The sequence below is a fragment of the Aptenodytes patagonicus genome, chromosome 9 (assembly GCF_965638725.1).
Source record: "Aptenodytes patagonicus chromosome 9, bAptPat1.pri.cur, whole genome shotgun sequence".
NCBI lineage: Eukaryota > Metazoa > Chordata > Aves > Sphenisciformes > Spheniscidae > Aptenodytes > Aptenodytes patagonicus.
The window spans coordinates 4,169,563-4,278,890 of record NC_134957.1 but is presented as its reverse complement, the minus strand read 5'-3'; the positions used below and the strand labels follow the sequence as shown (position 1 = coordinate 4,278,890).

Genomic DNA, 109,328 nt, shown 5'->3' with positions numbered 1-109,328 from the left:
ATACCCCTCCATGAAGACCTGCAGGTCTCCCCAGCCTGGTAGGCGGTGAGGGCTGCAGGGGCCAGGGCGCAGGCAGTGCGTACGGTGGGTCTGGCCTGCTCCCGAGCGCGGCCACGGCCCAGCTCACCTCTTTTCGATGATTCTCTGGACACTGTAAATAAAATCCATTTCTAAAGTCTCAAACCAATGAATTTTCCCAGCGGATCTTTACGAAGTTATTTAGTTCAAGTGTCTTCGTAATTGTGATAGATTGAGACAATTCATCCCAGCTGTAGAGCGGGCAGCAGGAGGGAGCGGGGACAAACATGGACATCGGCTCGAGCCCCTGTAACGGATTTTATTTATGCCGGGGACATTCATCAGGGCACGGCAGCCTGAGAGGCACAGTCCATCTTCAGCTCAAGGGGGAACGGCGGCAGGAGGCGCAGCCCTGGGAATGAGCTTGTGTCGAGGGCTGTACAGAGCCAGGCTAAGGACAGCAGCCTTCCCCTTCGGACAACCTGCAGGGCTTAAACGGCGAAGTCACCTGTCACGCCGGCTGACTGGCATGATTTAAAAGACTCCCGAATCCAATCCTTTAAGGAACAAGATGGAAAACTATAGCACTACCAGGAAAAAGAAGTCGCTAAGACACCTCGGCTCCTGAGAGTCAGCCAGCAGGAGCAGCAAGGAAGCTGCTATTGCACAATCTGCTGTAAGGTTTGATGCTAAAAGAAAAAGAATTAAATGTATAATTTCACACAGCACTTAAAAAAAAAATCTATTTTCATTTTCAGAGATTGGATTTCCTCCTTGTCCTTCTCCCAGGTCATTTTCTCTCTGCTTGGCCTTACCCTGGTGATTTCTCATTGCACTTCCAGCAAGTGTGAATGGTGAGTTGCTTTGCAAACTCTGTTCCCTCTAGACTTAGATTATTATTCGCTATTGATTCATTGCATCCATCCACAAAGATGTGTATTGCAAAATATCCAGGAGCAGTACAAGAAAAGCAATACAAGATACCATTAAAAATGTAAAGGACCAGTCATCCAGACAAGTTGCAGGATATCAGCAATGGCAGGTTCATCAGGCTGTGGCATTGGCTCCCAGCTTCCCTTCAACAAACCCTAAGGAATCATAGAATCATAGAATAGTTTGGGTTGGAAGGGACCTCTAAAGGTCATCTAGTCCAACCCCCCTGCCGTGGGCAGGGACATCTGCAACTAGATCAGGGTGCTCAGAGCCCCGTCCAGCCTGACCTGGAATGTTTCCAGGGATGGGGCATCCACCACCTCTCGGGGCAACCTGTGCCAGTGCTTCACCACCCTCAGCGTAAAAAATTTCTTCCTTAGATCTAGTCTAAATCTACCCCCTTTAGTTTAAAGCCGTTCCCCCTTGTCCTGTCGCAACAGGCCCTGCTAAAAAGGTTGACAACATCTTTTTTATAAGCCCCCTTTAAGTACTGACAGGCTGCAATAAGGTCTCCCCGAAGCCTTCTCTTCTCTAGGCTGAACAACCCCAACTCTCTCAGCCTTTCTTCATAGGAGAGGTGTTCCATCCCTCTGATCATTTTCGTGGCCCTCCTCTGGACCCGCTCCAACAGGTCCGTGTCTTTCTTATGCTGAGGGCTCCAGAGCTGGACGCAGTACTGCAGGTGGGGTCTCCCCAGAGCAGAGTAGAGGGGCAGAATCCCCTCCCTCAACCTGCTGGCTGCGCTTCTTGTGATGCAGCCCAGGATACGACTGGCCTTCTGGGCTGCGAGCGCACATTGCTGGCTCATGTCCAGCTTCTCATCCACCAGTCCCCCCAAGTCCTTCTCGGCAGGGCTGCTCTCAATCCCTTCATCCCCCAGCCTGTAGTGATACCAGGGGTTGCCCCGACCCAGGGGCAGAACCTTGCACTTGGTCTTGTTGAACCTCATGAGGTTCACATGGGCCCACTTCTCGAGCTTGTCCAGGTCCCTCTGGATGGCATCCCGTCCCTCTGGCGTGTCGACCGCACCACTCAGCTTGGTGTCATCTGCAAACTTGCTGAGGGTGCACTCGATCCCTCTGTCTATGTCATTGATGAAGATACTAAACAGTACCGGTCCCAATACAGACCCCTGCGGGACGCCACTCGTCACCAATGTCCATCTGGACATTGAGCCATTGACCACTACCCTCTGGTTGCGACCATCTAACCGATTCCTCACCCATCTGAGGCAGAAGAAGAGAAAGAAAAGCTAGTGCCTAATCCTGGCTTTGCCCACAAAAACACTTCCATGGGAGCGAAGGCAGCAGCCCTGGTAGGAGGTAACAGCGGCAGGTCCAACTTCTCCCCAGTCCAGCCAACAAAGGGGGATACATGACGGTGTGCATCATGGCAGCAGGGAGAGATCCCAAACCTCCTAAAGCCCGGTCTGAGGTATCCCACTCTGTTTTCTAGTGATCTAGAACAAAAAACATCCACCCTGTGTAACCCCGTACTCTACAGCTGCCCAAAGCCACAGACAATCTAAGTTCCTTATGGGCAACCACACCAAAGGACCTGCTTGTGAGGGGACCCTCAAAATTAGAGTTGCCGAAAATACAGGCAGGATGCCGAGGGGCTGACCCCTCTGCCGTGGTTTCAGGGGGGCGAGGGAGCCCGGTTCCTCCCCAGGCAGGGCTCAGGCACAGAGGCTAACCGAGATGGGTCCTCTCTGGGAAGAGCAGCAGAAGGCGCTTTGCCACCGCCCTCACTCTCCCGGTTGCAATCCAGATGTGCAATTCAAAGCTCATCTTTGCAGACTCCCCTCTGCAGACTCGGCTGTGAGCAGCACCTCACAGCGATGCTCCGAAGGCACCCAGAATTTCCCCATCTCCGTTCCCCTGGCCATTCCCTCCAGGGCTCACATTGCTTCTCATCCTGTGCATATAGAAAATGAAAGAGAAAGGAAGGGGAAAAATATATGGCTCACTGTATACTCCAAGCAGAAAAATCTATGTACACAGAGCACACAAATCATCTAATTCGGGGCTTTGTTTGCAGGAGTTTAATATTCATAATGCACCTATTTTTATTTTAGTGCTACCCATGAATATAACTGAATAATTGCAGCTGATTAAAGACAAAAAAGAAAGGAAATGTTAACACTGAGACAAACAAACACTGACTGTGTGGTAAATAGAAACACTCAAGGATTTAATTCCCTGAATAAGAGAAGGGAGGGGGCAGCAAGAGCAGAGAGCTCCTGCCGTTGGTTTCCTCAGAACTGATTGCAGCTCCTGTTCCTGGTTGTACTTTCCTACAAATAATTTACAGTGCTAATGTAGTTTTTGCTGTACAAACGGTTGTAGCCCCAGTGTAATACTGGAAGTTTTTCTTTTCCTATCAAATACAAGACTGAATTCATGTCCTCCCTCCTGTGCAGGGCATCACTGCCTCTGCTGCAGCTTCCACCAGTGGCTCACGTCCAGCTGAGCCGGGCAGGCTGGGACCAGTTCGGCAGGGCAAGGGGAAAGCAGTGCCCAGGGGACAGGAGAATGGCACTGGGAAAAAAAAAATCCCTCTCCCTCCACCTTTCCATGCACTTGGCCCTGGTCCTCTCGCCTCAGCATGGGGGGATGCTGCCAGCACCGGGAGATGTGCTGTGCCCCACTGCATCCCTGGCCCCGTGCAGGAAGCATCCTTGGGTCCTTCTTCTCTATGGCACCAAAATAAAGGCCTCTTTGTCAGGCAGCAATCTTGAAAAAATGCAACTGATTTTCTGACTTCTGGTCAGATTTTCCACCAAATTTAACACCCTACATGTCGTGCTCAAAATACAGGCTCTAAGAGCATAAGGCATTTATTGTTAAGGTTTATTTTATTATACAATATTACAGCCATTCGAGATAGATTGTATCCCCTGGCAGTTTCAGGAAAGTTTTTTTCCTTGTATTCATTAGAAGGAAAATAAAGTGCTTGCAAAAACTGGGAAATCCCCAATTTCAGTTAAATTGAGAGCATTTCAGGGACTTCACCTTCAAGAAGGCAGCAAGATAATTTACATTCTGACCTAGATTTCTAACCCAAATGTATTTGCTTGAATGTGAAATGACATTTCATTTGCTCAAGGGTTCTATTTATTTATTTAATTATCAAAGAAAAGGGGGCGGGGGGAAGGCCCTCTTTCTCAGATCCTAGCAAAAGAATTGGGAAGAAAAGAGACTAATTCTCTGGTCACACATAAGTGGGGGAAGAGTGGTCCCTGAACTGTGCCCACACATCTGCTCCATGTGCTATGCAAGTCCAAAAGCTGGGCTGAAGCTCAAGTCTAGCTTCAGCAAGTGCTTTTGCCCAGTGGGACCTCAGTCCATGGTCACCCTGTGCTCTGGTCCATGTGGCATCAGGAGCTAAGATGACAATGGGAAAGCGCAAAGATGTTTGGGATCATACAAGACGCTTCCCAAATGTTTCCAGAAAGCTGGAGTCTCAAACAATGTGAAATCAAGGTTTTTGCATGTAGGAAAAATACTATCTCCATCTATGGGAGAGTCCATGAAATAGCTCTGAAAGACCTTCAACCACTGAACAGTTTACCTTCACCATCTGGAAGCTTCTGGGTTTCTTTCCCAGCTAATTCAGCACTTCAGCGCTGAGAAGGGCCAACAGTTGCTGTTTTGCAGGACAGAGGAGAGCAGCAGAGAACAGGCAGAGAGGAGCATCCCGGTGACCCCATGCCTCCTATGGGTACCTCCACATCTCCTCCTGAACCCTTGCTTACATGCTCCTCTAACTCAGGGCATTGCTGCTGCCCATATACGTGTCTAATCTCACCAAGAACAGCACTGAACGGTCTGTGGCACCTAGTTTCACGTGATAATCTTTCCCTGCGCCTCTTCTCCCTTTGCACATTTCTGAGAGTCATACTGTATCGGGTGGTTTCCTGCTCTGGGAGGAACGAGGGCAGCAGCAGATCTGAGTCAGACAGTGGCAGGACCCTCCAGCAGGCCTTTTGAAGCTCCCCACCTAACAGACTCTGTAAAAGGCGCGTAAGGAGGAAGAGTGAGCCTTAATATTGCACCACAGAGCTAATCATCGTAGAGAAAAGCCTTTGTGCATTGTCAAGTGCAGGTCAAAGCAGCTCAGCTCGAGTGCAGTCAACAACCCCTTGTTCTGACACAAACAGATGCTCATCACAGAGAGAGAGATGAATGGAAAAAGCTGGAGAAAATGACATAATCACAGAGTAGCACCTTTGAATATGAGTGTGCTAAGATAAAACTTGCCCCTGCCCTCCATCCGCTTACTGGCAGGTCCCTGGAATAGTTATGCCTGGTACATGACAAGAATCTAGTCATTAGCTCTGTATTTGCCGGCAGCCAATGCCTGACCTGCTGAATTCATCTGGCTAAGAGGTTTATTTTCCTCTACTTTATTCCTGACAGTGTCATCTTTCAAAAGGCACACATTTCTCCATCCTAGAAGCAGCTTAGCATGGTCTCTCTGAGGACAGAAGATGCTCAGAAAGATTTCACTTTGCACAAGGAGTGCTCCTTGACTCCCCTCACTGGGGACCTGTCCCTCAGGCTGCACGTGTCCGCCAACACCATATAAGAGCCATCGGGAGCTAAAATCTCCCTTATGGCAACCATGGGGTGTCCCTGAGGAGTCCTGGCCTCTTGGCTTTGCTGCTGAGCTTCTGACCATCAGGGTTAGCCCCATCCTCGCAGCCTGTAGCTTTCTCTGGCTGCCACTGGAGATGGCCCCAGCACTCACGTGGCTGCCGGGCTACGGCTGTCCCCGTGCATGTGTCTGCACCCCGGAGGAGCCCTGTCCCTTGGCACCGGCCGATAATCACCCCAAGGTGCTGTGCTCCAAAAGCCCAGTTCTTCACCTCCAGCCATTCATCCCTGTTCTGACTCGGGAGATGCAGAGTTCAGCCCCTGCGTGTGACTCATCTGGGCGATGGGTGGATAATGAGAGGGGCGAGTGTTTGTGCTCCACGGAGCTCCCATTGTTCCCGGCTCTTTGTCTTCCTGCCCAACACTCACTGGCCACCTGCCTTCCTCCCCAGCCTTTTGAAGAGGGATTCTTTGCTTCCCTTTGTTGTTCTCCCTGCCCCAAGCTGCCCGTGCGGAGGCGAGGCAGGCTCCAACCTCCAAAAGGAGCCAACAAAGAGGCAGGGATGCAGCCTGTCCGGGACAGGGAGCACCGCAGCACAGGGCAGGGGGAAGAGCAAGACTAGGTAGTAGGCAAAGAGTGGATTTCCCATGATAAAAGCAAGCAAAATAAAACAAACACAGCAGAAGAAAACTGTGAAAGTGAGCCCGCTGCTCATTACAGGAAATATTCATATGGCGGAGGCTCCTCGTAAATTATACAGGAGCTTCTTGATGAGAAAGGCGGTGAGCCTGGCTAGCGCCTTCCCCCACCGGCCCCCACTGCCGTGCCCAGGCACCAGGCAGTGGCTGGACCACACGCGGCGGCCGTGCTCACTGCCCTCCCCGTGCTCACTGCCCTCCCCGCGCTCCCACGAGCTGCACAGGACCCTGCCGTGAGCAGCACAGGCTGCAGCCGGGAGATGGCTCTGACCTGGGCGGGTGGCGAGACAGAGAGGTTGCACGTCAGAGCTCGGAGTGGGCTCGCAGCATCCCTCAGCAGCGGCCAAACCCGAGCGAGACCTGCTATAAGTACAACTGGCGGCACGTGTCTGTCCGGGAGATGCAGTTTCTATACCACTCTTGCATCGTCCGGAGCCATTAGCATCTGTACAAAACTCAGTGCTACCTCTTTCTGCCATAATGGTGGCTCCACGAGGCTGCAAGGACTCCAGCCCCGCAGCCGGCAGGGATAATCCTTCTGCTGTAAGCGAGTGTCTCGTGCCCACGTGCCCCAGCAGGACCCTGCTTGGCCATGGCCAGCTGCCTGGCATACACCCTGCTCCCCGTCGGAGCCCCCTCTGCCTCTGGGTGCGAAGCAGACCCAGTTTGCATCGCCTTCCCGCGGCTCTCCCGCCAAGGAGGGGGAGCAGCCACTTGGGCACCACCGAGGAGGGACTCAACTGGCACCTGCCATGAAGAGCAGGGCCACGGCAAGAAGAGGTTTTGCAGCACAGGTCTGTTCTCATGCACAGGAGCCACCTCCAGCTCGTCCTGGGAGACAGAGTGACTCCGCTCGGCACAAGCCACATGCTCCCGCGCTGATCTATGTTCAGGACAGAAGACAAGTCTCTCCATGGGCATAAAACCAGCACACTTAAATAAATAACTATCCATTCAAGCCTGCAGACTGTGAATGTAGTTAAGGGAATAAATTGCTCCCAGCTACCCTGCGCCCTCCTGGCCCCAGCCCACTAACGTGTTTGTGCGAATGCCTGCAGGTCACAGCCTGGTTCACCCTGCCTCACCTGATGCATCCTGAAATACCAACCCCCTCAGGTAAAAATCACAGAGCTGAATTAACTATGGTAATCAGCGCCACACATTTCTCCTACCAAACCCAGGTAGCACAGCTCCTGTCGCCTGCAGAGCCAGGCTCCACGCCGAGATAGCCCTGTCTGGCAGGCTGCTCCTGCCTGGGCTGCAGCTGGCTTTTGCAGCGTGACCCTTCCAGCCCCTTCCCACCCCACAAGGTCTGTGTAGATGCTGTAGCTGCTGCTGGGAAGCTGCTTTACACCACAAGGAGCACTTGCATACAAAAAGGCTTACAAAAAGCTGGTATAAGGAAGCTACTTATTGCTGTAGCTCCAACCTAGTAGAAGTGTAACATGTACCATAGCACACATCTGGCAAGACCTGGCAGTGTAAGGTTTATTTTTTACGTAACTTATTTTTTACCTCCCTCTGGTCCTTGATTTAGCTTGCATGTGAGGATTTGTACACTCCAAAGAGCCTGCAAAATGCCTTGCAGAAGAATGCAAAAGAAGGGCAAAACATTTAGCAAAGATGAAACACACGTGCGTTCACTGCACCGACATTTGCTGCTCCCGTATCATAGAGGGTTGGAGGCGGCTGGCCAGGGGTGCGGGAAGGGCTGCAGGGAGCACAAGAGAAGTGAAGGAGGCTGCTGGGGTGGCCACGCTAGCAGCTCCAAGCCCAGCTCCCCCTCCCACCTTTGCAGTGCCTGTGGCGGACACACTGCAGGCAGGACACGCAGGGGACTGCGGGATGGGCAGCAGGATGTCTGGGAAAAGCATCACTTTGGCTTGCTCAGCCTGCAGCTGTGACCTGCCCGCCATGGGAGCATCACCCTGTTTGCCCCCCACAGCCCAGGGACCTGGCAGGGAGATGCAGCTCGTCCCTGGCCTTGGCCATGACAGTAACTAGTGGCCTTGGCCAGCACAGAGGCTGCCTGCTGGGGATGGGAAGGACAGCAGGGCCAACCGCCCTTGAGGATTTTGGCACGCCGCTTCCCACCATCACTAGCAGGGACACAGCTGCGGTGGTGGGAATGTGTCGGCAGAAATCCCCCAGTGTCAGCAAGGCTGCATGAAGGGGAGGGCAGGGGGAGCCTCTCCCCCAGCCCAAACCCCATCCGATTTGCACGTCCTGGTTCCCATTCAACAGTGCTAACCCTGTTAGCACATTATCCCCTGCACCACATCCCAGGGCCTCGGGAAGCAGCCGGCGGGCGCGAGCGCTCTCACCCTATTCAAAGCAGGGAGCTGCCACACAAAGAAAGGGGAGCAAAACCCAAACACTCTTTCACCACCCGCCCAGACGCTTGGCTCTGGGTGATCAAAGCCTTGCCGAGGAGCAGCTCTCCGTGAGAGCTTATCCGGGAAGGTCTGATGGGATGGAAAACATGCACGGAGCGGGGGTTGGGGCCTTTAGCCCAATTTCCTCAGGAAATGAGGCTGGTTGAGTCACAACTATTAGTCACAGTGCTTAATGAATTCTGAGTCCTTTGGCCAATTTCAGAAAAAATTGACTGAAAGGGGAGTCCTCGAGGTGTCACATTCCTAGGAGCTTTGGGGGGGCAGCAGCCCCGGCTGCAGAGCCTGCTCCGAAAGGGGATGTGGGAACCCACCTCGCCAATCCTACCACTCGCAGGACTCTTGGCTCCAGCCTGACTGATGTGACCTAAATTGGGAACCCCAAAGGGGAGGCTTATCCAAGTGAAACACCCAGCCTAAATTTTCTCTGCAGAGCATCCCCGGGGAGTGGGGACACCAGGATGGGCCATGTCTCGCTGGAGGGGCAGTCAGCAGGAGCAGCCTCCATGCCCGGCGAGGAGTTTGCTCTGCTCCAGCCCACAGTTTGCTGATTTATGTTTAAAACACAGACAATTAAATTACATGGGAGCTGATGCTGCTTAATGCATAAAGGCACTGAAATGCCAGGCCTCATCGGGTTGCCATGTAAATCACCATGGTTAAGCGGGTAACTGAGAGCACAAATAGCAGGGGTTGAGCATGCGTCACCCAAAACTCCCTGCCAGCAGCAGAACCCAGAGGCGTTTTGTGAGGATGAGCAGGGCTGAAGTGGAGCAGCCCCTCCGGGGCATGGCCGGCAGCAGGTGGGCTGGCACGGGGGGCTTGACCCCCGCAAGGGGGATTTGGGATTACACCCCAAATCAGACAGAGCCACACAGAAGGGAGAGGCAGACTCCAGCAATTTACACACCAAGCAGTTCAGGTTCCAGCGAACTAAAATCAATACGAATAAAGGAATAATAAGAAGAGATGCTGCGAGGATGGATGGGAAAGGAATAGCTAAGCATCCTGCTAGGGAAATAGCATAAATCCTGCTGAGCTGCAGGCCGTTCCCTGTGGGGCAGGTTTAGGGTGCTGTCCTGCTTCCCCCCCTCGCCCCAGCCACGTCACCCTGCCCTGCTCCCAACACCGGTGCTTGGCTGGTGGGGTGCTGGGCTGGGTCGAGCAGCTGAACCAGCAGAAAAACTAAACCTGCAAAATACAGCCCAGTGCAGGTGACGGAGCACAGGAGGAGAGCTTACAGCTGGCTGGGCTGCTCTGGAGGCAGCAAGCCCCGGTCCCCGTGCTGAGCCGTGCAGCTGACTCGGCTGCAAGGCTCAGAAGCGATGGAGCAGAGCACTGCCCCGGCTGCCAGTCACATCAAGATCCTTTGCAAATCACCATCCAAGCCATGCCAGGATTTTTTCCTGCAGAGAAGTGTTTGCTCCTCTCCAGGACAGAGCCTGGCCTGGGAAGCATCTGCAGACATGCCAGTGCCCTGAATGCTGCCTCAGAAACAGGCCAGAAGCCACCAAAAGAGCCGATGCTTTGCTTCACTTGCCCTTTCTTAACAACTCTGAGCACCGGACTTCTGCTGCTCATTAATTAACCCGTTGTGATGAAGCAGCTTTCCTGTCATGTCTAGTGGAAGAGGAGCTGAGTGCAGGGGGGAAGGCATAGGAGACCAGGGGAGCAGCCCCTCTCAGCAGGTTTTCTCAGCAGGGACAAGTGAACGTATGGAGCTTTGGGGATTTCACGGGAAACTTTAGCACTGCCAAAGGTCACCCATTTCTGTGAGAGCCTCACAATTCAAACAAGCAGCCCTTGCAAGCCAATTAGCAACAAATGTGACAAATCTGGATTTTATTTATGTAGTATCTAGCAAATAAAACCAGATTTCAGCCCCATGTAACAGGGATGCAGAGGCTGGCAGGGCCATGCACCGGGTCACCTCGGCCTCCTCAGGCATTCAGCATGTCCCCATGGGCGTCGGGTCTTTTACAGCACTGCAGTCTGTGGCAAAAAGGACAGCGTGCAAATTACTGCCAGTGTCACAATGACATTCCCAACCCATCCTTGGGCATATGAAATTATTAGGTAGTAAATTTAAGCTGAAAAAAAAGGAAACCCTTTTCCATACAGAACGCAATTACGTGGTACAGTTTATTACCATCAGATGTTGCAGTAGCCAAGAGCATAAGCTGCTTCAAAAGAGACCAGACTTACAAATGGGGGAGCAGATCAGCTGGCTACCGAGCCCGGCGGCCTGGCTGCCATCCCTGGCTCGGGGCGTCCCCGTGCCCCTCGCTGCAGGAAGCCGGCAGGCTCTGCCATGGGAAAGCTCAGCCCTTGCTTCTGAGACCTCCCCCCCGGCGTCTGCTGCTGGCCGGTGTTGGAGGCTGAGCATGGAGCCGAGTCCTGAGCTGGGCTGGCACAGCCACCCTCGTGCTCTGCGCATGGGTGGGAAGGTGCTAAAGAGCAAACCTGGAGCCAATGGGACCCTGGCAGGAGCCTGCAAGTGATCCAGCTGCGTGCTGCAAGGCAGGCATTTGAGTGATGGTTTAGATCCAGGCATCGACCAAGCCCTCCTCGTCGGGGGTAGCTACCTGCAGAGGATGTGGAGCTTTTTTTTGAAATCAGTATAACGTGCAACAAGTCAGCCCATCCCCACAGGCTCATCTGGGGCGCTGGGGCAGACCCTGGGGATGAATTTCACATGCCTTGTCTGCACTAGCCCTGCTGGGCACTGAGAGCTGGAAGCTGGAAGCCCCCCTGGCAAAACAGAGCAGGAGCTCATCCCCAACAGCCCAGGCAGGGCACCCCTCCTTGCACTGCAGGCAGGAAAGACTGGCCGGTCGTGGGGTTCACACCAGTGCCCCCCACAAACTCCTCCATGCCTGAGGACAAGGAAAACTACTCCATCCCCTTTGTCACCAATTTAAATCCAACGTGCTGCTGCTTTGTCCACACTGCGAGCCGTTCAGCAGCAAAAGCACATGGTGTTGTTGGATTAATCACTGCCACTCACTGGCGCGGTTCACACACACATCAGCCCAGCAGGAGTAGTACCGAGCTTTGTCATCGCAGAAGTACTTTTCAAATATACATATAACAAACCTAACATCAAAGATCCTGAAAGAGAAACTTCTTTCAGATGATATCCCAGGCTCAGCCTCTACAGAGCACAAACAGAAGGGATGAATGATGTTGGAAACAACAAAGAGAAGTAAATTGTCTCCTCTGGATGAACTCAAGCTTAAAATCTAAAAAAGGAACTTGTCTTGCTTTTGTCTCTGCTGAAAATTCACCTCCTGCCTGGACAATACGCGGCTGTTCAGGAGGCAAGAGGCAGCCGGAGAGCTGGGCTGGGGCCTGGTCAAGCTCTATTTACAACCCCCCAGCTCACCCGGGAAACAATAGAACCTGAGCATTTGCTTTGATCGGCCTATTCAGATCTCCATCATATTAATGTAATATGTTAATTAATAGCAATAGGTCACGCTTCTGAGTTGCCTTTTAATCAACGATCAAAACAGCTCTACCACTGCTCATCCACACCCCCCAGCACCGAGGTACGGGAGGGTCTCGTCTCTCCCTTCAAGACGATTAAACAGAGGAAGAGGGAATCTGGGCGGCAAATGCAGCCGGGACGCTGGGCTGAAATGGGCTTTGCAGGGTGGCCCTCGGACACCCACGGATGGTTCATACAGAGAAACGCCCGGCATGCCTGGCATCCTGCTGGAGCCGGCTGGAGTAGCTCGGGCTTCAAACCCTCGCTGCAAACCACTTGTGCTGCAGTCCCTAGGGTGGCAAACGTGGCATGGCATCACCAGGGACCGTGTCCCCAGGGCAGCAGGAGAACAGGCAACAACCCTCTCCAAAAGGCAGTGGTGAGCCAAGGCTGGGAAACGCGGAGCAACACCCAACCACCGTGTGTCACTTAAGGAGAGGCATCCCCAGCCATTTTATAAATTGCTGATTCGCCATTTAACAAGTTAGCATTAATATTTATTGCAGCATGTTCACAATTGTAAAGATCTTCATTTAAAATGTTTTGTGCCTCACACCCTGTCAGCAGGGAAAGCACTGTAAGGCAGAAAGCAGGCTTGCAGGCTCTAATGCAAAGTGATGGCTCCAACTTCAGAAGGGAAGCCTATTTCCAGCAGGAACATCTGCTCTCGGTGTGGAAAGCGAGTACCTAGTTGAGAAGGCTGGGAGCAGATGGAATGGGAAAGTTTCTCCTCCTCTTGTCGCAGAGCCGCGGCGAGCGAGGTTCACCACCTCACCAGATTGCCTGCTGGGTGGTGCCGCCGTCCCGAGCTGCATCCCCACGCTTCCTTCTCTTCTTGCTCCAAAGCAGGCAGGGAGCAGGGAGGGGGGGAAGCACTTTAATTGTTTGGTGCAGCGAGAGCAAACCCAATTTAGATCTGGTGCCAGAAGCCACGCCACTGGTGGTGACGCAGTTCTCCATCTCTCACATGCCTGCGGAGTCGCAGTCGGTCTGGTGAGGAGAGGTTTGCGTGGTCTGCATCGCCGACGTCAGGGAAGGTGAGAACTGTCTGCGCGTCAGGAGGAGGAAAGAGGAGAGGTTGAGCTGAACCAGGCAAGGGAAAGGTGAGAGGACTGTAAAGCAAAATAAAGATTGAGGTGGAAAAGTGAGAAGAACTTAATGCTAAGATCTGTTAAACCTCCCTCTTGCAAAGCCTTATGCAGGTGCTTAACTTTGCAGGCTGTGAGTAATCCAATTAAAGCTGTTAAATCCTGCAGAGACTTAAATTCAGGGGAATTAATGATAGCGCGCAAAGTTAAGCGCACAGTTACTGGGTGAAATAGCGTGAAAAAGACTCCTTAGGAGAGAAAGCTTCGTGACTTGGAACTTTTAGAAATGAAAAAAACCACCGTCAAATATATCAAGAAATAATCTTGCACTGGGTTGGAAGAAGCGTTTGATGTGACCTAAAAGTCTCTTCCATCTCCGACTTCTATTAGTCTGTGACAAGACTTAAAAGGTCACCTAGTCCACCCCTTTGCTAATGCAGGATTATTCCCCACAGAACAGTGCCTGTTACTTTGTCCAGTCCGGTTTTAAATGAAAAGCCTTGCAAAATTTCCTCTTCCCAAGGACCATTATCCTCCCAATTCTAATGTGTTTCTTTTTGTCAATAGTTCTGTCAGTATAATGAAATCATCACTGTGCTAAATTGCTAAAAAAGATCTAAAAGTCGAATCTTCTTCTAATATGACATGAAAGTGCTAGTATAAAAATAGGATTGTATTAGCGATTCTCCACTGTATTGTATTAACATCCTATTTCACTTAAGAGAGGCAGGACTGAATTATCTGCGGATTCTTCCAGCCACTACTCTTACAAAGCTGTGTATTTGGGGTTCAGAGCTGCATGACTTCCCATTAAAGCAATACAATAAAATCCTATGCAGCATGCAAAATGCTGAGGCAGGAGTTTAGGGTACGTGCCAAGCATGGAGCCCGACCCCGTTCTTCCTTGTACCCAAGCAAACTCCACAGGCTCTGCAAAGCTGCTGGGGATGTGGGAAGAGGTGTGGGAAGGCAGGCAGGTGAGATTGGAGGCCCCGGAGGGTAGAAAAAAGGACAGACGAGTCTAAGAAAAAGCAAGACTTAAAATGTCCATCGTGGAAGCGTGGTGCAGAGGTGGGATGGGGATGAGAGTCCTGTTTCTCCCCTTCACAGGTCAGGACTCTGCAGCAGCCCAGGCGAGAAGAGGAAAGAGCTGGTGGCAGAGACTATGCAACCTCAAAATAATCAAAATGGGCATTTGTAGCCGATTTTGAGGGCATGTCAAGAAATTCAGCTGCCAGGAGGAAGACTGATGCTCACAGCACACTTCAAGGAACGAAGCTCCTGGCATCCTGTGGAGACCAGCCAGGGATGGGGAGAAGCACTGGAGGGGTTTGGTACCAGCACCAAGCCAGTGCCTTGGCCGGGAGCCGGGACAGGTAGTCCCCGAGCAAGCAGAAAACAGAGGTGACGCTCTGAGCGCTCTCGACCGCCGTCAACAACGGAGCCCCGACTCCAACGTGGCGGCAGTTTGTGCAAAACCGCTTGGTGGCAGGTACAGGTGCTTTCCGACTGCACTGTGGCTTTGAACAAGCTTTTAAACTAGAAACTTGGCACAACACATCCCTACCAGATGTTTAATACATTTTTGCATTATATTGTAATAAAACCCAACACTAATATAGCCCCAGTTTTTTCCTAAAAATCAAGTCTGGATGCTTTGAAGGCCCCTGAGCTTCAGCGAAGCTGCCCATAGCATCCCATTTACCAGGAATCTGGAAAAAACAGTTTCATCTTGTTTCAGCCCAGTTCTAGTCGCTATTCCCAGCATGTTCTGCAGCCATGCCCTCCCTGGAATTTACGGAGGTTTATTTTCCCAACACATGCTCCCTCGTTGCTATTCTTTTTCTTCTTTTTTTTTTTTTAACTGCATAGCAGAAAGCTATTGAGTAGAAAGCCAGTGGGAAGCCACAGCTATTGTATCTCTGGTTTAGTTCCTTATCTGCTAAGGGGTCCTTTTGTGATTGTGTTGAGGAAGGACATGCAGACAGGGCCTTTTATCACCAGCACAGCATCTCCGGAATGAAAGGAGAGGCAGCAGGGATGCAGATGTGACGTTAAAGTATAAAAATCCACCATATGGTAAAGACTGCTTCGGCTACAGTCTGGTCAAGATGTTGACACTTTGGTTATGAAAAGCAATATGTATCTCTCTCTTGGTGGTTTCTGTTCAAATTAAATGTTTTGTATCAGGCAGAGAACTAATAACGAGCCAGGTTTTCCCTCGACAGAGGAGTAGTAACAAATATGGAGTAATGTGAAAGCTGACTTGAAAATTACTATTCCCAAAGATGCAATAAATGTAGAGATAAGATTTGCTTAGAGGACTCAAATGAGATAAATGCTAAAGGTGCTGCTGGTGGGAAGAGAGTCCAAGGGGAAAGGGCAAAAGCAAAAAAGTAGCATTTAAAAAACACAGTCTGACCTGTCAACATTTCTGTTAACACCGAATACCTCCCGGACACCAGGCACCACTTCAGCCTTCTGCAAAACCCCCTCCTTCCCACAGCTAAGTGTAAGCAAAGAACCAGGAAAAAAAGGGAATCTGGATGCAAACCATTGTGTGTTCAAGCCAAAACAGCAAGACATGCCTTTTTCAGTGCCTCTGAAAGGGATGAGAAGCCCCAACGTGTATGTGTAGACGTGTATGGAGGCAGGGCGTGCTGCCGGGGAGCCGCTCTGTGGGCAGCAGGCAGGGCTCAGGCACAGACCCCGTGGCTGTGGATGTTCTGGGGCTGGGGGTGATGTGGAACTGAAGTTGCAGCAGCACCAAGAGAAATCAAGGCACAAAATCAACACAAAACCAGCCGAGGTTGTTCCTCCGACCAACAGCATTCTGGAGGCGCAGCGATTCCAGTCTGGCTCAGGCTAAAATAAACTTTGCACATCAAATATTTAATGCCCCAAAGTCTCTTCCCGAGGCTACGCCCCGTGGCTGTGCGCCCCGTGCAAGCAGGCTCCCGTCCCGGCGTGCCGAGCTGCGCACGCCTCTCCCCGCGCACCCAGCATCTTCTGGCGCTTAATGCGAGTTAACAGCAGTGGCGATGACTTATTTAAGAGTAGATCAAGAAATATCCCAGCTCTCTTTGGAGACTTCAAAAGCAGCTGAACACTACCAGTATCCTCCGATAAAGACACAGCTTTGCTGTACCGTCCGCCTCAGGGGAACCTCGCACCGCCGGCAGCGGGAAGGGCAGACGCGGCCGCCGTAGGGACGTCTTGGCAGAGGGAGGACCCTGCTGCCATCCAGCCCCAGCACTGGGGCCGCTGGACCCACTGCAGGTGGAGGGGAGCCAGCACGACCCTTCCCCTGCCAGGGGCCGCATCCTGCCCATGGCCCTGGTGGGCGCTCAGGCTGCCCAGCCAGCCCCCGTCACCCGCTGAGGAGGTGGGATGTGGTTGCCATGGCAACAGGAAGCAAAAACAATTAGTTTTTTTCTCCCTGGGGGAGCATGGGGATGGAGCGCCCGGCGTGGCTGGGGGATGCAGAGCCACGCCGGGGTTTGGAGGCCGGGACAAACGATGGAGGAGGGACAGTGCAGACAACCAGAGCTCACTCCTCACTGAGCACATCTCCTGCCTCACCCAGCCGGGCCAGCCATCGCCACACTACGCCTTCATGCCTACGAGCACCTTGCTGACAGAGGCGGCGAGTGAGCCAGAGGAGACTGGTGAGGTAGCTGGCAGGTGGGTTGGAGGCTTTCCACCGAAATTTAGAGCGGAAGACTTCAGCCCTTGCCTCAATCACAAGCACAGGCAGGCGGGGCTGGAGCAGAAGGGCAGCAGAAGTGACGTGCTTTAACAGAGACCTTGGGAACGGCTTGCTGGCTGATGACGAAAACATCCTCCATCAACAGATGTCATTTCCCACTGGGAATAGTGGAACCAGAGCCCCATGGCCAAAATCTCCACCCCAGGCTGAGGTTGATAGGAGATTCGATATTGATTCACTGGGGCCAGGATTTCATCCTGTGATTTAAACCTAACTCCTCCAAAGAGAATAAGATCAATTTCACAGAGAATCAAATAGATAAAGAACAGCCTTTGAGACGGTGTGCAGCAGAGGCAGAAAAGGGAGTTAAAAAAAGGGTTCTTTCCTTATCAGGAAAGTTAAAAAAAAAAAAAAAAAGAAAAAAGAAAAGAAAGGAACCTGCAGAGTGTTGTTTGCTCATTTTTCCTTTTCCAGTCAAAACAACCCCGCCTCTGTCTGCTCTCCGCATGGGCACCGAGGGAGCAGAGCAGCCGAGGGTTTCTCATAGCGGGGCTGGGATGGAGCTGCTGCTGTCCCCCATCCCTGGAGCCCCCCTCCTGGCTCCCCCACGCCGCGCCCGGCCCTTCCCGGGCAGCCCCTGCCCAGTGAAGCTGCCTCAGCACTGCGGTGACCAAAGGGGTCCAGTGTGCTGGGGGCTCAGGTCTGCAAAGCCTGCCGCAAGTGATGGGAGATGACGAAATACGCCTGTGATACAGCATCCGTCTGCACAGGCAGGAGAGCCGCCTGCAAAAGGGGCCGGGGAGCGAGGGCGAGGTGGGGAAGGCAGAGATTCGGGGCTGGAAAGGCGAAACAAGCTCTGCCGCAGCAGGGGAGCGGGGCCACGCTGCAGCCCCCTGCCCCAAGGGTGCAGGGAGCCTCTTGCCCTAGCTACCTCCACACTGGGGTGGTGTGGGCTCCCCCCAGGCAACACCCACCCCTCCTGTCCGGAAAGCTGGAAACCTTTGCTCTGAGCTTCTCTCCCTTGGAGGTTTTATTATCGTAATTCCTTTTTATTTTGGCCTTGGAAGACAATTCATCACCCTCAGGCAGCACAGACTGGCCCCTGCCAAGGCTGTCACTCTGCTCCTGTGCACCCCACCCACCCCACCCACCCCCAAAGCACCAGGCCAACTTTGAGTTTCTTCTGTCCTAAAGCTTTGCAAGGGATCAGTCGCGTGTTTGCCTTTGGCCCTCTGCTGCCATCCCCTCCACCTTCACTCGCCGCGGGCAGGAGCACCTGCAAGCAGCACAGGACCCATGGCAGAGGCTTCTGCAGGCAGCAATCCCCCTGCCCATTATTTAACTGCAATCCAGAGACAATTTTTCTTGGGAAAAGCTTTTAAGCTTGATCAGTGATGGGGTTAATATTGTTTGCCATGTGTCTCGATTTTTTATCTGTATTAATGGAAAGTGCCACGGCAGGGTTTCTGCAGCAGTACTACGGTGGTGCTTTGCTGGTTTGTTTTTTTTTTAAAAGCTCTGGGTTGCAATGACTGATCACTCCACAGCATAGCAGCTACCAACCACGTCCCCACAGAAGCTGCCCCACCAATGCCACGATGCCTACCCTAAATCTTAAGAGTTTGTCCCCAAAGAGCCATCCTTCCTGCCGCAGCCTGTCTCCGTCACCGAGGGCTGTGGCAGAGGAAGGAGCCGTGCAGGGCCGCGCACGGCAGCAGAGGTGAGCTCTGTAATTGTACACCTGCCTGTTTTTATTCTCTGATGGCTCTTTGGGGATGCTCGGTTACATCACGTTCAAAAGAAAAGGACAACAACACAAAACAAAAAGCAGATGCAAGTTAAACAAGTGGAAGGCCTGCTGGGGATGCTGGTGAAGTTGGACTCTGGTTTCTGCCCAACGCCAGCAACTGCAGGCAGCTACAGGGCAGGCAGGCGGTCCCACACCTTTCCCCGCCGGCACCACGACATGGGAGCAGAGCCCGGATCCGGGACCAACAGAAACGCAGGATGAGGACCTTTGCACCCCCCTTCCCTGCTCTGCCCGCGATACTCTGTGTTCGCAGAGCCATGCTTTAAACAGAAATAAATATATTTTTGCTCTGTGCTTTCAGGCCTTTGATCCCTCCAATTTATTTGTTCTTGTCTTTGTGGGCTTAACAGTCAAAGTGTATGATAATTCATTGCTTGTTAATCCAATTTGGCTCTATTTAGAGATTCCAGTTTAACATCAAATATAATATAAAATAATGTCCAGAAGAAACAGAAATGAGATCCGCATCTATAAACCAGCTCTGAACCTTGCCCAGTGAGGGCTGGCCGCTTTCTTTGCTAATTTATTCTCTCTCTGGCTTCACTGAGCCAGTCCTTGTGGCTAAGCCCCTCACTGCAGCCAGGGGCACAGCAGGGCAGGGGGGCTCCACACCTTGGGGTGCAGCACAGCACCCCTAGAATCTCTCTCTCACAAAGAGCAGGGACAGCCAGCCACTGGCACAGCCCCAGGGAGCCTCTCCTAGGGATGCTGGGGGGCTCAGGGGACCGCGGGCTGGGTCCCCCCAGGTCGGGGGCAGTCCTGGGGGGAGCAGCAGCTCCCTGGGGAGCCCAGCCCACCCGCAGCACCCAGCTCCCCGTACCGACTGCTCCTCTTTGTCAGCCATGCGTGGCACAGACCAAGGCCTGCAGCCCAGCAGTGCCAGGGAGAGACCTGCGGGGCCAAAGCCAGCCCAGCCCCAGGGACCTCGCTGGGGCTTGCTTCAGCTCAGGATCAGGCCCTCAACACGAGGAAGCCTGCTAAGCAGTAAGAGTTAGCACGGCCAGCAGCGTTTCCAGATAGGCATGCTTGAAAGAAGAATCCCTTTTTTATCTGCAGCAGAGTCTCAATCACGCTCCCTCCTGCCGCCCACCTCGGCCCTTCCTGGCACTGTTATTTATGCAAACTTCAATGCCGCCCTTACTGCTGCTGTCTCAGCAGAGGAGACGCTGCAGCTCTTTGGGGTGCGCCGGTGGGGACAGAGGATGGCGACAGCTGGCCAGGGAGCATGGCAGGGACATGTCACCGACCTGACATCTCCAAGCCCCCAGCTCGCTGCGAGCAGGAGCCCGCAGCTGGCACGGTGAGCTGACTGGCATTGGAGGAGGTTTATTAAATCAGGAGAGAGCCCAGCGCCCGTGGGGTCCCGGCAGGTTCTGCCAGCGAGCCAGGCGAGAGCTGGTCTGGGATGCCGCGAGGGGAGTCCTCCCTCCAGGGAGGTTTCAGCTCCGTTTTGGCTCTCAGCCTGCGGTCAGCCCATGCCTGGCCCCTGGGCTGGGCTCTGCATTGCTGTGCTGCTAGCCCCCTGGTGACCCCCGGGGGGGGTGTGTGTGTGTGTGTGTCAGTCCAGGCAGCCCCACAGCCGCTGCCCTCCTTCCTCTGCCTCCCACCACTGCTGTTCAAGGGCAGCTCACTGGGGCCATTCCCCCCCCCCAACCCCCAAACAGGGTCAGTCCCTACCTGGAAGAGGAGCCCATGGCGCTGGCACGGCTCCAGCACTGGGTCCCCGGTGCAGGCAGGGGGCACGGCACGGCGATGCTGCAACACAGTCCACCACCTCCGCAGGCACAGGCATCGGTCTGCAGCAGCACCGCTGGTCCCCAGACAGGCTGCAAACCAGCCCAGACAGAGCAAGGACTGAAAACCCCCAATCAACCACCAGCCTCCCCTCCACAGCCTGGCTTTATCTCCTTTTACCCACCTGCCAAACGACTCGCTAACCAGGGTGTGACAAGGCCCCGGGTCCTGCTGCTGGGCTGGCTGCAAAGCGTTCCCAGGGTCCCTGTGCCGACACACGCCTGTGCCAGAGCTGGCCCCAGGGCAGTCAGCCAGACCCTACTGCATTGCTGAAGCCTTTACCGTGGGGTTACAGCAGTGGGGGGCCCATCCAGGCGTGGTCAACCCCAGCTGCCCCCCGCTCCCCGTGTGCCCCAGCCGTGGGTGGTGATGCTCGGGTGTGCAGCTCAAGCATCTTCCTGCCCCAGGGAAGGGGCTTCCCGTGTCGCTGCTCACGTTCCTAGTTCCACCTTGGTGTCGCCTCGGCTGAGCCACTGAACTGGCAGAGGCGATTAGAGGAGGGCATTTATCCCTGCTAGCCACAAAGCGCTCGGGTGCTCCGTGCATAAGAGTGGTCCATGAACAGACCATTAATTCAGAGACAGTGGATGCTCCTCACCATCTCCTCAGAGCCTCCAAAGTGCCCTCATGAAAATCCAGGGAAAATAAATCTTCTCTACTGTGCCTCGGTGGAGAAAAAGTGTGTGTTAGAGGCGTTTCCTACCTGCGCTTGCCCCTCTCGAGCTGTGTTTCCCCCGAAGGTGAGGGTGGTGGTGGTGTGAAGGACCAGCACCGTGCCTGGTTTCATAGGGGCAAGAAAAGGGGCTCTGCCACAGCAAGAGCCACGATGGTGCTCAGAGCCTGCCCGCCCCAGTGGGTCACCCACGGGGACAGTGACGACCCCTCCTCAGGGCCGGGAAAGCTCTGCCTGAGGTTTGCAGCCTTTTGGTTGCCGAAGTGGATCAGCCGTGGGAGAAGCGGATGGGGAAAGGGCTGGTGGCACCCAGGAGACCAGGCGGGCACCCAGCCGTGTGCTGGCTTCTGCAGGACCAGCATCTGCAGCCCGTCAAAGCAAACCCACTTAGGCATATTTAACCAAACACTTACTTTCCATTTTATTCAATAATTGCTTTAATACTAAAATGCATTAGATGCTCAAAGCAGAGAAAAGAAAAAATCACATTTAGGTGGAAAACAAAGTTCTCATCAGATGAAAAAAAACCAATGTGGCAGTTACACCATTTTGAAACAGAATCGTAATAATTTAATAAAGCTGCTTTATCATCTTCATAAAATAGACAGAATGGTGATTCTTTTTTTTTCCTTTTTCCATTTTGTTGTTTACAATGATTCAATCACTGTGAAAATGTACATAACATACATATCAGCATATACAACAAATTATTCTTCATATACTCGGCAACGGAGACACCATGACGAGACGTACCGCGCTCAGTCCCACGGCAGCCCTGCCTGCTGCCGGCAGGCAAGCAGCGACGGCGTCACCGCCGGCTCTTCCTGCGTCGGGAAGGCGCTGGCGTTACGGTGCGAGACCCGCAGCTCGTACCTGCCACCCTGCAAGGCTGCAAGGAGGCGCATGCTGCTGAAAACCAGTTTGCATTAGGTGCGTTTGAAGATTATATATCCCAGCTTAGATCAGCTGAACATCAGCTGATGCCGATAGAGGATCCGTCTCAGCAGCGCTTGCAGCAGGGTCGGCTGGGCTTCTCCCCAGCGGGTACTGCAGCTCACAGGGTGGCTCAGAGATTACCCATAGCTGCGAAAGCAGCTGTAGCAACAAGATCATCAGTTTTCCCCAATGACAGACAAATGTGTTTCCATTCATAATTAGATTCCCGCCCCCCCTTCCCCCCCCCCCAAGAATAATTTCAACATATTCATCAGACAGTGTGTTCTTTACAAAAGCAACTTGTTTCCCATTTGGAAAAAAAAAGGAATTCACTTCTGCACAATGTGTGATCCACAGGCCACCGCCAGCTTCACAACGAACAGGGAACGGCAACAACCTCAGCAGGACGGTGCTCGGGGGTTATTTTTCCAGCCGTCAGTCGTCCCCCCAAGCCCTCCCAGCAGAGCCCTGCGGCCTCGAGGGTGGGAAAGGCCAGGGGCTCCCCAGGGAGCCGGGAAGGGTCCCTGGGCCAGCACAGGGTGGGTTCACCCCCCTGGTCCCCAGCCCTGGGGCTGCTCCAGATGGGGTCCTCATCATGCTCGGGGGAGAATTATAGGCGGTTGCTGCTCTCCGGGATAAACGGGAGCAGAGCAAGTTTGCCTGGAGGAAACCAACAAATCCCAGCGATTTGTCCTAAACCAAATCTGAGGACAGGTTTAAGTTATTAAAAAGCACAATAATTACATCTGGACCCCCCAAAAAAAACCCAACCCTGCCTGCCCTGCAGCTTTGAACCTTTTTGCATGGCCAGTTTCGATGTAACTAGAAAAAAAAGACGGACTGTGATTTGCCCAGGAGCCCTCAACTCGTCCAAAGTGACACAGAGGGACAGTGACAGGACTAGCGAAATACTCAGGAGAGGGACGAGGCAGCAGAGCCGGGGCCACTCTCCGGCTCTCCCCTCGGCCCCGCGCAGCAAGGACGTGCCAGGGAAGGGCCCCTCGCTCAGCATCCCTGGCTGCAGCCCGGGTCAGCCCAGAAAACTGGTGTTTAAATGATTTTCTTGGAGGCATAAGGGTTTACTGACCTTTCTAGTGCCCCCTTTTAATACAGAATTATTTCACATTCCTTCTCAGCTGCGCTTTTATTCAGAGTGGCAAGGAACGTTTCCTCTGGGTAAATTAGAGAAATGTTTCTATTTTTTTTTTTCTTTCTTCTTTTTCAGTTAGCATCTATTTTTCATCCAAAACGCCGGGCTGGTGGTGGCAGCTCCGCAGGCAGAGGGCAATGCTCAGCAGAAATTAACGGCCGGTGCTTTTTGGGCAGCTGGGGATGATGACGGGGCGCCCGGGGATGGGGGGGGACCCACGCTCTCCATCCCTGCGATGGGCAATGGGGGGAGCTGGGTCCCATCCTGCCGGAGGTGGGGGGCGGACGATGGGGGGTGGGGCCGTTGCCCTGCGAAGCCAAGAGGATCTGACAGACGGGGCATTGGAGGTTCCATCGCTCAGCAAACACATACGAGAAGCTTCCCCCAAAAAAACCACCCAGAGCTGACAAAAACAGGTAACATCAGAACAAATCCAGCCTAACAGTTACAGAAAATCCAGTTACTCCAACAGCCCCAAGCCAGCCCCTTTCTTCTTTGCTTGTGTTATAATAATACACACATTTGGGGAAAAAAACCAGAAATAAATGACAGCAGTAACAGTACGCAGGCAGGAAACACTGCAGGAACAGAGATAACATATCCCTGAAAAATGGGCTCAAACTCCAGAACAGAGGGGAAAATCCCTGGTTCGCTTTCCGGAGGGATGCAGGACATCACGTTAACGCGTGGGATGGGAGCTGAATGAGGTAGTCATCAACACCAGCAAGGGAAGCATCACAAATTTCCTTAGATGACTGGTTTTTGTCGGTTCTTTCCCAATTCCTGGCCCTAGCAAGTGGCAGGGGCAACAGACTGGCTGCGGACCTGTCTCGGACCGGCTACAACTTCAGGCAGGATCAATTTGCCCTGAAGAAGCAAATGGCTGGAGCTTAATTTTATTTTGAGGATAATAATGACTGGAGCTTGTTTTCTTGTTGACATTTTTAATTTAAATAAATCGAAGTAACAAATATTTTATCATGATATATAGACCTAGAAAGACTATTTCTCTAGAGACCACTAATTTCAACTTGCTGGTACAGCAAACATTGGCAAGAGCTAGATATTTTCCCTTCCATAATCAATTTTAAATTCTAGGAAACATTATTTAGCGTAGGAAAATCTGTCCTGTGAAGGGTTAATAATAATAAGAAGAATACACTAACTGAAGTCCTCCTACCTTACTCATACCTCACTGAGGAATTATCACTGCAAGAGAGCAGAGAGCTGTGAAACCCCTTCCCTCTCCCTTCTACAAAATGGCTATTAAAGTAGCTCAATTTTTAAATCAATTTTATGTGAGTAAATTTGTACCCACACAAAAAAGTCCTTAATTATGAGAAAAAATAATGAATTGCTTTAATTTTTTCTCCATTAAGAAGGCACATTAATTGAATTAGTAGCGTTGTTACATATCACCTGTCTGCCCCTAAATTAACATCACTATTGCTCATTCCATACTTATTTATGATGCAGGGACAGAAAGAAATCCAAACAGTCTAAAATCCATGCCATGGTGACACAGAAACACACACATACTTGGCATAATTACTATTGGGAAATGCGGACGTGGAAGTGTGTGTCTAATTGAGAAGGTAATTTAGATCTCTTAAATAATTCCATCACTTTGACTGGGAAATGATTGGAGACGGGGGATATCTAAATCTGGGAACTGGAAAAAAAACCAACCCAACCAACTTCTGGAAAAACTTTCCACGCATTGCCTTGAAATTATGCAAAAGAAACGGATAAGGGAAAAAGTTCAGCATATTGCATCTGACAATCGCAATCCAGGCAGAATTTTCCCCAAAACATCTTCCTGTAATGCCCTGTCGCTGCCCTGCAAGAGCCGGGGGAGGCTGCAGGCAATGGAGGGGGCTGGAAGAAGCGCTTGCTCCACCGGGTCTGAAAACTGCAGGTTTAAGTAAGTTGACTGTGTTTTCTTTTTTTTTTAAGCCTTTTGCCATCATTAGACATACAGTAATTTGCAATATCAAATACAATAATAGTACAGATAAGCATGTGACAGCAAAAGGATTCATAAATGCAGGGGTGTCCATAGCAAAATAGCAACATCTTAAAATACAAACAACCTCGTGTTGGGCGAATATTAAAACTCACCGGACTGTCATTTTGCACAGTCGCACACAAGAACCGGCCGCTATTTTGTCTAGACTACAAAACCGCTGGGGTGATTACTAAAGATGTCCGAATAAGGAATTTGCCATTCAATTCTTTCCAGGAATGGAAATTTATCTTCGTTTTGAGATATAAAAATATATAAACTCCGAGGAGGGGATACCGAGCGCTCCTGAGGACCAGGGGGGTCTCACCTCTGCCCCCTGCCACCCACCGCCCCCCGGCAAAAGCAAAACACCAGCTACTTTGCTCCGGCTGCACACCCCTGCCGCCTGTTGAGACAAGTGGGATTGTCACATTAACGATAGCTTCATTTATAAACAATACATTTAGGGAAAGCTTTTAAATACAGCAATCTGTGAACCATTGGTAAGCAATAAAAACAATCTGCGCTGGGAATCGTGCGGTCCCTCATCCTACTCCTCCTCCTCTCGCCGGGTGCCGCTCAGAGGACGATGTCTTTTAGTCTCCGGGCGCCGGGCGAGTCCTTTTCCCGGCGTTCCTGCAGGAGCAGGTTGCCCTCCTGCCCGCCGCTCTCGCTGTCCGCCCCCCGGGGCTCTGCCTCCGTCGGCCGGGAAGGGCCACTGTTCCCAAAGGGCTCCCGTTCCCGGTTGCCGGCGCAGTGCCCGGCACCGTACGGTGCCGCCGGCTTGCCGGACAAAGGGCTCTTCAGGTGGAGGGGCGAGGTGACGGGGCTGACGGCCTCGCAGCCGTTGCCCGCCTCGCGGACGGCGCCGCTCACCTTGGGGCTGCAGGCGGCCGGGTCCACCGTTCTTTTGCCTTTGGGGTTGGCGAGCCGCTCGTCGGCGAGGGGCTCGCCGCCCTCCTTGCCGAAGGTGGCGAAGGTCCTTTTTGTGCTGCAGTCTGCATAAGGCTCCGCGTCCACCGCCGTCGCCTCGATGGAGAGGGCGATGACGTTCCTCCCGTGCTCGGGGGACTTGGCGCGGCTGGGGACGGCGCCGCGGGGCATCCAGCACCTGTCCGAGTGGCCCAGGATGCGGCACTCCTCCCTGCAATGAAATCCTTCGCTCTGATCTGCGTGGAGAAAACACAAGGGCCGGTGAAGGGGGGAGACCTGCCGGGGGGGGGGCCCGCCGCCCCCCAGCCTGCCCGGGGTGGAGGAGCCCCTGCTGAGCCAGGCGCTGCCCATCACTCCCACCCAAGCAGCGGTTATCCTACCCCAAACGGCAATCATTTTTAAGGCAAGGCCCGGAAGAGGGATTTTTTTTACTGTTATTTCTCTGCTGCTCTAAAGACTGGAGTTCAATTTCCAACAGGTTGTGTGTCATCTGTCGCCGCCAGACCTGCAACCTGGGGAAAGGAGTTACAGCTGCAAATCCATCACAGCGGGTCTGTCCCACGTGGCGAGCCGCTCCGAGTCAGCACTTTCTGGGTTGAGTAACCAGCGCTAAAAGCCACCATGTTTTAAGCTTGGTTTGACGTGACTTTTAAGCTTGACTTTTTGCAGAGGGGGGAAGGGAGCGGGGGGAGGAGGGGGGGGTTTGGGGTTTTGGTGTATATTTGTGTTTTAACTTTTTGCTTAATCCCCACTGACCTCCCACACAACAGAGGCTTTATAAATCTCCAAGACTGCTCACTCCACTGAAGATTAAACGTGTCATTCCCAGCACTGGGGCTTCATTCATACGAGAGCAATAAAGATCCCTTCTCTTGGCTTAGGGCTGTCCCGACACCACTTTACAGGGCCGAAATATGGAGTAGTGGTTTAATCCTTTCCAAGGACCTTCCGTGCCCAGGTCTGAGTGCTCCCAGGCGGGTGCAAACACTCGTGCCCGGTGCTCGCACGCATCCCTGCACTGCCGGCCGACCCCAAGGGACTGCATGGCCTCACCCCCCCATCACGGACGGACAAACTGGGGCCCAGGGAAGCAGCTGGGCTCAGCCAAGTGCAAAGCTGGAAAGCAAATCCAGGAGTCTCAGCTTCCCCAGCTTTTGCTGAGCGTCTGACCGTGGCTCCTGCCGAACACCGCAGGCTCCTGGCTGCTTTTCAGTCTCAGCTTATGACTTTTCCTTCGTTTGATAAGAACTTATAATTGCAGCTAGCCCTCATAAAGCACAACCTTTCCCTACGCAAAGACATAGCTCCTTCCTATCGTAACCTATATACATGCAAAGCAGCATTAAAGCACTAATGCCATTACCCATACAAGACCGCGCGCGGTCGGTGCCGGTTTGATGGATCGAAGCCTGCAAAGGTGCAGACTCAGCCTGGGTTTGCTTCCCGTCCGTCTGCAAACCGTTCATTTTGATGCTTTGTACATCTGTGTGCATAACCTCCGCTCCTCAGACACATTGGTATTTCCACCACATTTGAGCACTAGGGCGGCTGATAAAAATTCTCAGCACATAACACAATGCACCAAAATATGAGCAGCTTAACACTTACAGAGAATAAACGAGTAAAAGGCAGACCTCAAAAAAAAAAAAAAAAAAAAAAGAAGGATCTTTTTTTAAAGGAGAAGAAGCCAATTAATTGAAAAATCTGCGGGTAAAACATAAGCTTTTTCTCTACATCAGAGCAGCTACCCGGTGGTGCGGAGCGTGGCGCCAGGTGGCTGTGTAGGAGGTCTGGGTTTCGGCAGCCACCTTTACAGCAGTTTGAGGGAAAGATGCTCTGAGCCTTACATGCAGAACAACCTGCACCGAGATCTAAAAGCCCATGCTCTTACACTTTGATTCTGTTACTTTCAAGTATTTGAGCAAAATCAAAAAAGAGAAAAATTGCTCAGAAAGTGTTGCTGTCTGCCTATTTATCCACAGCTTAACTCCAAAAGGGTGCTACAGGCATACAAAGTTGTGTAGTCTGGCTGTGATAGCAGAGGACTTGGTGATGGCTGGAGGGGCTACAGAAATATCTTGGGTTCTTATCCCCGATGAGACACTGATTTATTGTGCTGTGTGACCTTGGGCGCGTTGCTGGAGCACACATCACTTCAGTCTCTCCGCAAACACGAAAGGCCGGATCTGGGCACGCGCTGGGCTGGCTGGTCCAGCGCGGGAAGGCACGGGGGGAGCTGCTGCTCCTCACCTTCCCAGCCCAGCATCACGGCTCAGCCTCACATCCGCGGGACCACCGCAGCCAAGGCAAACCTGACTCCGGACGGAGCACAGGCAGGTTTGTCTTGCCTTGACCCATTTATTCCAAGCTGGCACATTTTACAGTTAAAAACAAATCGAGGACTTCACCAATTACTGTACTGCAAGTGGATATTCCTCAAACTCTAGAAAGGGACCCGTGCTTTAAGAGCGGTTTTACTAAAGACCGCTGGCGCGGTGCCTATCTGCTGGGGAGATGATCCACTTTGGACACCAAGATGCTTGTCTGCAAGCCGCGCCAGCAGCAGCTGAAATGCAGGCAGGAGAAAAGATGAAAAGCGTTACATGAAATTATACCATTTCAATCTTTTATTTTGTGAAGGGAATGTGACAAGTACGAAAGACACCAGGCTGACAGGCAGAGGGGCAGGAGTCACCAGCCATCCACAGACCTGAAGACAACAGGTAGCTCCACAGCACATTCTGCCTCCCTGCTCCCATCGCCACCACACGTCTCAGCTTTGGTCTGCAGAGACCACGTTCCGCAGCCAGAAACCATCCTGCTCTTGGGGACAACACGTGTCCGGGCTGCCCAGACCAGCCCTGACCTGGCAGCAGACCCAGGGACCAGCACAGGACCCTGAGCAGCAGCCACTTCTCCATGGCAGGATTAGGATCTTCAGCTACCCACCCATCACTGTCTTAACCCTGTAACTGACATAAAATACTGTTTTTACTCCACAAGCATGCCCTGTTGATACACACAAACACCCCAGCACTCCTCTGCTATCCCAGCCCTCTGCAAGCTCAGAGGGCTTTGGGATCCTCCCGCGGGCTGATCCCAGGGCTGTCATCTCGCATCCTCCTCCTGTGCAGGAGCAGCTGCTGCCCCAAAGCAGAGGCAGGCACAGAGCCGCCAGGCACCGCTCCTGGCGCTGCCCTTTGCAGCTAGGTCTGACTCACCCAGCCCTAACGGCACCCAGGACGGTCATTCACATTCGCAGGCTCTTTATTTTACTGTTCTGTCTTTTTTTTTTTACCACTTTAACAATCGGAAATAGGACAACAGGAAATTCTTTTACAGCCCTAGACCTGCCCTAGTCAATATGACTGTTACTGTCTGCACTAAAAAAATGTTCTTAATGCAAGGAGCAAAGCCCAGGTAATAACCACCGCACCACGCACAAGATGATGAGTGGCAGGCAGCCAAAACGGGCAGCTTCCCACCTCCACTCCCGGTGCACCGATGGCAGGGGGTTGAGCAAGCCGGCGTGAAACTACTGCCCGACGGAGCCTGGAGGGAGCAAAGGGAGGGGGAAACAACGGAGGGGCAGCGCTGGGTGAGCAACACCGCAGCTTCGGGGATGCTCTGCACAAGCCACAGAGCAAACACCTCATCCCGGACAGGAGTCCCCAGGGAGCCCAACGCACCAGGCCGGCAAGGACCCGCCGGCTGACATGGCCCGGGGAAGGGGAACACCACAGCCCAGGGCTGCGTAAGCCACTCTGACCTGGGCTGGGCTTTCTAACGAACCAAGCACATCGCACGCACGCTGGGGGGGAGAGTCCTATTGCAAATCAGGCTGTAGGGATATCTGTGTCACACGCAGGCTGTCCGGAGAGATGCTGAACAGCTCGCAGGGGGCAGTTGCCATGCACGGGTGACGGGCCGTCCAGTCTGGCACGCGAGGTGTGCAGGTCCCGCAGCAGCAACGTCTGTTTTTCAGCCAGTCCGCCTTCACCCAGCACAAATCCAGAATCTCGTTTCAGAGCACCTTAGGGCAGGGCCACTTTTAAAATTATTCCCCGCAGGTGCAAAACATCCTGGCAGAAGCCTCGCCATGAAGAGGTGAGCAGTTATCTTGAAGTCAGGCTTGGCAGAAAAAATGTGTCATTGCTAAACGTAAGCTCTCACATAGCAAATATGAAATAAAATAAAACCAACAGCCACCCCTGGAATAAATATGCTCCTCAACAAGTACAGCAAAACCCATGTTGAGCTCCAGATTTCAAACCTTCCCTACTTGCACCTCGGGGGACCAGCACAAAGGCAACTAATAACGAGCCCCAGCCAGCCCCGTGTGCTGCCTGCGCTGCCTGCGGGGTCTGAGCCAGGCAGTGGGCTGCCGAGGACCAGCGGCTGCAGAAAGACCTGGTGGGAGAGACGACGACACCCGCGGCTCATCTGCGGGCAGAGACACAGCCATCACCGCTGGCGGGGAACGGGAGCCGGGGACAACGGCACAGTGACACAAGAAGCAGGGAGGTGACATGAAACGCCGGGACTGCCCTAATTCCCGGGGCTGAGCCCAGCACAGCACCCATCCAAGGGGTCCGAGCACCCTGCTGCCTGCACCCTCAGCACTTCCCAATCCCACCATGAAAGCTCTTGGCCAGAAAAGCAGGGAGATGGGATGGATGCCCAAGAGCCGGGAGCTGAGAGGAGCCCAGGAGGAGCTGGCAGAGGACATGGGGTGGGCGCTGGAGCAACAGAGCCTCCAGCTCCCCCCTGCACGGGGCCTTCTCTTGTTAAAAGGAAGGATGAACAAATGTCCAGGGTGCACAAGTGCTTTCAGTCTCCTATTCCAAGCCTGCGTACCTGCAGCAGAGCAACGTGAAGCCGGTGTGCAAGGCGCCCATTCAGCTCTCAGAGCAATTGAATTATCTCCAGTGGAATCACAGTGCTGGCCAAAGAGACAAAGTTAAATCGTAGCAAGGTGCAAGTGCCTGGGAATGTAATATTCCTGATAAATGGCCAGATGACATGTGCTGTTATACAATCTAAGGTGCAATTTGGGCGATGACAATAGTCCCTGGAGTTTCCATTTTCAAACAGCCGCTCAGTTCAATCCAATCCATGTCAGAGCAGCTTTGCCGAGGTGAGTAAGTAGAGCTCATTTGTGCTATTACATGGGGAGCAAGGAAAAGGAGCGGAGGAGTTGCTTGAAAATGAAAAATAAGAAAAAAAAGGGCGATTGGAAGCATCACAGCCCGGCTGGGACGTGCATGGAGCGGGGGGTGCATGGGTGAGCATCGTGCTGAGCGGCCCCAGCCCAAAGCCCCCAGCCCTGTGCTGGTGCAGGGCACACGTGCCCACACCTGGGCCGGTACCATAGGTACCCCCGTGCAGGAGCCTGGCTTTATCTCCACATTTTGGTGTTTCTTCAGCAACCGTATGATTATACTGTAATCACGATGACACTGCTCCTGGGTACAGCAAACAGCACGATCATTAAAAAATTCATTTCAAAATCTTCCTGGAAGCTAATAAATTTTACAGCAGTTTCAATCCTTTCTCATTGCAACAAAGAAAAGCTTAGTTCCAGACAAATTAAAAGTAAATTGATTGCCTTAGGGGAATCTATTCAAATATCACTTTTCCATGTTAGAAATCTCTTCCTGAAACAAGAAGAGGAAAGCCAGGGAGAGCCAGCACGGGAACGATGTGGAAAAGCAAATCATTAAATCTCAGTTCACAAAACTAAGGGCAGGGGGGGAATCAAACTTAAAATAAAATGCAAATGTCTCACTGGGGTGCGGGCTTAACATTTGTGACAATTTATGAATAATAAACATGAATAAATAGTAAACATGAAGGGATCAAACATTGCTGTTGATGTTTACTCATGGTTAGCCATCTTTCATGGACAATGCGCAACTGCATTATTTAACACTCCTCTTCCAGCTACTTTGCGGTTTCTTATCAACTCCAGCACCTTAATTTTCTCAGGAATGTACACCACAAGGTGCGAGGCATGTCCCCGAGCTGCCGTGCAGCACCCACCACCCTCGGCACGCCGGCAGAGCCCACCTCGCCTCCACCCCACCAGGAGCGGCTGTTCCCAGCTCAGGAGCAGTGATCCACCGCATTACACTCCAGATAAAATAATAAGCTCGAGCAAAATACAAACAGTCCCCAGCCGTGGTTCATCATCTGCTTATAAATTAAGACTCTGCACCTCTCCCTTATCTCCTGTAATAGCATAATATCAGGAAACAAGAGGTGGGGAACAGTGTATTATATTTTTGACCTATGGGCTTTTACAGAGCCTTCTTCGCCTTTCCTAATAAGAAATCTCCGGTCTATGCAGAAATGTAATCCTGGCGTGGCTTCCCTTGCACAATGCTTGGAGGATACTAATAACCAGGGACAGTGACAAATGCTCTTTACTGCAACGAGGAGCCTTTCTTTTCCTCTCTTTCGCCATTGTTCAGGATTTATGCAAGCTAAAAAATGCTGTGTTTTTAATCCTGGATTGTCTGTCCTGACACAGGAGGTCAACAGCGCTTGGACAAAGCAAATGCCTGCGGGGAATTCTTTTAACGAAACAAGGGATGTGAATTAGATTAATTTATCAGGCAACTGCTGATAAGGACCCATGGCTGAATGCAGCTCATGGGCAGCGCTTCTGTAACGGTCAACAGGGAGACGCAACGGGGCTCGCTCCCGGCTGCTGCAGATACATACAGCTCCCAAGAAGCGCCGAGGACCCACGCTGATTTACACCAGCCAGGGGGTTGGCCCATTCACCTCTTCCCCTGCTCTATATTACCATTAATAACACCCTTTCTTCTGCAGAACGGTCCCTGTATCATGAATGAAGACTGACACACCGATACCTCTGGGGTCCCTGGCTAACTACACACCGGAGGGCTAAGGAAAGATTTGATGCAAAAGGTTTTCTCCGGAAAAATGCCTTCCCAGGCATGCCGAAGCCTTTGGGATGAGAATAATGCTGTGGGAAGGAGGGCGATCACCCGAAGCAAGAGGAGCTGGTGTTTGGGTATGCTGCGCACTACAGCGGAGTCAGACCCAGAAGGTATTATGGGCTGGAATGCAATTTAATGCTGGCTGCCCCCCTTTATCCGGGACCACGGGCCAATCCCCACCTCATTCACAAGGCAAAATTAATTCCCTTTCAGAGGGCCAGCGGAACACACCATTTAAACTCCAATTAATCCTTTTCTTAAGTGGTCCGTAGAGCTCGTGCTGGCCCCTGAGTGGCGGGGATTTCACCTCCAAAACTCCACTACTCATGCCTCGATACAGGGCTCATTAGCATCCTAACTGATGTTAGGATGCAGGATCCGGTCCTCGGAGAGGAGAGCACTCTGGGATCCGATAGACCTTCTCCATCTCGATCCATTACGGCTCCGTAATTCATAGGCACAGCTCCCATTAATGCTAATGCCTGCACGAGTGCAGAATACAACCCTTTGACTTCATTACTGGAATTCAATTTCATTAACACTGGATACAGAGGGATTGTCCTAAATACACTCTTTTCTTATATTTTTTTCATGTTAATGTAACCATTTGAGTATATTATACCCTGCAGAGATGGAAACATTTCTAGTCTGTTTAAACACATTTCCCACAATTGGGAGCAAAACTTTGTCTCCATTTATGCCTTTGACACCAGCTGCCTTCCATTTAATGGGACTTTAGTCGCTAAAACAAATTAATCCAAAGGTTACTTTTTCCGCTATTGTCAAATCTGAAACAGACAAATTCACATATTCTGTCAGGGTAATGTGGGACCAGCCAGGCAGCCACATTCCAATGGCAGCAATAAATCAAATTATTACCCTCTCCCATTCAAAATTAGGCGTTGCTCAGAAAATAGCTACTCGACGATTCTGATAAAAATCCAACAAAACAGAAATTACAGTTGTGGGAGATAAGAAGCAATTCCCAGCCGCTTGTACCGAGCCAGCTCCTGGCCCAGCGCCTGTCGGAGCAGCATCCCTGCCCTCGCTGCAGCCGTACCGATGTACACCCCTTGGGGGGCTCATGGCGAACACGTTGCCGCAGCCAGCACCTTGGCCAGGATGAAGCAGAACGACCCATCCTCATCCTCTCCCTGCAGGGATGCGGAGGGCCAGGGTGCCGGCAGGAGCGGGGATGCAGGCGAGACCCCTGCCTGCCCCCTCCTCCTGCGCACCCGCCCAATGTGGCTTTCCCATCCCTGCGAGGTTTCTGGTGCTTCCACACAGCAAGTGAGAAATAAAGGAGCCGAGGTTATAAACGCTGATACATAATTTACTCCTATTATCAAGATTAAACACATCTTTGCATGCTTAGCATAAAACAACTGCCTTTCCCCAGATTTCTCAAGGACATGCATAAACTTCATTATTATCTAAATAATCAAAAGAGTATTTCAATAGAATATTTAACTGTCTGCCTACTGGAAACTCACAGCCTTAATCTAACACTGATCCTCTGTTGTCCTTCATGTAAATATTGTTGGGACATCAGCCAAAGCCTAGGGAAGTGAGCTTCATCTTGGTGGATGGGAATCTCTCGTGTCAGATACAGTCAGCCTGACTAATGAGACCTACAGCTTGCCAAAACCTACAGCCTCGCTGTCTGTTCCAGCCATTGAACGCGCTCAGAAACCCAGTGGCACCAGCCCAGCAGTCTACAGATCCCAATCAACTATCAATAGCTTAAGTGTAAGTGATTGTGTATGAAGTACGAGCCAAATGTGTTTCCTTTTTCAGTTTTAGGACCTCCAGTATTGTTATTGCACCAGTAATGCTTGCACGGAATTAATCATAGACGTACCCACAAGGCAAAACATTATGAGAAGCTCTTTGTACTTTTGAAAAGTGTGCAGCTCTGAAGAGCGGAGGCAGCTGGAAGACTTCCCAGCATGATGGGGCGTTCCCACTGTCAAGAGACAGCTAGGGAATTTTCCCCCCCCTTTTTTTTTTAAACCAAAAGCAGTGGTTGCTGGCCATCCTTCATCATGACATTGACCTCTCACTCCTCCACCCTGGAACCCGGCGTTATCCCCTCCCTGGTGTTCTACTTGAACTCTTTGGGTTTTTCGGATCAACGCAGGGCTTTTCCATGCTGGTAGATCCCCTTGTCTGAAGCACAGGGATGTCCCACGATGAGATGCTGGCCTAGGGTGGCAGGTGCATCAGAAAATCCCACAGGGAACTGGGACAGCTACGGGGACAGGTCTGCAAAAGCTGCTCTACATTGTCCAGCACCCAACAGCACCCGCGGTCTGATCCGGCACCATGACTCACTGCGACACAAGGACACTCCTGTTCCTCTCTGCCCCGGCCATGGATCTACACCGAGGGCTCAAATGAGGCTCCAGCTCTGCCCCAACGAAGGATAATGGCGATGCCAGGGGAACACCAGCCGCAAGTTAGACTGGCCCCATGGCCACCAGAAGAGATCACGGCGTTGCCAAAGCCTGGGAATCTGGCCCATTTAATTCAGCCGAAACTTCGTTCTGGCAATTAAGTTTACCTTCATTAATTAAGAGAGTGATCATAGTGTATAAATATACACATAAAGTTACTATAAGGTCAAGAGTCAAATCTAAAACCTCATTATAAGCCTAGGGAAACTACATTACCTGTGAGTGATGGACAAGCTCAATTTCCAGCAATGCAGGTGGGGTCCCATCCCATCCCATCCCGTCCCATCCCGTCGGCCCCGCAGCCGTGGGGGCGAGATGGAAAACGAGCCCTCGAGTTTGTCTGGGGCTGTAAACTGAAGAGCCGTGGGGAGATGGCTGAGCAATGGGAATGGAAAATAACTGTATTTTCATGGCCTGTGTAAGTACTGCAAGGAAAGCAGTCGGCTCCATGGCTCCAGCCAAGCTGATGCCAACCCACGGGCACCCGGGCACTGATGCCGAGTCCGATGCGGGGGGGTCTGCACGCCGCACTGGGGTCCTGCCACACGCTCCCTTGCTGTGGCTCCAACGCAGGGGGCAGGAGGCTCCTGCTCCCCGAGGTGGGCTGCTCCAGCGCTGCTTGAGCATGGCGGACTTCTGGCCCAACCTCTGCCTGCACAGCCTCCGATGATTTCTGGTTTCTCCGAGGTACATTTCTGCAGCGCTGCCCCAAGGTCAGGCTGGATTGTGTTTCCTGGCCCCAGTTCACAGGGCTGTCATCTGAATTGCACCGCGGCATCGTTACTCCCGGTGATGGTGTGACAGACAGACAGAGCCCAGCTGGATTTTCTAAACCTAAGCACTTTGCAACACTGACAGGCAAGAAAAAAAAAAACCACCAACCCACAACCCTCTTAGTCTGAGCAGGTTTTATCTGGAAGTACCCAAAGCTAGTAAGTATAACACCCCACAAAGTCATTCCTCCTGAACCACTTTTCTGACCAAACCTTTTAACTGTCACTGGGAAATAAAGAGCGATAGATACCAGCCCCAGCCGGCGTTACCTGATTAGTCTAGTCCCCACCACATCCTTAACGTGGCCTTTCTTCAAAGGGATAAAGCAAGGCTGAAATGACTGATGTAATTTGTTGCTTTCAGACAGAGTTAGTGCGAGGAGAACAGTCAAGTTCATTACATTGGAGTTCACCACAGGGCTGCAGCAGCCGAGAAGACGTGGCCGGTGCTGGGGCTAAGCTGCTGGCTGGGCACCCGTTCCTGCAGCAGGAACACGAGATGCACCGTAAGTGGGTAGGTTTAACCCAAACATGTCCCTCTGCAGTGGGAATCAGCCTGATTTTCTCCCCGAGCACAAGAAGGGGGATGCAACGGGAAGGCAGGCAGCACGGTCCTGCAATAATTCTGCTGGAGCCGCTCTACAGGGATCCACCCTTGCTGTCTGCGGCACACAGATGTAATGCTGCCTCTTTGCCACTGCACGCTCGCCTCATTTCTAAAACACTTACACATGCAGCATGCATTAGAATTAAAAAACCATTAAACCTCGGAAAGGAAAAACTTTGACAGGATGCGTAATATACTAAGTATAATTAATTAAATTGGATGAGGCACTGGGGGACAAGAGAAGAGTGGATGGAGACTGTTCTTGGAAAAGGGATGGTAATGCACTAATGTTCAGTGTGTTCCATTAAGTAAGAAACAGCCTTGGAAGAGGCGAGGATGAGCGACGGGAGCTTCGAGAGACGGCACCAGCCAGTTGGGCACCTCAGATGCATAGCAAAGAAGGTGATAGCACGAAATGCGGCCAATTAGAGCTCTAAAAAAATGATAAGGAAGGTGGAAAAGGCACCCGAGAAATGGAAGAGCAAAAATGGCATGAAGGTTGCTAAATAGCAATACCCTACCAGTGACAGCCTCCTCCAGAGAGCTCCTCTCGCCCGCCCTGCCAGGACTCGGGGCGAGGGACCACCTTCACCACCCAGCACCAGGCTCCTCGGGGCCGGCACGGGCGTCGGGGCAGGCGAGAGGAGATTCATCCTGGAACGCACCTGGCTCTCCGTGGGGTTATTCTTTAGTTATTTGTACCCCCGGGTGCGGTTCCCTAGCGTGGGTAGCACCCTGCTGCATCCATCCCCCTTGGTGGGTGCCGGCAGCAGCTGAGGTGGGGTGGGAAGCAGCAACCAAAGCCAGGCCCAGGGAGGGAGCATCAAAGGCAGTCCCAGTCGTCACAGCAGGCACAACATGATGAGACAGACACAGTCTGGCTGTTCAGCAGGACAAAGTTTTAACAGGCTTAACAACAGCATCAGCACTGATCATTAGGCAATTACAACTGCTGAAAGTTGACAAAGCACCAGGACCAAATGAATTATCTCCCCAAATCCTGCAGGCAGGAGCATGGAGCAGAGAAAAGTCGTCGTCAACAGCCTCTGATAGCTCACTGGGTGCTGAAGCAGTAACTAAAAACTAAAGGGCTGCTCGTTTACTTGCTGTTTGGAGAGATAAAAGGGAAAGTCCAGGAATGAGGTCTTCAAAAACACTCTCATCATTTAAGGAGCGGTGGGAGGGAAGGTCCTGGAAACACTGATACAGCCAGGATTGCTCAGCCCCTGGGGACGGCTGATTCAGCGAGGAAGGGACTGTGTGTGTTCAGAAAGGGAAGGCAGATTTTGGCTGGGGGAGTTCACTCCCGAATCATCCCCAGCGTGGTTACTTGTTCAATTCTGCACATTCCTGCACGGCAGCCAGCAGTCCCTTCCTCTGCAGAGCTTAATCCACGCGGGACCACGGTGAGTCCCTGCTCTGCTCCCTTGCAAACCACGGGATGCTCAGCTTTGTCACGCTGTGCTTCTCAAGCACAGCCCTTCACTTTGAGTGACTAGGCACGCTTTTAGGAAAAACATGCAAATGTGATTTAAAGACTCTAAGTGATACAGAATATATCACATCCCTTGGGAACCTGTTCCAGGGGGTAATTATTATAATTCCTAACATCATGCATCTCATTTGCAGCTAGAATTTTCCAAGGCAAACCTCCATCCTCCAGCAGCGGCTGTGCCTTGTTCGCTTAATCAGAGAGATGCTTAGTAGCAGATATCTTCTCCCTGAGTTCACGTCTGAACACAGGCTGAGATGACCGATGTCTCAAGCAAAGTCCAGAGCACGTCCCCCGAGGATGCCATCTCTCTTGGGTCCTATTTCAAGCCCAATGGTCTCAGCTGAAAGAGTCCTGCTGGATTTAACGGGCTTTGAGTCAAGTCCTAAATCTCCAGACACATGTTTGGAGAATGAAAGCCAATGCCTTCAGCTACACTCAGAAGCTCCTGATGCAGAACAGTCTCCAGAAAGCCAGGGGACATTTTTGCACTGACAAAGCATCTCCTCTCCACCTGACGTGCCAGAGCAATTTGGTCCCTGCAAGGCACATCTGCCCAGTGAAGGGCTTGCGTGGATTTCATAGTGAATTAATTGGACGTATCTACCCAATAACAATAGAGGAAGACTGACAAAGCAGAGGTCAGGTGATGAGGGAATTACAGGTGGAATCGTTCATTTTAATTACTTGTCTTCATTAATGTGAGGTTCCTGGATCCTACAGTGATGACTAATGGATCGAAATATTTGCATGAGTGAATATACTTCCACAAAAGGACACGTGGCTAAAGGGTGGAACAGACACAGAATTTTCTTTGGATTTTACAAGAGTGTTTCCACCACAAGATGAAGTGACTTCCTGGAGCCCAGCAGCGTACCAGAGGGGAACAACCCTAGATGCAAGTTAAACATTTTTATGAGGCCCAAAAGTACCCAGAGTAAGCACGGCTGAAGGTGGAAATGAGTGATGAACAAGGTAAAACACGGGTTATACTTGAGCTGTTTGTGTCTCCCTGGCACTGGAATGAGTCGGATACAAGCATCACGGCTACCTGTTCTGACAGCACTGAAGGGAAACAAAAGTTTGGAACAAGCCAAACACATTCAATTTTCCTGAATAATTTAGGCTGCTGAGTTATCATGTGCTTCATGGACTGTCATCGAGAAAAGCTGTATTGCACAGGAAAGGTCTGTAAATCAATGCATCTGAGGGACCAAAACTAATCGGAGAGCGGCTGCAAAAGCACCACCTGTCAGGACAGATGCAGGACATGGAAGTCAAACGGCGAGCACCGCGAGGCAGACGGCAGCGCTGCGCTCCCAGGGATGGCTTCTCAGGAGCCTGCTGTAGGAGACGCAGTGAGGATGGGCAGAGTGGAGCATCGAGAAGACACGGCTCCCGTTGAAACGTGCTGGCAAGCAGCAATGTCAGCGGCACAAATAACTCAGGTGGTAAATGCAGAGAGTGAAAGTCCAGTATATACATAGTGCCCACCCAGGGACCCACCGGAGTGTGCCAGACCCTCCCCAAAGGTATTTATACCCTCCACTAACGCACCTACTGCTCCCAAAAAACACTTCTGGCTGGCTGACCTTTCCTGAATTACTACTATGCACGGTTTTGACTTCAGGTTTCTAGCCAAACTCCTCTTCCTGAACGGGAGCTGCCCCTTTATAACTTCTCACTGAGCTGTATCAAATCCAGGAGCACAGTTCGTTGAATTAAGAAAGCCGTTCCTCTGGCAGGGCAAATCCGGAGGCTCCTCGCCTGATCAGAAGCGGTTCGCCTATTAAACCAGCTGACTGGAGAACGTGCCCGGGCAGACGAGGCAGCACCGTCTGCCGTACTCGCACCAGCTACTCTCCTGCCTCGCCTCTTTAATGAAGCCGACACTTCCAAAGCAGTCAGAGGAAATCAAGTGCCCGACCTATTTTGGTTTGCAAGCGATGTGGACACCCACCTTCCTCAGGCTTCTCACAAAAATTTCCAACCAACGCTCTTTGCTCTTTCAGTTTTCACATAAAACAGTGCAAGAACGACCACAAAACCTGTTCTCTCCAGCACGCACCCAGTGGAGCAAAGGCTTCTCCGTGGAAAGGGCCAGAAGCTCCTCGCCTTTAACCCCCACCAGCTGCAGACGCTCAGCACCCCGCAGGATATGGCACCCCCCCTGCCTCGCAGCCAGCCCCCCCGCCTTGCCGCAGGGAACCTCCTGTGACCGTCCCCACACCTCCACCCATGTGCCAGGGAGGCTTTGCGGCGTACAGCTCTCGAGCGCGTCCGTAAGACGCAAGGTAGCATCTGTGGTGAAATCTCACCAAATGATCCAAGATAGTTTTCTCCAGCTGGGACTGATTGAATATAGCCTGGGCACCGGATGATGTGGGAAATCAGTCGTAGCCGAGCACAAATTGCATGCATAGAGGTAATTACTGCAGCACAAGGTTGGTAGCACCACTACCCACATGACAGTATATCTCAGCAATTTTCATTTCCTATTGCTTCAATTCAGAGAGGGGGTTTTTTAATCTTTTTTTTTTGTGTGTGTGGTTCAATTTTCTCCTTTTCCTGCAGGGACTGATGTTAACCCAGGATTTCTTCAGGATAAAGCTCCACTTTCACTACAGCTAGCCATTCCACACATCCAGATGTCCTCCTATTTACTATACCCAGACCTCGAGCCCAACCCTCCTCGACCTGACTCCACTTCCCTGCCCCGAGTGTGACTGTCACTGCCCAAAGGTGAAGCGACACAGTGGTGACCGCCGGTCACCTGCTGCCACGTGCTGTCACCCACAGTCAGCTGTGGGTATCGGTAATGAAACACAAGGTGCGAGTAGCTAATGAAGCTGGTTACAAAGCAAGTCATTTTCCACACTTGAAAAAGGGTGAAAATACGATAAGGAAAATGGAACAAAAAAGGGTTTCTGCTGAAAAATAAAAAAAGTAAGAGAGCTAACGCTGAGAGTGGGGAAGCTGATCATTACTATTACAGATACTCAGCAAAAATGGGGCCATGTTATGCTTACTGTGATTATACACATTGTGGCCAGCATATATCCGTAATATACTTGCTCTAAAGAACTTATTTTCCGAACAGTCACGGGGTTAAATGCAGGATGGAAAGGGAAATCACTGAGCAAAGGCAACACAAACCCAGCCGGAGCCTGGCACAGCCCCGCGCTCCTGCTTCCCAGCCCTGCCCGCTCCGCTGCATACCTGCGCGTCTACCGCGAGGAAAGGCTGCCAAACTTCTTAATAATTCTGTGACCCATTTAAAAATATCTACTCTCTTACATTCAGATATGCTGTATGAGAAATAAAATATAGCACTCGCGAGTTTTGAGTGGCAGCACTTCCCTGAAGACGGATAAAAGCTGCAAGTTCTCTTTGCTGTTTGGTGCCAATTATTACAGAGTTTTGACTTATATATCATTACATAGATCATTTAGTAAAACAACCTACATACAAACCCAGTGGTACGTCTCCCTTCAGCAGTTATCTGCTGGAACTGGAGCAGTTTAGACACCCATTTACACCATATTTCAGAGACGGGTGTGCTCCTTCCCCTGCACCCAGGGGAGATGCAGTCCCCTGCCCTACAGCTCTCTGCAGCACGCAAGCATAATTAAGAGAGGTCCAAATGATTTATCTTTATTGCACTTTCAAAGTTGTATGTACCATTTTTTGGGAGAAAAAAAACAGGCACCCAACTTGTAGCACCCCCTCCGGAGATGCCGGTCCAGCGCCGGACCCAAATCACCCCCGAGCTGCCGGGTGCATGTTTCGATACAGCAGGACAGGATTTAACCTGATGGCAACCGCCCGTGCCCAGAAGGCTGCTCTGAAACTCGCCGTGCCATGCGCCCCGTGCCCGCAGAGCTGAGGGTCAGCGTGCTGTTTGCAGTGATTATTCCTTTAATAAAGGGCCCTGTATTTTCCAGCGGCTGCAAAATTGATGCAGGTTGCCATGGTAAGCACACACTTTCCCATTTAGTAGAATAATAGACAGCTTTGTATAATTCACTGATTTCAGATGATTTCTCACCCCAAGAGCAAGTCGCTCAACTTACATAAGTCACCTGTTGTTTAGTCAATCTGGCAATTTTAATTAGAATAAATTTTTATGATTCCTCTTTGCAACACTTAGAGCTGCTCTGCCACCAGAATGCTGAGATGTCTGTAAATTATACGGGCTCCAATCACATCTTTTTTGCCATTTTAATTACAGTAACATTGCAGCATTAATCATGTAAGCCTCTGTTAAGCAAGTAACAGCCATCCTCCATCATAATTAAAAAGAAAGGCCAAGCAAACAGGAGCTTTGGAGTTTACCATATTTCCTCTGAAAATTGTATTTTAACTTAAGAGTTTCACAAACAGTAGTTTTATTTGGCTCTAATTAGTGTTGTGAAGGAAACACGGAAAGGTTAATAAGAGATGGTTAGTTTGTAATGCAAGTTTCCCGGTGCCAGCCCCAGCAGTTCAGTCTGTTTTCAGAGTCATTAACGATGTAGATTGATTACAGGAGGAGATCGGGAAGTGCTGGCTTGCTGCGTTAGCAGAAGGTTCGGTTTTATTCATATACCTTCCCTACTGTTAAATATCATAGCCATTACCTTGACCATTTTGCTAGTCCGAACTGCTGTGAGACAGAAAGTGTTAATGGTTTCCTTAGAGGTTACTGGCAAAGGAAAAAAAAGTCCACGTGGGCCTTTTTTTGGCTTGTTTATAAGGGAAAGGGAAGCTGCAAGCTTGACTGAACTGTTTGTTTATCTTAGAAATATTTGAAAATCCAAGTATTGTGTAGTGGTTTTGGAAAAGGATGCTTTGGGAGAGCCAGGGTTAGCACCACCCCGTCCTTCAGCTGAACCCTGACAAAGATCTTCTCTGCGAACCTTCTGCTTGGGCTGAAGTTTAGGAGCAGTTAACAAAACCAAGCACATATAGAAGCTGAAACTCTCTAATCAGAAATATCACTTCTTCATATCTCCTATAAATTGCTCTCCAGTCACCCAGCAAAAATATGGGTAAGCAATAACTAAATTGGACAAAATCTCATTAAAAAATACAATAAGACACTAGAAAGCCTCCAACTTTCTGGGTTGATCATTCATCCATTACAAACCTACACAACGGGGCACAGATCCAAGTTTTAATTTTCCTTTCAAAGTTGCCAGAATGTTCACATCTGGTGAGTGTTTTCTGTGCTTGGATGGAAAGGACGTGAGGATCTAAAGGTTGTAACTCCTGTGACCCTGGACTGAGTAACTTCGGTGATGGAGACACTGCAAGAATTGTCTTTGATGGAAGGAACCTGAAAACTGAAGAAAGAGTGCCAGGAATGTGGGATATATGATAATGCTTCTTATGCAAACAAAGGAGGTTACACATCTGTTTGTTATTTAGTTCTGCTGTTGCAGAAAGGGATTGGCGTTCATTTATTGCTATGGGTATGACTTCAGTGTCACCCCTGCCCCACCATCAGTTTCCAGCAAGGACTCCTCCAAGCTGTGCTCAATGCTACAGAGCTACGAACCTAAGGAAGAAGCAACACCAGGGATCTGTCTGTGCCAGCCAGAGTGTCTGTGCGTGGATTGAACCTCCCCGAGTGACTGCTGCCCTGCTCTGCTGCGACGCAACGTGGCGGTGAAGGAAGCCGAGCCCATCGGTGGGGCAGCCTGACCGACTGCCCAACTCTGCCTGTCCAGACCACCCAGTGAAGATGGAGCTAAGCACTGCGTACCTGGCAACGATAAGGGTCATCCTGAAGAGAGACTTGTTAGTCTGAGTGCTTGACAGCTTTTCTTCCAGTTACATTCACTGGTCTAATAAAAGATATTACGTCCCCCTGTGAGCCCGGCTGGGCAACGTTAGCAGGAGCGGGCGCTTGGGGAGGATGGAGAGAGCATGTACAAAAGCATCAGTAACCACCACGCAGCCACCCACGAGCCGACTTAGATGCTCAATATGTAATCATTTAAAAGTGTAGGAATCATAAGAGAATCAACTCCTCTTCCCAAAGTCCAGCTTACCCACTCATCATAAAAATCCTTCTCCGGGGTTTCAAAGTACTGTGAGAAGCTGACTGCTCCCTCCAGGCTGGCCACTGCAGGAGCACCACTGAGCTCACTGAGGCTGCTTTACTGAGAGATCCATGCAATAATACAGAAATCAGAAGAGCTGCAATAATTGGCATTGCCCTGTAAAGAAAGCTTACGGCGTTTATCCATCTTAAGGGATGTGCTGTCACTCACATATGAATGTTATACTTTATGTCTTCTGCTGCATATATGAATACAAGCAAGTAGGTATTTTTATTAATTTGTATAAACTTCCAAAGAAATGCAGCTGTATTTCCAGCCTCCAAAGCCCTAGAATATGTCACTTAGGTCTTCATGTACATACAGCTCTACAGAAAGGCTTTTCTGCAGAGTAAAAGGGAGTTGCAGGTGGAACGACTGCTGGAAATCAGCTTAAAAAATCAACAGTTTCTAATACCTGTGTTTGCCTCCAGTTAATACCATTAGTCATTTTCTCAATTCACGACTGAAATGCACCCAGATACTATGGAGATGAGCATAAGAACCAGTTGGAATATTCTAGATAAAACCTGATCCCCTAAATGACGATGTATCTGAATAATTTGGGATGCAACCAGCAAGAAAAGTTTCGGTGAATATCATGTGCCCAGCTCTCCTTTACATCCAAGCCTACTTCTATACTGTGCGATAGAATAAAGACGACTTGATGTAAGCATTTAAATATAACCCATTTCTGTTCAAAGAACCCTTCGTCTAAGTGGAGTTTATGAGACTCAGACACAATTAAACCACCTATGTGAGCAAAGTTACTCAAATGTGGAAATGTATGCAGGATCAGGACTTTCCAGATGACATTTCACGCCAAACTTTACTGCTGATCTGGCACCAGAAAAATGGAAGTGATGCTTTTAGAAGCAATTCTCTGTAGAGACACATTACTGACATATTGCTTAAAAACCCTCTCACTTTGATTTTAAAGCTTTTTCACTATTTTATGGCTGTGGTGACTATTTCTAACACTGGCTTTTTTATGACTAGTGTGTGTTTATTATTTTCGTATTTTCTTTTGGATTCTATTTTTATCTTAAACAGCGAATCGCTGCTTCATTGGGCCAACAATTTTCATTCTACAACTGATGGCAAAAATACTGGCCAGCACTGGGAATTAAGATAAGTTTGAAATCTGTTGCTTCTAACATTAAAAATACATATTTGAAATAGTTCCTTTCTGATTTCTATGCTGGCAAGAGCTCCTATGACTTATAGAGTACAAGTATGGCTCTGGCTCAAGGCAAGGTGAAAAAGAAAACATTTAGGCAGATCTAGGTGCCCGTATACATCCACACAAAGAAAACAAGCCAAACCTGCACAAATGCTATGTTTGGAAGAGGGCAAAGGGATGAAGAAAAAAAGTCCCAGTACCTGAAAGGAGGTTGTAGCGAGGTGGGTGTCGGTCTCTTCTCCCAAGTAACAAGCGATAGGACGAGAGGAAACGGCCTCAAGTTGTGCCAGGGGAGGTTTAGATTGGACGTGAGGAAAAATTTCTTCACCAAAAGGGTTGCCAAGCATTGGGACAGGCTGCCCAGGGAAGTGGTGGAGTCCCCATCCCTGGAGGTATTTAAAAGACGTGTAGATGTGGCGCTTAGGGACATGGTTTAGTGGTGGACTTGGCAGTGTTAGGTTAGTGGTTGGACTTGATGATCTAAAGGTCTTCTCCAACCTAAATGATTCTATGATTCTATGATTCTATGAGCAAAACCAAGGGAGGAATAACTACCTGAATCACAAAATAGAGTATCTAGCCTCAAAGATGCTAATTCAGGTCCTGAGGGATCTAATCAACATCTTTGTTGAAGTAAAGATAAAACTTTTTGACAGCAAATGCTTTCTGATAAAATGGAATTTTCAATTACCCTGTGAAACATCTGGTCTGTGCTGCCATTTCCCAGGAAAAGTACCGCCACGCTCTGCAGTGTTGGAAAACATTTCACGCTGAGATTTCCCCATGTTGCTGGGAGGAACAGGTGTCAGGAGCTTCAAACCCAATGGCAAAGCTCCCGCGGCCGCTGGCATCACCCACCACTGTCCATGGAGGCGATGCCGGTGGTGGGTCTCCTGCCCAGCACTACCGCACACTTCACTTCCTTGCTGGAAATCACCATTTCCTCCAGTGCTGGACTTTGAGTCAAGGTTACACCAGGACATGGAGAAAATCCACCCCATATTGTGGTGAAATAGGCCAAGATAGGAAGGGAGACCCCAGGATTTACCCCCATCTTCCAACATTCTCCAGCCAACCCAAAACATCACTGAGATCCAACAGCTGCTTGAAAACCTCCCTTTCTCAAACAAATCCATTTGGAAGCTCAGCTGAGGACGCCGTTAGGAAAGGAGTGTATGTAAACTTCTAGCAGCGCTTAGCACCTCCACAAATAAACAAACAATTAAACAGCAGAGAGGCAATCGCAAAAGGTGGAGCGGTGCCGGTGCCCACCTTCCTCAGTGTCCCATTTGGTATCAATTAGCAGGGGAAGGAAAACAATTCTGGGTGATAATGAACTCCAAATTTGGTACGTATTAGAGCAATTAAAGCAATCTTTTCAACTGATGAATTTATAATCAGTAATTAAGATCCTGAGGTGAAGAGGGACTGGGCAGAAGTCCTACTCCCAAAATAAGTGATGTGGCTGAGCTCCAGGCGATATTTATCATAGAATCATAGAATAGTTTGGGTTGGAAGGGACCTCTAAAGGTCATCTAGTCCAACCCCCCTGCCGTGGGCAGGGACATCTTCAACTAGATCAGGGTGCTCAGAGCCCCGTCCAGCCTGACCTGGAATGTTTCCAGGGATGGGGCATCCACCACCTCTCTGGGCAACCTGTGCCAGTGCTTCACCACCCTCAGCATAAAAAATTTCTTCCTTAGATCTAGTCTAAATCTACCCCCCTTTAGTTTAAAGCCATTCCCCCTTGTCCTGTCGCAACAGGCCCTGCTAAAAAGTTTGCTGCCATCTTTTTTATAAGCCCCCTTTAAGTACTGACAGGCTGCAATAAGGTCTCCCCAAAGCCTTCTCTTCTCTAGGCTGAACAACCCCAACTCTCTCAGCCTTTCTTCATAGCAGAGGTGTTCCATCCCTCTGATCATTTTCGTGGCCCTCCTCTGGACCCGCTCCAACAGGTCCGTGTCTTTCTTATGCTGAGGGCTCCAGAGCTGGTCGCAGTACTGCAGGTGGGGTCTCACCAGAGCAGAGGAGAGGGGCAGAATCCCCTCCCTCAACCTGCTGGCCGCGCTTCTTGTGATGCAGCCCAGGATACGATTGGCCTTCTGGGCTGCGAGCGCACATTGCTGGCTCATGTCCAGCTTCTCATCCACCTGTACCCCCAAGTCCTTCTGGGCAGGGCTGCTCTCCATCCCTTCATCCCCCAGCCTGTAGTGATACCGGGGGTTGCCCCGACCCAGGTGCAGGACCTTGCACTTGGCCTTGTTAATCCTCATGAGGTTCCACAGGCCCACTTCTGGAGCTTGTCCAGGTCCCTCTGGATGGCATTCCGTCCCCCTGGTGTGTCGACCACATCACTCAGCTTGGTGTTGTCTGCAAACTTGCTGAGGGTGCACTCGATCCCACTGTCTATGTCACTGATGAAGATATTAAACAGTACCGGTCCCAATACGAACCCCTGCGGGACGCCACTCGTCACCAATGTCCATCTGGACATTGAGCCGTTGACCAAAGCTTCACACCCTCCATGCTAGTTTGCCATTTTTCTGGAAATCTACGTCATTTCCAAAGGAAGAGCAAGGGCTCCTGCCAGCAGGACTGGCAGCTGGTATTACTCCCATCCAAGAGTGGCACCAGGGCAGTGAACCGGTTAGAGGGCCCCGAGGCCACCTGCGCATCTGCAGCAGGTCCCTGGGGCTCCCATGGCCACGTACTCACCAGTAGTGCCAGGCTCACGCACTGGTTTAAGAACACTAAAGAAGCTTGGACCCATCCATGCCTACCTCCTTCTGCAGGAAATCCAGCATCTCAGTAGGTGAAGGCTGGTCAGACAGGTCCACGCTAATGCTCCAGTGCCACCACAGAGGGATTGTCCTCCACCACCGAGCTGCAAGGATTTCTGCCAACCAGTGTCTTGCCTTGGCAGATCCAGGATCACCCACCGAGCAGATAAGGACTCCCGAATTATCTGATGAAGTCTGAGAGTTGGCTGCTCATGAAGGACTCGTGGTGTTAGAAGCTAAGGTCCAAGCCCAGCAAAGCCTGGCCACGGGGGCACCTCGCCGGGCTCCCGGGCAGGATCATTAACATTGACGAGCAAACCCCAGCGACTCTCTCACCCCATTTCTCTGGGATTACGTGACATGCAGTTCAGGCAGGGACAGCAAGCGAAGGCAAAGCATGGGGACATGAGCTGCCAGGCTGCCCTTCGGCTGCGGACTGTGTGCTCGGAGCGGTGGTCAGCCCACTGGTCCTGCACATCCTTGGCATTGAACTTGTGTTTCCTCCCCGCCCTGCCACTCTGACCCGAAATCGGGTACAGATTACCATGCCAAAACCATTGCTTTAATCATGTGGGAACTGCTGTTATCATCTCAGCATCTTGATTTTCCTGATTATTTTCTGCAGTTCCTGCTTGACAAATCAGCTTAGAAAATACTCTCTTTAACCTTTTTTTCAGCTTCTGTGACAGTAACTGCTAACCTCCCCGCCTGCGCTGCTCCTCTCTTTGCTCCACAAACACCCCGATAACCTCGCAGTTGAGCACCCCCTGCTCCTCCGCACAAGGCAGCGTGGGTCCCGGAGGACACGAGAGCTGGCCCCCGGCACACCTGCCTGCCTGCCTGCCTGCAGGTCCAGCCGGATGGCAACGCAGCACCGGCATGCCGGCTTCCTCCCAAAAATAAACCAGAGCCAAGAGCACCAGCCCCCTGGCCATCGTGGGACTGGGAGCCAGACACACAGGTTGCCTTTGGAAGTCACTTCTGCAAATGCTCTTGATTTTTGGGGGGTATTTTACATGCAAGAAGGAGTTCTTGTTACAATGGATTGGACCATATTTATTTCCATCTGACTCCTCTGACGAGCTCTGCCTCCAACTCATCCTCTTTAACTTATTTGCATTGTTATCTGGTGCACAACAGAGCCAGCACACGGACTTATCAGAAATGTAATCTCTGTAAAACCCTATCTGTAGTCCATTGAGATTTTTTTTTTGCCGAAGAAATGTGACAAAAAATTAACAGATGTTGCTCAGACCATTCAACAGGACGGGAATCAATTATGAACATTTTTGCTCCTACAGTCATCCCTTACTGCAAATGCATCTTAGGAAACCCTCTCCTGATCAAAATGAAAAAGCATTTCTTTGTAATAGAAGAATAATAAATGATAGCTATCAGCCTGCATTCTCTGACACGGCGCCGGTCCGCAGAGAATTAAACTGCCACTGTACAGTTATATAAATGTTTAATTTTTTTCATCTTTGGCCACAGTAGGGTTGTCTGGAAATACATTATCGCTGCAGATGCCATCCCTCTCCAATTAGCGTGGCTGGCAGCGTGGAATGGGTAGGTGACCTCCGCGTTCCCCTCCTCACGGAGTCTTACAGGGTTAACTACGGCCATTTAACAGACTCTATCGAGAATTAATACAGCGATCAGCTTCTCTCCAGAAAAAAAAAAACCATTCGGCGGCGCAGATGGCAAGAACTCTCTTTCCCCCGTTTGACTCTTTTATGACAGCAAAACAAAGGCTTTTAATGATGTTTACCATGAATTGAATTAAACAGCTGAAGACCAGTTCATAATCACAGCATTTTGTTTTCATATCCTTAAGTCTTTTAGCAGTGGGGCTTCCAGTTGAGCCTCAGCTACAGCTTATCTCAAGATATAGCCAAGCGCCCCGAGGCTCCCCTGTGCCCAAGCACCAAACCGCATTCAGGCTTCTTAATTGAAAAAGACAGGATGTTTGCATAGGATGTTTGCATCCGTCAGACATTAAAAGCGACATTCATGCCCAAGTACAAACGACAGCTTGGGCTCAGCTGAACTCCTCTGACTTCTTTCCTCTAGCTAATACCGGTCTGGTTTCGGAGCAGGACTTCATCCCTGCATGTGGGGATGTGTAAGAGCTGAAACCCCGCCACCTATTCAGGGGAAAAGATACAAAACCCTCACCCACCGGCCTGAGCTAATCCCTTGTGGGATGCCTACATGCTCCGCTGACCTTTTGGAAAAGTTGCCCGGACAGCGCCTGCGCAGAGCTCCGGAGACAGCGAGCGGCGCGCGCGGGGAAGCGCGCACCGACTGCGCTCTGGAGAGGAGTGCCAGCAGGGACCAGCCCCGGGCATGGCGCCGGTAATTCCTGCCCTAATCCCAACTCCACCGCTCGCTCGCTGTCAGGCGGATCTCAGGGCCTTGGGTTTTCCGCCTGTGAAATAGAGGATAATCCTAACTGCTTGCTTACCTGACAGGTGTGGTGTGAAGATTAATTTCTATCTACCCAGCACTCTGACGATGTACAGCGTTATCCCCAGCAAGCACTAAGCATCCTTATTGTGCACCCACTAAGGCAGCACCAGAGCCACTGGCTGGGGCATGTGGGGGTCACGGGGGTGGTGGGCAGCCCCCAGGGCGCACGGCGGTGGCTCACCTTGCTCGGGGCCCTGGGAACCCATGGAGGGGACGCTGGTGTTCAGCACGTCGTTGACGGCCGTGTCGCAGTAGAGGCCCCGCTGCACGTCGTGCTCGCTGTCCGTCTGGTCGCTCTCCTCGTGGCCGCTGTCCTTCAGACTGTTCCCCTCCAAGTCCTTGAACGTGGAGCTGCTGGGGGAGACACAGCCGTGACTTAGTGGGTGGGACAAGGTGGCCCCCGCCACCCCACGGCACTGCAGTAAGACCTGCAGTGGTGGCACGGCTGCCACCGCTCAGCCTCATGCCCCGCAAGGACGGGGAGGTCCCCTGCCGTCCCCAGCACCCAGCGGCAGGACTGGGACTGCTCCCCCAGCACAGAGAGCTGGGGCAGGGGGTGCAGGGGGGGGGCCACCCCCTGCTTGGCACCTCTGCACCCCAAAACACAGCATCCAGCCTGCACTGCCTCGCAGGCTGCTTCTGCCGATGGGTACGGTGTGAGCCTGTGGGTCAGGCTGCTGTGGGTATTATGGAAGCTGAGAGTGAAGTAGGATTTGAAAATAAAATTTAAAAAATATGCATTAAATGAGCTGTTCCTATAACTAGGCTCCCTCAAGTTGTGTTACCTCATATTGAAGTTACACAGGATCTAAACCCTAATTTTTTAGGTTATAGGCCAAATCCTAATCGCTTGAAGTTAGAAAACAGAAGTCTTCCTAGAAACGGGAATTTCTTTTCATGATGATGATGCCATTCATATTTTTAAAAATAACCTGGTGATTCTGGGTCCAAGTTCACATAGCTTTAAGGAGATCTGACACAGTCGAACTCCTCGACATCCCCTGCAAGCACAGCCACTGCTGGGGGGACCTGAGGGCTGAGCTGCTCCCAGATTTCCCCCAAGGGCTGAGCAGCTCCATCACCCCACGGCACCCAGCTCCTAGGCTGGAGGGATGGAAGAGTTTCATTTCTGCCTACATTCGGGATCCTTCTGCTACTCCCCGCTGCCCTGCGAGGGGTGACGCCCCAGGACACCCGGCTGCAGCGAGCCGCAGGGACGTCTTGAGATGCGCCTGCCCCGGGTGGCACGGCCATCGGGGCATCCCGGGGGCCGCCCAGCCTGCGCCTCCTTCCACACCCAGCCTTGGCATGGGAAATCTGCACCCATCGGGGGGGATCCACCTGCACCCACGGCCCCAAACTTTCTTGCTGGCTGATTTGGTGTGAAACGTCGGTGGAAGACGCGGCCTGTGCTTCAAAGCCCCAAAGAGCTGGAGATTTTCATTACTTTGAAAAGCCCTTTTGCGTCTCCACGGAAACCAAGCAGACCACCTACCATCTGATGCTTTTCAAAAGCACGCAAGAGGGGAGCTCTGAAATACATATAAATTGGTAAACCTTCAAACATTACCTTTTAAATAAAGATGTCCCTGTTGAAGCCACTGACTTTGATTCCAGGTGACATCAAAGAATTTTAAGTTAAGAAAGCACTACAAATCTACAATTCATTTGTGTGCGCGTAGATGAGCGAGAGAGGCAGGCAGACAACACAGGAAAAGTACAAATAGATTAATTAAAGTGCTGGATTTGAGGCGATTCACTCACCAAAGATAGAAGAGCTACAACATCTTCATAAAGGCAAAGGATGAAAATGATGCCACAGTATGTTACAGAAAATATTTTTTGTTCTTAGATGTCTGCACAACGTTGCTGGCACCCGTTGTACTTAAGATACAAGACAAAGGTAGAAAGCGAGGGGAAACGCTGTCCTACACGGAGCTGCTGTTCATAATAGGCAGGCAACCCATGTTACAGCACATTTATCTTCCCCGCAGTGAACCAGACCGTAATGCAGCAGCCACACGACATGTTTCCGCGGCTGACACTTCTCTAAAGGATGGGCAGGTCTCGGGGAATCAGCAGCAGCAGCGTTTCCCAAACAATACAGCCTTGGAGTAAGCCCTGCTGCGGCAGGCGGGAGCGCTGCTTGCCTTTATCTTAGGTGTGAACGAGGAAAGATTAATAGATTGGATTTTTTTTCAGGATGCCTGCAGACTCTCTGGCGAGGAGCGGCGTGGCACAGGCAAGCCATCTCTCTCGCAATCACATTAGCATCGTTAAACATCATGAGCCATGCAGGCAAATATACCTGCCCTTCGCTAGCTGAACCCGAGCTGCTTAAACAATGCGCTCGCAGCTCCCTTACTCCTTATATTTTTAAGATGTAAACAAATGGGATCTCAGCCAGGCAGATAATTGGATTTTTTTACTGCTCAGATCAGATCTCAACAGTTCAGGGCCGGCTCCTGCTCTCCGTTACACCCCTGCTACCATGATGGCTTCTGCAGAGCCGCTGGGTACAGCCCCGCCGGGCACGGGCACGGGCACGGGCATGGGCACAGCCCCGGCTTGCCCGCCGCACACCTCGACCGGTCCCTGGGGAGAAGAGGGGAGGTGGGCAAAGAGCTGCCGGCCACCTCCTGCGCCCGCATCCTGCGCGGGGAGATGGCCCTCCAGCCCTACGCGGCGGCCTCCTGATGAGTATCGATTGTGCTGTGTCAGTGCCTTTCCCTGCCTCGGAAATAGCCGGGGAGGCAGAGGCAAGCCTCGCCACCTGCCCCACGGGGGACGTTCACCTCTAATTTAATACAATCCAGTGGGGTTCAACCGGATAACCCCGGCACTAACCTCCCCAAGACACTTCTTCGCCACTGGTAAGCTCTGAGGGCACCAGTATTTCATCTAAAGGGTTAAATTCCCCCAAGGGTAATCGCCAGGTTGCAACTGAACTGATGATTTCCTTTTTACCCATGGAAGAATAAAGCCTAGCAAAGTGCTGTTTTGCCTCGGTATTCAAACTAAAACAGTGAGCTTGTAGCCAACGCAACTACCTGCTCCCAAATGAGATTTTTTTTTGTTTCTTTCCCCCCCCTCACATGGCAGGGAGATCTCACCATCCAAATCTATCATTTTATTCCTGTGCATTCGAATAGAATAAACTCTATGAATTTGAAAGTTGTCAGGGTAACAGCACTCCACCTAACTCACTGCAACTTCCCAGTGCAAAGGAGCCAAAGAGAAGAAAAAAAGACTTGCCTTCATTGCAAACCAAGAGCAATGGGACTTAATAGGAAGTAAATACTGTTTTTAAAATCAAATTATTACTCTTGAAACATTTTGCATATTAAAAAAAGCAAGTAGTATATAACGCAGTAAGGAAGAACATTAAATAATCAGGATTTGGCTGGGCAAACCCAAGTGCTTTCAAGCGAGCCTACGTACCTTTTTATTAAATGAGCTCTGCTGTTCACGTAGTTGGAATCGAAGGAGTAGTTTTCAGTCTGGAAGGAGGAGAATAAAAGGGAGATGGTTACAAGTCTGATTTCCCCATGACTGGGAACAGCCGGGTTTGCAGGGCCAGGACAAAAGCCACCAGCAAACCCCACGGGAGGCAAGGAGCATCCCGGCACGGGACAGACCCCAGAGAGCGGGACGGAGCCGGGTGTGGAAAACTCCAGTCCCTGCTGGTCTTTCCACCAGCTTTCACCAAAAAAAAAAAAGGCTGGCTGGTGACCACAGAACAATTTGCAAAGAAGAAACAATGTGACTACGCTCTGTTACAAAACTAATTGCTTTTAATTCCCTGATGGACTCCGTTCTGTGTGTGTCAATTTGACTGAAAGTTCAAAAGGTATTTTTCTTATTAGTGTATAATTAACATGTTAAAATATTTATTGCATAGATATGTAAATGCCAGCAAGGTAATCCCCTGCCAGAGAATTTAATGCAGGCACTTTTCTTTGGTTTACATCATTTCGTTTGCAGAGACAGTGGGCTCTGTTATTAATAAAAAAGCAAACAATGGGTGACATGCTTAAAAGTTGGAAGGGAGTGAAAGCAGGGGGGGAAGTCAATGGATTTGTCATCTGCAAGCAAAACCCATTAACTCGCTCTGCACTTGAAACACCGTCTTTTAACCGTTTTTTAACCTCAGATTACGAAGCCCCGGATTTCTGGTGCTCGCAGCAAGTGAGGAACCAAAAAAAGCAACCAGAAGGTGGGGAAGAGAGCAGGGTGTTACCACCCAGGAGGCCATGGTGGGAGCCGTGGGGTGGGACGTGGTGGGTGCTGCGTGGTGGGACATGGTGGGAGATGCACGGTGGTACGTGGTGGGAGCTGTGCAGTGGGATGCAGTGGCTGTTGCACGGTAGGATGTGGTGGGAGCTCCACGGTGGGACACGGAGGCAGCTGCACGGTGGGATGCAGTGGCAGCCGCATGGTGAGTCACAGTGGAAGCCATGTGGTGGGACATGGTGGGATCTGCATGGCCTGGCTGGGATCCTTCCTGGGCTTCGGGTGCCCTGGAGGATGCAGATCTCTTTACATGAGTCAGTTACCCCAGTCCGTCTGTCCACCCAAAGCCCCCCCCCCCCCCCCCCGAGCTGCAGGGAACCCACCTGGGCTCCCCCCAGCATCACCCCCGGCCCGGGGGATGCTCCTTGCCCCTGCCAGGCACTCTGGGCAGCAGAAGGGGCAGACTCTGCTCTGTCCCCCTTCCTCTGGGCTGACAGCAGCGTCCTCCCAGGACAGGAGCGGGGACAGCCACCTGCCCCAGCAGCCCTGTCCTGCCTCCTCTCTGCCGCGGCTCCTCCGCGCCCCAGCCTCGCAGCCGCTCTCCTTCCCAAAGAGCCGCTCTGGGATACTATGGCCTGTTTTTATGGCAATTATGAACATGGTAAAAATAAATGCATGCATCTTTAATGTCTCAATAAATAAAGGAAAGCAGAGTCTGCTGCTAACGTAATCACAACGGCAGGACGCAGGGAGCAGGGCCGCTGCAGCAGAGCCGAATGTGAAATCCAATCGTACCCTGGCAGAGGTTACACTGCTCTGCCAAGATAATAAAGCAAAGGCAGTGTTGGTTAAGTGTGACCTTTTCTGAAATACAGCACAATATCTAATTTACCAAACAGGAGCCTCCCAGAGAGAAACATGCAAGGAGCTGCGAGCTGGGGGAGTTGGCCTAGCACTCAGCACAGCTCGGTTATTACTTTCAGATAGTAATTACTGCTGGAGAGTCACGCAGGAGATTTACTGCACAAACTACTGGTCCCCGCAGTTCCTGCATCCTCGGTCCTGCAGGACGACTTTGATGGTTAGAGCTCGGGAGCAGACACACACATGTATTTTTAAAATACGCGATGCCCGAGACTTTAAACGCCGCAGAAAATGCCTGATCCTGTGTTTATCCATCAATCCTGGCACTGCCATCCCAGGGGGAGGGATGCCACCACACGGCATCCCCCCCCAGCAGCCCTGCAGGCCAGGCGGGAGGTCCCAGCTCCACAAATGGACTCTGACGGCAGCTGAGCGATGGAGGGCAGAAGGGATGGGAACCAGTTTCGGAGCAATCCCTGCTCGGCGGGGAGCCCCCTCCATCACCCTGCGCTGGTGGACTTGGGAACAGCTCCAGCAAGCCCGGAGCCTCAGCTGGCTCTGTCCCCACGTCCCCAGCCCCGCCACCATGCCCAGCAGCAGCGTGAGACCCCCTGCACCCACGACTACCTCCATCAGCTTTATCCCCATGTGTGTGTGTGTGCGCGCGCGCACACACTTCCCAGCCCCAGGAAAACTGGGAGAGGAATGGGTGGGTGGGAGGACCCAGAGAGCAAATTTCAATATATACACGTGCATCACAGAGCTTTAAATGCTCAGAACACCGATGTCACATGGTCCACGCTTCAGGGGCCAAGGGATACCCAGGACCATCCGCAGGGAATGCTCGACCCGGTGCCACCGAAACCCCACTGCAGGCTGAGGAAACGCCGCACATGCTGCCATCACATCTCCTGATGCAGCCCAGATACAGACCTCACGCTAAATCCCCCTCTGACCAACACCACTGGGAGCTATTGATTTCTGACCAATAAAAAAAGACCAAATCCTGGCCCAACCGAAATCATCCACCGACGAGCAAATTCCCCATGATTTACGTTTGATGGACCGGAGTAATGTGCGGGCCCCCTGGTCCACGTGTCCCCTCTGCTCGGGATGCTCTGCACCACATCACTAACGAAGACACAACCCCCAAGTCCACACGCAAGCGAGCGGGTTCCCGCGGGCTCGGTCCCAGGCAGCATCCGTTCCCAGGCTTCAAATCCCTCGCGCCACTGAAAGCAGCACAACTAATGCTAATTACTTCCAGATTTCAGACAAAACAAGGAGTGATATGGCCACAAGGATAGGAAATGTGCTTCCATGGTCTGGGGGATTGCACCCTCGGTGGGAGCTGCCTGCCCTGCCAGCACCAGCACGCTCCCACCGGTGCATGAGGCAGCCCAGCAGTTTACGAGACCTCTCCTCAGCCTGTGGGATTATCCATCAAGGTTATCTCCATGCAGGCTAGGGGATCAAACCAGAAAAATAAAAAAGAAATGAGATTTTTCATGGAGGAGGGCTGCTTTATAGCTTGCATTATTCAATCGAAGTTCACTTGATTTAGTTCTAGTTCATCCTGCAAAGTGCAATCACTTACAAACAGAGGCAAAATGATGAGGAAGGAGAGCGTCTCCGACATGTCAACATTTTAATTGGGAAAGGATCCTCTCCCTCTCTTAATGAGGCCCAAAGAACAAAGTCGAAGCACAAAAAAGAGGGAAAAGGTAAGGCTGGCTGGCACCGATGAAAGTGTGCTCTTCATAAAGTGCATCATCAAGAGGCCAGCCCTCACCTTCTTCATTATTTTGGCAAAAGCAAACAAACCGCTACTTTCTCACTGATCAGCATCGCTCCTGTAGAAATGAAAGGGAAGCCCAGCCTCGAGCCCAGCCTCTCCTTTCCATGTCCAGAGCCAGGTATGGCAAGGACCTCCCGAACGGCGCTGCCAATTCTTATCTCCTGCTCATCTTAACACGAATAAAGGATGCTCACGCTTGTCAGGATCAGACCCTCAGCCTCTGCGCTATGAATAAACAATACATTCAAGACATCGGGAAGTGCTGAATAACACCTAGCGTAAAGTCTGTGGTCTCAGCCTGCATTTCTCTTAGAGGAGAGAAACCCTGCTGTCCTCCGGGCTCGGGATTTGCTTTCCAGATGCAGGCCCGTTGGTGTCAATGCCATCAAAGAGAGAGCCCTGGCTCGGCATGCAGCTTACCAGTGCCTAATTTGAAAAATGCTTTTAACTGCTGCCTTAGCAACACAAACAGAAATATAACAACAGACACACTCAGAATCGAGCAATCAGCAAGGAAATTTTAAACTTCCCCCCACCAATGGTTGCTTTCGGTTGAGGACTGCCAATTCCATTAAATTACAAAAAAAGACGTACAAACGTCAGTTCAACTCTCCTTGACCTGGACATCCGGGGGGGTGTGACTTCCCCGTTAGCAAAAGGTCCATTAGCAACAGGGCGCTGCTCTAACGACTGCTCACTCTCTGCCTTAGAAACAGAAATAAACCCCGGAGGATCCAAAGGCAGTTTAAGGGGAATTAATGCAAGTGCCAGCAGAAAGGTCAGTGGGCTGCAGCAACTCCAGGCATGACCACCGCTGTGGACTGATGGAGAAATAGAGGGTGCTGGCTGGGGTCGGTCCCCGGGGTGGGGGGGACGTGTCCTGGGTTGTGCCAGGAGGCTCAGATCAGCGCAGCCGTGTCCCTGCCAGCCTGCCTGCCTCGGGGCAGATGCCCAGGATCTGCCTCCTTCTCACTCTTCCCTCTTTTCAGTTATTTCAAATGTGGTTTTTTTTCAAACCAAACTCCATGGAGGTGAAAATCCAGCTTTCCCCACTGTGTCTGGATCCAGGCTCTTGTCGGACGGTTTGGCTCCTCGGTCCACACATCAGCCCCCCAGCAAAGTCCATGGTTGTTCGAAGCTGGACCCATCTCTCCCGACCCGAAGTGACAGGTATCCGTCTCTCCGCCAGCCTCCACCTCGGAAGACGACTCTAAAGCTTCTCAACGCGGGTTTTTTCGCCCTTCTTCTCACTTCAGGGTGAAAACATTTCTATCTTCCTACAAATTATTGTAAACCTGCTGCAACCTCCTGCCAAAGCATGTAGGGACCCTTCACAAAATCAGCTTCATAAAAATGACACATTTAGCACCACTTTTTCAGGGTTATCCCTTGAGCCTTTTTTTTTGCCCCTACGTGCCTTGTTAATAAAGCTTGCATGTCACCCTTTATTACTAAAAAACAAAGCGGACCTTTCTCCAAGGCTGCAATGTGCATCTCTCCTTTTGGGTTTCAGAAAATCCTCCCGAAACACGCAACGGCTCCTCATCTGCTACATCAAGCTGACGTCTTCACCAGGAGCACTGATCTTCTGACCTTCCGTCCGTGCTGCAGGCATCGTCGGGGACCACAGAAATGGCAAATCGTTCCCAAAAATCCACTGGGCCTCCCCGGTGGGAAGGGCTGGGCTTGTAAGACCTCTTCTCCTGGTCCTCCTGTATCCTCGGTCCTGTTCTCCATGGGCCATTGAATCACAGGCTCCAGCATCTACAATAAAACTGTTGCTGCCTGTTAGGAGATCTCACCAGCACTTAATTCTATACTGTGGGTGATATAGAATTCATGCAAATTAAATAAAAACACTCCAGCTGCACTTGGGGAACAGGGAAAATTTCAAAGTAGGGACCAGGTCAAATGAAGTACGCATCAGCAATGAGGGAAAGTCATTATCATTTAGCAAGCTGCTTATTTACCCCATGGGAAATAAATAAGCGGTCTGAGACTCCTTCCCGCTGGGAGCAGGCGCAGTACAAAACCCCACCGAACACTGAAATCTAGCCGCACAGCCCCGAGAGGAACAGCCGGGCTCGTCCTGATGCTCTCACGCCCAGCAAGGCGGCTGGTCTCTCTCTGCACACCAGCAGGAGACTCATCAGATCCAGTTCCAGGCTGGGACCAGATCACAAAGGACGTCAGGAGAGATTTGTCCCCCGTTGTGTGTGATGCCATGTAATTAGCTCCTGTGCTACCAGCTGCTGACGAGGATGCCGCTGCCTTGGAGCATCGGTCAGAGGCCAGGACCGGTGGCTGGAGACCAGCCTGGCCGAGCACTGCGACGACCTACTTGAGGAGCTCCGCTCCTCCTTCCCCACACCCGCCACTGGCTCCGCTCAGGCGCTGACGGCATCTGCAACGTCTGCAACCACGGGTGAGGGTCCTGAGCACCGCGGCCACAGCCTGGGAAGATGTAACAGAAGACAGACCCGTATTTCCCAGTTCCTCACTCTCCAGCATCGGCACCTCCCGGCATGGTGGGTATCAGAGATGTGAGAGCAGCACCAGCCCAAGGCTTTGGGTTAAACCCCCGTGCAAACTCTACCCAAATAGCTACTGGTGCTTCCACCTCGGGGGAAAGTCAGCAAATGCTGATGGACACGGTGGGGTGAGCGATGCCTGCATCACCCCAAGAAGCCCACCACCCTCTCCTCCGACAGCCAAGCTGTGCTGTGGCTCAGAGACCCCCGAGGGTCAGGGCCTTTGGAAAGGACCCGGCTGGCCACCCATCCCCATCAGCAGCTCCAGCCCGCTCCATGGGCACTGGAGCACAAGCTGGGGGAGAGGGACAGAGGGATGCACCTCTGCTGTGTCAACAGCCCCAGGCGAGACGGAAGGAAAACGTGAAGCAATTCAGCTCTTATTAAGGAGCATTTAAGAGCCAGCCACCTGGAGGAGTTCAATAAAGGTTAAAAGGATCTGACCTCTGGCATCTCCCTTTGCAGCCATCTCCCTGTACCCCAGCTCACTGCTAAAGCCTATAATACAGGAGATTGGAAACTGTAAACTAGCAACATAGTGTCTCTGAAAAAGTGAGTGCATTTAGCATCTGATATTGATGTTTTATAATTAGATGTAATACAGCAGATCATTTTCCTGCCCTTGATCAATGAAACCAGGGTTGGTTTTGGGGTTGGGCTTTTTTGCAGACACTCTGATTGCTGCCTAAACCAAATGGAGCGGTGCCTCCCTCGGTTCAGCAGGAACGAGCAGAGACGAGGATGTGCAAACACAGCATCCATTTACATTTACTATCCCCAAAATATAAACAGAATATTTATTTCTGACCTTTTAAGCACTAATTCCAAATTTAATGAGGCACAGTGAACATTCCTCAGAGCCAGACTCCATGGCTGCTTAACACCACCGACCCTCTAATTATTTCTGTAGCTTAAATAAAGGACATTTGGTTCTGATGGACATTATTAAACACCGAAGGAACTGAGTCCAGCCTCCATTTCCTCCTGATGAAATAAAAAGCATTGCAGAGAAATCACTGGGAGTGTTCATCCTTTAGCATCACCCCGTTCATCAGAATGAGCAGAAGTATCAAACCAGATTGTATTACAGCGCAGGCATGCCCACTAATCCATGCTGACCTCCTGTCCCCTCCCCAAATAAATACAGGCTTTGTCATTTTTTGTCTGAAAATGGACCGGAGGCAGGAGGAAAGGAGCTGTTGTGATGTGATTTTGAAAAAGGGTACAGGATTAGAAACCCAGATTGAATCCCAAGAGCGGCAATACACAATGAAGCCATAATTACACTCCTGAAAGCCACAAATAGTGTCACCCGGTTGAATTTGTCAACATATCAGAAATCTACAGTATGGTTATGAAGAGCAAAAATGCAATAATAAAAAACCTGCCTTACATTCAGATGGCACCTATAGCCCAAAAGCTCTTTAGTGGCCGTGGCACAGGGGTCCCTCCAGAAGCACCGCCAGGGCAGGCACCCGCTTGACACCACCCCCCCCAAATCGATCGAAAAGCAAAATACTGCCCCAAAAGGGGGGCATCCTTTCTAGGGGAGAGCACACAGACGCCTCCCCTGGACCGTAAGCAGCCAGGAGGCTGGCGATGCCCCAGCAGCTGCCCAATGCCACCCCCCCGGGGCTGGAACAGGAGGGATTTTGGGGCAGCGGGGGCAATGCCTCCCTCCCGTGTGCCCACCAATGGGCACCGGGCCCAGCTCGCCGGCCTCCTGGGGCACAGCCTTCTGCACGGGGGTGCTGCCTCGATACGCCGAGGAAAATTCCCTGCGGAGATATAATAGCCAATAAACCTAATAAAAGGGTTTTTTCCCATCACCTATGCCTGGGACTTTCAGATGTGTAATGGATCCATGCATGCAGCTTCCAGCGTGGACTACACCCCTCCCTAAGTAGTGCAAGAAACAATCTGGATCTAATCAGCAGCCCCAGGGTAATGGGGCATGACTTACAGATTTGTTAAAAAACCTTTCAGAACTGTCCTTTCCCTGCCTCCTGCCATTAGGAATGAAAACAAATGTAACAGAGGAACCTTATTTTAAATGTTCCCATCACTAGGGCTAAATAAAACTCCTTGTCATTCACCTTCTGGAGCGGCAGGTCAGACCGATGTGTTTTGTAGGGAACAGGAGAAATCACAGATTTGTCACTGCAAAAAAGAGAAAAAAAAAAAAGAAAAACCAAAAATCATTGCAGATGAGTTAAAAATAGCAAAGGTGTGAGATGCCGCCGCCAGCTCGGCACATCGGAGTGATGGGATGCCCAGGCGGCCACCCTGCCAGCTGGATCCCTGAGCATGCACAAGCCCCAGGATGGGCGGGGGGCACGGGGGCACGCCGAAATGGGGCCGGGCACCAAAAGGGGCAGCCGGGCTTAGCTGGTGCCTAGCTGCCACAGGGGCATCTTGCTCCGTTTCTGCATCCCGGAGGAGACGGGGACACCCCTGAGGCACCCCAGGGCGGTGGGCGAGGGGGCTTGCAGCGGCAGCCGGAGGATTTCCCTGCTTTGTGGCTCAGCAGGGAAAAATTTGGCAGGGGTTGCCAAGACCCGTGCCGTGGCAGGCAGCAGCCCCAGGAGCAGCCGGGGAGGGCAGGACAGGCACACGGGGACCTCGTCCCTGCCCCATGTCTCAGTGCAAGCCCCATTTCTTCTGATTTTTGAGCAAGCAACAAGCACTTCACATATCACCTTATACCCCGCAGACTTCTTCATCCTATGGCTTCACTGGAGGCCTGATCCTGTCCCACGTGTGCCCCCAGCACGTGGCCGTGCGCATCCACACCCAGCTCTGGGCGTGAAACCTCCGTGCCAGCAGCTCCTGCCTGACTTCGGCTATAATTCCCCGGCAATGGCGGATAATAAAACTGAGGGGAACACTGCCCCGTGTGCTCATCATGTTATCATTTACATTGTTTATCTGTAATTGCACGGGAAGACTTGCAATCAGGATAGCCTCAGCCAGCTCCCACTCTAAGCCTCAAGGGGATTTTGCTCACTATGAAATTTTTTATCAGAACCACTTTTCCCCAATTTTTTTATTTTCCCTGCTTGGGCTGGAAAATGCAGTTCTCCAGCCCACAAAATTACCCTGCAGCCATGAGACCGACTGCAAACCCGAGCGGGACTGGCCTTGCTGCCATCGCTGTCCTTGGTGGCCGTGGCACCATGTGCAGAGCCCGGGTGGGGAGTGGGATGCGAAGCCCAGTTCGGCTTGGCTCGGCTCAGCCCGGCTCGGCTCTCCTCCCCTCGAAGCTCGCCGCTCCCAAAGGTCCCACTCTGGCTCCAGCACCCTCCAATCAGCCCTTCTTCCCCTCTGAGCTGGGCTGCCAGCTCGGGGGCACCGGGAAAAAGAGACATTTCACCCAACAGGAGCCTGTTTTCTCCCAGAATAAACTGTAGGGAAATAAATGATAATAAAGCGCTCGCCGGGTTAGGGGATCTCTGCTCCGGCGCTAACTGGATGCCCCTCTCCATCCCCACGCTGCCCACTCCCCCTGCCCGACAGCCACCCCACATTATTAACAGCCTGGTAAACACAGCCCGTTGGTTATTACAAAGATGCCAAAACCTTACTACTTCTTGTTCCTTCCAGTTAATGTACCATAGCCGAGGATGAATTGCTATTACAAGGAACTAAAAATAAAAATGTTTCAGAGGCCGTAATTGGCTTGTCTTGTTGGGCTTTTTAAGGAGCCAAAGTACCAGTTCCAGGCTATTAGCCCTAAGGTTGTAGGAGAATGGTGTAAAATATTTCTTCATTAAAACCCTACCTTCTCCATAGAGGTGTTTTTCTTTAGGCTTTTTTTCCCCCTTTCCTTCTTCATTTTTTTTTATTCTTTTCTTTTTAAAAGATGCGTGTTATCAAATAAGCTTAAGTTAAAAGAGGGCTTTGAAAGCCCAGAGGTGATATAAATAGACAGGGCTCGGTGCAGCTGGAGAACCAGCCAGAGCCTTCACTCATCTATTCAGGTCATTTTTCTACAAAACTTACGTAATATTCCTCAGTCGCATCTGTAATCTTGGGCCATTTTTAATTAGCAGCACCAAATCTTGCAGTCCTCGGGGAGACGGTGCTCTGTGCCGGCAAGCACCCAGCCCACCAGCGTGGGATGGGGACCGCCACCATGGCAGGCTGCAAACCCCCTACGAGGCAGGTACACAGGGTACTCCCTAGGATGGGGATCATGGAGTTTTTTTTCCTTTTGAGGCTCTTTGGTGCTACTTGGTTATTAAGAGCTTTAGTTACCACCATTACTCAATATCGGCAACAACCACGGCAAAACCAAAACCATTTATTCAGCAAAACCCTTCTTTCAAAAGAAGCAGATGCTCTGCTGAGCAAGGACTCGGCGGCTTGGCACCAGCCATCCCGATGAGGATGGTGACGATGCACCAGCAAAACAACAATAATTTACAGTCACTACTTTAAAATTGGCTTTAAGTCCTGCCACTTGCAGGGCCTGCTCCGACCGATGGGAGCACCTTGGGGCTGCCCCCGCCACCCGCACGGAGCCAGGCACGGCAGAGATCCCTCTGCAACAACGGCTCAGAGCAGCATGGCATTAAAATAAGTAATAATAGTATCAATAATGATGATGACCAATCTCTAGATAACACTGCACAGCAGGGGAAGCTCAGCAGAAAAATTACAACAGAGCCTTTTAGTCCCTGCTTTTGTGCAAGGAGAGGGATGACACGTTGCTTTGTGAAACGACAACCCAACGGGTATTTACTACTTGATTTTGTGATTTGAAGGTTGCTGCTAGAAGAAAACTATTTCCGTTAGGTACAATTGCTATTTTTTGATAGTGTCTAGGCAATACCTTGTTAAAAAGGGCAAAACAACAGTTATTAATTACCCTAATTAACCCAATTCATAAGACACATTTGTGTGGCTGTCATGACAACTGCTTTGACTAACTTGCCAAGAATAGCTTAGCTGTCCATTCAAATAAATCCCTGATAATTACTAGTCTAGTTTACTGGGCTTCTGTGATAATAATAATTAGTGCTACTGTACAAAAGGTCGCACTAAACAGTTTATGAATGATGCATTTTGCATGGTGATTACATGAGTCACGCAGCATCCAGCAAACGGACGCAGACATGTTTCCAACGTGGCAAGATGTGATTAGATGGGAGCCTGCGGCTGCTCTGCCTGCAGACAGCACGGTGGGCTGAGAGGGAGAAGTCATTAAGGTCGGAGGAGGAATAACCAAGGAGAAGTTGAGTGAAGCTGGGACGGCCACCGACCTGCCTCCTCAACTGCCAGGGTTTCCATCCGTCCGTCTGTCCGTCCAGCCACCACAAGCCAGGAGATGGTACTCTACTCTAATGAAGGCACTGGTAGACACCGAAAAGCTTCCAAGCCTGACCTGTCGCATGTTGGTATCTCACCTCACCACCTCATTTCCCTCCTCTTCAATGACAGATAACCACAGTTCACCTCTCTGGTTTTGGCGTACTTCCCCATTATTAAGTTTCAGGATCAATGTCAAGAGGGTTGAAGGCAACTCAAGCTGGGGGTGGGCAGCTCCAGCCCTCTCTGTCTCCATCTCTGTAGGAAGAAACCCTCCAACCTGTGGTTTGGATCTCCCCACAACCAGCTGCAGCTCCAGCACATTCCATGGGTGCTGGCTGTCTTGCGGGCAGCAGGCACCGCTCGGCCCAGCGTCAATGCTCCTGAGGCTGTTGTGGGCACGAGAAGAAAGGGCTACCCCCTCCAGCGCCTTCCTGCGCTCCTGACATGGCTATGCTTTCATTCACCTTCACAACGGGAAATCCAGGCCCGTGAAATGCCATTTTTCCTTTGCTGAGGTTTGTAGGCGAAAACTGGTCCGTGGGGTTCCCTCTGGCTGCACCTATACAGAGGCGAGGGGGGACAGGACCGCAATGCCCCACTGCCAACGCTGCAAAATCCTGCAAAACCCAGGGGCAGACAGGGCAGCGGGGCAGGGACGGAGGCAGCACGCTCACATTTAATAGAGGACAGCTGTCAGCTCCATGGAAATCTATGAAATCACCCCATTTAGAATAAATTCTGATTAAATACCACATATGGTCCTTATTGTCTGTCCCTTGTTACCTATCACAAGAGGCATCTGCATGTAAACAGGGTCTTAATCTGTAAATATTTGTCTGCTACAGCACTCTCCTCCCTCACCCCCACCTGAACTTGCAATTATTCTTATTGATTGACTTTAAGAGAGCACCATGCACATGCCTCGAGCTGCCAACGCACCAAGCAAACAAGGGAGCAACGCCGTGTTCCGCTATAATCATTACCGGGGCGAGCAATTGCCCTGTCACACAAGGCAGGTTATGGCTTCAGACTGGAGGCAGCAAGGCCAGATGAACGCTTAAAATGTCGTTACAGTGTGAAAAGCAAGGATGTAGAAATGACACCTCCTTTCTCAACAAATCTGTTCCCGGAGCATCTCCCAGCTCCGCGGAGATTTCATCTCAAGCCTGAAGAGCCAGCATAGCCCTTGGAGGGGGATCACGGGCTCGCGTCCTCTTTGCATGCCAAAATAAGCTCTGATGAGGACGTCTTCAATCTGGGGGAAGATGGATTTGAGGTCCCAAGAAGGATTTCAGTGCTGGAGCTAGAGCCCAGGCTCGCCTAAGCATCACCTGCAGCCCTGGCCGAAAGCACGTGCTAGAAGATGAGATGCTTTTATCAGAGCAATGAGGAGAAATGAGGGAAACCTGATGCAGAGCAGAACCTTCCCCAGTTTTCCCAAGTGAAGTTTGCAGCTCGGTTCAATATGTTAGTGCCTAATGAAGGTTTCCCCCATATTCTGCAGGGTATAATCATTCTCCTCCTAATGAGCATGTGTTAATGGCATATTAATGCTGACAACAACTAAGTGCAGAGAACAAGAGATGAACATATTCCAAAATTCGTCTGTTTTTTTCCAAACAAAGGAATCCATCACACGGCTGAGCGAGCCCCAGCCCGGCAGGAGCCCATGGCTCCCACAGCAATGCTGCCGGCTCTGGTCCATGGGCTCACCGCGGGATGCAGAGCCTGTATGGGACCATGGCTTTGGTCTCTCACTAACCCAACCCCTGCAATTACTTGACGTACAGGGAAGGATCTCAGCCCAAGCGCAGTATTTCCCCCCAGACAGGGGACACAGCCACGGTGGGGGCTGCACAAGAAAGCAGAGGAACCGCTTGCAAATGTCTAGAAAAGCGTTTCACCGGGCAGACAGGTTTGGATGCTGTTTCTAAGCCAACAGCTGTGTGGATTTGATTACTAAATGTCACTGGAGCTGGGTCCCTGCCAGAGCATCCAGATGTGAATCTGAATATGAAAAGTCCAGGAGGGAGCAGGTGACGGCAGTCGCAGGTGCGGGCACCGAGCCCCCATCCCGGTGCCGGCGTCCCAGCCCATCTGGGTTTGCGTGACCGAGTTTACATAAGCTCGCAGGCATGGAAAAGAACACACATAAAATGGGTGTTTTCTTGTTTTTTCATCTTCGTTTGTGAAGACAGCTCCCAAAACCCTGACAGCCCCCCAAAAGCAGCACCAATCTGCCCCATTGCCAGGCGCTGCAGGGAGGTGCGGAAGCCTAATTCCCTAGTTGTCCGATTCCCGTGTGCTCCCACAAGCACATACATTTAGATTTCCAGATCGATAATCGATGCTAGAATCAATAACAGGGAATTTAGCTACATTATAAAAACAGTAAAATCAGCCAATACTGAGAAATTACTATTGAGTCCTGTGTTTTCTGTACTCACTTAGTCTAATAATGGTGAATGATATTTTCCAAGTACATTATTCAGCAATAAAACCGCCGAATTATTTGATCTCTTTCTAACCTTTATGATTCTAAGCACTCTTTTTGACCCAGATTGAATGAGGCAACATCTGCAGAGCCTTTCACAAAATTGTACTCGGTGTGCACTATTGCAGGTCCGCTGCCAAAGATAAATGTTATTATTTTAAAGCCATCATCCTCCTAATAGATGAGCAAATGCACTGCATTAGCATAGCCTGCAGAGCTCGAGCACGGGTGAGAAAATGCCAGAGGGTTTTCGCTTAATGGAATTTTACATACCTGACTTAGGATGGGTTAATGCAATCCACCAACACGGGAATTTTAAAACCTGCCCTGTGGCATACACCTGCCATTACAAAAGATGGTATAATCCAACAAGCTCCAGATCCCCGTGAGAACCATGAAGGATTCACGTCCAGATCTCCGGTGGCCAACAGGGCGTCGAGACGAGGACCTCATCTACATGGCCCCGCGCACACAGACCTACACTATTTATCACAGACCTACATGATATATTGGGTGTAAGGCGGAGGAGCGGCAGGGGTTACCTGCAGTGTGCTGAGGGTTTCCATCAGAGGGTGTATGAAGTGCAATACCTGCGATGCACATCTGTCCGCTGCACCATTAGCAGTCGCCGCACCCAAGCCTTCGCCAGCCTAATGAGAACTCACCATAATTCCGTGTTAAACAGGGATTCACTTCAAGGCTAAGTACTGATCACTTGTCCGGCTGACATAAGCCATTACTTCACTCCAAATTTAGACTAGAAACTAGAGGGAGACACTGAAGCGATGATGCTGCGGTCTCTTCTCCGGCAAACCCTCCAACGGGTGCCATGGGCAAGCTCTGCCCCAACAGGAAGAGCAAAATTGGGAGCCGTCAACGGCCTCAGTGTCCCTTTGCTGAGCCCTGGGAGATGCTCTCCTGGGGACGGTGGGGACCGGGACCGTGGGGGACCCCAGGAGACAACCCATACCGCAGCCCTGTGAGGGTAGCGCTGCCTGCAGAGCACCCCATCCATTGCCAATTCAGAGCACGCTCTAATTTAAATTATAATTACACTTATAAGTACACAGATTACAACTATTTATGCTACAAATAAGACCATCCTGTATTTTAATTAACAGAAAATGATTGGAACTCAACTATAGCCTCTACTGGGAACAATATCTAATCATTTATTGAAGCGAGGCTGTGCCCAGCCCCGTAGGCAGCCTGGCAGGGAAGGGGGAGCGGGCAGGGCTGGGGGTCCCCCCATCCGAGCCCTCACACAAGAGCAGGAGCCACCATCAGAGGGGGCAAGAGGGGCGAGAGGAGAGGTCTCCCGGGAGAGATGGAGGGCTCATCGCTGGAGAGCCTGCAGGCAGAGCCCGCGGATGGAGGTGGGCAGGGGACAAAGAGCAGGCAGGGCTCTGCCCTTGCTGGCTGATGGGAATTTAGGGAAGACCCGAGCGGGGCACCCTCGGTGAGGGCAGGAGCCCGGGGACCTGGGAAGGCACCTGGCTGAGGAGCTTCTCTGTCTCAAAGCCCTCAGGAGGGACTTCAGGAGACGGCAGCTGGAAAATACGACTCTTCTACAGAGCTGAGCAGATGCGCATAAGGTTATTCAAAGGCAACGTGCGCTTGGCCTTAACGATGCTTTTGCATGCAGCGTGTGCTTTATGCAAAGTAAAAGACGGGGAGAAACCACAGAGTTCAAATCGCTCAATACACAGGAGCTAATTTGGAAACTACTAAAAGAAAGGCCATAAATAGCATGCAAGACCACCCTTTTGATGTAATATAAAAAAAAACTTACTATAAATCTTTCCTAATTTAAGGGAAAATTCTTATCTGCCATGTAAATATAGTTGCAGGAGCTTTTTTTATAGACTCAACAAGTAAGAGATGCATCAGAAATTCAAAATTACTAAAAGGAAAACAAGATGAGCCTCTTTACTTTCAGTAAAAGTGAACCATAAAACCCAAACCAATCGCATAAAAACAAATTATATATATAGTTATACAGTTATATGACATTATATTCTTATTTACATAATTAGGTACAATATATAATAACTCTATACACACTTTTTATATGCTTATAAATACATCATGTATATTATATAAAGTATAGTATATAACAGATAATTTATGATATATTCAGTATATATAATCATTATATCATTATATATAGGTCTTGCCATCAAAGGAGAGGGTTTTTACTGCAAACACAGCTTGGCTACTGCCACCACACACCACAAACTGGCCCTAATTCCTCCACGGACCCTTGCAGCAAACCCCCTTGGTCCCACCCAGCCGGGACCCCACTGTGGGCTGGAAAACCCTTGGAAAACCCAAAGAAGTGCCCGGACGGGGTCGCAGCCCCATATCACCGATACAAAAGCCAAAGCGTGTTGAACTACAGGCTCACCTAAGACACGGCGCAGCGAGCATGGCCATCGGTGAGCGACGTGGTTAAACATGAATGGGAGCTGGCGTATTTCTCTCTGTTGCAAGGCATTCAAATGAATTTTTCCAGACGGAGAGCTTGGAGCGATTACATTAGGAGATGTATAATTTGGTTAGGCTGACCTCAGAATGAAATAAAAAGCTGCTGATTTCCATAATGTCGGCCTCCGACACTCGGAGAGGTCAGGGAACATGCAGCGATACACAAAACACTTCGGGAGTAGTTAAGCTGAGGGATTTGCTGGGACTTGCAATTTCGGGGCAGATTTGGAGTGAATAGGGAGATCATCCAGGGAGGTTTGGGGTTCCTACCCCGCAGGCACTGGTCCCCCGGGAGGTGCAGCGTGCCCGCTGGCTGCCCTGGCAGGGACCGGTGAGCTTTCACCAGGGAGGAGATAACCAGTCGCTATCTAAAGCTGAAAGCATCGCTCCTCTTCGGCGGGCTCTCGGGCAATAAAGGCTGCCACTAGCTCCTAGACAGGGATGCACAGGCAAAGAAATGAGAGCCGTGACCTGTGCTTACCCATCGCGGTGCGCGTCGCAGGCACAAAAAAGTGCTGAGTTACAGTGACCTCCCAAGGAGAAAACAAGACTGGCAACGCTCGCTGCGAAGTCAGCCTTCCGACTAGTCGAACATCATCGCTGATAATGCTTTAATTATTATCTCTGCTGAAAATAAGCCTTATTTCAACAGCCTGGCATGTCTCAGTGCCGCAAACTTTCTCCGAGTTGGAAATTATCTCCTTTTTTTTTTTCCCCTCCCTGCTCTATACACAGTATTACGCAGAAGCAAACCAAATCCCTTCCAATTATGTATCATGACGTTTCCCCAGCGTTACACTAAAGCAAGGCCCTTCACTTCTAAATGGCATGGTTTATAACAAATTGTCTCTCATACCAGACAGAAACTGATTTCCTCAAACCCAGCATATTAAAGTGAGTACATTCATTCTGGTTATAACACACAAAATGTGATTATAACAGACACTTTGGGGGCTTTTTAAGGCTAGCGGAGAAGAGGAGGATAAGCTGGAGGGGAAGAAAGAATTGACAAGTAGAGAAATGACAGAGAAAGAGGAACAGCCACGCTGATTTCATTTCTTACAAAACAAAAATCTTTGTGTGTTGTAGAAATGTGCTTTAGTTAACACCGCCAGATAGCCAGAGCAAAAACTGCCGGTGCCACCTGAAACGAAAATTGCTCTATTGTGCTTAGAAAACCATTTCCTACAGTGAGGAGAACGCTTTCCAGGTAGTAAAAAGCCTATCTGAAACCAACAGGGCCTTATCCTGCAACTGTTGCTCACTCAAATAATCCCCGCTGCCATGAGGAGCCCAAACGAAATCAGTGTGAGTGAGGATTACGCGGGAGTGTATCAAGGTTGGGGGATTAGACCAGGATTATCACTAAAACCAGTAATTCCCCATCTTACTGATGGCAGCCACCAGCTCAGGACGTGGCGGCTCACCACGGCCACGACCCCCCCGGCGCCGGGGCCGGACCTGGGTCTGGGAGCTGTCGGGCATGCAGGTCCCCAGAGGATTCAAGTGCTGCTGGATCAGTGGCTACTCCACCTTGACCTTCTCCAGTGGGACCTACCAAAGCAGCACCAGAGCAAGGCCATGCCTGATCCACACCTTGCTTATGGTGTAACGGCAGTGCTGCTGCTCCCCTTCCCTGCCGCTGCCACGACAGAGCCATCCCGGACCCCCAGAGAGAGTCAGTCCTGAACCTCCATGCTAATTCCACCTTCGGACGTCCAACCTCTCAAACAAGGCTTGCCCGCTCCCGTTTCACACCTCCTCGCCTCTCCCATGCTGGGTCCTGCCGGGGACTGGCCACCACTGTGGTCCCGCACAAGACCGAGGGGCAGAGCAAGTTGCCGTGCCCCGGGGGATGCTCCCCGTCCCGGGGCAGCACACGATGCTTCGGCACCATTTTCCAAAGTGGGGCAGATTTTGGATGTAAAACTGTCTCTGAAACACAGATGCAGCCATTACACGCACATTGTTTTCTTTTAAAAACATGAAGTCAAAATCCAGACATGTAAGTGTTACCCAAGGGTGGCTGCTCTACATGCAAGTCGTGTCCTGGGGATCCTAAAAGGCTCGGCATTCAGACCGGTTTCCACACCACCCCAATGCAACGTGCATTTTTATCAAGGAAGCTGCCTAATGGCTCCTATTAATTTTGATTTTTAATCTCCTGGTACAACTTCAGTAATATACATGCAAAACCTGACAACAAGCCCTTTTGGTTTCAAAGCTGACTTCTCCTCCGGCTCAGCAGGAAGAAAAAAAAAGCCCTCGGCAGCAGCAAAGCCTCTGACCGGCAATGCCCTTGCAGCTCCGACATGTCCCACTCTCCCTCCTGCAAAACAAGCCGAAATACTAACAGGGGCCAAGCCTCCCGCTGTCAGCCACAATCACCAGAGCCGCTCGCAAACGCTTTTTGCCATTGGTGTCTACAGCCACAAGGATGCTAAAAGGCCAAGGGCAGGGGTCCCCGAGTGGTACCCCAGCACCCAAGCAGGGCCAAAGCCCCCCCCAGGACGTCCCCCGCTGCCTCCTGATGGTCTCTTGGCAGCCGTGCCCTGGCACAAGCAGAGCCGGCAGCCGAACCCCTTTCATGCAAAGGGAAAAGCTTTTCAAGGATCGTCTCAAACTTTTTTAGCATCCTCAGAGCAGGGTTGCAGCCCCCGCAGACGCCGCTGTTTAATCCTTTATGGATCAGTGGGGAAAGGTGAGGAGCACCAACGAACCCAATTACTGCCGGCTCAGCACGGCACCGCCAGCCCCGAGACCTGCCACCGCACATACCGCTGCCACAGTGCAGAGGAAACGGCTCCTGAAGCTCCACAAACAACCCATCCTTGGGGACTTTTATTTCAAGGTTCCTGACTGTTAAAGTAAATGAGCCTCACGTTAAAGACCAGCTACACATCAAGACAATGCAAACCCTCTGCTGCTAGGACAGCGCGCGTCTGCAGAGGCAATTGCTTATTCCCATACACAACCGTCATATGCTAAGCGACACCGCCAGCAACACAATTTACCTCCGTATTTTATCTTTTATCAACCGATGCTTTGCCTTCCCATCAGGAAAAGTCAGTCCCAGGTGGAGCAGCAGTGATACCTCCCCGATGCTGACACCTTGTAAAGGCTCCCGGGGGAAACGCCGTCGGCCTCGTCACTGGAGGCGCTTCAAACCAGCCCAGACAAAGTCCCGCTGGATGCACTGCAGGGAAGGGTTTGGCTCTGGAAACTCTAGACTTGGGCAGGAATTTAATTTATTAAATCATCATCACCTGGAGGTGTACCAATAGCACACTTTATAAGCATATCATCACACCAATAGCTCCTGCTAAGGCAGCGACGGGCTACGGTGGGTACAAGGCTGCCATGCTGCTCCGTGGAAGCATCTTTTATGGAGTCTCTGTGTCACCCTGCATGCCAAGACAGGGCTGTCACTCTGGTCACTGCTGAGCCTCCTCACGCTCAGGATTTTTAGGAGCCAGTTGAACCCACACCGCCAGCGGGATAACTTCCCTTGCAACAGCTGGAAGCATTACACAGAGGCTCTCTGCCAAAAAAGAGAAAAGTTCCCACCCTAAACCAAACTTCCAAGCAGCTTCCAGTTGGGATTTCTCCTCCCCATGCCCTGGCCTTGCCCTTTTGTCCAAAAGCATCTCCAGGGAGCGAGCAGACCCCTGCCAGGACATGCTGCTCTCCCCGAGAGTACCCACCCGAGAGCTGCTGGTCCCTTAGCAGGGCTGGAGAGCCGTCAGCTGCCCTCCCGCGTGCTCGCAGGGCTGCTGGAGGGCACGTTTTAAGCTGACACTTCATGGCACTCATTACAAGAGACAAATTTATTTCTCCAGGCGAGGTAGCAGCTCTTTGCAGTGCATCCTACCTGTGCAAGTGATGGGGAAATGGGGCGAGCTGGAGGCAGAGGGAGAAGCAACAAGTGTCCCGGCTCCCTCACACAAGGGTGCATGAGGCGGTGGGGGTCTTTGGAGAGCCCATCCCGCCGGACCCCAGGCTAACTGCTGTGAGGGGGCGGAACGTGGGCAGCACTGCCTTCTGCCCACAGCTGCCTGTTAACTTTGTCAGCTGAGCTATGATGTTCCCGATGGTCCTTCCCTCCCCCCTGGCACCGCAGACCTCCTGCAGCCAGCGCACACTTCTGGCTAATACCGACGTGTGATGGATTTTATGACTGAATTTTGTCTGTGGCAGTGAATCACAGGCTGACAGGGTGCTCCTCTGCTCGGTACCCTTAGCAAGGCACCAGCCAGAAGTGCACCCGAGAGCCCTCTCCAAATGACACAGCTCCAGGAATGCAGGAATTCCTCAGGAATCATTGCTCCCAGCATCCCAACAGCTTTGGTCACCCGCAACCTTGGGATGTGTCCCACAGGCAGCTGGGCACCCTCAGCCCCAACTGGTACTCCACAAAGAGCACAGGCAAATCTGAGCATCGATGGAGATCCCCCAATACATGAAGGGTGGTGTTTCTCACCCCCGGCCTGCCCACACACAGCACAAGGAGCGGGCGGCTTTGGTAGCAGCTCTTCTGCCTTACTTGACCAGAGACAGGCTTATCCCAAACTGCTCCCATCCAGACTTGGATGCAAAGTACCTGCCTCTCCTCAGCGGGGCATTTGGGAACAGCAGAGCCCGCTCAGTTCTATGGCTGGATACATGCAAGTGGAGTATCTAAGTGCTGATATCCAGGTCATTCCCATTCAGTTATTGCTAAGAAACTCTATTACAGCTTTTAAACCGACACCAGAAGTTGAATTGAGCTTTAATTCTCGGGACCAGAGCTCGGTTGCCCCCGCCATACCCTCCCAAACACAGGCGGGCTCCCGGCCCCGCAGCCACAGGCGGCTGCACTGGGCTGTGCTGGTGCACCCGTGCAGAAGTTGCCTCCTCGCAGCATCTCAGCGGGTAACTTTGAAAAGGCAATGCCATATGGCGAGGAGCCTGCACACACGAGGGCAGGAGAAGCTCGAACCACAGGCTGGGCAGAAGGCAGCTAAGTGCCCGCGATCTGTCACAGAGATCCCGACAAACCCCTCCCGACCGTCTGGTCATTAAAAGCTGCACCTCTGCTTTGAGTGACGGGCATTTGGGCTGGGAGCACCCCAAAACTGGGCCGACACCGGTACATGACCTCTCGGGAGCTGGTTCTGTAGCTTTAGCGGAGGTTAAACACCAGGGTTCAACGAGTGTTTTGCCAGTACAAATGCTGCAGGATTGGGCCCGCTGGCACCAGCCCTCTCCAGCAGCCCTGCAGATTCTCGCAGAGGGCCGGGCTCTGCTCTCTGTAGTACAAGTATAAATCTGAAGCAGCTCCACTGTCTTCAACAGCATCATTTTGCATTTACACCAGCACACTGAACACAAAACAGAGCAAGCCATAAATATTTTAGCTGCTTTTTCAGCTTTGTTATTCCGTTCAAAGCAGGAAACATGACAAACCTTTGATTGTTTTGCTTAATACCAAACAATAATTCAAAGAGAGACAAACAAGCAACATTAAATGACGCCTGTGATGTACAGGAAAGCCGATGAATTAGAACCTGATGAGGATGGCACGGATCAGAGCGGCCCCTTTCCCTGCCTTCGGCAGGTACCACACATCCCTCCCATGCTGGCCAGCGTGCGCCTGTCCTGCACAGTGAGGGGACAGCACCGGGCCAGGCGTGCAAGCGGTCACACCCAGGCATCCTGCACTGTTTGCATCTCCAGCAAAACCCGCTGCTTCCAGAGCAACAGCCACCAACACCACTTTCAACAACCTTTTAAAAAACTCCTGTGAAGGCAATGAGTGTCTCTTCCCTTGAGCATCACCACACTCAAAATCCACTTGCAAAGCAGCCACCTCCAGTCTCCCGGCAACACGGAGGCAGCCTGGCCTGGCCGGCCATCACTGCCTGGGCACTTCTGGGGGTCTCTGTAGTGTTTGGGGGTGAAACACCCACCCACGACCACGTGTCGGGGCTGCCCCAGAACCCACAAGCTGGGTGCCCGCCACTCCCCTCTACCCGTCCTCCATCGCTCCCTCGCCCCGGGGTGTTGGACACATGGAAACCACCACTGCCTGTTTGATCGACACTCATTTCTGCAGCGCTTACACCAACAGACCCCCGTGCCGCGGTCCACGTGCAAACCTGTTACCGATGCCCCAGGGGCGCAGGCTGCCCGCCCGCACTCACCTCTGGCAGCGGCATCCCGTTGATGATGAGGTCGGGCTGCTGGGGGCTCTGCCCCGTGAAGGTGTGATGGTAAATGTGGTTGGAGCCGGCGTTCCTGTTGTTCTGGCTCTCCACGTTGAGGAAGGTGCTTTCGGAGCGGCGGCAGCCCAGTGGCAGGGTCTGCTGGTGGTAGTCAAAGTAGTTGAGGGATGAAGTGAGAGAGGAGCAGCTCACAACGTTCATTTTATCCGTCTCTTCCACATCCCGTGGTACCAGGCGGATATCATTCTTGCTGATTTTCTTCTTCTTGCTTGATTTCTTTTGATGCCCGTAGGAGTATTCTGCGATTCTGGGGGACAGAAGGAAAATGACTAGCTGAGAGCATCCCGAGCCCTGCCCCGCTAAATACACATGCAGAAACCCGGAGGGCTTGGCCCCCATCTCTGTGTAGGCTTCTTAGTCATGCACATTACGTCATGTTTTAGGTCTGGTGGCACAATACGGTTTTTAGCTTATTTTCATATGTATAATGCTTTCAGGTCAAATATGAAAAATAATGGGAAGGGAGAACGCCTCTGTTTTTCTCTAGTGTTTATAATTGCTGATATTTAGTTACTAGGAGTAAAGTCCAGCCTGCAGAAGAGAAAAATTGAGATGTTAAAATCCATGAACTGAAAAGGGTACCTGCATTCATTTCCATGCATAATAAGGATTTTAAGAGTGATTTAATTTGGTCCCCGTAATGAAAATTCAAAATGAATAGCGGATTTTTTTCCCAGTTCATTTTCCATAGCTGTAAATAAGGCAGACCCAGAAGCAGCCCTAGCTGGCAAGCTCTATTCTCTCACACTCCAAAGGCTGTTTGTTTATTAATGCTTTATCCAAACTGCTGATACTTTGACTATCTCCTGATAATACCTGATAACTCGAAATCTTTTCTCCAACTGCATCCTCTTCCTCCCTTGCCCCCCGACATGCACACCCCCTTCTGCCTGCAAATGCTTTCGTCTTCTAGAAATCGGAGAACAACTGTGTTTGGCAGAGAAATGATCCTTTTTGACCTTTTTTTTTTTTTACTGCGAGCTTGTTTTTCTCTGCCTTTCTCTCCCTCTTTGCTTCCCACCTGCCAAAAGAATCAACTGATGAAGTGCCTTGAATGCCTTCTGCAAAACACTGGAGGAAAAAAGTTATCGTAAAACACCACGCGAGCAAATAACGACAAATATGACTGCACCTTGCATTAACTGGGTGTGCTCGGCTCAGAGTGACTGTGGCTCCTCTTTCCATAGGGAGCAACACAGCCCCAGCCAATGCCCCACAGATGAATCTGTGCGTGCACAGCACTGGGCAGCTCGATATTTCCCAGGGAAGCACATCAAATGCTACCCACAGTCAGAAATACACATTTGAAAGTCGGGACTTTGCTCCTCTTCTTGTTATGATAACAGCATTAAAAAAAAAAAAAGGAAAAAAATCCAATAGCTGCAACAGAAATAATGGGATGAATAAATAATACAGTTTATCTAGAAAGGCAAATATTGGACAAATATTCTTGTTCCAGAAAGCTAATTGCCTGAGCATGAAAATGCCACCAAGTCAAACAGCTCTCATATAACCTTATGTGTCTCATAAATTAACACATTTTATGAAGACTCTCCAGCAGCTGTTGTGAAGAACCTCTAAAATAAGGCACTGGCAACGCCTAAAGGCAGGCACCCAGGGCGGGGAGGGGGTGCCCCACGGTCACAGCCGCTGCTGAGCCTACCTGGTGCTTCTCTACCTCTGCAGCTGACTTCTCCTGCTCAGATGCACACTGATAACAGCCCGTGCGTCCCCTGAGCGTGCAAATAAATTGGGGGAAGGCAGGGACTTCTGTTGTGCCAACAATCTATATGCTGCTGACTCGTCTAACAATGCTTGATGAAGCTTTAATTGTTTTGTTTACCTAAACGTTTAAGTTTGGCAATGTGAGAGCCCAATTATTTCCTGCAGGCATTCATTTTGCTGTCCTTTCTCTATTGACCAATTATTTAATTAAACTGCACTTCATTAATCCCTAAGCCATCACAGCAAACCCAGGGCTTATACATATGTGTGAAGCTGTTAGGGGCACCACCACGACGTGATTTTTATCCATTCAGGTCCTATCCTCGTTTAATGGGCCGAGCCGGCAAGAAATCTGGTATACGAGCTTTCACTTGAAGCTAGACATCCCATAATACAGCACAGACTGACCTTTATTTGCAGATGATTTTTCCCCCATCGAGCAAAAAGGCTTATAAACGCACTTTACGCTGTGAAAACGAGGTGTAAAAACCGAACTCTCCGGCATTATTTCTGCGTAAATAAAACTTTAAAGACCGCACATCCCCCTGCGCTGCAGAATTGCCGGGGGCCAGCATGCGTTTCCAAGGTAGAGCAAAATTAATTTCCATCCCTCCCCTCTGAAACGACTCGGTGCCGAAGGAATGGAGAAGTCATGGCTATTTCACTGGTAACAGGATTAAACCATTTATGAGGCATTGCAGCTGCTCTTTTATGGCATCTGATTGATATTCATGTGTGGTTAGCATTTGTCTCCTAACTTGTGTAACACAGAGAATAGTAAAAGAGAGACAATAATCGCCGGGCTGTTACATATTCAGGGGACTGGATTTCCCCTATCAGCCTTTCAGCAGCTCCGGGCGCGGGGCTGACCTCCCCTCCGGCATTTCGGACCCGGGAGCACGCATTCAGCCAGGGCAAAATAACGCAGCGCTGCAAAAATCCTCCCTCACCCCATCGCTGCCAGCCCAACCAGCCGTGCCGGGTGCTGGAGCGGCGCATCGGGGGGAACCGGGTGATTTTCACCACTGTTTTATCTGGTTGGCCCCATCGTCAGCCGTGGCAAGGAGCCGCATCGGGTGCACAATAGCTCTTTTGAACGGCGAGCGAGGGCTTACGGATGCCACCGCAGCCGCTCGCCCCGTCTGCTGCGGGGATGCTGCGGCAGGCTTGGGGGGCTTTCCCCCCTCGCGAGCCCGGGGAGCTGCGCCGGGGACGGGGGGCTGCCCACGGGAGCCAGCCATGCTGCTATAAAACTGTTCTCCCTCCTTCCTGCGACGGAGCGCCTAAAATCAGGGATGCTGCAACAGATTGTCAAGCCGCACGATTAAGTCGATTTGTTACTCGGCACAGATTTCTGGTCTCCTCCCAGAGAACAATTTTTTAAAGCTTCGCAGGAAATTTCCTTAGAGGGACACAAACCTCACTTTTGTTCCTAAAGCGAATTTAACACCACCCCCCGCCCCATGTATACAGCAGCAAATAGAAAAGTAACCCTGATGGCAAAAATCAAAGCAGACCCGGCAGGTGCACAGAAACAAAGATGTCTTTACCTGCAGTTATAGGTCCTGATTTCCTTGTTATCCCTTTTGCACTTGACTGCCACAAAGATCATGGTGACAAAAAGAATGGCTGCGATAGACCCCAGGGCAATAATGAAAATCAGGGAGAGGTTAACAGATCCTATGGACTCCTGGGCATCCAGGGCTGGAGACAGGTATATCAAAATCAGGGCGGAAGCTGAGAGAGATGTTTTTCCATGGTCGTGAGCCACCACGATCAGCTCGTAGGCTGTCTTTGCGTTCTCCCCAAAGGCTCTGGTGGTCCTTATCTCTCCATTGACCTGGTCTATCTCAAAAAATCCTCTGTCTCCTTCCACCATTTCATAGGAAAGTCTGCCATTTTCACCCTCGTCATAGTCGTCTGCCTTGACCACCGTCACCAAGTAGCCGACCCCCGTGTTCCTGGGGATGTACACCTCTGCGGTCCCATTGACCAGCGGCGGGGCCGTGATCACAGGGGTGTTGTCATTGACGTCCAGGACGATCACCCTGACAGTGGCATTGCTCTGCAGAGAGGGATTACCCCCGTCTTTTGCCAAGACCTTGAACTCAAAGGCCTTCGTCTGTTCATGATTAAAGGACCTCAAAGCATAGATATCTCCAGAGTTGGGGTTGATGGAGACATAGGTGAAGACAGGCATGTCCCTGACTTGGGAGGGCACGATCTGGTAGGAGACACTGCCATTGAGGCCCAGGTCAGGGTCCCTGGCGGAGACTGAGAGGAGGTAGGCCCCCGGGGTGTTGTTCTCCTGCACGATGACCTGGTAATAGGGCTTGGAGAAGTGGGGATGGTTGTCATTCTCATCAGTGATCTTGACGGTGAAGGACTTGGTGGCCTGCAGGGAGGGGACACCATTGTCCTTGGCCTGGATGGTGAGGTTGTACTGGTCCCTCTGCTCCCGGTCCAGCCGCCCATCCACCAGGATGGTGGAGAAGCTCTCGTACTCCTGGAGCCGAAAAGGCACATTGCCCAGGAGCTTGCACTGCACCCGCCCGTTGGCCCCGGAGTCACGGTCTGAGACCCGCACCAGGGCGATGACGTACCCTGGTGGGGCGTTCTCACTCACCTCCACCAGCTCGCTGTTGACAGAGAGCAGGTTGATGAGGGGCGGGTTGTCATTGGCATCCTGGACGCTGATGGTCACTTTGCAATGGGCAGGGATGGAGTTAGGCCCCAAGTCCTTGGCCTGCACATCTAGCTCGTAGACATGACCCTCCTCGTAGTCAATGGCACCGCTCACCGTGATGAGGCCGCTCTGGGGGTCGATTTGGAAGAGCTCCCGAGCCCGCTCGGAGACGTAGCTGTGGAAAGAGTAGAGGACCTGGCCATTGGTGCCCTCATCCGGGTCGGAGGCGTTGAGGCGGATGACCGGCGTACCTGGTGGGGCGTTTTCAGGCACGCTGACGGTGTAGGCCGGCTCCTCGAAGAGCGGGTTGTTGTCATTGGAGTCGATGACGCGGATGCTGAGCTCCACTGTGCCGAAGTTGGGCGGGTCACCACCGTCCAGCGCTGTGATCACGTAGCTGTAGTGGGACTGTGTCTCCCGGTCCAGGCTCTTCTCTACCACCAGCTCAGCAAAGCGGGACCCATCCCCCCGTGTCTTGGTCTCCAGCCCAAAGAGGTCATTGGGGGTGATCTCATAGCTCTGCACACCAAAGCTGCCTGAGTCCGGGTCGTAGGCACTCTCCAGCGGCACCCGGGTGCCGGGGCTGGCCGTCTCTGAGATTTCCAGCTCGATCTGGTCAGTGGGGAAGCTGGGCGCATTGTCGTTGAGGTCCTTGATCTCCAGCTTGATCACGCAGATCTCCATGGAGCTGGACATCACCTCCAGCGAGATGACGCACTTGGGGCTCTGTCGGCACAGCAGGTCCCGGTCGATCTTCTGCTTGGTCACCAGCAGCCCCGACCCGGGGCTGATGTCCACCAGGTGGGGGGCCGAGTTGGAAACCACCCGGAAGGCGGCGGGCTGCCGGGGGTCCAGCACGAAACCGGCGTCCCGGGCGTCCTTGGCGACGTTGGCGATCACCGTGCCGGCCCGCTGCTCCTCCTCCACCGAGTACTTGAGGTTGACGAGGGCCCCGGCGCCGGCCCAGAGCAAGGCGGCCCCCAGCAGCGCCGGGAGAGCCCCCATCGCCGCCGCCGCCCCCTCCGGCCGCCGCGCCGCGCCCCGACGGCCGCTGGCCGCCCGCCTCAGGGGCCCGCCGCCCTCATGCGGGCAGCGCCCGCCGGGCTGCCCCGGCGGCGGCGGGCGGGCGGGTGCGGGCACCGGAGCCGCGGTCCCCTGCGCCCACGCCAACGCCGCCCGCTCAGGCGCTCCGAGCTGGCGGCGCCGCGGATGGGCCGGGCATGGCGTGCGGGAGCGGGAGCTGGAGCGGGGTGCCGACCGAGCGGTGCCGAGCCGAGCCGAGCCGAGCCGAGCCGAGCCGAGCCGCGCCGCGCCGCGCCGAGCCGAGCCCGCTCCCGCCGGCGCTCGCTGCGGCGGCCGCACGCCACTGCCCGCAGTCCGGAGCGCCGGCGGGCGGCGCGGGGGCGGGCGGCGCGGGGGCGGGCGACGGTGAGTTGCGGCCAATGGGCGCTCGGGGGCGGGGCCGGCGCGCCGCGCCGCCGCCAATGGGGCCGCGCCGAGCCGTGCTGCCGGCCGGCGGGGCGGGGCCGGGGCGGGGCCCGCGGAGCGGCGCGGCCGGGAGCGGGAGCGGGGCGCGGAGCCGCGCGGGATGGCTCCGCCGCGCCGGGAGCCTGTTGCCCCGCGGCGCCGAGCCCGCCCCGGTGTCCGGGAGCTGCGGGCGGCACCGGCGCTTTGGGGCGCCGCGGCAGCGGCTGCGTGGCCGCGGTCACCGGCGGTTCCTTCTTCAGCGCCGCGGGCGCGCACAGGGCGGCACCGGGGGCGGGCGCCGCGGGGGCCGGGCAGTGGGGACCACCGGGTCCACGCTGAGCGCCCCCAGGCCCGTTCAGTCGCTTTCCCTCTGGGGCGGGAGTGAGCCCGCCCCGCTCCGGCTGCACCGCCCCCCGCCCCCCGGGGCAGGGTCTCCCGGGAGCCGGCGTGGGACCCGGGACCGCCAGACTCTCCCGGGCGGCTCCAGCCCCAGCAGCGCTCGCTGCTCACTGCTAATTACTGGAGAAAGCACCATGGTTCCGTCTTCTCTTAAAAATGAAATAACACCTCCATTGTCGGTGTGCCGGTGCCTTACCTCGGGTGTCCGCGCGTGGCACGCAAGTTCCCGGGGTCTAATTAAAGGGGGCACTGGGAAGATGCCACCGTGCCTCGGGCACGGGGGCGGTGCTGCCCCCGGCGGGGCGCTCCGGCGCTGGCGGCGCTCAGCTTGGAGCCTTTCGGCTGCAAACTTCTCAGACACGCCGTTCCCCGCCCCCGCCCCGAGGTTAAAAGAGGGGCCGAGTGCCGGCGCGTCCCTGCGGCAAACCGCCCCGGGAGCCCGCCGATCGATAGCGGCGAGCCGGCGCCGCGGCGGGGAAGGCCGCGGGAGGAGGTGCCCGGCCGGAGCTGCCGCGGTACAGGCCCCGTCGGGGCGGTGGGCAGCCGGAGCCGACGCCTCGCCGGTGCAGCCGCCCGGCGGGCGCAGCCCGGGCACCCCCCGCGGCGGCGGCCCCGGCCCCCGCCCCGCCCCGCCCGGCCCGGCCGCGCCGTCGGGCCCCGCCGCGCCTTCCCAGGCACAAGGGCGCCATCTAGCGGCCGCCGCGGGCGGCGCGGGGATCGGCCCGGACCGCGCACGGCGGAGCCGGGAACCTGCCCGGCCCTGGGCGGGCCCCCACCGTCCACTGCCCCGGCGGGCGGCGCGGCACGGCCGCGGGCCGCCCCCCGGGCGGCCGGGCCCGCGGAGGGTGGCCGGGACACCGCCGCTTCCAGGGACACCATGCCCCGGGACACCGGAGGGGATCTCCCCTCCTCCCCGGGGGACACGGGAGGGACGCGGGGTCCCTCTGCTCCTGGCTGCCGTGTCCCGGAGGAGTAGGAGCACAAGCCAGGGGAGAAAAGAGCCTTTGCCAGGCGTTTCTTCCCCTCTCCGGGAAGCAGCGGCGTGGGCCACCGTGACCCACGGGGGAGTGGGAGTGGGACGCGGGGAGGCGGCAGGTGAGGACGGTGCGAGCGGGCAAACCCTCTGCTCCCCCATTCGCGAAGTCTTCCTTGGAAAAATTAATTCTGATGACTTGAACTGTGCCATGTGGATTGAAAACCTGGCTGAAGGATCATAAACAAAGGGTAATTAGAAACAGGGGGAGGTGTTTATGGGGTACTGCAGGGATCTAGGTTAGGTCTGCTCTCATTTAATACCCTCATTAATGACCTGGAAAGAGGGAGTAAACTACACATTAATGAATTTGGCAGATGATACTATATTGGGCGGTGCTGTGAGCTCCAGCAAGCATAGAAAATTAACGCAGAAAGGGCCTAGTGAGATTAGAAACATGGGCAGGAAACAGCAAAAGGAGCTGTGCCTTGGACAAATGTAAGTGAGTGCAGCCGGGAGGCAAGTGCAAGTACGAGCCGACAGCAGAAGGGGCAAGGATGGCTGAGCCAAGCCGGCAGCACCGCACCAGAGCCGGAGTGACACCCCAGCGAAGGGCCCGGGGCTCAGGGGACAGCGAGGGGGACCCAGGAGGCTGCTGAGCATAAGGGCGGCAGGGACGGATCGGCCACTGGTGTCCGAGGATGGCGTGGAAGTGCTGGGAGGCTCAGCTGTGGCCGGAGCCGGAGCGCAGGGCTCCCTCGGCACAGAGGTGTTGGCGGCAGTTCAGAGGGAAGCCACACAAATGATCAAAGGCACGGAGAGACTGATTTCTGAAGGAAGATTAAAAGGCTTAAATATATATTTTGCTTGGCTAAGAGCTGTCCAGGGGGAGACAAACTAAGAGCCTTACAGATCTGGTTGGTGTAAATAGAGAGGGAGGGAAGGAATTATTTAATAGAGTTCAAGGGGCATCACCAGAAGGGATGACAGGAAATGAAGAAATGGAGCATTTAGGTTGAATGTCACAGGGGAAAAAAACCCCTCTGCTGACAGCAAAAATTATGAGGCTGCGACGTGGTTCCCTGGAGGGAGAAAGTTCTGTGGCTTGAGATATTTAAAACCAGACAGGATCAGTCTGAATATAAAGGCACCTGGGATGAGCCACTGGCAGGGGATGCGTGGAGGAGCGAGAGCTGGGCAGGGACGCACCTCATTTTCCAGCTCTTTTTCCACTGAAATGTTTCTTTATATATCCTGCATTTCCTATTTATTGCATATATGTATTTGTGTTGCTGTAAAGGAAATCACTGACACGATGGATGTTGTCCCAGGCACCTTTTAGCTGGGCAGGGCTGAAAAGGCCCTGAAATCAGAGAAACTTCACCTCCATATAGGTATGGAGGGGGATTAGAGGGGGGTTAAGTGACTGGTACGAGGTTGCTGAGCGGGTCCATGGTGTATAACCCCGGCATCGGTGTCCCTGCACGGTGTGACGTGCCCTGGAGCACAAGGTCTCCTGCAGGTTTGGCTTCTGTAGAGCATCTCGTATCTCGACGGCTTTCTGCAGGATGCTCTCCAGGTGACCAAGGAGAAGCCAGGCCACAGCTGGCCAGCTGCATGGCACTTGTAACCTTGGTTAACGCTCCATCCTTTCACCCCCAGCTAATGCTCAGTTTGCCAGAGGCTGTCACGGGATCCCTTTGGAGCAAAACAGGCATCGATTGCAGCCCCACGTCTCCCTATCTTCTGCCTCACTGGAGGTCCGTGAGTGCTGTCAACAAAATGGATTAATAGTCCTATTATCAGTTCAGATGGATGGCCAGGGTGAGGAGAAAACATCGCGTCCCAGGGAACTCAAGTAGGCACATTAATAAAGATGCCACACGTTGGCTCTGAAACCTAAAAGCTTCGCTCCACTCCTTGCAACATAATTAGTTTATCCAAAGCCCAACACTCCCGTCGTGACGCGCCTGCCGATGCCCCTAGCACCAGTGCATGGTGGCCTGGCTGGGAGGGAGGGAGCTGGTGGCACGGTGGTCCCCGCGTCCCCCTTGGCCAAATCATCTGCAAGAGCTCTCCGTGCAAGACAGCAGCCCATTTCGTAGCATCCTCCTCTGGTCATGCTGCCACTGGGGAGCTGCATCGTCCCCCTTGGTGCCAGCTTGCTGCCCCTTGGCATCAGGCTGAGGGTCCGGGACGGCCACAGGGCCAGCCCGGCCCCAGCCCCTCACAGCTGAGGAGCTGGTGTGACGGGGCAGCACCGTGGCCTGTCACTCAGCCGGCTCATTGATGGGTACAGGCAGCATGTAACGAAGATATTTGTTCTGGTTCTGCCCACGCTGTAAAATAAGGAAAGCTTTTAATTAAAAGCAAGTGGTGCAGCTTGCAGCCCTTTGTTTGAGTGCTAATCTGAATGACTTTCCTTTCCAGCCCAGCATTTATAGCTGTCTCTCTTGTACCTGTCAAAAAGTAAATCTCAGCATCTAAAACATGTATATTTAAAACTACAGTATCAGTGGGCTGTCAAGCCTGGGTTCTTTTATTAAACATTCCTTGTGCGGAGGGTGAGGGGAACGGATGAGCACAGGGCAAGGCCAGCAAAGCAGCGAGGCAGCCACCAGCCTCCGGCACCTGGCCAGACCACGCAGGCAGAGGCTGTCCTGCTTCGTGGGCAAACTGGCCTCCGCCATCGTCCGCGGACGGGGCAGCAGGACGGACTCACCTCCTGCCTGGCCAGCTCCTTTAGGCAGCTCCTGCTCGCCCCCCTGCCTCTCCTCCCTGCCTCTCTCGGGGCACGCTGCTACAGAGGCCAGCGGGCTTCGGGGGCTCGATGCACGCCCGGCCTCCCTCTATAGCAAAGGCTTCCCGCTGGTACCCTGCCCAGATGCTGGTACCCTGCCCAGATGCTGGTACCCTGCCCAGATGCTGGTACCCAAGCCACCACTCACATCCTCTGCTACAGCAAGTGGGGAGCGAAGCCCACTCGGACCCAGCTCCCCCAGCACCCCATTTCTCCAGCTGCAGTGCAGAACTGGAGGAAAAAAAAGCACAAAATAGTTTGAAATTTTGAAATTTGTTTTAAACATCAAAGAGGAACTTTATCTCTTTAATTTTTCAGAACCTTTCTTTTAATTTCACATTTCTGAAGTGTTGTTTTTCCCCTTTCTGGCACCTTTTCCTTTTAGCTACTAGGTGAAGTAAAATAAATGATGTAGGTTTATTTTTTCCTTTCTTTGCTTATCCAGTTCTGCAAAACGTGAAAGCTTTTCAAAGCATCTGGGTGTTGGGAGTTACAGTTTAGGTTTGTGCTTTTTTTTTTCCCCTAGCAATGTTTCTAATATCACAGCAAAGTAGAAAAAAACCTGTAGCATAGAAAAAGGAAATGAAGAAATAGGAAAACTCAGAGCAAAATCCCTAGACCATTCAGCTATCAGACATCTGCTGTGTGTGGAGAAAGGGAAGACCTAAAAAGGAGAAAAATGCAATGTTTTATATTTGGGGGGGTGTTTGCGAAATAAGACAAAATATTCAGCTTAGAATTAAACACACATTTTTTTTTTCCCCATCATGTGGGAATTCAGTACATGCTCACTCTCAAGAGGTTTTGGAGTGAGGACAGCCTGGCCAGCTCTGCCCGTCAGCCCTCTAAGAGCCAAACTTTACCGAGCATCTGTGGGACTTGCAGACATCTGTCCCTGTAACTCCGTTAGCAGTTTGCACATAATGCAGATAAGGGACCGCTGCTGTAAAATATTGAGTCTTTAGACTATAAAAAACTGTCTTTCTAAGCTGAAATCTAACTTTATTTGTACTCCTGCAATTCCACCCAAGTCAGCAGGGTTTCCTGGCTGTTAGCAAGGGCAGCGTCTGGCACGCTCCTTCCATAGGAGAGGTTAAAGTGCCAAAGAGAGGACAGCATCACTCTGAGGAATTCGATAAACTCCTATCATTCAATAGTTTAATTCACTTTTACTGATACAGCATCTTCTATCAAAGATTACATAATGCTGAATAATCATGAAGCACATAATGCAGAGCCAGGCAGACAGTTATAATCAGATTTAAAGCCTATATTAAAAAAGTGGCAGGTGCAGGGCTAATTCACCGCTCCCGCACTGGTGTCGGTCCAGAAGCAGCCCGCTGGAGCCGTGCCTGATTTACACAGCCTGCCTGACAGCAAAACAGGGCGGGGGGGGGGGGGGGGAGAAATAATAGGATGGTGTTTCCTAGAGGTACCTAAGGAGGGAGGCAGGCGCAGCCCCGTGCGAAGGCAGCACAGGGCACAGCATCGCCATGTGCGATGGGCGGCCAAGGAGCTGGGCAGAGGCTGGCTCTCAGCAGCGGGCACGGGGCAACATTAAGGCAAAAGGCGGCCAGCATCATCAACCGCTCTCTTTCCGATACGGTCTATTAAGATGCGAAGCAAAAAATGCTGCACAATTTGGGGGGCCATTAGAGGCGATGCAGCCTTTCCTCCCACCTCACTGGCCCACGTCCCACCAGCTGCTGCCAGCGTTCATTACCCAGCGGCTACTCGGTGGCCTGTGGCAAACGAGCGCGCTCGTTCTCAGGCCACTTCCCAGAGGGCACGTTATGAAAAGCTACTGCTGTAATCGGCACCTCTGCCGGCTGTGTCAGCTGAGGTGCCAGGACCCAGCAAGGTGGGGAGGTGCCCCCACTCGGGCAGGGGACCCGCAGCGAGAGCCGGGCACGCTGCTGAGCAAGCCGGTCCCACAGCCGGCACAGCCCCACCGCGGCCAAGGTCAGCATCAAGCACCAAACAGCATCCTCACAGGTGACTGACAGCCGACCGGCTGTCTGCTGCAGGATCGCACAAAAACACTATGCGGCTTGATTGATTTAATCCCATATTTTACAAGAAAAGCTGACCTGAGGGTCTGGAAAGGGCTGCTGGTCACCCTCCGAGACGCTCCCCCGGCCCCTCGGGTGCAGCAGCACACCTGCATCTGGCAGCCTGCGGGGAGACACGCGTTTCAGCCGTGCTGGCTAAATATTTCCCATGCAATCAATTCCAGCGTATAAAACCATCAAACAGGATAACCTTGTGATCAAATGGCCAACAGAGAAAAGTGCTTAATATTATCCACTCCAGATAATGAGCTGTATTTCCAGCACGGGCCCCAAACACACATCACCATGCACTAAATGCCACGCAATTGCCTGCACAACAAGTTAAGGAAAGATTAAAAGCGAGGAGGAGAGAAGAGGGAGGGTAGAAAACGAAGCACAAGGAAATCGCAATCTGTGCCATCAGCATGTGCAGGAGCAGAGCCGGGGGAGCGCTGCAATGCAGTTCAGTGCACAATTGCGTGGTGGACCTTCAGGACAGCGCGTTGGACGCCTGCCTGGATTTACAAACCGTGCGCACTCTTACCCACACAGGTGAGGAACAGACGGCCTTAGGGTTTACAAGACAGCAATGCCATGGATGAATTAAGAGGCAACCAAACTTCTCTCTGCAGGAGATCCGCCTGCCGGCGAAGGTTATCCTAGGTGATGGGAGAATCTCTGCTCTTCCTACCCTGCTTACAAATAGCACATCTTAATTCAGTCTCCGGGTCCTTGCATGGACAAACAGATTGCGAAGGTCAGGGGAATAGAGACACCTGGGGAAGGACAGTGATTCAAAGAAATAGGGCAGTGCAGTATCTCTGGTCTGAACAGCTACACGGCTAACGCACAGAGCTTAGCAAACTCTGCACAGCCGCTCCAGCAACATCCATTCCATCTTTCAAAACAGTCACGAACACAACTAAATCACTTATTCTACATTTTTCTTTCTATTTTTCTCTCCCCTTTATTCCAGCACGCTACTTAGTCTGCTGCTGACCCCGTGGGATGGGAAAGAGACTGCGATGCTTCCTTCTTTCAGCAGAAATTAGATACCTGGCACTGTCAGAGAGCTGACAGCTCCCAAACATTCGCTTGCTTTTACACCCAAGCCACAAGCCTCCTGCCCAGCACGCCAACAGGCAGGAGAGAGCATTTTTGGGATATACAACCTCCTGCTGCAGCACAGAACGCCAGCTGGGAGATTTAGGCAGCACTCCTCAGCTGGCGCAATTTGCCCCGGCTCCGGAGCAGCCGATGGAGACGCGTAGCACCAGCTGAGGAGGAGCCGCGGGGCTGGGACCAGGCTCCGGCTCCGGCCAACCAAGGTGCCTGCATCGGGGAACCTGACTGTGGCTCCTCACTGGTATTGACTCAGCAGCATCCCGCAGTTTGGCGTTTCAAACACCGCCTGCCTGTATCCTACACCCAGCAATTAGCAGTCCAGGCACCGATCCCGGCGTGCTTCCCTCCTCCCCTTCCACTTCTGCGACTGCAGATGTAGGGAAATTGCAGAATACACCCATCAAAACCCCAGCTCTCCCCCAGCATCGCCGCGTGGATCATTTTCACCCACCAAACTGAGATTCGCACGTTATGGCACCCCGCCTGTGCTGTCTGCGGCGAGCCTGATGTTCCCGCGCCACAAGACAGCCGGGCTACCGGTGGTGTTTCAGCAGAGTGCTCGGAGATGTGAATGTCAGGGAAAGCGATTTGTCACATAACATTACCTACGAGAGAAGGGAGAAAAGGCTAGAAAAATGCCTAACAATTGCTGTAATTATGGCCTCTTCAAATGGCTACACGATGTCAGACACAGCGCGGGGGAAAGGGCTGGCATAGCTTATCATAACTGAACCCGGGGTGGATGCTGTTCCAAGCCAGTGATTAATAGTCTGCTAGGATTTGTTTTGGCATGGCGAAAAAACGAGCGTGTTGTCTCAGAAAGATGCCAGATGGACGGCACGGAGCAGAGCCCCCCGGCCAGCCGCCGGCACGCCGCAGAGCAGGTGCTGGCAATGCCAGTGCCAGTGCAGGTGGTCACCCCCAGCCGCGCGGTGCTTGCTCCTTATTTGTGGGGTAACTGGATCCTGGCAGGGACCAGCTCCTGCCGCTGCCCCAGGCCCCGGCGCTCCTCAAGCTGTTCCCGGCGCCTTGCAGAACAGGCATAATGCCGGATGCAAAGGCCAGCGTGCAGGCAGGATTGCTGGCTCCCATCCTCCCGCAGCGCCGGCAGAGGCTGCTGGGCAGCACGAGCACGTGAAGGCAGCCTTGTCGCCACCCTTGCGTCAAGTGTGCCTCCACAACAAATTCCTGGAGCTCACTTCTAGCAGGAGTGCCAGGATGAAGCCTTCCTCCCGCAGCCCAGGCTGGTCCTCCTCCCCTTCCCCAGCCCACGGACTTCATGCGCTCCGGGGCGATGAGACATCACTCTCCTGGCAGCTGAAACAGCAGCCACAGCTCCAGCGGTGCGAAATCATGAAGCGCGGTCCCTCGAGTGGCCACCCACCTGCCATGGAGCGGGTGGGCAGGGCACCCAGCCCGGGATGGAGCTGCCTTCCCCCCCGGGACCCGGACCAACATGCCGCCGCAGCCATGGCCAACACAGACCCTGTCCTTCAGAGAATGACACAGCGGGGAGGTGGCAACCATGCCCATCCAACAGCTCACATCACTCGTCCCCTTGGAAAGTAAGAGGCAGATCTTGGCTGTCCATGCGATCAGGTACCAACATCTCAGTGTCTGCTGATGGCAACATATCCTCCAACGTGAGGCTAAGGATAAAAGTGAGTCCAGCTGGGCCACAAGATATATTGTTTGGGTCAGGCTGAGAATCACTTATGCAGTGTTTTATTAACTATAATGGATAGCTGTGCCTGGTAAAATGAGTAATAATCTTGTTTAAGGGATCACTCCTGAATCACACTGTGTTGTTGCCAATGCTGCAAACTTTCCTCGCTGGTCTGCAGGCCAAATGCTTTCCTGGAGCAAGCGATGCCCAGAACAGAAGAGCACAAATCAGATAGGAACAGCTTTCTGCCTTTTTTTTTTTTTTTTTTTTTTTTAAGAGTTGTAGACAATATGACAGGTAGCATCCTCCATCTCACAGTCCCTCTGATTTTCACACTTCATCTCATCTCAGTCCATCAGGATTGCTGTCTTACCCAGCACTTACCCCGCCTGCTGCTCCACATCCAGCTCGGGTGTTTCCCAGGGACAGAGCTCTGCCTGGGGTAAATGGTTGATGGCTAATGGAAGAAAATAGAGGAAAAAGTAATCTACATCAGCTAAGCATTTATTCTGTACACCGCTATTTTGTGATCTTCTATATTTTTAATCTATTAACAGTAAAGGTGCATCTGTTCTCCGGGTTCATCTTGTTTACGGGTGATGTGATCCAGAGGGACTGGTCTGCTATTCGAAGCCATTTTTTGAAATTCCATATTTCCACAATTGTGAGCAACCCTTGAAAGCGAGAGGGGCACTTGGAGAGGGATGGCATCTTAACCTGACAGAGGAGATGCCTTTTAAGCAAGACGTGCTCAGAAGCAGCAAAGTGTGCTGCATCGAGACTGCCAACCAGCTTTTGCAATGATGAGACACACCGTTGCCATCACCCCAGCTCTGGTTAAAGAGCAGCAGGTGGCATGCAGCCTGGGGACAGACACCCAGACGGCGTGCAGAGCTGGGACCAGAGACCCAGGCTTGGGGACCGATGGGGAACATACCGCGGTCCCAGAGAAAGCAGTTGTCCGGAGCATAGCTCTGTGTGCACGTCCTCCTGAAACATCCCCTCCCTGGTTCTCCACCCGGCGCCCAAGACCCTCACGCAGCTGACCCGAGGCTGTGGTTCAGGGCACCGAGCTCTCCTGCGGCCAGGGAATAAATTATTATTAAAGTTAGGGCAAGTACCATGTTCAAAGAGAAAAGCAGCAATTACAGCCCAGACCACGTGGCAGGATTACGTGATACACTACATGAAAAAACACCCTTCCTGGTAGAGCATTTGACATATACCCTAACCCTATTATCATGATTTATTTTAATTAGCAAGCTAATCAGCTGACGGCGCTGTGGAGCCAGGGCTGGCACTGGGTGACGGTTGAGGGTCCTGATGAAGAAAGCCACCGGCATGACCCATCGCCTGCGCAGCCCCTCTGTACTCTACACAGGGCATCCCTAAACCTGTGTTAAGCTGGGAGGGGTGCGGGCGGGGGGCTCAGCACCACACAGCCCGGGTCAACCCCCCGTCCTTCCATCCGTCCGTGGGGGAAGGCCCGAGCAACGAGCCTGTGACCGAGATCAGGTTTCCAGCCTTGAAGAATGAAAACGCAGCTCGTTGAAATTCTGCCTGCTTTCGCAAACAAAGCCTGCGGCTGCCTCTGGGCTGGGTGCCCCGGCCCTGCCCGCGCAGCCCTGCCCGGGCGGCTGGGAATTCGGGCTCGCCCCTCACCCCGATGGGGGACCCCACACATAGCCGGCAAGGCTGCCGCTCAGCCTCCTGTAAACAACAAATACAGGGAAAGAAATACTAAACAGGTCTCTGGCAATGCACACAAATGCCACAGGGACCGTCCTCGTTAAGGCGAGCCGGTTCCCCCCCGGGGGCCTCCTTTGAAGTCTCTTTTCTTCCAAGCCCGGGACCGTATCTTCCTTTTCCTCGCCACTATCAAGGCCAGCAGCACAGGCGGGCTGTGCCCTGCTGCTCTCTCCGAGGGGATGTTCCTGCCCGCACATGGAAACGTAACACGCTTGCTCAGATTTTGAATAAGTCACCTATCTCCAGAAATCACAGCCACCACCAGCAGCTCTGCCCACTGGGGTCTGGCTGGTGCCATCATTCGCACGCTGAGGTTTTCATGGCTTCGGGCACCTGCAGAACCTGAGCTGAAATGGACGGAGCTGGTTTAGGTATTCTGCAAATTTGCAGCAAACAGTTTATTGGAAACATTTAGCCCTCTCTCTGTCCATTAATGAAGTGCAAATATACTTTGATTTTCTTCATATTTGCTCATTATTTGAAATTGCACAGGGATGCTTTAATGGGGATGTTTCGGAGCGGGGACTGCCTGCCCGCCGTTCAAAGGCAAGGCAGGCAGCAGCCACAGCACGTCCCTGCTCTGGCCCTGACACGCTCTGCGGGACGGAAACCTGGCAAGGATTCAGGCTCCTACCGCCACCCCCCAGACCTCCTCTTTCTGCAGGCTTTTCTGCAAGCAGACTTTGCTCCAGACACAGAAGCGCTTGCTGAGAGCAATTTAAAAGGGTTTGCAAACACCAGCATGGTTCTTATTGAAACAAATATCTGCCAATCTGTGCCGTGCTCCGAGAGCACCAGCTCCAAGAAAGATCACGTCTCCCCAGCTGGTTCGGACACGGTGCCACAGCAGCAGTGTCAGAGCCGCTTGGCTGCAGGCAGCCTCCTGCCAGCCCTGCCCGAGCCCTGCCCACGCCGTGGGGCACGCGTCCCGGCCGCCCTCCCAGCCAGCACGCAGATGCGATGTGACCACGCTGCCGGCGCTGGGTGGGAAAGCGGGGAGGTGAATGAAGCTGGAGGGTATGAGAGCACACCCCATCACCAAAACGTCCCATGCGGTAGAAGCACCCAAGCCAGGGTAGGCAATGGGCTGGGACATCATTGTGGGCACCAAGCACAGCTTCTCCACACTCCCATCAATGCCTGGCATGGATAGCAAAGCTCCATGCATGTGAGACCACCACGCAGGCAAGGAAATGCAGAGCAGGGCTATAAGATGTCTCCTTTCCCTGCTTCTTCAGCCACCTGCCTGACCTGGGCCAGGGGGTCTGAGATGACCCTGGCTGGTGTAATCAGAAAGGAGAACCATGGGGTAAGACGCAAACCCCTTGTTGGTCCTGATTACACCACAAAGTAGCACCGGTGACTCTGCCGCGTCTGCCAAACTGCAGAAGAAAGTCTCACCCTGGGCATAGTGGAGCTTTCCCGCCCCAGCCGCGGGACGAGCAGCCACTGCGGGGGTTTCCAAACAAGTAGCCGACACCAACCAGCAGAAAGCTTTTGTGTGGATGCTCCCAACCACTGCCAAAACTTCTGCAGCCTGAATATTCCAGACCTGCTGTAACATTTGGGTATTTCACATGTATCACGCAAGCCCAGTTTATTTTCAGGAATTATATGGTGATGGATAGCTAGATGCAAGGAAAGGCCATTATATGCTATAAAAAGCTGCACAGTCTTCCTGCCTGCTCCATGCTCTGTGACAAACCATCTGCTTTGCCTGCACCTCCCTTTGTTTATCCTGCTCAGCTCATCTGAAATTAAAATTGACAAAAGCAATTTCTCCCGATCAAGTTGGAAAGATAAGGAGAGCGGCTGCTGCACACACTGCCATAGAAACCTGGGCTACTCCAGCATTTCATCCTCCTCCTCCTCCCTGTGCAGCAGCTAAGCCTGTGAAGTGAAGTGCCCAGCTGCAGTGGGAAGATCCTCCTGCTCACGCCAAAGGAGAAACACAGATGGATTTAGCCACGGGAGATCCATCTCACAAACGCAGGGCTGAGAAGGAGTTTTGTTTTATTCGTGCTCCGATCCCCTCCCCTTGGATTCAGAAGTACAAAGTGGCCCCTTTGATTAGAAAAGCACATTTGGATGAATTTGGAATTATTTCCCGTTCGAGGGAAGGGAGGGGAAAGGCAGCGTATTTTCTTTGAGAGCATTTCTGGAGTGTTTGAGAACCTTCTAGATTATATTTACACCGCTAAAGCACTTTTCAGCTCAAAGCACTCTGCAAAATACAGGTCCAGGCTGCAGACGCAGCTGTAGCTCAGCTCTGGCACCGAGCCTCCAGGATTTGGTCCCCCAGCGTCCAACAATACATCCGCACAGGGCCATAAAAGCTGTAGGGTGGCAGAGAGCCCCTCATCACCTCCTCCCAGCTCAGGGACCCTCTCCTCGAGGGGCTGGAGCACGAGCCCCACCTTTAAGCCCAGCAGGGTCATCTCCTGCAACGTATTTGCACCCCTCGGTGCCGCGCCACACATGCAAAGCCCAGGAGCCAGAGGCATGGAGTGCAGCTCTTAAAAGATGGGGGACCTTCATATTTGTGCTGGTTTTGGCTGGGATAGAGTTAATTCTTTCCATAGTAGCTGGTATAGGGCTGTGTTTTGGATTTGTGCTGGAAACAGCGTTGATAACACAAGGATGTTTTCGTTGTTGCTGAGCAGTGCTGACACAGAGTCAAGGCCTTTTCTGCCTCTCACCCCACCCCACTAGCGAGCAGGCTGGGGGGGCACAAGAAGCTGGGAGGGGACACAGCCGGGACAGCTGACCCCAACTGACCAAAGGGATATTCCACACCATATGACGTCATGCTCAGCACATAAAGCTGGGGGAAGAAGGAAGGGGGGGATGTTTGGAGTGATGGCGCTTGTCTTCCCAAGTCACCATTTCGCATGATGGAGCCCTGCTTTCCTGAGATGGCTGAACACCTGCCTGCCCATGGGAAGTGGTGAATGAATTCCTTGTTTTGCTTTGCTTGCGTGCGCAGCTTTTGCTTTACCTATTAAACTGTCTTTATCTCAGCCCATGAGTTTTCTCACTTTTACTCTTCCGATTCTCTCCCCCATCCCACCGGGGGCAGTGAGCGAGCGGCTGTGTGGGGCTTAGTTGCTGGCTGAGGTTAAATCACGACAATATTTCTACATCCAATTTCTTTAGACATGTTAATAGCACGAGGCCTCTTTTCTCTGAGATGCAGGAGCAGCTGCTGGAATCTCCACTGAATTAAGCTAAGGGCAAGTTTTAGATTTTGAAGAGAGATTTTTGGGGTCTGGTATTTTTTTTAAATCTGAGAGCAAAGAAAGATATCAGAAAAACATCAAGCTGCAAGACGTGCCATTTTCCCTGTGCTGTTATAACTCAGGAATAGCTGAATAAAACCACAGTCCATGTTCCTGACAAATTCCCCAGTGGGCTGAGTAAAGGCTGGAAAAATTCCACCCCAGAAGGTAATTGCTTTTTTTTTTTCCCTTCCTGAAGTTATTAGAGTTGCAGGAAGGCCTTGAAGCAGAAGCCCCTTGACTCACAGGAGCAGCAGACCTGTGTGCACTGGAGCCCACTGTCGTGGGCTGTATGTGGGGCTGGTGTCAGGGATGTTACGGCCCTTCTCCTCACTAAAGTCATGGGTGGAGGGTCAGGAGACCTCCAGGGCCTGAGTGAAGATCAAGGAGCACTCTAGGTGGGAGCAGGAGCCTCATCTACACAGACTGCACCTTCTGCAGGCATTCACGGCTCCATGACCGCCTTTGACAGCAAAGAAAAGCTCTCGCAGCTCAGGTAAAACGCGAAAGGAAGGTGCCTTGATTCCCAGCCAGCATTTAACCTCTTCCCTCTATTGTGCCAGTCTTACATAGGAAGCCCCATTGCTCCACAGTCCTGCAGCCAGAGACACCAGGCACTCACTGCCACCAATTAATCAAGATGACCGCTTCGATTGCGTTACAAGTCAAAGGGCAGATAATACCGATAAACCCCTCCACAGCAAGGCAAAACTGGAGTGATGAGGCCAGCAAATCGATAGAGTGATTCTGGATTTGCACAGGACGTGTTACCTTAGGATCTGGATCTGCTCCTGGGTTTGTCCAGGATAAGCAAGATTAGATCTGGATCAATCCCGGGCTTACCGGGACTAAGCAAGATTAAACCATGGATCAGCCTCCATATTGATCGTATAATTTGTCACTACTATGCTTGGGAAAAAAAAAACCCTGTGCAGCTAACGGAGGCTGCACCAGCACAAGGGAGTGGAGATGCCAGCCCTGCTCCCCTCGCTATATTCATTAGACATGTCATTCACTCGGCACAGTCATTGTTTTCTGTGATAAGGTACTTAAAATTCAGCAGCACACTCTTCCCCACATTTAAATAGAAACAGAGATTTACCCCCGGACATATATTATGCATTAAAATGGTATTTTAGGAATTGGAGTAAGAATTCACCTGACTCCTCATTTATCTGCAGTTAATGAGGCTCCACAAATCAGCACCCCATGAACACTCCCACCTGGACGAGAGCCAGAGGGACCACAACACTGGGATGGCACAAGGAGAGGGAGCAGCATGTGGTCTGGGTAGTAACTCAGGGGAGAAGCAAGCCAAGCATCCAAGGAAGCCGAGTACACAAAGAGAATGAGGAATGATCCACAACGCCACTTGCTTGACAGCATCTGCCAGCGTCGGCCGATGCGATGTGACATCTTGGTGTCTGGGATGGGGACGTGACTTCTTCATCTAGACCTTGCTAAGTTGCCCTGGGATTTTGAAGGGTTTGATGATAATAATAACTGGTTGTTTTTTTGTGTGAGCTGCTTTTTATGCATCCCTGACTGTAAGAGAAGGAATCAAAGACTTTGCAAACCTTCTGGCAGCTTTAGGGATCACAGCCCACTGCGAGCAGAGAGGAGAGGGAAGAGCTCTCCCGGCCACTGAAGTCTGCTCCTCCTCGGGGAGCAGTGAAAAGTTATTTCTGCAATATTGCAACTGGATGAGCTGAGGAGATGACATGAGATTAATGAAATAGTGCTCTGTGGGCTGAGTGGCGAGCAGGGCAGGATATTGCCCTGACAATGCTCTTGGCAGCTAGCTGAGCATCAGGCAGGGGAAACCACGGACGCCGGCCTTCTGCCTCCAACTTTTTGCCTCCAGCAGCAAGGACTTCTTCTGTCTGCATCTCTCCTGTGGCCTCGTCCCCTCCTGGGCAAGGGAGGGTCATTTCCAGGTGCAGAGACAACATGTTGCTCAGTTACGGCTGGTGCAGGAACACTGAACCACAGCTTGCTTTGTTTGCAGCATGATGAATACACAGTGCTTGGGGCTCATTTATCCAAACAGAAGCCATCCCCAAAATTCCTCTGCAAATTTTCCTGAGGTATCCATGTCCCTTTCTTATTGACTGCACTACTGAAAGCATTATCTGCTGAAGACAAGCATTCTCATATGTGCGGCGGATAACACCAATAAATCACCGGGTCATGCTCCTGCCAGGGAGATCCTGCTGGGTCAGGGCTGTAGGGGCACCTGGTGCTGGGTTTGTGGTCTGCCCCTGACCCCCCCCAAATCCCCCTTTCCACCCCAGCCTTTGAGCAAGGCCAGGGTTTGCCCTGCCCCATGCACCGGGAGCCCCTCGAGGGGCTCAGCCACCTTCTGCAGACACCGGTTTCTGCAAACAACCCCTGCGCACTTTTCTTTGCCTGCTTATCCCAGTAAATATGTTTCACTTAATCCAATTTGCTCTCACACTGAGTAGCGTCAAACACAGCAGCTGCCAACCAAATATTAAAGATACAAAAAAAGCAGCTCCAGCCCCTTGCTGGTGGTTTGAGAGAGAAGGCTCAGGGCAGGCATCAGCACATTACAGAGAGCAAGCAATTCCCTCGACCCCACGAGACACAGCTGGGGTACGCTGGCGACCAGCAGCAAATAACATAGGGGCAAAGGACTAAATCACATTTGTACAAACTCCTCCCCTGTGTTTCTCTGCATTATTTAAGAGAAAACATGTTCTCTTCTAGTCTTTATTCTTTCCCTTTTGCACTCGATTCCTGCTGCTGGTGAGTGGACTGAATCAAACCTTCCAAGCCCAGGCTTCGAAGCAGTGCAAAGCCACACTCTGGGTCTGATCCAGGTCTAGAAAGGTGCCCCAGTTCCTGCAGCGGGACGAAGCCAGCTCTCAGATCAGATGGACCCAGAGCAGACCTGGGCTCAGCAGAGCCGACGGCTGCCACGCATTGACTGAAAGCCCAGAGCCCAACACTTGTAGCTTTGAAATGCAGATCCGGGTCCAAACCCCGGGCAAGAGCTATGCCCAGGGAGCCGATGCATGGGCAGCTGTCGCTGACTCTGCTCAGGACCATCACAAGCATCGAGAAAGACCAAGAGAAAGCAAGAGCCTGGGGCCACCATGGGCAGGCAACGCTTGGAGGCGAGGTGAGGCCAGGCACCATGCACCACCATGAGCCCCAGGTCCCCCACCCTCGCTTGAGCATCAGATGGGACCATGGCACCTGCAATGCCATGTGATAACAGCATCGCACTGGGCTGTCTAGACACCCAGCGAGCAGCCCATAAATCCCCCACACCCTCACCTCCTCAGGGCCTTGCAGGAGCAGCATCGCTTTCCCCAGCAAAGTGACTCCTCACCTGCACTATCTGAGCAGACACCACAGGCAGGAAGAAGTGAGGGTGACAGAGGGGCAGCCCCATGCACAGCTGCATATGGGCAGGGGAGCTGCCTCCCCCCTCCAGCAGGCTGAGCTGGAGGCAGGGAGGGGATTCTGCCCCCGACCCCCCCCAGGGCACACGTAAGGGCTTGAGGTTAGAGCAGGCACCAGCATCTCTATTGGAAAACCTACCCCTGCAGAGCTCAATTGATTTTTTAAATTAATCTATTTACAGCAGTTAGAGTTGAGCTAGCTTTAGGTGCTATTTAAGCTGCTTTCCCTGTGCCTCGCGTTCAGCATTTGCATGGTGGGAATAAGTCAGATGAGGGGGTGGGAAGAGGGAGGCAAGTGCCTCTGGGTGCTGCTGCCTGATGTCTGCACACCCAGAGCAGGGCCTGAGCCTGGCAGGAGCCGAGCCTCCTCACAGCCCTCCATCCAGCATGCCCAAGGTGTCCCCCCATCAGGGCAAGACTATAAAAGCAGTGGAGCCCCAAAAGCTTTGGGGTGCAGCATTGGAAGGCCAGACCCCACCAGCCTGAGGTGCTCCAGTCCAGCAGGACCCCCAGCAGCCTCCACCAGAGATCCTTCATGCTTTGGAAAAAGCTTAGTGGGGAGGATTTCTCCTCTCTGTCATTAACCTGACATAATGTCTTTCCTGCTGGCAGCTTTCAGGCTCAGCAGGTTTGTTATAAAATTCATTATCAGATATTGCAATCACAGTCACCTTTATTGGGCTCTGCATTTACAATAATTAGGCCAATAAACACTGATTTATAAAAATGACAAACAGGAACTCCCAGTAAGCAAGAAAAATATGCTTTCTTTAGCGAGCAGTTTCTCACAGGACAAAAAAAATGTAAAAAGGCAGAAACCAATCACCATAGCTGACGGCAAAGTTAGGCAGGTTCTCCTGAGAATTTCCACTTGCCAGCCAAGACCTCACCAGGGGCAGACCTGGGGTGCAGACCCCAGGGCCAGGCAGCCTGGCATGGGGCAGGGGCTGCACCACTGGGGTGCATCTCCCTTCAAGGGCTGCAGCCCCCTCCTGTCACATAGCCGAGACAGCCAGGGAGTGGTGGAGATGCTGGGGGGTGCAACGGGAGGGGAGGATTGTAGCAGGTGGCACAGAGAGGGAAAGAGCAAGAAGGAGGCAGGAGGAAGCAGGAGGGAGAGCAGGAACAAAGCAAAGGAAGAGAAAAAAAATCCAACAGAAGGGAGGCACCTTGGAAGGGAGAGAGGAAAAAAAATCCCTGTCAGGTATAGCAAGGGGAGAGCAGAGCAATAGAAGAGAAAGAGGATGAGAGGGAGCTTCAAGGCTTAACATTAGGAAAAAAAATAAGAGCCTCAGCAGGAGGGAAGGAGAGAGGAGAGAGGGAGGTATCACCTGAGAGGAGCCAGTGCAGATGCTTTCTGCGTGCCTGGACTGCTCCAAAGGCACACGGGGCTGGGCTCAGCCCACTGCAGACAGGCTTTGGGGAGGACAGGCTAGGCACAGCCCTGCTGTGGCAGCGAGCTGAGCCCCACTGCAGCAGCCTCTGGTGGGTACGTCAGGTGGAACGCGAGGGCAGGCACACAACACACAGCAGAAGTGTGCAATCATGATCCCAAAGGCAAAGACTCACCGAGTTGAGGAAAGAGCTGAGCTGCAGCCAGCCCAGCTGTGGGGCAAGGAGGCAGCAAGCTTGCAGGGCACAGCATGGGGCCAGTCATGGCACTGGTAGCCCAGCACCACATGAGGTGCAAACTGACCCTTCCTGCAAACCCCAGGATGGGAATTGGGACAGCCCCATCCAGGGGTCAGTGCACTGGAACTCAGGCACCTTGCAACAGGGTAACGGCTGAGTCACCCAGATTTTGGCAGGTCCCCCAGTCACGGTGGGACAGCAGCTCCTGGGACAACCTGCAGCAGCTCCCAGTACCACCAGACGTAGCCCTGGAACACCGAGAACCCTTCAGCTTGCCACCAGTCAGGCAGCAGCCTCAGGACATGGCTGCCTCTGAAGGCCGCTCACACATGGTGCCCAGGTGGGAGGAAGCCCGGCAGTACAGCAGGAGCGCTGTGCCCATGGCCCCTGGGCAGCCAGCCCGCTCTCGCAGGCGGACGAGCAGTGCATGCCACGGTACATCATCACCAATATGCTTATCGTCTCCCCCCCACAGCCCCTTTGCAGCCCATCTGCGATCACACATGGCTGAGGCGGAGAGGAAGCTGCAAAGGAGAAGGAGGAGATCCCCTACCACCGTCGCCGCGCAGGCACGCAGCCCAGCCTGGCACAGGTGCCATTCCCCTACAGGAACAGGGCTGGTTGATGCACACAGCGCTGCCATGACTCCACAGCTCCCACCTCACCTGCACACACCAGAGCCTCCTCCCTGCTCTGTTTCCCACCTTGTTCATCTATATTTGTCCTAATTTCCTCTTGCCGATCCTCAGCTCTCAGCATCCCGTGCTCCTGGAGCTGCTCAGAGCCCCGCAGCCCTCTTCTGCCAGCCACAGGCCAGCAGCAGCACAGCCCAAACCTTCCTGCAGCCATCCCATCCCCTATATACTCTCCCAGGCAGGGGCAGCTGGGCAGCATTGGATCCAACTGCCTTTGCTCATGGGGACCACCTGGTGCCCCAGGTGGAAGCGTAGCTGGTGGGAGTGCCCCCCACCCCAGGCTGGGCACCCTCAGGACCCCCCTAGGTGCCGGTGAGCACCTGGAGGGGAGCCAGCCCACAGCAGCAGCTGCCACCCCACATTTCAGCCAAGGAACCCCAAAATTCATAGACTTGCAGAGCCTTCCACTGCTTCATTCTGTTTGGGGCAGAGATGGGCAATCATGCTGGCTTTGGTTCATTTTATTTATTTTATTGATTTTTTATATAGCTGCTTTTTTTCCAAAAGGACCCTGGAGCCATACACAGCTTGACTGTATGAATGAATCATAGAATCATAGAATAGTTTGGGTTGGAAGGGACCTCTAAAGGTCATCTAGTCCAACCCCCCTGCCGTGGGCAGGGACATCTGCAACTAGATCAGGGTGCTCAGAGCCCCGTCCAGCCTGACCTGGAATGTTTCCAGGGATGGGGCATCCACCACCTCTCTGGGCAACCTGTGCCAGTGCTTCACCACCCTCAGCATAAAAAATTTCTTCCTTAGATCTAGTCTAAATCTACCCCCCTTTAGTTTAAAGCCATTCCCCCTTGTCCTGTCGCAACAGGCCCTGCTAAAAAGGTTGCCGCCATCTTTTTTATAAGCCCCCTTTAAGTACTGACAGGCTGCAATAAGGTCTCCCCAAAGCCTTCTCTTCTCTAGGCTGAACAACCCCAACTCTCTCAGCCTTTCTTCATAGCAGAGGTGTTCCATCCCTCTGATCATTTTTGTGGCCCTCTTCTGGACCCGCTCCAACAGGTCCGTGTCTTTCTTATGCTGAGGGCTCCAGAGCTGGACGCAGTACTGCAGGTGGGGTCTCACCAGAGCAGAGCAGAGGGGCAGAATCCCCTCCCTCGACCTGCTGGCTGCGCTTCTTGTGATGCAGCCCAGGATACGGTTGGCCTTCTGGGCTGCGAGTGCACATTGCTGGCTCATGTCCAGCTTCTCATCCACCAGTACCCCCCAAGTCCTTCTCGGCAGGGCTGCTCTCAATCCCTTCATCCCTGAGGAAGAGGCAGCAGCTGAGCTCGAGGTGCAGGGGAAGCAGCTAGGGCTGCATGGAGACATCACTGAGAAAGGACCAGGCAAACCCCCCATCTTCTGAGCTTCAGGATCTCCCCACAAACCTCAGCACACCCAAGAGACCAGGGCATTCATCCTCCCATCGCTGGGACGCTGCAGCTGTATGTGGTCTCAGAGGACAAGGGAAAATGATGCTTGCAGTGTCATAGCGTGATTAATTGCAAAGGCCATCAATGGGAGATTTAATGACAATCAAAGAAAAATTAACTGTGTTGAAATTCTTCAGTTTAATGGATTCCTTCTTGATTAGTCACATTCAGGAATAATCTCAGTTCTGTCTTTACGTGCTTTAGTAAGTAAACAACATTAATACGTATAACAGGTGACAGTAAAATAATGCATGTGATACTGAACTGATTCAGTAGGAAATGTTCAATATGTTAATATTAAATATTTTAGGTTTACTAAGCAGTGATAATACACTGGTTATTCTCTTCACACAATCCCAGCATGATGCAGCTATTTTTACCAAAAATTTTCTTCTGCCTGCGGGTTTCCCACTGTCGAGTTCACGACCGAGGTGAGATACGGACCCTGCAGTCCCTCGAAGGGGAACCTGGTACCTCTCCCCGCACCGAGGGGCTTATTGCTGCTGCTGGAGAAACCCAGAGCATCCATCCGCCCTGCAACGGATCCACACACCTGCAGCACGACATCTGCACTTCCTCGAGAAACCAGGCTGGCCTCGTCCACCTCCTTTCCCCCGCACCTCAGACACAGTCATCACAAAATTACCCGCTTCTAACTAAGCAGGCTGGCAATTAAGGGCTGCAAGCGGAGCGCCTGCATCACCCGGAGCATCCGTCTGCTGCCATGAACGTGGAACCCAATAACAGCACCTGTATGGTGGCTTTGGGCGATGGGCACCAGGGTGGTGGTTACCGCAGGGCAGAGGGACACGACCCCTCGCTCCCCAAGTTATCCTCTTGGTTTCCTTTCTCGCATCCAAGAGGAGCTTTACAATATTCCTTCAGATCTTAACAACGCTTAAACTATTCTTAATAAAATGCTTTTTGGTGTGACACCAATACACACGTAGGTTTCAATTACATTTTAGCACTCCCAGTAGGAAGTAGCTCTTTATTGGGAGAAGTGACTTATGATAGTGCAGGATTATGGGTTTGGTCTTTGCATTACAGATATTCAAAGCCTGGTGAAAATAAAAACTGCTCAGCACATATTCTATAGATGAGCTAATCCTTGTGCACGGGAAAGCATTTCTGAAGAAGTTAAGTGTTTGAAATAAAACCGTGTAGTCATCTAGTAGAACAGAGACATGAAATTGTTATTTATCAAGATGAAACCAGCATTTGGATAAAATTCTCCGGTGCCGTTAATAACTTCTGTTGACGAGGGAGTCACAACAGCAGAAATGAGGTAGACGTCCCCCAGAGCTTGGAGAAGCGGGATTTTTCATGGGCTGTGAGCAAGGAGAAGCATGTGTCTTCGGTAATAACTTTCTGAGCGGCTCCATCAGAATGGCCACCACGAGTTTATCTTTTTCTCTTCTCTCCAAAAGCTTTCTCAGCCTTGAATAATCTGCTGTGGCGACAGACCGCCAGAGTGCCACATGGCCACGTGCATCTCCAACATGAAGTCCAACTCCCCGAGCAGTTTTATCATAATGATTAAGTTTCTTAACTTAAATCAGGGAAGTCTCTGGAGTTCCCTACAACAATGTGAACTTAAGATAAACAATGAATGATGAATAGGCCAATTACTGAAACCTCCCTTCAGCTGAGGCCATATGTGGCTAGTTGATAAGAGGAGGTATGCGTTCTCTCATCTGGCAAATGTTACAGAAAATGGGATGGTTTGAAGCAGACACAGTTCTGTGTAATCAGCCACTGGCTAATGAGTGATTTCCTTTTATATGTGATTTTTCCTTTTCTCTGTTTGCTGTTTGGGATGTTGGAAGCGGGGAGGGAGCCAGCAGCCTGACCAACACGCATGCAGATGCTTCGCTCTGGGATAAATCACCCAGAAGCCACTGGGTCTGAAGGATGGTGGTGTTGCTCCGGGTGGGATGGGGGTCCAGGGTGAGAGCTGCATCCCACACCCCTCACTCAGGCTTCCCCCTCCTCCCGAAGGCCCCCGGGGCAGTGGTTGCCTGCAAATGCCCCTGCAGAGCCAGCACCACCCTCTGCCCTCACAGCGGGTCCCAATCCGAGACGCAAAAGCAGCAGGAGATGGCTAAGGGCGGTGTGATGGTGCTGTATGTGTCTCCAGAAGGTGAGGAAGCCTTTCCTGAGAGACCCACCCAAACCAGGGGATGAGCCGTTCTGTAAATCTACCGGCAGCCTGCTGAAAGCTTCATGTGTGCAACAGCAAAGGAGGACAGACACCTTGGACCACAGCTGAGGACCAAGGGACAGGCACCTCGGACCACGGCTGCAGGACCAGGGGACAGACACCTTGGACTGTGGATGCAGCACCTCAGACAAGCTGTAAGCCAGTGCTCTGGATGTATTTTGGGGCTGGAGCACCTAAAAGAGCAAGGCGAGAGGCATTTCCCCTTCTGAGAGACCCCCCAGCGGCACCCGAGGAGAAGGGGCAAAGGCTGGCAGGGGAGGACACAGCGGGGTCCCCCCAGGTGCTGCAGCTCCGTGTCGCTCCCCCGGCTCCATCCTGGAGCAGATGCCACCACTGCCACCACACCACCCTGCAGCGAGAGCCGCAAGGCACCGCATCCCACAGTAAACGATATGATTTACTTACTACCTATGGAATTGCCCAATTAATTCACTATCCACATTAATATTATGGCTCATTTTTAACTTTACTGTCTCCATCGTTCCAATTTAGTGCTGCTCAGAGATGCTGCCACTGACCTTAATGGGTTTTTCATTATAACAAAGAGCACCGTATTAATCACGATGGGTTTTCGGCTGGAGGTTGCTGCCCGAGCCCCACCGCTTTGAGGAGCTGCTTTTTAGTAGTTCAGGGACTTATTTTATTTCTGTCAGGCTTCTCACCCCTGCTCGCACCGTGTACGAACCTTTGTGCTGTCCAGGAGGAATTTCTTGGTATAACATTTCCAGGCACAGAGATTTTATGCAGCAGTCAAGCTACGCTGCGGATATGATAGATTTTTCTGGGCAAATTGGAGCAAGAAGTAGAAAACCAAAAGGATGCACCAGTCATAGCCAATGAGCCTCTTATTGTCCTGTATAAAAATCAAATGCCTTTTAATCATTTCAGATGTTCTTCTGGGTATCAATTAGTCACACATTAATATCAGTATTGCTTCTCTTCCTCAGTTCACATCAGATTAAATTCTCCCCTGTCATATAGACTCGCACTTATTAGCTTCAAGGAAAATTAGTGATTGTTCCCTCTTCATTGGCACTGATGGGAGATTTCCATCGGAACTGCTTTTTATACAGAGAACCTGATTGTCATCTTAAAGAGTTTGAGGGTTTTTTCCCCAAAAATTGTTGTCTTTTCATGGAAAATCCTTTTTTTTTTTTCTTTCTCTGAAACCCTGAATGCTGAGCCTGAGCACTGGGGAGTGGGGGGAAAAAAACCCATTCCTGACCAACGTCATCCCGGGGTTTCTGTCCCTCTCTGCACCCCAGGTATCCGTCTTCCCGTCGGGATCCAGTGGCTGTCACACAGCCCACAGCTGTCGAGGGGAAGGACAATTCGGGTTGCATGGGGTTTTGCTGCCGTCAAACTCCCCCCCCCGGTTCAAGACTGGATATTTATAACGGTCTCTATGGAGAGCAGTGGTGAGGAGGGGTCTCATCCTGCTCCCTGCCCTGCATGGGGGCCGGGGTGCACGGAGCTGAGCTGGCTCCGGGGCTGCATGTGCATGCGTGTGTGCATGCATGTGTATGCATGCGTTGTGTGTGCTCACTCCCGTTGCTCCCCATCCCTCCTGGCCAGCAGTGCCCAATTTTGCAGGCTGCAGCAAAACAAGGTCTCCAGCCCTGCGGCGGGACCCCCCCGCCGCTCACCCCAGCCGCTCCATCCCCAGCATTCGCCAAGCGCTGGAAGGGACCGATGATATTTATTGAGTTTTATTAACTCCCAGCCCTGCGAGGTTCTCACCTCTTCCAGCTAATTCAGACGCCCGACTCCTGCTGGAGTTACAGTGATTGCCGTTAAAAAGCTTGACATTTACCTTACAACAGTAATAAAATAATAATTCCTAATTTGGTTTACGAGTGGTATTTGCAGTGTTTCCTGTGCCTGGAGTGGGGGATATTGTGAAGATCGCTGCTATGCTGATCAATTATGTCTGCTTAACAGCACTGCTGTAATTCTTTCCTGTAATCATAACTGTTTTTCAGTAGAGCTGCTCCAAAGTTTTCCTTCGAAACTGTAATTTTGACAGGAAAAGCAAATGTTTTCAGATACTTCAGTTTCCAGTGAATAAAAAAAGCTTCGGAGGTGAAACTTCCTGGTGAAGAGTGGAGAAAGACAAACCTGGTGTCTGCACAGATTTTGCTGCATTTAGATTTTCAAAATCTTTCAGATATTTTCAAAGGCTGCCTGTGATTGCTTTCCATTAAAAAGTGATTTTTCTCCTCCGAATAACCTGCTGTCTTTCACTCGTCAATGTGATTCTTTTCTGTTATTGGCCTCTCAAATATTAAAAACCCCTGGTGTCTTTTACCTCCCTGAGCTATTGCTGCCGAGTTAAGGGAAGAGGAGCTGACCCTGGAGCTGCCGCTGGGCTGCGGGGTGAGGAGCTCCTGCCGCCCCAGGACCAGGGAGCCCAAACCTCTTTGCAAGGAGCGGATACACACCGGGGCACACACACCCCCCGCACGCGCGCGCGCACACACACACATACACAACGCTTTCCCCAAGCTATTCAGCAACTCCGCTTCCATCCCGCTTGGATTTAGCCTCGGGATGCAGGCAGCGATGCTCCGACATGCTCGCAAAGCCAGCGCCAGACCCACTAAAAGCAACTCCTTTCTCTGTTTCTCACCCTGAGCAAAACTCGACATGGATTTTCTTCTTTTCAGTGCAATTTTAATTAGTGCATGATGCACTCTGGGTTTTTATGAGCGTAAACAGCTTGGAAAAACAGTGCATGCCAGCTCCTCTACACCAGGGAGCCTCATCCTGTTCAGACTAGAAACTTCACACTGGATTTCTGAAAGCCTTTCTTAAGATGGGTTCATTTCCATGAAGAAATGGTACGATGTCAACAAATGGAAATTTTTGAGCGTAGAAAAAAAAATGTCAGGAAATTCCTGGCTAGGCCGACTTTGGGGCAAGGCTCCGCACAAAGCAGGCGCGGGATGCCAGAGCCCTCCATGGGGAGAGCTCGGTT

The 109,328-nt window shown here is 52.0% G+C and overlaps 1 protein-coding gene across 1 annotated transcript; it reads right to left on the bottom strand.

Moving 5' to 3' along the window:
* Positions 1 to 22,404: 22,404 nt before the first annotated feature.
* On the bottom strand, positions 22,405 to 82,439 carry PCDH19 (protocadherin 19). Its single transcript, XM_076346998.1, has 5 exons — positions 80,299 to 82,439; positions 76,943 to 77,270; positions 54,482 to 54,540; positions 51,222 to 51,391; positions 22,405 to 26,465 (listed from the first exon to the last, which is right to left on the bottom strand). Exons 1-5 carry the CDS (start codon positions 82,437 to 82,439, stop codon positions 25,876 to 25,878), a joined length of 3,288 nt encoding a protein of 1,095 aa, XP_076203113.1. The 3' UTR covers positions 22,405 to 25,875.
* Between the last annotated feature and the right edge of the window lie 26,889 nt (positions 82,440 to 109,328).

What these genes read in the sequence shown, in the direction of transcription:
- PCDH19 (XM_076346998.1), bottom strand. Translation starts at nt 82,439, where the DNA reads ATGGGGGCTCTCCCGGCGCTGCTGGGGGCCGCCTTGCTCTGGGCCGGC. An exon ending in ATCAGGACCTATAACTGCAG is followed by an intron (nt 77,271 to 80,298) that starts GTAAAGACATCT and finishes TCTGTCCCCCAG; the next exon opens with AATCGCAGAATACTCCTACG. An exon ending in TTCCCAGGGCCCCGAGCAAG is followed by an intron (nt 26,466 to 51,221) that starts GTGAGCCACCGC and finishes TTCTCCACGCAG; the next exon opens with ATCAGAGCGAAGGATTTCAT.